The following is a 144,179-nucleotide window of genomic DNA, read 5'->3' as shown; positions in this document are numbered from 1 at the left end:
CTCCAGTCTGTCGAGCACCGCCTCTCTAGTAACAATAATGTCATCGAGACCCTCCAGTCCTACCACCTTTCCATCGCTAACACCCGGCAAATTATTCACGTCTTCCTCCGTGAAGACCGAAACAAAAAAGTTATTCAAGACCTCAGCCATTTCCCCATCCCCTACCACTAAGTCCCCCCTCTCATCCTCTAAGGGTCCAACGTTCACCCTAGCCAGCCTCTTCCTTTTTATATATTTTTAAAAACTCTTGCTATCCTTTTTTATATTAAGCGCTAGCCCAGCTTCATAGTTTCTCCTACCCTTCTTTATCAACTTCTTTGTCAATCTTTGTTGACATTTAAACCTCTCCCAATCCTCTTCTCGCCCACTACTCTTAGCTACTCTAAACGCCTCCGCTTTTAATTTAAAACTTTCCTTCACCTCCTTCGTGATCCACGGCTTATTACCTCTCCTCCTACGGTCCTTTTTAACCATCGGAATAAATTTCTGCTGAGCACCAAGAAAGATCTCCTTAAAGATCCTCCACTGCTCATCAGCAGACCTACCTTCCAACGTGCTCCCCCAGTCAACATTCCCCTGGTGTCCTGGCTAATATTTATCACTCATAAAAATCATCATAAAAACAGATTCATTTCTCATTATCATTGCTTGTGAGAGTTTATTGTATGCAAATTAGTTGCCACATTTCCTGCATCACGATATTGAATACGCTTCAAATACTATGCCATTAAATGAAAAGTTTGTGATGTCTGGTGATTGTGACAAGTGCTATATAAATGTAAGTTTTCTTTTGCACTGAAAACCTGTTTGAAGATAAAATCTAGGCCAGTAGCTTGAGGTAATAGCATTGCTTCATTTGCAATGCTGGCAGTAGTAATATAAATAGATTAGAAAACAAATACTTTTTCTTCACCCGCAAGGTAAAAAATATGTTTGAAATCTACGTCAGTCGCTGCTATAGACCATACATAAACAAATCTAAAATTGCAAATTCTTGTTTCAACTGAAGGAAACAGAGAATGAACAGCATTCCTTCAAACCACACAAGTTTGCATACACTTATAAATTTAAATGACCTGACTGGTGTAGATTTCTTGCTTTGCTTCCAGATTAGATTTAAAAATGTATATATCCTGGTGTCAGCCTTATACTGGCCTCTGCTACACCAGTGAAGTTAAATGGCTTGTATAAACTCAAAGCGATCATGATGGCACAAACCATATAGTGTAACTGAGGTCTGAATGTGGCATGCAATATGATAGTGACCACACTTGATAAAGTACATTGTCAGTTGTAAAGTGCTCTGAGATGTCCTGAGGTCATGAAAGATACTCTACGAATCCAAATTCTTTCCTTTGTTCTTTCATTCTTTCTTCTCTTTGCCTTCATTTTTTCGTGACAGTGGATAAAGATAAGACCAGCTGTGATATCTTCTGCTATCAAGAACAATTAGGGATGGGCAAAAAATGCTGGCCAAGCCAGTGACACCCAAATCCAGCTGGCGGCATTCATTACCGTGGCTCCCATGTGAAGCATAACCACTTGGGTAAGATGCTGGCAGAACCATTATCCAGCATTTGAGAGAGGGGAGAACAGAGCTGGTAAAAATGGAAGAAAAAGATACTGACATCCAGATGCTAGTTATCAGACTATGCAGCATGGAGATTAGAGTTGAGATGGAATAATCTGATTCTAATGTCTGCCATTTATCTCCCTAAAGGAAAATGCGAGCATATGCTGTCAGACTTGCAGTCTGATCCCTGTCCAATGTATGTATGAGTTCAAAGAAATTGTTAACTATAAACAGTGCCCGGCTGATTGGTGTAAATTCCATTGAACGTAATCTGAATTTCAAACTATTGGTTGTGTAAAAGGGAATAATACATAATAGTCTATGACACATAAAAGCCTGACATCAACTGACATCATAGGAGTTATCATAACTCCAGCAAATTCCTAGCTAATAAAAGAACTTGCATTTGTGTAGCACATTATCAGTTTCAACGTGATTCGTAAGCAATTAAACCCTTTTGAAGTACAGTCATTCACTATGTGTATGTAAACACAACAGCCAATTTGCAAACACATTTTGTGCTCCAGAAAGCATGCAGAGATGAAAGGTACATTTCTGATAATGATGGTTATGGGAATAAGTTGGCTAGAACAATATGTTCACTGTCAGAATCTGTGATGAGAACAAGTAAGTTAAGGTTTCGTGTGTAGCTCATTTATTAGAGCTCAGTATCCAGTTAAATATTGGAAAGATTGAAGCTATTGGGTCTTGCCACAAACTCTGTTTCTAGGCATTGATTCCATCCCAATCCCTGGCCACTATCTGATGCTGAACCAGACTGTTCACAAACCTGACATCTTATTTGATCCTGAGTTGAGCTTCCACCCTCATATCCGCCTCATCATGAAAACCTCCCACTTCTATATTCATTATATCATTCAACTCCATCCCTACCTCAGCTCATCTGTTGCTGAAACCCTCATCCATGCTTTTGCTACTTCCATTCCTTATTGTTTCAATTGTCTCATGGCTGGTCTCCCACTTTCCACTTCCTATCTGTAAATGTGAGTTCATTGAAAAACATATCTATGGCCTCATACCCTTTTATCTCTGAAATCTCCTCTAACTCTACAACACTCCATAATTTCTGCATTTCTTCAATTCTGGCCAATAACATATCCTTGATTTTACTATTCCATCATTATCATCTAAAAATCCAGAATGGATCTGAAACTAGAATTCCAACCTAAAACAATTCTACTTGTTTCCACTATTATTGCAATGCTCTCTAAAACAATTCTGAAAAGAAAAACTGTTTCAAAATCTTTCTGACCCCAAGAAATGAGTTAAAACTGTTAAAATATTGATACACAATGTAAATGATTCACAATGAGATACAGAGGTAAAGATCTCCGTTTCTCTGATGACAGCTTCTTGTGCTTATCTACCCCAATCATTTTGCTCCACTATTGAAATGCACGCTGTTAGTTTTTTGAAACTTTTTTGCTGAAATTCTCTCCACTATGCCTTTCCATTTTGTTACTTCTCTCTACTCTTTTATGTCCCTCTTAAAGCTAATGGTTGTCCCTCATCATCTTTCTGTCTTTGAACATAAGAACATAAGAAATAGGAGCAGGAGTAGGCCATCTAGCCCTTCGAGCCTGCCCCGCCATTCAATAAGATCATGGCTGATCTGTCGTGGCTCAGTTCCACCTTCCCGCCCTCTCCCCATAACCCTTAATCCCCTCTCTTATCAAAAACCCATCAACCCGCGTCTTAAAAATATTTAGCGAGGCAGCCTCCACCACTTCAACGGGCAGAGAATTCCAGAGATTCACCACCCTTTGAGTGAAGAAGTTCCTCCTCAACTCCGTTCTAAACCGCCCCCCCCCCCCTTTATCTTGAGGCTGTGCCCCCTAGTCCTACTGTCTTTTTTGAGCGGGAAGAGTCTCTCCACCTCTATCCTATCCATCCCATTCATCATCTTATATGTCTCAATGAGATCTCCCCTCATTCTTCTAAACTCTAACGAGTACAAGCCTAGTTTATTCAGCCTCTCCTCATAGCTCAACCCCCTCAACTCCGGTATCAGCCTAGTAAACCTCCTCTGCACTCCCTCCAAGGCCAAAATATCTTGCGCAGGTGCGGCGCCCAAAACTGCACACAGTACTCCAGCTGCGGCCTCACCAATGCCCTATACAGCTGCAGCAAGACCTCCCTACTTTTATATTCAATCCCCCTTGCTATGAAGGCCAGCATCCCATTCGCCTTCCTGACCACCTGCTGCACCTGCAAGCTGGGTTTTTGCGACGCATGCACAAGGACCCCGAGGTCCCTCTGCACCGTCACCTGCTGCAGTTTTTCGCCCCGTAAGTAATAGTCCTTCCTACCATTATTCCTACCAAAGTGGACCACCTCACACTTGCCAACATTAAATTCCATTTGCCATTTCCTGGCCCATTCGCCCAGCCTATCTAGATCCTTCTGCAGACTCTCCACACCCTCCGCACAATTTGCCGTTCCCCCAACCTTGGTGTCATCAGCAAATTTCGACACCATACACTCGGTTCCCTCCTCCAGATCATCTATATAAATGGTAAAAAGCTGAGGCCCCAGCACCGACCCCTGGGGCACTCCACTGGTGATAATTTATCATTTCATACCTTCAAATGTATTGATAAAAATAGTTTAATTTCTGGATTATCATCCTTATTGTGTGGTAACCAATGAAAACTTGAAAACAAGTTCCAAAGAATGTTTGTGTATGTGGAACACAAAATTGCACAGAATGACATAGAAATTGCAACTCTTTAACTATTTGATTCAACTAGTTGTGCCAGTGCTTCTGCTCCACACTGCTATTCATTTGTGGGACATGGGCATCATTGGCTGGCCAGCGTTTATTGCCCATCCTTAGTTGCTCTTGTTCAGAAGACAGTTAAGAGTCAACCACATTGCTCTGGATCTGGAGTCACATGTAGGCCAGACCAGATAAGGACGGTAGATTTCCTTCCTTAAAGGGTATTAGTGAACCAGATGAGTTGTTACGACAATCAACAATGATTTCAAAGTTATCAGTAGATTCTTAATTTCAGGTATTTTTTATTGAATTCAAATTCTACCAAGTGCCGTTGTGGGATTCGAACCTGGGTCCCCAGAACATTAGCTAAATCTCTGGGTTAATAGTCTAGCAATAATACCACTAGGCCATCGCCACCCCTAAATCACCTTCTGCCTGTTCTTTCTCATCTTGCATTGTCAATATAACCTTCTAATGCTTGGGATTCAATGGCAAAAATCATTAAATGGCTGTAGAGGTAGTGGATGCATTAGTGGTCATCTTCCAAAATTCTATAAATTCTGGAACAGTTCCTGCAGATTGGAAAATAGCAAATGTAATCTTGTTACTTATGAAAGGATGGAGAGAGTAACTGGAGATCTATAGACCTGTTAGACTGGCACCAGTAGCAGGGAAAGTATGAGAATCTATTATAAAAGATGTGATAACTGGACACATAGAAAATAATGGTGGCACTGGGCAGTGTCAACTTGGATTTATAAAAGGGCAATCATGTTTGACAAACCTGTTAGTAATTTTGAGGATGTAACTAGCAGAATAGATAATCAGGAACAAGTGAATGTGGTGTAAAGAGACGTATAAGATAATGAAACGGATGGATAGGGTAAGGTAGAGAGATTCTTTCCGCTTAGAAAGGATAGCAGGACTAGAGGGCACAGCCTCAAAATAAAGGGGGGAAGCAGTTTAGATCAGAGTTGAGGAGGAACTTCTTCAATCAAAGGGTGGTGAATCTCTGGAATTCTCTGCCCGTTGAAGTGGTGGAGGCTACCTCGCTAAATATATTTAAGTCACGGGTAGATAGGTTTTTGATAGACAAGGGAATTAAGGGTTATGGGGAGAAAGCGGGAAAGTGGAACTGATCCACTTCAGATCAGCCATGATCTTATTGAATGGCGGGGCAGGCTTGAAGGGCGAGATGGCCTACTGCTGCTCCTATTTCTTCTGTTCTTATGTTCTTATGTATTTGGATTTTCAGAAGCTTTAGAACAGGCTTAAGGAACACATGGGATTGGGGATAATATACTGGCATGATAGAAGAACTGGTTACTGGACAAAAAAAGACGATAGGAAAAAAGAGTCATTATCAGATTGGCAGTCTGTGACTGGTTGGCTAGCACAAGGATCAATGCTTGGGCCCCAGTTATTCGCAACGTTTATCGATGATTAGGGTGTCGGGACCAAATGTAATATTTCAATGTTTGCTAAAACTAGGTGAGAATGTGAGTTGTGAAAAGATGCAAGGATGCTTCAAGGAGGCTTAGACATACCATTTGAGTGGCCAAAAACATAGCAGATGGAATGTAATGTGGAAAAATGTGAAGTTATCCACTTTGGCAGGAAATAAGAAGTACAGAGTATTTCTTATATGGAGAGAGATTCGGAAATATTGATGTCCATAGAGACCTGGATGTCCTTGTTCTTAAGTCCCTGAAAATTAACATACAGGCGCAGCAGGTAATTAGGTAGACAAATGGTTTGTTGACTTTTTTGCAAATGGATTTGAGTATCGGGGTAAAGGAGCCTTGCTGCAATTATATAGAGTCTTGGAAACCAGAGTATTCTGTACAGTTTTCATCTCTTTACCTAAGGAAAGATATATTTTTCCGACAACGAATGCAACAATGATAACCTGATTGTGTTGTGGAGAGATTGAGGGCACTGGGTCTATATTCTCTAGCGTTCTAAAGAATGAGAGATAATCTCATTGAAACATTCAAAATTCTTCGGAAAAAGATCATAGAATCACAGAATCATAGAATACCTACAGTGCAGAAGGAGGCCATTTGGCCCACTGAGTCTACATTGACAACAATCCCACCCAGACCCTATCCCCATAACCCTATTAATTTACCTTACTAACACCCTGACACTAAGGGACAATTTAGCATAGCCAATCAGCCTAACCAGCATATCTTTTGGACTGTGGGAGGAAACCAGAGCACCTGGAGGAAACCCATGCAGACGTGGGGCAAACATGCAGTCTCCACACACAGAATGACCCAAGTTAGGAATCAAATTCAGCTTTCTGGCACTGCGCGGTAGCAGTGTTAATCACTGTGCCACGATGCTGCCCTTGGATGCAGGAAGGATGTTCCCCGGTTGTGAGGTGTAGAACCAAGGAGAACAGTCTCAGAATAAGAGCTGGGCCAAATGTGGACTGAGAGGAATGGTGGGACAGAGGGGTGGGGTGGTGGGGGAGTTGAATTTCTTCATTCAAAGGGAGGAGACCTCTGAAATTCTCAGTCATTGAGAATCTTCAAGAGAGAGACAAACAGATTCCTTGATATTAAATATGCAAAGGATGTGGGGACACTGAGGAAAAATGGTGTTGAGGTAGAAGATCAGCCACAATGTAGTTCAATGGCAGAGCAGGTTCAAGTGGCTGAATGGCCTACCTCCACTTCTAGTTTCTATGTTCCTAAATTAGAATCTAACAGAGGAGTTCAAGTGATTTATATATAAAGAATTATAGGAGTAACAGGAGTTACTGTTGTGGTTGACATTTGGTAATTTCTTTAATATTCTGCCTATGTAATGTTAGGAATTTCCTACCTGATACAGAAAGCCTTCGTACTGCAGCGCACTTATATTGCCAAAGTATTAGATCACTGCGTTAGTGATAAGAATCGTGTGACTGCATGTATATTCATAATGAGTGTCACATTTAGTTGGTTTAATTATGGCTTCTTTAAATCTCTGTAAGTGTTATGCTTAGAGCTGTCACTCAGAGTTATTACTGGTTTAATGATTTATATGATTCAGTGTTGTCTTTGTTGAGCAGGTAGCAGTTTGAAGTCTGTATTTGCTTTTGCAACATTGGCCAGTGGCACCCCTGCTTAATACAGACATCATTGCATTGCCCTGCAGTCACACAAAGCAGAACGCCCTGCACATAAGTTTAAACAGATGCAGAAAGCTGCAATCAGTGCAAATGGAATTTATAGTACCGGTCCTGTAAAAAGAAAGGGCAGGATATAAATTCCATTTACACAGCACATTTCACAACCTCAGGATGTCCCAAAACAATTTGTAGCTCGTGAAGTGTTAAATTGTAGCTGCTGTTGTAATGTGGGAAAAACACTAGCTAATATTGCACACAGCAAGATCCCGCAAATGACAAGTGTTGATGACCAGATCATCTATTTCATTGACATTGCTTGAGGCTTAACAGGACACCTGGCAGAATTTCTTTACTCTTCTTTGTGTTTCAGCAGGTAATGTTCTCACCTCTGAGTCAGAAGGTTGTGGGTTCAGATCCTACTCCAGAGTATGATCTGGGCTGATACTGAAGAGCTGTACTGTCAAAAGTGCTGGCATTTGGGTGAAATGTTAAATAAGGCTCCACCTGCCCTCTCAGTAGATGTAAAAGATCCACTGGCACTGTTTGAAGAACAGCTAGTTCTCTTTGCTTTCAAGTTAATGCCTATACTAACCACCCCCCCACCCCCCACCACCACACCCTGCCAGCCAATACCTAAACAGATAATCTAATCACTGAATTTACTGCTGGTTCATGGGAGCTTGCTGTGTACAAATTACCTGCTGCATTTCTTGCACTTTAAAATTGGCAATAAAATACTTTTGAGGTTGTGAAATGCTTTATATAAATGTATTTTTTAAGTATTGATTTGGATATCATTGGCAAGACATTATGCTGCATAATAAAATTTTAGGGTCAGATTTATGTATTAATTTCTCTGCCTGCTATTATGACAAAGGGCTATCTAAAATAAATGAGTTAAAGCCTCTGTTAGCAATTTAGAGAAGGAAGTTTCTGTCTCTTCTGATTGTAGAGTGAAATTTCACCCCATTTATATAAGTGCCTGATGGAGGAGCCAAAGGTAGAAATGAAAGATCTATGACATGGGTGTCCAGCCTATAACCCAAGCCACATGTGGTCTCAAAGACTTGACAATCTTGATCCTCCAAAGATCACAAAGGCCTGCATCCTATTTGCATTTATTCCTTATTGAATGGCTTGTCTTGTTTTAATTTTGTGAACCTGAAAATTTAGAAAGAACTTTGTATAAATCCAGTCTCATTGAGCAGCAATGGAGTTTGAGAGGGTAGACATAGAGAAGATGTTTCCACTTGTGGAGGAGTCCAAAATTAGGAGCCACTAGTATTAATTCATAATCACCATAAGTCATAGATGCATTGTAGAAGAAGTTAGTTGATCCCATGAGGAAGAAAGGGTATGCCATTAGGGTGAGATAAAAGAGGGTGAAAGGAGACATGTGTGGAGAATAAACACTAGCATAGACCAGCTGGGCGAAATGCCCTGGTTCTATGTTGTGAAGTATATAATTCTATGTATATCTCGAAACGTTTATCTGTATTAGCAACTTGAGATTTATCTAATTGACAGTACAATTCACAGCCCATCATGGTGGCTGTATTCAGAAGTTGAATTCAGTCTTTTAAAAACATCAGAAAATAACAACCTGATATCAGGAACAATGACTCTGAAGCTGCTGAATTGTCATATAAATCTGATTGGTCCACTGGTGTCCGTCAGGGAATGAGACATTCTGTTATTCCCTAGTCTGGGCGACATGTGACTCCAGTCATACACCAATGTCGCTGATTCTAACTGCCTTCTGAAATGGCCTAGTAAGCCTTGGATAATGTATCAAACCAGAAGTGCAGCCTCTCAAGAAGGTAATCTACAACCTCCCTAGGGCAGATGGGCAATAAATGATGGCAATGCCAACCATGTCCATTTTCTGAGATTAAATGTAATAAGCAGCCTTTGAAGGGTCAGGGATTGTATCAATATTGCCAACCAACATAAACGTTTGGACCCCTTGCTCAGTTAGATTACTGCCTCAAATACACAATCTCCCTAAATTTTGCGGATTTTTAGCCAAGGTAGTGATTTAACCAGAACATGTTATTGACTCAACCCAAAGTAATCAGGGATGTATTCAATCCCATTACATGGGCCTCGCATTCTTTATTCCGTAATTAACCTCTTTGCTGACATCATTAGTGCAGTATTACCAGGAAGTCATCTGCTGTATATTACTGGGAAATTCTAACCCCCCTATATGTTATAACGGATTACGTGATATTGTAATAAATATTAGTCCCATTACTTAAGGAAGGTCGCGACATTAATTTCTCAGAACCCTGATTGGTAATCAAGAAATAGATTAAATTCGTGCAAATATAATTTCTGGCTCGTTATCAAGAATCATCGATTGTCGAAGAAAAAGGTTTATTTGCTGAAGTTGATTCTAGATTTCTATTTTGCTGATAAAGCTCAATAAAGTGAATTGACTTAATCTCTTGTTGGCTTTCAGTCTCTCCTCTTGCAAGTGCCTGATGTGGTTTTAATAATGTGCGCACACGCCCAGAGTGCACAGCCTCCAAATACGCTGTGAATCACCATCTGTTTTCCTTCAGATAGATTTTACTGAACTCAGATATTTACACAGTGATAACCTTTCAACCCAACACGTCCATAAAAGGATTGTATTGTATTTTCACTTCGATAAAAGAAACAATACCCCAAGAATAGTTTTGGAGCCAGAGGCAGGTCCGTCATAAACACAGAACCCGGGCACATACTGAGATTTGAGTTCCTCTTTAAAGTCTTATTGTCATTTTACTGTGTTCTTACATATTTTTGATATGTGAATCGTTTGAAACCCGATGTAGACATTCTGCAACTTCGTTGGTCCTGTAACCGAGGGTTCTGCCATGCAAAAATATTCATTTTGTTAGCGGTTTAACATTTATATTTTTAATCATGCGTTGAACTTTTCGCTGTGTATTCTAAGGCGATCAAGGTCGAAGTCAGAATCGAGCGCTTCAAGACTGTCACAAGCTTTATTCTTGAATATACGCACACACTAAACATTTATATATCAGCTCATGACACCGGCTTTTCCCAGCATTAACAGTGATTAATTTTCTGCTTTTTTTGCTGTCTCTGTCGATGTTCATTGAATCTCGTGTTCTGCACCTGTAAGGTCACTGTCAACGGCTCATGAAAATCCGACCTCTACTCGTTACATGTAGATCAATGGGTTCAACCCTCTGCCAAGCGTTTGACAACTTGGAGATGGTCCCTAAGGTTTGGGGGGGTAGCTAAGTGAAATATTATGCTATGACACTCAATATGTAACATTAACAGGATCCAGTTTATTTCCGTAATTCTCGCACGACGTTCTGTTCCACACTATTAGATATTTTTCATGATAAATCTTTCATGGCTCGGTCATTTTACAATTGAGATCATCTAGCTGTGGTTAGTCAGTGACGCCCAATACCTAGATATTGTAAAGTTAAGCAAATCTCAGTGAAGATGGTAGAAATGTAGGACAAACTTTTCCAAGTGTAATAATTAAAAGTTGTAATGCAGAGAAAACTGCTGTTTCGGCAGCCATGTATACCAAGGCAGATAGTAAGTGTGGTTGAGATAGCTATTTATATTCATTTAAACGTTAGAATGCATAAAAGATACATAAATAACATGATTATTTGTATAGGAATGTATCAATGGATAAAATAAAACATATCCATTATCTTGTAGTCTGCAGCTGTATCTATCCGAGGGTTGTACATAAATATTACCTACATATTTATATCTGCTTTTGTATATCTGGAGATTTCTATTTGTCTCTAATTTGTAAATGTTCCAATACTCAATGGCGATGGTTTACCGAAAACTTACTTAAGAAAGGCGAATTGTGCAAAAAGATCAAAGTGTTACTGTTACTGGCTGCCTTGATACGGAGGACAATCGGAGTCAGGTCACTTTCAGATTAACAAACCAGAAATTACTATCTCACTGGCGCTCCAGTATTGCTGCTAAATATTCCAAGGTTGCGACGATTAACATGACTTTGGAAAATCTGGGAAAATTTAAACAATTAAACGTTGAACGCCGTCATCAGGACCAATAGTAGCAGGGATGAAATAACTTCACTGGACCTCTGATAGACGATAAAACAGCGCAGACTTAATTTTGCCTGGATTTCTAGAGCTTTGCTTGTATGAAATGCGACTGATTATACATGGGATGATTATTTACCAAACATACATGTTTTCTCGTTGTATTCGGGGTGAAAGATTGCTTTGTTAATGAAAACAGTGGAGAATATTGATAGTGTGAGTATATAAATGAGCATTCAAATGTAGGGTTAAAGCTAAACTCGCTTCCCATCATTGCCCAGAACCTCTGACACGAAACATAGTACATGGTGCCAATGTCTCCTGAGGAAACTATTCACCTTTTTAAGGCCTGTCAATATATTGGCTATTGTTTAAACCTTCCGTTACTAATTTTAGTAGGATGGAGACTAGGATATGTGCAGCAAGACTATATTAGGAAATAGACATTAATTCAACCTCAAAACTAAAGCGAGATTATTAATTCGTGTTAATTATGGAAGCAGATACCCTGTTTGTTATAAAGTGCAATAGGTTCTGAAGTTAGAATCGAAAACGAATACAAGTTTCAAGGCTGTCATTGGCAGTATCTGTACCTGGTGCCAAAAACTGAGGGAACGCTCTCTGCTTCGAATTGTCCTAATACATGTTTGCCAGACATGAGTCCCACTGGTGAGAATAGAAATAGCACTATCCACTCTCCCATAGTGTACATATCAGAATAGGTCCAATTCCAAGCAGATTCCATAAGTACAATATATACTGTTAAGGAAACGAAACTTAAATGTTCCCAAAATAATTAGGAAATATACATGCTAAAAAGGTACTACTGACATTTTTATTAATTTCTACCTCTAGTTTGATCAGGAAATTTGAGAATAAGCTAAAATGTTTGAAATGAAGCCTTCCATTTTCCACCTATTCCATTATTCCTGTGTTCACTTGATGATTTATTTCTAACAGCATTTATTCATCTTCCACTCACTGGAGAGCGAGTACCTTCTGATTTTCAAATACAAAAATGTGTAATAATTTGATGTTTAATTTCTTGCCTTGAAAAGACCTTTTGATGAGGGAAACCGCACGAGGTTTGTGTGTATATGTATATAAAGTATCAAAACTTAAACTCTCGACAAGACCACCTGCACGTTTAGTGTATTTGGGGCCAGTGGCTTTCGCTAATCACACATTTCTGTGTGAATGCCTTCATATAAATAACATACATTGATTTATAATTCCTTTTGTGCTGTAAGTCATGCGTTTGCGTCAGTCTGTAATACTTTGAGAAAAGATTTGGATCATTTTTTTCAAAAAAAGTTGAACATTTTAGGATGTTCTCTTTGTTGCAGCATTTCAGATTGAGTGTAAACATTTATCGACTGCCTTAGGAACTGGAAGAACGCAATGAGATAGAAGCAAATTCACTAAAAATCATTCTGAAGTTGTTTTATTAAATAGCCCTTTTTGGCGTAGGTACTGATGTGAGACATTAGGATTCTCTACATAATATCCAGTGCTGAATTAGACCAATTTAAGACTGTTGATTACAGACGATAAAGAGTTACGTATTTTTAAATGAGTATATCAGCTGCTTCAAAAATAAGATTAGAGCGCATCTCGAATTATGGATTTGATCATATTGCACATGTAATTTTAGTATTAAGTTTGAGTTCCTCGTTCTCGCCGTTAAGTTTTGGAATATGAAATACAATATTAACTTTGGAATTCAAGACTTACAATATATCTGCTAAATATCAGAGTGATAGGATTCGAGTTATCTTTGTGGGATATATGATTGCAGGCGAGCATTGCATTCGGGTTTTATATGGGATGTGTTCGGTGGGACATATTTATGGGATGTCGGATTCTGAGTACAATGGGGACTATGGATGTTTGGATATTCTTTCGATCCACGGCTCCGGTAGGGAAATGTTATGCCACAATCGGTGCAGGTGTTCCCAATTTTGACTACCAGCACCGGGGTTTATCAGTTTCTGTTCCCCAAGCTCACATCATAGCAGGAGGGCGATCTGAGAAGTAGAAACGGGGATCGCCACATTATACTGCTTACGAGTTAGGAATTTTCGTCGCTGCGATCAATTTCAAATGACCAACAGACCTTGATTTCCACAGTGCTCTGTCAGTTATTGGAAATGTATTTTAGACAAAGTGTACGCTTCCCTCGAAATTTATCTAATTATTTAAACTCTCCTTCACTTTCATTTTATGTACTAATAAAGAGAGAAGTTATGTAGGGATCGCCACCCATTAAGAGATAGGATGTAAATGTGTATCTATTTATCAATTTTTATGAGCTTGTGGAAATCTCAGATAATCGAGGATTTTCAATCAGTGTAATTTATGTATTTGTCCATTTATTTGCCCAGCAACATTTCGAGGAAGTTCCTTGGACGTATGTTTTGTAAGGAATAATAAAATATGGTTTGAGTGATGTATCTGCAGAATTTCTTGACCAGCTCTTGTTGACAGGGTACTTTGGTCGGGAATGCAATAAGACCTCCTTCCGGAGGCGCTTGTTTGTTTATGCGAGTTTCTATGCAAATAACAGTGGTGGGAGCAATCGGACTCCGAGGTGAGAGATATGAACTGGATGGTTCTCCTCGGGCACGCTGCATCCCTAACACATAGTTCCTGACAACGGATGCAAGGCTTGCAGACAGTTTGAAGTATTTAGATTCCTTATCTGCAGTGTACACGAAGATTGGAATTAAAACGAATTAATAATGATTCAGAGGGATTACGATGTAAAAAATAACTTCCGGTGCAAAAATAGCAAACCCTATGTTCCACGTTACATCGCAAAGGGTGTTAGCAAACCTGTGCCAATCCATATTATATATGTACATTCACCTATTCATATGCAATGTGTTTGCCTGTATATATAATATATAAAATTAAATGCACAATATTTGCAATATATATATGCATATTCATATTTGTGTATGGTAGTTATGTATATATACATGTAAGGTGTGAGGAAACTCTTATGGAGTAGAAACAGCGGCATTGACCATTTCGGCTTTATTGCATAGAGATCGGCTATTCGGTCCAACTGGTCAATGCCAGTATTTATGCTTCACAGAGCCCTCTTTTCACCTTCCATCACCTAACCCAATCAAAGTATCCTTATATTTTCCTCCCTCGTGTTCATATCTCAAATATGTTTTCCCTCAAAATGTTCTCCCTCAAATGCATTTATACGATTTGCCTCAACCGTTCCCCATTCACACCTCTCTCTGGGTAAAGGTGTTTGAAGATGTTTTTCTGAATTTCCTATTGGTCTTACTGGTGACTATCTTATATTTATGGCCCCGAGGTCTTTCACCCCTTAAGCGAAAACAAGTTTTATGTTGTGATAATCTGAGCAATTCAATGGTTTAGATATACAAAACTTTTCTCACCTAATATATTACACACAGATAGATAGGTAGGTAGGTATATAGATAGATAGATAGATTTAATTATTTTCAGGAGAATGTTTCTGAACATTTATCCGTTTGACAAGAACATTGATTAAGGGAAGTCATATTAATATTTTAAGAAAAAGTTCCCCAACAAAATATATACGTGTTTAAAATTATTGGTTCTAACCTTCTTGGTAGTTTTTGAAATACTCCCATGTGGTACCTTAACCCCAAACACTGAGCATTAAAGAAATGCTTCTTATATTTTTCAAACAAAATAATCGACATCCTATAAATGTATGACTGCGAGTTTTCTATATACACGGGATAATGCCACGCAACTGAGACATAAGGCTGAAGTTAGGTTATAAGCTGCCTCAATTAATGAACGGAAACTTTTAAAATTGTTTTAATTTGATTTTTTTCCCCTGGATCTGACTGTTGATAGAGGCGGAGAGATTTGATTTCGCTGTTGTTGTTAGATATTTCCGGGAAAAAATCCTCTCAGCCTAATTTTAACTATTATACTTTTAACAAAAACGGGATGAATTAGATTCTGGCCAGAATTTGCGACATGCTGGGCCTTTTCACGTATCCTTGAAAGAAGTTCTACTGGTGCTCGTGTTTCTTAAAAGAAAATAGTCATCATTTGTGATAAATAATGCTTAAGTTTCAGTTGCTGCATTTTCTGTAGCAATTTCCTTTCTCCTCCTGTTTTTCATAATGTAATGAATAAGAATTTATAGCTGTAATAATACGTTGCTGGAACAGTCCATCGCCGCAGTGTTATTACCGTTACGTCTTGTTTCATTGATAGATGAGAACTAAGCTTTTGTGACCCCGATACAAAAAAATAAGCCAAATGAGAACATTCATTAATGCAATAAAGATTCATCTGAGGCAGACTTTGCTACGAATATTTTAGCATCGTGGTGCTGAGTTAAATCAAATATTGATGGATTTTGATATAATAGTTGGTAATGTTTAAATAATTAAACTGATTGCGCCACACATAAAACAACGAAATACTTGGAAATATGGAAAGAAAGCATTTGGAAACTTCAATAATTAGCTTCCACCCCTCCCATTTTTTTTAAAGTGTCTGCCTTTGCAACTCCATGATCAATCTACTTCATACCAAATAAACCATCAGTTTGTGTAAGTGATCAGATTTTTATAAGGTCACGTTTTTATTAGGATGGTAATATCCCTATCTCCATAACCTCAGTTTGCGACAGGCGTGGCCAACGCCATCCATAAACTGCCATTAACTATTCATATATGCAGTGTAGATGCGACCTTTGACCTTCCCAAATCTAAATGAGTTGCTATACACCCTTTATCTTAACATTTCCACATTGTACGAAATAATTCTAACGCTGGTTTGAAAAAAGGCGAATTTTTGTCTTAAAACCTGGGACGTCAGGGAGAGAAGAGAGAAGCTTCCATCTAGTCCAAAGTTGACCCTAACCGAGGAGCTTACGAACGCTTAATCAACAGTGACCCAGACTACTGAATTAATTTCGGCGTGAACTCTCGGTGAACCAAAGACTAGTGAAGGAGAGCTGACTTCTTGTGGCTGGCCCTGGGCAAACCTTTCAGCCTGAGTAAATATTGAACGAGTCCAGCTGATGGCCGAAATGAAATGGTCCTGTCAGGCAAAAGTAAACTTAAAGGGGATATACCCAAATGAGCTGAAAATTATCCAGCCACTTCCTCATTGTTTTCCATTCAGGTCAAACTCTCCTTCACCTGCCTGCTGAGTAAAGATACACAGAGGTGATCAGTAATTAAATGGAGAAGGGACAAGTTGCTGTCAAATGCGCCTTCACATTCTCAGTACCCTTTAAAACCTTAACTGAAAAACACAGGAAACAACTGATGGCAAAACAACATTCTTCACAAGTTAATAACTTGCACATATGCATACTCAAAAGTTTAATTCCTGTCGTTTTTCAGGGAAGTGAAAATTAGATAAGACGCCGACCTGATCCGACTTTCTAAATAAGTGATCTGATTTGGAAGCGGCCAGGGTATTTTAATAAGATAGAAAGTGAATTGAATCGGATTAGCAACTATGCTCTGGACAATTCAGAAATCATGTCTCATACACCAGGGGGAGGATCAGTCTCCATTTGGGAACTTCAAAAATGAGCTTCTAATCCCCCACCCCTCCCCGTAATTCGTATATAATTCCCCTCTCTGCTACTGCGCAAGTTGTAGTACAGTAAGAAGTCTCACAACACCTTCTTACTGTGTTTACCCCAGTCCAACACCGGCATCTCCACATCAAGTTGTAGTAACCAGGGCTGTAATTGAACTTTACGAGCAATATTTGATGTAACATTTTCAGGCAAATATTTTGTGATGATAGGCTGAATAGACAGGGACGTATTGCTGAAAAAGATGTTTAATTTGTGAAATAGAAATGTCGTGGTTATAGGCTGAATATCAATGCAGAGGAGCTGAAATCCTGGAAGTTATTTAAACTTTTGCCGATTGTTATCTTTGTAAAGTTGATTATAAGTTCCCTGTTTGCTTTTCGTTAAATACAAGAAGTATTTAATTTTGAGACGCGTGAAGTTGCAGCCAATTCAACACCAGTCTTGTGGAGAGAAAAACACCAATGACAAAGGTCTGTTAATGGTTCAAAGGGAACCGTCATAAATTTTATGACTGCGGTTTCCTTTACATCAAAAGGTATCACATAGGGAGGTTAACCCAGCACCACCCCCCCCCCCCAAAAAAACACAAGTGCAATTAACACAAAGTCGTCAGGAGCAGATGGCTGTGTCTTTGCACTCAGGACAGAAGTCCCTTTGAAATTACTTCTTTTTTGAACCAAATCCTCTACGGCTATGAAGAACAAGAGAATTCCGAACCTTAGCTTTTATTTATTTTCAGCTTTCTCGAGATGTTTTTGGGGATGAACACTGGAGTCATTTATTTATTTACATATTTACCGAGATGGGAGGGGGGAACGCGAGGGCTGTTGCAGCTTTTTGCTGGAGTCATCACTCCGAATACTCCTTCTCATTCAAAATGAATTTCAAAGGCAGGCTTGAAAAAAGTGCGACACGAGAACTATGTGAATCGCCCCAGAGTTTGTAATTAAAGGGCTGGAACAGTGTGCGGTTGTCAGTGAAAATAAAATGTTGACCCAAGAGTCACTTTACATCAAAACTGTTAGACAGTATTTATCATTGTGGACGAATTCCTTAGATGTTTACAGTAAAAGTGCACAAAATGCCCCATAACCTGAGGGAACCGGGCAGTTTGCAGCGTTTTCCTCTTAACAACTTCCCGATTTCATTGGAAGGCTGTTCTTGTCTTTTGTCTCCGCAACACAAACCAACTCAGAAGGATTCCCTGGTTACATCATTGTTCTCCAGCACATATATTCAGTTGAAAATGGATGTTTTATCGATGAGGCTTTGCAATGTGCCGCTTCGGGCGGAGTTTATGGTATTCTTAGGCGCAAGTAGAAATCAACATGCTGTGAAATGAAAATAACTGCTGCCGGAAATCAAATTTGCACTAAACAACACTTTCCAAGAAACAACACCACATCTCTTTATTCCCAAGAACGGGCTCTCTCGGATCAGGCTGTACTAATTCCTTCCCTTTGCATTTTTAGATATAACTTGGCCTACTTCCTCAATGTAGTCGCTTTGTTCCACAATCAATACTCTAACTTTAAATCAGATTAAGCTGACTCTGGTCTAACTTTCCTTGTGCAGTTTTCCACATGAGTAGACTCTTCTAAAGGTGACGGTAGCACCGGTGAAAAAAAAATTCCAAGAGGTCTTTCAACCGTTTTGTTTTGCCGAATAAAACATTTCGGGTTTAAGTTTGTCAAGGCGTTTGTGATGGGAGGGCTCGGTGTGTGTAATGTGTGCGATTCTGATTTTTGTGTGTGAATATTGAATATGTAATTTATACTTCTGCATATCTGTGTGGATGTGTAAATAACTATGTTACAGTACGTTTGGGATTATATATGAATGTTTACATTTTGTGCAAAAGCTATAATGTATGCTTGAGAGTACGCGCCATACCTCAGAATGGGACTCGATACTTACAACTGAATCATGTGTGTTAGTTTGTATAGGTCACAATGTATATATCGAATGGATTTATTTAGAAATGAAAGCGTAACGCATTATTGCATTGTTTTAAATTCGATAAATGAATCTGGCCTATTCCAGTCACCACACAATATTTAGGCAGAGGCTATTATGGAATAATGGTTTTTTTTTAGATGTGACCACATTTTCCACCTAGATTTATGCCACAAGAACCAACCGGCATGTAAATCTACCAATAGGGAAAATAAATTTCAATCTTTCCCGGATGTTGACTTTTGAAGCCATCAGTCCAGTTTTATTGTATTATTTGTACCCCTCAGTTTACTCTGAATTTTGCCAGTCTCTTCATTCTCTCTCTCTGTTATGTATAATGTAGATATACATGTAAAAAGTTAGAGTTCTCCGCCTGAGATGAACAATGGTGTAATCTTCAGGCTACTTTTGTTGACTTGTTTGTTAATCCCAGAGGCGTTTGGAGGTAAAAAGGTCACTCGTACATCCGGAGTTTGCTCTTGCATTCCTCGCTTTGCCTATGCATTTCTTTTAAAGAGGCTGTCGCTCGTGTTTGTTTAATGTCGTTCACGAACGATATTCAACCTACAAGAAGTGACTGCTTCGTTTGAGATTCCAGCAGTGCCGAGTACATTGGATTAAATATTTCCTGAAATTACCCATATTTGCAGTCACTGGCTGTTGTTTTGAGCTGTTGATCTTATTTGCATTTCTTAAAGTTCTTGTATTTTTTCATCAGAAGGACAACTTCAATGTCCCAAATAGCAGCCATTCAGTGATCTTGTTTTGTGTGTTGTTTTACTTAAGGACCACTAGAAGACAGATTATTGACTATAAATTGGAATATTTTGTGGTCAAAGTGTAATAACCACAAGGAACAAAATACAGCTCAAGATCATTGTATTATCTTTGATATTAAAGCTCCATCATTGAGCCTCCCATCTTATATAACTTGTATTATTTGAAGAAAGACAGACAACAGGAATGAAAACAGTCAGGAAGCAAATTGTGTTATAATAAGTAAATTGATTTTTATTGGAATGAGGTAGCTGAACACTAGGGTTGTAATTTGAACGAGGTAAGCATGTTGGAAGGGCTGTTAAACAGGTTGAGAAACCTAAACTGATAAAACTCAGTAAAACAGCTGAATGACAGACAGCATGATCACCTGAGGTAGAATTACTGCGGTCGCCATGTCTCGTGACATGGGCGATGATACTTTCTGAAAATGTGCTGCTGTCGCCTTTCCGAGTGAAATCGTACTCTCGACCATCAAAGGCCAGAGGAAATCTTTGTGGGTGCATATTCTCACATTACAACACATTTGGCATCAGAGCGGATTCACTCCAAAATTCTTCACTATCGATACCATCAAATACCTGCTCCCACTCTTAAAAACTGAGAAGTCAAACATTTTCTGAATTATTATTTTTTTTCTGGAAACGTTTGGTTTGGTTGTAACAGTTTCTGGTTTAGGGACAAACAAACTTCGATAACTCAATAGAAACAATATAAAATGCCAGAAAAGTGAAGAAACGAGATTAGTATTTGTCTGTTAACATTTAATACGCGTCTGCTACACTTTCCACTCAATTTTTTCAAATCTTCATCTCTTTTCTAAGCCTAACATGTATCTTTTTAATCGATAACCCTGTTACAGTATTAGTAGTGCAATCAAAAGTACCACAGATTTCATAAAACACACTCCACACTGCAGAATGACGGTATGTTTTTTTCTCAATTTCCTATATATACAAACAATTCCGTCTGAAATCACGTTTCTTAAATATAAAATAGAGTGAGATCTACACCTATGCATAGACAGCAAGGCTGTGTGAAATCAGACTCCCTGAAAAGTTACCAATAACTTAAGGCGGGATGTCAAATCGCAATATGATGTACAGTATTACAATCATCGGTATCAAAATGTGGGATGGAATTCTGCCATTGTAAACATGGGAAAAGTGCAATGCTTTTTTTTGGTAATTTCCCTGAGTATAGCACAATAAAGAAGGGCAAATGACATTAGTAAATTGTAATGAAAGAAATTGAAGTCATATTATCCCCTTTTTATATAAAAAGGTACTGTTATTTTTGATAGCCTGAGTTAAGAGGTCTGGATGTTCTCTGATGTCGACGATCTGGGTGATGTGGATGGAGAGGTAGTTGATGACTTGTCCGATCCGTCCCCAGTTTCCTTTGCAGTGTTAACCGCCAAGTGGGGGGCAAATCCCTCTTTTTCCCGCTTCTTCTGCTTCATTCTACGGTTCTGGAACCAGATTTTTACTTGGGTTTCATTCAGCTCCAGCGTGGCCGCTATCTCCACTCTCCTGGCGCGGGTGAGATACTTGTTAAAATGGAATTCTTTCTCCAACTCTGTTAATTGCTTCGTGGTGAAATTGGTGCGCATTGTATTGGTCTGGCCACCTAACCCATAATCAGCAATTCTGGCTGCAAAAAAAACGAAAAGGAATACAATTAGATCGACCCGACATGAACAAGCACCCCTCCCCCACCCGCCAGCATTAACCAACAACTTCAGCACTTAGTGTTCCGGAACTTGATAGAAGCAAGAGATAAAATACAAGACGAGGCTTTTAGGCTGAATCCAAACCATCTCGTTGAACGACATGATTCTAAGACATAACAATAAACCTTAATTAAGTCATTGAAAATTCAACGCGAAACACTTGCTCCCTCCTCTTGAGTTTTTCAAATACATATTGGGTCAACTTATTTTCAGAAAGATGCATCTTAAATAACAAATGAGCAACTTGTATACAGATGTGAAGTTACAGCGAATGGGGTTACACGGACAGACCCTTGCACATCACATTTAAAGCTTCAGTCCCATTTTCCACAAGAAGCAGTCTGTCATTTTCAGGTCAGTTTCATAAATTCAGAATCAACCGAACATTCATCTCTTATTTACTCCAATTGATTGCGGGGAGGGGGAGGGGCGCCAGCAAATGGGTGATTGCAAAACCCATTCGAATATTGTAGGTCTTATTTTGCAAAGTTCACATAGAGGGCAAAGTATTTTTCATTCACTGCAGACGCTTTTGGAAGCAAAAACGTGCTAACGTCAGAGTTATTTTACAATTTGGAAGAATTAAATTGTAAAAGTTGGGAAGTGTTTGAATTGAATTTTCGCCAGTTTTTATTTGACTCAGGGTGGAAATGATTCAAACATGTCTCATACTAACCTGTTTTAGGAGGGTTTCTTTTCACTTTCATCCAGTCAAACGTCTGGCCCGTTGAGGATGAATCAGAGGTGCAGGAAGGTTCCTTTTCCCCTTCTTGAGATGGAGACAGATTAGCATAAATCCCATACGCCAAACCCTGTTGCTCTTGGCCGTAGGAATGCTGATACTGGCCCAGCCCTGTGACTCCACAATAACCTTCTGAAAGCGGATTGACAGTGGATGCAATATTGCCAGTGTACCCCGAGCTTTGGAAGTATGCCCCATCCGAATCTTGGTTGAAAAAGTAATGGTGATTGTAAACCGGATTGCAAGTTTGGGTCGTAGAGTTGTTGGGACCTGAACTGGCGCATGGGTTCCCCAGACTGGAATGATGCGAATAACTGGCTGGCTGGTGCTGATGCTGGAGTGTATTGTGCGCGTTTCCTCCTACTAAGAATCGTCCATCACCATTGTAATTGTCAACGTTACCTGCACAAGGAGCGAAAGCTGTTATCCCTTGTTCTGAATGGTGGTAACCCTTGGATGAGTAGGCGCTCGTCCCACGATTACAAATTGCGTACTCTAAGAAGGAGTTCATCCTGGTATTGTCCATCTGCCAGTGATGGACGGTCAACCTGTTCGGGATTCTCCCTGCCCCTGAAACCCCAAGCACTATGTCACCCAGTCAACTTCCTCCATGGCTCGCTGGCAATCAAACGATATCAGTCAAGAAGACATTCACGTGACCCCGAGTTACCAATGGCAAGGGACCTCCTGATGTTAGTGAACTGTATGAGGTGATCCATCACCGCGGTGACATTTACATCACAAAAGCTTTCAATCAAAGTTATCCGCATCAATCTGATAGCAACACTTAAACGTCAAATCGGTCTTCAATAAGGGGGGGGAGGTGGAGAGAAAGTTGGAATTATTCAAGATTGTCTTTAAAGTGTTAAAAAGATTTAGTCAAAGCAAGAACTACAGCTGCCTACAACTTGGGCATAATATCTTACAGGAGCACGGCAGAGCTCAAGTAGGTCATATAATATATATATTTCAATGTTTTACTTGAATAATACAAATAATAAGAGAAAAACCTTTGCGTTCTTGTCGATTAGAACAGTTTTTATTTGAAAGAGAATCGCGATAAAAGGTGCATAGCATCTCGCTTAACTTCGTTTGTAAAAGTCTAGACTACATGGAAATTAATCAAACGTCAGTGCCCAAATACAGAAAACATGTGGTGAGGAGGAGTTATAAAATAAAGCGTCCGGTTGAAATAAATTGCGATGATCTTTTGGCGATTGCTGTATTGGATTAAAAGCTATGAGATGTCCATATGATTTTTGGAAATGTAATGTTCCTCATGGGATGTCTGATAAAAGGTCTCATAACCAATGTAATATAGATGAGTATTACCCTGTTAGAATTGTATGTTGCTTAATTACCGTTTTTTATATCCCAGTTTTGTAATTCGTTGGGATCTGCTATAGAGTCATAAAACCATGGGTTAAATTTAGAAGTGTATTGTAATAAAACATATTCATGTTGTCATTTCTATTCCTTTAGTGAAACTGTATAGGGAATTCAATGAAATGCAAAACATTAAAAATACAATGTCAATCCGACAGAATATTCCCCATAATTTGAGAGTTGAGCCAAAAATAATGTATATTTAAAAGGCTTATTACGACGCCATGGAAGTGATCGCTTTGCGGAGTAATGCATCCAGTCAAATCATCAATAATGTATCTTCAAGAAAATAAGTTAAGTAGACTATATGCTTTTTTATTTAAAAACATTTTTGCAAAAAAAATTGAGGCATTTATCTTTTATATCCTTAGTCTTACTATAACGTTTATGGGTATCTGTAATAGATGCAGTGCTGACAGCATTACGGGAGAAATCAGTCATCTACTTTCTCAGTGGGTGCCATACATTACTTCCCAGCACCAGGACTGAAGTTTTGACGATTGTACACGAGAGGGGAGAGGGGGAGGGGACGTTATTCAGTGGATCATAAATATTTCCTCGTCTAAAGTTTTGAAATGCATCTTACCTAAGTCAGCAAACTCAAGTCAACTAAAAGTGGCAGAATAGCCTGACAAAGTGAATAGTGATCATTCATATTTTGGAGGAATTGAAAGCATCTCGAACAATGTCCTTCACAGTCGAGTTTCGTTAGCTGTCAGGAAATGTACTATTATCTCAACATTTAAGCACGTTTAATATGTTTGACATAATAAGATGGTTTTCCCTTTACATTCTGGGTTATCACATATATACACACAGTTTAGTGGTGATTAGCTAGAAGCCCGGGGCCTACAATTATACTAATTTACTCAGTTAACAGAAAAAGATTAATTGTACAGTATGTGATGTGTCACTGTTGCACCTAGACATTCGAGCTGTTCGTCGTCCGCCATCTGTTAGGTTCATGGAGAGCTTATATTTTCTACATAATGATACCTTATCACTGTCACCGAATTCAAGAAACATTATTTTTGCCTTCACTCATTCAGTCGGTGGATCCATATGTCAAAGGCAGCTCTGGCAGCGAGCAATTTAAATGTTTGATGTCAGCTCCATTTTGCTGCTGCTTATTATTGCATTCTTCTCTTTAGGGAGGTGGAGAAAGGGAGAGAGAAATAAAGAAATAGATGGATATTTTCAGTTACAAAGGGAGGAATGCGAAAGAAAATGAATAGAACGAGGAAAGGGATAGCTGAAAGGAATAGGGATAGAGAAGGCGAGAGGTACAGATGACGAAGTGTGGAGAGGAAGAAAGAGAATGTGGCACAGAAATGTGTGAAAGAAGGATGAAAAAAAGAGAATGAAAGCACGATGTGTGCATGAAATGAGCTAGCGAGAGAGCGGAGTTATTTAATGATATAACTATCAATGAGTTTTATTACAACTAGACAAAACTCGCAAATGTTACTTTAATTGTCAGAATTCCGAAAGAAACCCTCAATACTGGATGATGGTCTACAAAAACAAAATGAACCTTTGGATTGCAATATAACATATAAGTAACTCAGCAAAGTTTTCTGACAGTAATGTCCCAAGTATTGTCATTTGCTGGAGTTTCACTGAACCGATGATTTAACACGTGCTGACACAGGATTGTGAATGAGCGCCATATATGTTGTTCATCGACCGGCTGCTTTTGCAGGCTGCCAGATGTAGCCAGTATTGACCGAACAGACGACCTCTGGCGAGTAAAACTTATGGGTTGGCAAAACTGTACAGCCACTATGAAGCAGTATGCTTTGTTAGTGTTCGCTTTAGTTGTTGCATTTCGAGTAGACCTGTGTCCGACCATGCATCCACCGCGTAGCCTTACACCTATTATGAAAGACATTTAATTAATCAATTGAAAATAACTGTACTGACACAGATTACTTAATAAACCAGCAATTTCCATTTAAGCTGCCTGTAAATGGAAAGAAGGTGGTTGACAAATGAATAGTACTTTCAAGCCATTCTGAATTGTTTTATTGATTGCGATAGTTGGGAAGCAGGGATAATGCATTTGATACCATATTATGCAATATTAGTTACAAGCATTTAGCTGAAGTCAACTAAATACGTTCAATTTTCAGCGGTCCAAGTTCCAAAATCTTTGATAAAAGCAAAAAAATGTAAAAGCTAACGTGCATTGAAACTAGGCGAATTCTATCCTATCCGGTCATAATTGTAATTATGTGTTCAGAAGCCGTTTTCCCTCTTTAAAATGTGAAAATGCTCTCATTGGCAATAGTTACTTTCAATTTAGCAGAGAAACAAAACTGGCTCGATTTAGGATTAGAGGGCCGTTTTTTAACGAGATATTGCAGTTTGATTCACTCGCACTGATTTACAGACCTAGGTCATTGTCAGCAAGACTTTAAACCCCTCGGTCAAAATTTTGAATTGCAGTTGCAGATGATCCCTCAACAATTCTTGATGTCGATTTGTTTCTATGTCAGCATCCTTTAGCAATGCCTCTGTGATCCATTGACCCCAGTGACTATCAAAGCTGTAGTGTTGGATTCAATTTACCGAGAAAGGGGTTAATACGTTTTTTCAAAGAATTACAAAGTGCCTTATTTGAGAAATAAATGTACGTTTTACTTTTGTGTCAAAATCTTCACATATTTTGTAAAATAAGAAGTAATTCCATTTCTTCTTCAGTGCATCGAATTAATATTGATACCCGAATGCAGTCTTAAGGGGGCACTGATGTCTGAAGTATCACATGAAACCCATCTGCCCTACAACATAAGGGGTAAGAAGGCACAGAGTAGAGTTAAGCATTGTGTTGTCATCCCCCACCCCACCCCACCCCCGCCACAGAAAATCTTCTGCACTGTGTTTTTCCCAAGGCTCCAATCTAAACCAGATGTAAAGTCCCACTAGGTTATCCTGTTAAAATATTTCCAACATAGAAATGCAAGAAATCAGAATCTTTTAGAGGCAAAACACTAAACAAAGGATCAAAGCCCATATGTAGGACAAACTTGAAGATAATAATAAGATAAGTGATGAACGAAAGTGAGATAACTGAAGGAGAAGTTACAACTTGATTGCTAAAGGCCAGTAGATTATAAGAAGCAACGGTCTGTTCTGAGGCCCTGGTAAAGAAAGGGTTAAAGAGCCGACAAGATTGAAGTAACAGCGAAAATGGCAAAATGCTGCACTGCTAAATTGGTGTCTTGTCGAAAATCTGTTGTAAAGCATTATTTTCAGGCAAAAGCTTCGCGCATTTCAGTTGCCATAGCGACGTGCGCTGACAGTGGTTGTCCATTTTCTCAGGTCTGATGGGATAGCTTATGTGCAAAAAGTATACTTACGGTAGTTAGTACTTCCCAGTATATGCGATGAGGTGAAACGGTGTGCAAGAAAAGAAATGGAACATTTCAAAAACGAGAAACCATGTGGTTTGTTGCAGGTTATAATGTTTCAGCCGCCACCAATGGACGGTTCAATGTGGATTGACTATAGTAGTCCTTCACTGAGACACGATTTGTAGATTTTTGTGTAAACAGGCAGCCTCTTTAAAGCGGTAGTCATTATATCCCGAGGCTTTTAAAGGTCTAATTTAGCGACTGGTAATATACAAATCCAATGTCTGGCATTTGTCATTCTGACTTATATAATCGTTTTATTATTGACATTTAGTGTTTAATTGTTAAATTTATTACAGTGTTTGTTTCTTAAATAATATTTAAGTTTTAGTTCAGTTATCTGTTTATTGACTTCCCAGTTTTTAAGCCAATGAGAGTACATAAAGAAATATGTCTGAACGATTGATTTTAAATTTATGAAATTGATCAGAAATTGGCAAGTAGGAGGAGAAAAAAAGGGATACACTATGTCTTTAAGGAAGGTCGGATTGAGTGGTTAGTTCCCATTTATTAAGGTTGTTCTGTGGGCGTAGAATTGATTTGTAATTGTCACTGGCATGTTCCCTGGACGTGCAGCAAGTTTTACTGGTCATTATGCTATGTAAAGAGGCGCTCGTTAGAGATTTGTATTGATACCACGTCAAGGTTTGCACATGTAAGTTGAAGGAGTTTCTACTCAATTAAACTGTCATGCATTTATATTGGAATAAAGCAGCGCACATAACTCTATGACAAGGTTAAATCTTATAATTCCTTAGAATGGAGTCCACGCCCTCAGACTGCATTAAACACATGTGCAGGATTCCTCTGACCAAGGGAGTCAATTTTCAAATTCGTTTTTAGAATCATTTAATAGGCAATGTAACTCTCTTTCTTCGTCCCTGTTAACATGTCTCTGCTTGTCCTCACCCCTGTGTCTGACTCTGCTTATTTACATGTTTATTTCTGTATATTCCTCTGTATCTATAGTTACCCCGCACGTTCTGATCTCAAACTTTCTTTTACTTTTTGTACCTTTCTCAATGCGCCTTTTAAACCATTTATTGGTTCTCCCCCCGCCCCCTCCCGTTTTCTCCGCCTCTGCAGCTTTATGTTTGTTTTGCTGTCCCTCACGATTCTTCTATTCAGATAATGAAAAATATGAAGCTTGCTAAAGAAACAGCATTAACGTTGCCCGCCTCCAGTCATTAAACATGAATGTTTTATTGTGTGATATGCATTTTCTGTTGAATATTGTATTGAAACCCATCGATTAACAAGAGTTATATGCAGTCTGTGCTACAAGAAGCTTTGAAAAGGAGGTGCAGTTATTACAATTGGAACAGTGCCTAAAATATGAAGAGTAAGAAAAGATAAAATAAAGAAATGAGGGACAAGGGGGGGGAAGCTGAAAAATTAAAACATGATCTTATTTAGTAGGTGTTTCAAGGTATTTTGAAATCATTACGAAACAAAACTTGAGATTTTAAAATACCATTCAACAAAGAATGCAATATGCAGAGTTAAAATACTGCAGAATATTAGCAAGTGGTAAGAATGTTTTGTGTGTCAGACCACACGGCGCCATTTTGAAGCTAGTAAGGCGGGCCTGGTGATTCTGGACATTTGCAGCATTTTCTGTGGAGCGTTTCCAAAGGCCCTACCAAATTTCTGCCTTTCTTGGGAAACACCCGTGACTAGGCAAATGCGTAATATGATTTATTTTTATGTCACTGCGATTGATTTCTCAAGATGACCCCCTCATTCATAAAGCAGCTTGATGTATGAGTTTAAGCAAAAAAAATTACATCTTGTAAATAAACCTCCCTTGGCAGAGCGCGGGGTGGGGTGGGGGAGGGAGCACAATTGCGAATAAAAAAATGGACTGATGATCGATGTTGTTAGTTATTTTCTGGCCAGTTGCGCGAAGCTTTCCTGCTCGCACCCCCTCTTTGTCGGGCAGTTTCTCCTGCCTTACCCAATTATTTTAGCCGCTGCCTCTTTTGTTGTCTGAGCTGCACATCTGGCTCCAATGTGTAAAATTTTAATTTCTGCCTCTCCAGATGTTACGTTTTAATTTCCTCACTATCTTACTCTGTCGATCTATCTCACCATTCATTTTATCGCGATGCTATTAAATATGAGAAACGTGGTACTTGCACTGATTACAAACAATTCGAGAGACCCAGCCACTGATGCAGGAAAGCCAGCGGAATTGGGAAGGTTCGCGGCAGGAAGGGTATCCGGCTGTTAAACCACCCGCCAGATCTCTCTTCCTTCACCCCACCCCCACAAAACAAAAAAATGATGCTTGATATGAAGGATAACCAGCCAGCATTGCGACATTGTGACGACCCTATGTAACATGGAGGGGGAAAAAACTGTAAGAGAAAAGATATACAACGCCAGACATTTGAAACATCGCATTGCACTAACTCAACGGGATTAAATTTCACAAGAAAAGCACACTATCGGATAGTTGTTAAATCATTTCATTCAGTAATGGTTAGTGGAAAGAAGCGGGTTCGTTTGAATGGATGGGAACATTGAACTCCTCCGCCCCTCCCCCACAGGGCTTCCGTATTTATAATAAACTTCATGTTTTCCACATTTCGGTCAGCTGTTTTAGGTCCTATGATACCTAAAACCCATTAGAATAAATTGAAAATGGACATCATATAGAATAAAATAAATCTCAATGCATGTTGAGCAATCTGCCCATCAAGCCTTTAATACTCTTTGCTCCACGTTGGAGATATCTACTTTAACCACTTCCAGACACTTTTTATATTAATTCTTCAAGTAGTGTTCTATGGAATTACACATACAATAATATCAGAAGATTTATTGTTCGCCCCCACCCCCCAGAAATTGACGGAATCAGGGAACTGGACGCTTCAATTCAGCACTAGATGGAACGTCAGTTGAATAATAGTTGATCACTCTGATACAGGAACGAATGGGGGCGGGGAAAGGAGGTTCAACACAGGCAGAAATGGCATTAACTCTCCAAATCGTTTTCAATACACATTTGATCTACCCATTTCACTGAGCCACATTCAAGCATAAAGCGAGCCATATACAAAAACATATACATTATACCCTTGACAAAGAACATTACGGAGGCAATAGTTCCAAACGATGTTAGAACACTTGGTTATGTATCCTGTTTGTTGCTTAAAACGATGGAATGGCACAACAACTAGGATAAATAACTCCTGCCCTTTTATCATTGTAGATCCAACAAAACCAATACAAATATCCAGGGTAGGCACATTTCTCTTAGATTAAAAATATTATGATTTCCTTTTTTAATCAAGAGTGAGTTACTTTTTTTGTCAACATACAGCGAATATTTTCTGCGTAAGCTATTTATGCTTTAATTCTTGGTGCATATATCTCGAAAAAAAACACACTAGCAGTCACCTTCAAACACAGACTGTGAGGTTTCATTAAAGAATTAAGTCGTTTTATTTAAACTATGAAAATAATGTACAATAAATAATTTAAAGTTCACTATTTCAGAATTTATAATAAATAGGCTACCTCTAAAACATAAAATAACTCGTCACAGTTGTCCTTTTGGGAGCTATAGGATAAAACAGCTTTACTATAAATACAATTCCGATATATGTTTTCCTGAGATAGTAAACAAGAGGAATCTACATTTTTTTTACGTCTTGACGAATTTAGGAAAATGCAACTGAATAAAATCGTATTTAATGAAATACCTGTGCAATAAAGACTGCAATTCTTGTAGACTCCAGGTCAAGGCTGAAGGATAAATTATTTACTGTGAGATCAGTCCTATATCACACAGACCTTTCTTTAATATTCCACATTACTGTAATTTAAAATAGGAAATAATGAGCATAATTTTAAACATGGCTGTATTTCTACACGGGCCTTATGTCTTGCGAATCGCTACTGATAATTAAGGTGCTGCAAGTCTATTGTGCAGAGAGCGCTGGTGAAAAAATCAAAACTGTCCTCGGGGATATCCACAGGACTGTCGATGGAATCCTGCAAGCTGGGAGATAATCCATCGGAGAACGGCAGATAGGAATCCGAAGAAAACATGTTTAAATCTGGCAAGGAGACCAAATCCAGGTGCTCGGAGTTGAGAGTGTCCAGACCAGAGCTACACATCTGGCCTGTTGTAAACCCGTTTTCAACACTGGCAGTCAGATAAAAGGGGCTCTTGGCTTTTCCATCGCTGCCGCACACAGTCAGGTCCTGCAGGTTTTGGAGTTCTTTGCTCAGTGTGTTTTGGTTTTGCTTTTTTGCTTGTTCAGCGCAGTTTTTATATTCTAAATAAGTTCCTGACGCTTCGACAGGTTGGCTATAAGGCGATGACTCTTCGGCTTTGTCTTCTGGAAGCGAGCTGTTGGAGTAACTAACCTCTCCGTCTTGGTTTTCTTTATACTGTGCCTGCCGCTTATGCTTCATGCGCCGATTTTGGAACCAGACTTTAACTTGCCTCTCGGTCAGTTCGAGCAGGGCCGCGATCTCCACTCTGCGGGGCCTGCACAGATATTTGTTGAAGTGAAACTCTTTCTCTAGTTCCAAGAGCTGCGTATTTGTGTAGGCTGTCCTTAACCTCCGAGAGCTGCTGCTGTTATCTTGTTCACCCTGGCCTTCTAACAATAAAGGGTAGAAAGAGAGAAAGAGAAAGAGAGAAAGACCGTGAGGAGGAGTGAAAGTAAATGTTTAACATGCCCATTGAAAAAAAAGCTGCAGTAGTTTCTGTTGGACCAGAAACCGTCCTTTCACAAATTAAAATTGAAATTAGCTTTGTAAATGTTACTTTCTCGCAACCGGTCAATAAGTAACATTGCCTTTAATTAAAACATTAAAATTAAGAAATTCTTCCAGCAAAACGCATCTTGCCCTTCCTCGAGTTGTTGCAGTTTATAAGAGTTTGTTCAACATGGCCGCCGAGAATGCAAATACCAGAATCTACAATATATTGAAACACTCTGACAACATAAATCGCATATTAAAACAGCATTAAACAAAATATTACAATAAATCAACATTTTAAAGCACTGGATCCATCAGGCAATTATAAATGCATTTCATAAATCAAACAGCAATAAAATCCTAGATTAGCCCGCTGCTTTATAAGGCGTTGTCATCTATGCTGTAATGGGTATAGATGCTGCACACTAAAGTTTTGTAAATTACGTATTTTGCTCTAAAAATATATAGCTTAATATAAACGTGCAGAGGAAGTCTCGGCTTTGGGCAGACCTGTCGGAGACTCCACCGTACGAGAGGAGCTAGGGACCGGAGCTGACAATGACAAAGGTGTTTCGTTGATTTTTTTCGACGACTTTTTCTCTTTCATCCATGGAAACTCGGCCGCGGCAGCAGATGGGAATGAGCCATTTGGAGGCCGCTTTTCGCGACTTGGCCGCGGCTGGTTGCTGCTGGGATTCAGGCTCGGGATGGTCTGCTCAAAAGGAGGAGGAATTAGTGTCGAGTGTGAAAGCGTCGAGTTCTTGATTGATGAACTTTGAAATGTATCAGCGACAGCAGGGAAGGACGTCAGGCACTCGGCAAGCGAAGGCTGGCTGTTAATAAAACCAGTCTCTCGCTCCAATTCGAAATTCATGGCTTTCTTAATCCCGAATGGAGAAAGTTATGAATATTGCAGGTCGAGAAAAAATATTTTCAGGCTTTAATTCTGTATCTCTGATATTACAAGGCGTATGGGGACAGACTCTATTAAACTGAGGACCAGATTGAAATTGGACCAAATTCGTTGTCACATGATTGGCGTTGCCCAATAGCAATTTGTTGTCTATGAAAAGAAATCATTATCTCTGCAATTGATCCAAAAAAGTGAAGGAAAATTCGACTTTATTTTTATTGTTAGAATTCTAAATTTACCTTCAGATTTTACCAATTCTTCTCATGCTTTTTGTTATTTTGAAGAAAGCTGCATGTTGATTTTTTTTTAAATCTGTCTATTATATCAAAGTATTTTGCAATTCAAGTGAAGAAGATTTGCACCTAAAATCTGGCGGCTTGAGTAATTAACAAGGTACCTCATTAATCTTCAAAGTTTTGACAAGAGGGCCTGTAACAAAATAGAACTTTCACAAGATCAGCCAGGCAGTTGCAATTTGCCTGTAGGAAAGTTCCAAACCCTTTAAATGCCTGTATCATTGGACACAATTCACAAAATGTGTTTTCTCCAATTATCGAATGGATATAAGTGTTATTACTATAGTTTGTCAAAGCAGAGAAGAGGTTTCTGAAACCAGGTAAGTATTGGATTTTAATTTGAGGTAGGCTTGAAACAGTGAGAAACTATTGAGTAACCAGTTTAACCTATTTATGTATCCTGGAAAATTTTACTGCAACACTTTTCTGGCTATCTATTTATCCATTCATTTATCTATCCCGCTATCTAATTATAGACAGAATTTCCTTTTTGAGGTGTTTTTAAATTACTATCATTCCAAAAAAACTTGTTTAAAACTACCCAAGTTTATTGAAAACTCATTTTAAATCTACAGCTTCATGAAAAAACTCATGACAATGTAAAAAGGAGACATTTATTTTAAGAAAAGTTATTTGAAAGAGTCACTAGCTTGAAAGTTGCAATAAAAATCTTTTTAAAACGCTGAACTTAAGGAGGAACTGAAAGCGGCCACGATCAATCTTTCCCCACAAAATGGCTTGACAGCTAAGGCTTGGGAGCAAACACAGAAGAATTTGCTTCCCCATATCAAATGCCAGGAAGTGAGGCTGGCCTTCCTTTCTTACCATTTTTTTAAAAGCAGGGTGACGAAATGCATTTATTTTTAAATCAAAAGCCGCAAACACATAATAATAATGAATCCCTGACTTCATGAGAACGGAGTGAGGCTACAAGTGAATAGTCAGATTGGAGCCCCTTCATGTTTTCAAGGGAAATATATAAAACATTGCCTTGGTTTGGCATGCAATCCCTCCTGTTAAAACGCTGTGTAGGATGTGTAAACGAATTCGTGCGATGGGGCCTAGAAACCTTTGTTTGCCAAACATGTGTGGGTGCAAGTATTTAAGTGCGGGCCCCTTTACTTGCCGCTGAGATACTGAAACCATTCAGAACAGAAGAAATCTATCCTTAACACTGCAAGAAAATGATCCCAACATTAGGATCTTTAATTAATTTTAAAATACGTCTGATCCGGCCAGTAAAATTAGCAGCAATTTTTGCTGCACCACACTGTGATTCATTGAGTGTGAGGGTTGCAGCGGGAGCATTGACCGAGGAATAATTGGTTAAAATGTGACGTGAGAAAATGCTGTATGTAACATGGCGTGTGGTTTTGTTTTGAATTGGTAGCTGCGGAATTATTTTCATTGTGCGCGTATCTTAAAACGACGCTTATTTTTAGCTGTGAAACTCTTTGATCTTTGAAAATATAGAAAAGATTTACGAGTTAAGAAGAGATAAAGTTAAATATTTTCCATTTTTTGGTGTTGTTTTGTACTCAGTCTCTCCCTGTACACATATTTAAACGGATCCAATATAAACAGTGAAATAAGATTCTTGGCGCTGCAGACAAGTCTTCAATACATTAAGTAGCGGGGAATATAAAAGCAATGTAATTAATTAAGTAACACCAATAGTGCCAAAAATAAAATTGCTTTTTTGATGGTAAAATACTGTTTTTTAGCTGCGATCTGAAAAATGCTAAATGATTGAAGCATTTCTGCGGACCGCCATCGAAAGCAAAATGTGTTCGGGCCTTTTTTGCTGGAAGCTGTTTTTCTTCTCTCTGGGCAGCGAGAGGTCGAAAATCGAACAATATGGCGCCGAATCGTTTTAGCGATGGTTGACATCAGCTGCGAAATTGTATTTGGAAAACCCTGGAGAATTGTTATATGATCTCAGGAAAACTTTCACACAGATCTGTGGCTTTTAAATGATCCATATCACTATGCATATGATTAGGAACTGACAGGGAGAGCTTTGCTTTTCATGTTGGTACTACAAGAACATAAAATAACTTCTTTAAAAAATCAAAGTTTCGCAAAAAAAAGCAAACATGGTGGTAAAATCACCAGGATTGCGATTTAAAATGGAGAACATTAGTTAAAGAAGCACTAAATATGATTATCAATACATTGGATATTAAAAATTATAACTAATGCCCGCTTTAACTCGTGTTTGGTTTTGTTCTAATGTTACAGCAATAAGAACATATCGATGAACTCTTGCCTTGAGAAATAAGTAACATATAAAATAAAGCAATTTAATACTTTATATTCAGCAATTAATTTTACTTGCCTACGAATGGAAAGTACTAAATGTAATTTTTGCTGTTCAAACAATTAGTGTACAGAAAGCTTAAAGAATGAGTCAATATAATTGGTTTGTGGGGGGTAAGATTATCTTTTAGTCACTGTTAGAAATAAATGCTATGTTATATGATTAGATAACCAGAATCGCCGTGTTTAGCTTTCCCTAGGTCGCAGATAGGGTAAAACCATTATTAGAGTTAAACCAATGTGTGGTTATGGCTATGTTTAAAGTGGTTACTATAAACGGCCAGCTTCATACTGTTTTAGAGCACGAAAATCCAATAAATCTAATTTTAAAAAGCATAATAAAAGTTTTGTTAGAGCAGTAAGCTTCTCAGATATTTACATTCTGCAATTTTGTATCAACAACTGAATAATTGGGAAATCAAATTAGGTTTTCATGGCTGTTAATACTATTTTCCCATGCTTCAGATTTTATAGAAACCTTGAGAGTAAAATTCATTCTCATACACATCCTGATCTCATAACATCACTTTATAAAATGAATTGATTGCCAGACCGAGGAAAACATCTTTCATTTTGAATGGAATGGGCTGGAAATGTCTGTGTACTTTGGCAGACTGCTCATGCTTTGGTCTTTGTTTCTATTGCAGATCCAATGACTGCTTTGCCCAGACAGCACGTGGTGTCTCCTTACACTGGATGGAAACTTTTTACCCCTTAATTCCTGAATGTTTGTGTAAGTCTCTGGACCTTGTTTGGTAATAAAGATATTTACAAGCTGGAGAAGTGCTTCATTCTTTAGTTTTGTAAGAGGCATTATGTGAGCACTGTCCTCCGCACAAATCCCCTCCCCCATTCTGATATTAGAATAGACGAGACATATAAAAGCAGTGGAATGATTAGGCAACGACCTATAAACGAGTTAAATTTTCCTACTGGTACCAATGTGTGTAAGCGTGTTTGTCTGTGTAGGAGTAATGCAAAGAGAGCTTAAAATGCATGATTTGAATAGCTTGGCCATCACAGTTGCCTATTTCAGAGATAATGGCTAATGTACAGCCTCTTAAATATTTTTAATGGTTGCATATATATGTTATATTTCCATGTTATGATCATTGATACATAAACCATACAACAAAAATCTGTTAACAGGAGATTTATTCCAGAATTGTTTGACAGACAACTCTTAGCAAGGAAAATAACTACGAAGAAGGCAAGTAGTGTCAGAAAAGGAGAATTTGCTATATTTTTCTAAATCATGACTATACAATTACTGTCCAATTCTGTTCCCATGCCTTCAATATAACTACATTATTTGTAGGTACAATGGTAACAGAAAGCTACATTTTTGTTCTAGTTTACATTAACTAAAATAAACTTGTTTACAGTGACGTGAATACAACTGCTTCGACAGGTAAATACTAAAAAGTACAGATTTTTATTTTTTTTATATAAATACGTATTGTTGGGGATAAATAATACAAAAAAAGAAGAAATATTTTCCTGGCATTAATCAATAAATATATCTGAATGTTCACCAGAATAGACACATATTGAAAGACGCACCAGCTACTCATTTTTAAGATTCCTTCAAGGCCGAGTTGGAGTTGTTTGCCTCTTATGAGCTTTTTCACCCATTGAAATGTAAACAATAAGTGCAATACAGGTGTCCAAAGGAAATTCAGCATTAGCAAATACCCAAAATGTCTTCACTTTTGCTTTTTTCAAAGGACAGAAGATTTGTTAATTTACCCTGTTTCACGTTAAGTCCAAAAAGGAAATGTACCTGTACAACCTTTAGGATTGTGCATTACCAATTTCAAAGAACCCTAAAGATTGTAATGGGGGGGTGGGGGCAGGAGGAGGAGGAGGGGTGGAGGGATCTGGGAGTTAGGAGAGGGCTAGGGTGGTGGGGTGGAGCAGGGATACTCTGTAGAGGAAGGGTGGTTCTGTGAAGGGACAATATGAACAAAATATATTAATACAAGTCAACATACATGAAACAAGAAGACACAAGTAAGGGAATGGGCCAAAGAGGTATCATGAGAAAAGGAAAGGATAACTCATTATTCTCTTCAGTAAAGCTCCCTGCTTAGGCCTGCTACAGATGGGTCAGCTTGGGAGCTTCTTGAATTCTTCCCTGAGAAGGATGATGCGATGAAAGGTCTGTGTAGGTTGGATGTGGGTCACAAGGTCCATGGTGCTGACTGGGAGCCATCTGAGCAGCACCATTGTAGTCCATGTTTGTGGATGGAGGGTGAGAAAGATGATTGAGGCCAAAGAGGGAAGGCCCCGAAGCGGACATAGAATCCACATAGTTCCCGCCAACATACACAGGGCTACCCTGCAAGTTTGGTGTCCCGTAGTTGCCATTTCCCTGTAGTACATGGGGGTCGTATTCTGGAGCTGTCCCAGGGTATCTTTTCTGTTGCTGAGATGGGCAACCTTTCATTGGGTTTTGGTAACTTGTGGTCATAGCATAAGCGTTCTGATGAGGTTTATTGAAAGGCGGCGGTGATGGGGCGTCATAGGCAGAGTTGTTAGCAAGCGGATGCATGGCGTTTACAAATCCGGTGGGGGGCTGGACGGAAAGCGGAGGGCTTCCCGTGGGCGATTGTCCTCCGGAAGAGCTCACCATGCCTTTCGTTTTTTGATCCTTTTTGTACTTCATTCGGCGATTCTGAAACCAGATCTTGATCTGTCGTTCACTGAGGTTAAGCAGGTTCGCCATCTCCACTCGGCGAGGTCTGCAAAGGTAACGGTTAAAATGGAATTCTTTCTCCAGTTCCACCAGCTGCGCGCTGGTATAGGCAGTGCGCGCTCGCTTTGAGGCAGAACCCGGCGGGCTTTTGTCCCCGCTGACATTTTCAGCTGTGAGCAATAAAATAAAGATAATTACCTCTTAAAAGTGCACCGATCTGAACAAGAAAATTCTCCACATAAATTTAATAAGTCTTGAAAGAAAAACAGAGGCTCTCCCTTTAACACATCAAGGCCTATCATTTCACAATAAACGTTATTAAAAGTTCTATACCCCCAACACCAGAAATATGACGTGGGATCCCTGGAGCTCAGAAAATTGAATCATAATCATATTGACACAATGTTTAGAACAATATATTCCACAGTTGAAGTGATACACTTAAAGAGGACAGGCCAAATGATGTTTTGCAACGTAACCAGTCGTATTATATAATTATGACCCATCCAAGATCATGCTTAGAATCAAGAACTGCTACACCGATATGGTTAATATTGTTGTTATTAGTAATTATATTAGTGGAAGCAGCATTAGTATTTATAAGGTTGTAGCAATTTTTGTATTACCTGCGTTTTATTACTTCACTTTTTGATGTCATGTCAACTTTCTGGTTTCACAATCAACCAGTACGTGACCTTTGTGCATTCTGGGCTGTTTAGGAGCAGTGGCATAGTGTAACACATTTATTGAATTACATGGTAGAACATGTTTCAGTTTCAAAGCAAAATAATAACTTTGAGAATTTGGAAGACGTGGGGGTGGGTGGGAGGGTGGGGGAACAATATGTTTTAATGTTAACAATGGGCCAACAAAGTGTTAACGATGTATAGACAAAGGCTTTACATGCTGCAGAAATTTGAAAATAGTGTTTTTAATGTTTTGACTTAAATAATCTTGCAGCCTTTTCATTTGATGCTTGAATCCCTAAAACTGCAAAAAGAAAGTTAGTGTACCTGTGGTGGGACAGTTGTTATTTTTTTGCTTGGAGTTTTGCCGTGACTCTTTCATCCATGGGAATATCTGCTTGGTGAGGCTGGGTGTGGAGGTGTGGGAAGACTTGGGCAGAGACTTGCTGGTGCCTGGTTGTGTCGAGTTGTTGCTAGGATTTTGGGGAGGTGAGACAGGTGGAGGTTGGCGGTGCTCGGGGAGATTCGAACGCATGCAGCTCCCATTGATGTCTTTAGATTTGGGATGCGGAGCACTAGTGCCAGCTGGCTGAAGGGAACAGGCCGACCTCTGGTAATCACTTTCAACGTGAGAAGATGGTGGATAGGGTTCCTGCGCCACTTCATAGCTGAAACCATTTGCTCCCTGGTATGTGTATCCACCGAATAGAGTACAGTTGTCGTAGTACGTCGTTTTTTGCATCTCGCAGTTTCCCAATATTTATTTCACAAACTGTCAGGGTCCTTGCACCCTTATCGAATAACATTGGCACCCCGATTCACGTGACGTTTTCTTCCAATAGCCTCCTGGCAGTTGACCTAAGGTTAGAAGAACCACAGAATAATAGTGGAACGTGTGTGGATCCATCTTACATACTCAAAAGCAAATGACATGAATAGCGTTCACCACACAAGCACAGCAGATGCCACGGCTGGTCTTGATTCCAGGCTATTTTGGACTGCAGAGGAGGGGACTCTTGCACTGAGCCCTGGAAGAAAACTAAAAAATTCACATGGCCAACTGCAAAACTATTTTAATCGAGATCAGATTCAACATTAGCTCACAGCTAAATTCTTTTGGTTTAGGCAATGTTCCAAAAATGATAATTATTTATGAAAAAAACTTCAGACAAACTGGGATTGGCTATCTTAGCAGGGAGTTACATAAACTTTCACATCCAGTTCAGTTAAAATACACACAAAACATCGTTACATTTCATTTCATTGCCCCTTACTTGATTAATTGTCATGCTGTCAATATTCTAGATTAAAAATCTGACCTACCGCTTAAAATTAGGTTTACAGCTATTGTTATAAAACGGAGCTGCCAAAATATCAACATTTGTAAATGTACAGCGTTCATGGCGGGGTGAGATTTCGCCTGAAAACATCTGGTTTAAATAGAAGGAAACTTATGGATGTTTCAGTAGCGATGTATTCAAACTCTAATCCGAAACATACTTTTATAGCCATCATAATTTCTTGTTTAACGCGGCAATCTAAAATTTATATCTCTTCACTCCTTTGCTGTTAAGAGGCAGCACTGATAACATGGGATAAAAGCACAGAAGAAAAACCCATAAAATGAGATAGCGCTGAGAAACAATGCCCATTCTATATACACAGCGCTTAGAGTCTCTTAACCATTTGGGACAATTGTTTTCTGAAATTGGACACAAATGTATTTAACGTGTCTGCTTAAAGTGTGTTACTGTGCCATAGTGAAGGCGAGGGAGTAAGTGCTTTTGCTCCTTCTTTTTCTGTCCATGCCCATGCAAACTAGATATGTTTTTGGACGGCTCATGCTTGGCCTTGCGGCGATATTTTAGGGCCCTTTTCCTCTTCCCCGCCACAGCTTTAACTATTCATGATGGATCGGCAAAGATACAGGGGATTGTGTTCTCCATGACCAGAATTTGAACCTCTCTCTTAACCAAGAAACAAAAAGGATAATAGGTACTGTCTTGGAAGGTGCTCTATAATTTGATGTATGAGGGCCAGCCGACCAACAAAGATTTTTTTTGGGTGAAAAATGCCCAAGGACTCCCGGAGCAGCTCAAACCGCGAGACATCCCCGACACAAACCCCACGCTGCTCGAATATACAGAGTTCTCATTTCTGCTCCAGACTCGCACATCACTTTCGAGTTTGTGCTTCAAGTACAATTCCAGTTTGACACTTTTTAAATGACCCGAAGCGCTTGGCAGAATTAGAAAGAGCGCATCAGAAAATCGGCGAATTATGTGCAAGAACCAGCCAGTTCTTCCTAAGGCTTGCACGGTTTCTCTCTCTCTCTCTAAAAGCTAGTTATTTTGAAATATCAGTTTTGGTATCTGACATTGATTAAAGATACGTGAAGCAAAATTATTCGAATAAGTGCAAGCAACACAATTCAAATGCTTGCTTGTCTGTATCGCGTGCAATACCTCTCGCCATGCTAAATGTGATTTAACATTTATAACGACGCTAATGCTTTTTACAGTTTATAACAGCGGAATGTGAACTATCGACGATTTGGCCTTGAAAATATATTAAACATCTCCATTTGTGAAAGACGGAATTAAAATATGTTGGCAAGATCGATTTTTGCTTCATGGGATCTTTATTACGCTCTCGCGTTTGCGTAGGATTATATATAATTTATTTGGTATAAAATATAAAGTAAAAGGTTGGAAATGTATTTAAAAATCAAGCAATACATTCAAATTAATACAAAATTCTGGAAAAATCGAATAGGTCTGTTACAAAATGAGATTCAGTCGACACGGGCTACCTGCTTCGACATTCTTTAAAACATAAAATCGGAATTTATAATGCAGGAGTTTACGTTTCTGCTTATTTGCACTTCGCGGGGTTGGTACAGCCGGTTGTCGGATATTATCTTTGTTCTTTAAAGCAGGTTCAGAGTTTCTAATTGGCTACAATTAGAAGATAAAATGCATAGTGAAATTGCAAGCTTTGCTTTCAAAGCCGCATAGAGAAATCCCTTTCCACCCATTGCAACAGAGAGAAAGCGTTTCAAAGTTTTATTTACCTATGTAAACATAATAAATTCTAAAAAAAAGACCCGCCTTCAGCCGGGTGCTACGAATGGACTGAAGGAAGCTGTAGATTGCAACGGAGTTTAAGCGTGCTAATAAAGCTAGAATTTTACAGCAATATAAATGAATGGTTCTATTTCTAATGGTGCTTTGGTAAATATAGAACAGAGTCAGAAAAGTCAGGCGTGCTCCAGTCGCCGGTTGCCACCATGTTTCGGAGAAGCACAGAGGCTTGGAGAGTAATATCCTAAGATTTCACTCCCCATAGTCCCGACACGCAGTACCTGCAGATCGCAAGTCCTTACAGAGCTAAACAAGCGAAGGGGAATTTGATTGTCCGAAATGTGTTAAATATACAGAAAATAAGCATCCTAGTTAATGGGACAACAATAGGGGAAGTCGTCATACACCTTAAATTATAGAGCACCGTAAGACGTCCACGTAAATATGTCTTAAATCACAACTGAGAGCTTGGTTTTGAAAAATACTCCAAATTAGCCCCCCAAAAGGCCCAAGGACCGGGCTCCGTGCTGAATTCAGATACAATGTGAAACAGTCGCTGCGTGAAAGGAAGCTATAGCTTGTGAACTCTTCTTGAACCGAGATTGAAGTCATATGGTCATAAATCACTGGGACATATACTCCGCCATTCACGAGTGATAGCCTATTTGAGTCCAGCTTACCTTAGCCACTGACGATAGAAGCAGAGCAAGACATAATATTTCAGATTCACCACGCAATCGATAAGCAGGAGTTCCCAAATTCTTTTATATACATATAAAAAAGGAAGGATAAAACAGCTGGTTATGGCGCTGAAATTCACTCGTTGAAGGCAACGGCAAAGAAAGGCGAGATGGTACAGCTTCAAAGAACTGTAGAAAGCTCAAGGCTTGAATGGACAGCCCTGATATTATTGAGCCCTAGACTGGTACGCCCTACTCACAGATAACAATGGTTTCTCAGCATTACAGGGCACAGTGAACTAGAAAGGAAACCCATATATTCGGTATGTTTGTTATGAATACGTATGTATATATATATTAGAAGCACGGTTTTAAGGGGGAAAACGATTTCTTTCTTGAGTGCTGGGCAGGCAACGAGTGTTAATCCCCTCGAAACACAGCGTCACAAGTGAAAAATTATGCTAATTAGCGACGTGGTGGACAAGGCCTAGACTAACATGGCAAGCTCGCTGTTTGCTTCACGTGTTTGGCAATTAAGTGTCAGTTTATGCTAATATATTTTTCGGGCAAAGTGCATCCTTTCACCATTCAAAATATTAATAAAAGATATTATAACAATAAAGTGAACTTCTCATTGCACAGCTCAGCAAATATAGATATTTCCATCTATCGCCTTGTTTACTTAACTCGTGGAATGAATCATTAATTAATAATTTATTCACGACAAAAAAGAAACTTTAGTACCCGACTGGGTGCGGTAGAGAAAAAGAAAATGGACGTAGCGTAAGGAGAAGGAGGAGGAGGAGGTATTTCTCTTGTGTTGAACATGTAGCAACGCACAATATGCAACAGCCCCTCTACAAACTTTTAATGTGGGCTGTGTGCTGCACTCGCTTGGACACTTAAGATGTTTTTTTAAAATAAAAACAATTCACTCCTGACAATGGGGGGAGAGAGAGAGAGAATTGTCACTTGAGTGAAAGCCAATGAAAAAAGAATTTGGAACTTAAGCTCTTTTTTATGCATGCCGCTGCTTCTGTCGTTCATGGCTACGTAAGATTTATGACTTCATGGCACCGTAGCTGTAAACAGTGTAAAAGGGATAGATGTTGCACTAGTTAGGTACATGAAAGGGGAGCCTGAACGGCGTAGGCGGAAGACAGGCGAAAGAATCTACAACTCGGCAACTTTTACTACGCCTTCATACTATTCTCTTTTTTTTGCCAACTAAGTCTTTTTGGGGGGGGTTTTAAAAAGCAATTCAGAAGTCCGAAACCTCGTAGATGCATCACTTCTGCTGGAATAAGTGAGGAGTCGAACGGATTGATTTTTGTTAACGTGCAGTGATTTTCTACAAGAGTGCTCAGCAGCCAAGATATAACTTCACAAAATGAGACTCGAATTCTTGCCGCTAAAGAAACGAGTCCCACCTGCTTAGAAGTAGGACAGGTTACATAATGTTAGACAATATCGTATGCCATTTCCTAATCATGACATGGCTGAATAAATAACTTTGCAAGTTCGTAACTTGTAAGACTGAACGATTTTCGGCAATCCCATTTTCCTGCATTTATCATTGTGCTTGTATTCTGCTTCCGCGACTTGGAGAAGAACCAGTTTCACCTCAGTGATTTCGTCAATGAATCTTTTTAAAATATTTGCTTCCAGATGGAAAACACAACAAACACCAATTTTAAAATACAGCTTTTTTTTAATTCGAATTTTCGTATGGTGGTAAGGTATTTGAACTTGCTCATGCAGTTTCAAATGTTGTCTGTATAATTCTTGTGGAACTAATGATTGAAGATCGTCGTCAACAAAGTATCTGATTTAGATCTTAAACAGACTTTAACCAAAAAAAGGCAATTGAAAACTTTGAACGCGATTTTAAGGTGTTATGTACCTTGAACAAGGCTGACACTAAATACATCTTCAACGTATGCCAGTTTATCTAATAACAGGTTTATCAGCTTATCTATCTATCTGCATATTTTTCTATCTGATAGATAAGCAGAACACTGAATTGTGGGAAATGGTTCAGGTATTAAGTGAATATAATGTGACTTACCGCAGTAGTGCTGCTAGTCCTTGAGCTAAGGTGTAGCTGCTGAGGGGGTCTTTATAAAGAGCCAAGACTGCAAAAAAAGGGAAAGAAAAAGACAAACCTTCGATCAAGAAAATCGTTACAAAATCGAATTGGCTGCACACCACCTCTGAGGAAATCGACAGTGTATTCGAGCAAATGACAGCAAGAAACAGCGAAAAGTGGAGCGTCAGGAATTAGTAATAATGCATTAGAAACGGCACTGTAATATACTCACATGAAAACATCAATTGTCAATGCTTTTATTTATATATTTATACATTATTTATACTTAGATTTGATCATCTAACCAGAATTTTGACATTTCTAATTGAAATGATATGCTGCGTATATTTTTTGAAATTGCTCATGTAAGGCCATTTGTGCTTAATCATTTTATTTCATGTTTTTGTGGAATTCTTATCTAATGTGGTCAATAAATTAAATCTATGTTTACTACCCTAAACGTCATTTAATTGCCTGATTTTATTGTCTCCTAACAAACGTTAGCCTGGCTATAGTTAAAACACACAGCATTTAGTCAGTTTTATATATTTGGATTATGTAGGCTTGTCATTCAATGTTGGGCCTTCAACAAACATGAATATTAAATGAATGTGTTATTTTAAATCATTTGAATCTTCCAATTAATTTTTATTCGGTATTTTCTTTTGAACGGCTATTCAAAATTAGAATGACAACGTTAAATGATTTGAAAATTGGATTTATATTTTAAAATCAATTGTTCATTATATTCTAGTCCTTCGACAAAACAAAAAATATGTAGAGCAGCTGATGTTTTAAATCGTGAAAATATGGGCATTCCTCCTCTATGGTTCTGTTATTGTTTCCTGGTTAAATATTCGTTACATTTTGTCCCCAAAGGCATCAGTTTTGCAAAGATAAAGCACACAGGCTTTGTGAGCTCCCAGTATAAACGTGTTGTTACTTCCAAAAGCGGCAACAGTTACACATGTTTAATCTTTACCTTTGTTTAATATCGAATGACTTAAATTATTAATATTCAAAATGATTGAATGCGAATGCGTGAAAAGGAGAAGCAACGTTCTTGGACTAAACTTAATAATAAAGCTTAATCACTTATATGTGACCAAAACGCCAGCACCGTAGCAGAACAAAGAAGAAAGCCTGGGATACGGGTTAATGCAGGGATTCACCTGATAATTTTAATCAAGGAAAACCTTTTGTGTTTTCATATAAAACGTTTAAAATGTTGAATTATACATTTATGTGAACTTTAAAGGGTTTTCGCGGTATTTATTCGTGGGTAGGATCCGAGTGGTGGAAGAAATGCCATCGAAAAGGGCTAGTTTTTTCGCTGCGGATTCCTAAACTCATAAATTATTTACCTTGTCTGGGAAACAAATGTTCATGAATCATTGGGTGCCATAAACGGCTATGTTTAAAATTCGTTTTGTTTTTGTTTTGTTAAATTAATATAAGGACATCCAATGAGAAAACAAGAGAAGGAAAGGAGCATTAATATCGATGCATGAAGATGGGTCTGAATGACGACTCTTGAATCCAACGCATATAACCTCAAACGCGCGCATTCACAGTTGAGTAAAAGACTTGAGAATTATCATCCGGGTGAACTGATTTACTGTCTTTGAGTATCAGGAGCATAGTTAAACATTTGCAGTTGGGCTAAGTGGATAAAAAAATAAAGGAAAAGAAATAAAATATGTCTTGGCTCATTGTGACAGATATAAGTCTCTGGCTGAATGACCTTTCCTTGAATAGTAATAACTCACCACATTAATGATCAATCAACGGGAGGGTTTGAAATGTCTCCAAAATAACAATCCGTCCCATTATCCCAGGCTTTCTCTGCGATCGCATATAATCCTTTGATAAGAGATATTGGACGGCACACATATCTTCCCCCTGACCCGATTTATTTTTTAAATGGTCTGCTGTAAATAATCAGAGCACTGACTGGGTGATCACAGCCCGGAGACACAGGCGAAGGCCTTCCATCCAAATGCCAGAGTAAATGCGCTTGGATTATGCATTCACGTGGTCAGTACGTCAACGTTTCCCCATTTTATACAGACTTTAGCAATTGTTAATTGAACTCTTCTTTTTTGTGTTGGATCGCTGAAACTCACGCATTTCAAAAACTTCTCGCTTTCTAGTGGGTGACGAGAGGTACTCTGCACTCTTACTGTTTTCCATCCAAGATATTTGCAAAGGTAGGTTGCTTTTTTAAAAAAAGTCAAAATAAATTCATGTAATTAGCTTCTTCCAAGAAACCAGGGCCAGGAAAAGTAGAGATTGAATAACTTCTTTTGCTTATTTCCCACCCCCTCTCCAACTTTCGCTGCAAAAGAAAAAAACAGCAAGTTGATTTTTGAGAAGGCAAGTTTTACTGGGACGCCTGTTTTGGATCAGAACAGATAACCTGTGGTCTCTCCACTCTGCTATGTGGAACGCTGTGATAGTGGGCTTGGTTTACACCCACGCACAGTCTGTCAAAGGAAAGCGGGGCTCCCAAAATTAAACGCCTTATTTATTCTTAACAGGAAAATGATTAGTTCACAGCAGTGCACTTTCTTTAGCAAAGTGGTCATACATCCGATAGTAAAATTAGCAGCCTGTCTCTGATTTCAGGAAGTCTTATATTCTTCCATTCGGCAAATTTAAAATTCAGTTGAATGTAAGCTTAATTTTGAAGAACAAATTATAGAATAATTAATGGAACAGTCGTAAAACATGTAATATACGCGTATAGATTTATATGCGATTTATATTACACCAATAATGTGAATTTAACCAAAAAATATTTATTTGACACTCTATTTTAGTTAAGTGTCGCTTGAAATCGAAGTTGTGATTTCAGCTAAGAACTATTCGTCAAAGTGCAATGTACCAACATCTTACACGCCCATCGGAATGTGCTTAGATGTCTTAGGTTAGGCCACAGTATTAAAAGCTGAAAAGAATCGCCTTCATTAAGTAATGTGCTCTTCAACATTTAAGAAAGTTTATACGATAATAGTGAATGACCGCCGTGCAAAAAAAACGTGTTGCATAATGTACACTGGCACGTTTCCAAATGTACCTTCTCATCTGACCTATTAATGCATAACTTGTGTTTAATGTGACATTTGACCTGCAGCACAGTGACGTGCTGTAGAGCGGTTTGGCTCTGCAACTTGCCTCATATCACTGCCTTCTCATTTTACTTTTCACATTAACGTAACCCTAAAAATTACAAACTAAGCTAAATAAAGATGTTGACTTAAATTAACGAGAAATCTGTTTTGGGGGGTTTGAGAATTCCTGGCATGAGTCAAAGAGAGATCAATAGGGTTACTGTACAACCAGAACAGAGAGTCTTTGATCTACGAAGCTAAACAGCATTGCAGCGACAAACTATTCGCTTAACTTGCGAGATAATGCAGGCGAACAGACTGTATGACAGGAAAGAGTTAATTTTTAATAAGAATGTCTTTAATGTCAGTGCTCTTTTACTTTGCTGCCAAAACGTAGAAAGAATATTTCGGAGCGTCCTTTAGAATCTATGCTGGGTTAGGTTGTTTCGGCATTTACCAAGAAAAAAATGTACCAGATAAGCCTCTAGTTTTCCATTTGGATATTATTCCCATAAAAAGGGCCTTCTGCTGTAAAACGGTTAGCTCTGCTTATATGCCAAAACCGATTAAATTCAATTTGATTATTTCTAGATCCATTCAGACGCCTGCAGTTGAATCTATCTTCCACAGCATACCAAACACTTGGTACATTTTTATTTTGCCGGAGGCTGGCCACAGAGTATAAAAATGATTTGTTAAAAAAAGAGGAATTTAATGCAAACCCATTTTCTGCTAACATCAAACGTCGCCTTATCGCTCGTCGTCTATCTGGCTAGGAATGCCTGAGGAAATGGAAACCTATTAAAACGTTTTCCGTTAACAGAATGTTGTACTCCCATGAATTAGAAAATGGTCCAGCACTTTTCGGCACTATTTTACAGTGGCGCACGTTATACCAGCAAAACGTCCTGTTGTATTCTAAACTACATCAGCAGTGTTTAGTAAAACAAAAAATATTTTCGCCTGGAATAAAACTAGACGTGGAACCATTCTGTAAAGGTTAAGGAAGTAAGTTGTTTCTCTCTCTCTCTCGAGGTTCCAATGAAAAGACCAAGAGATTGAGTTGAGGCACTTTAAACGGCCAACGCTGGATGGATCTTTAGTTTGGGAGCTTTAAAAGTCGCAAGTACAATAGGTAAACACTGTTTACCCAGGTCATAAATCATGTGCACATTCATCTTGAGGATAACACCCTATCTAAAAATGCTTTTGAAGCTTCTTCCACGAACTCGGAGGTGTTAACAGCCATCAAAGGTAGACCCAAACCAAACGTTTGACTGTTTGAAAGATCTCTCGGAAGTTTGAGGAGAAAAGGATTTTTCTGTAGAAATCTTCACCGCCTTCTCAGAAAAGAGCACTTTTGAGTGTGTGGGGTGGGGGGGGGGGGTGGATATCACGGGGTGGGGGTGAGGGGCGGCGGCTGTTGGTGTGGGAGAGGCCACGTCTGTCTTAATCCGTTACACACAAAAAGTCAGCAATAGTTCACGGAAACCAACCGGGGACCTCTCTCTCAGGTCAAGCTATAGGCCATTAATTATATCCACTCTGGAATTCAGAGCTGCAGAGGGGGGAAAATGTTTAAGCTGCAGCTCACTTGGTTCGCTTACCTGTTGGATTATTGCAATGGAACTTGGAAAAAGATCACTGAATTTGGTCTTTCATCACAGGTGGCGGAGCTCAGCTATAACCCCCGCGGGAGGAAAAATATTTATTGGACTCTGGTGGATTTGGAAAAAATTGCATTCTGGAAAATCGCGGGATTGCCATCGAAAGAGGCATTGCTTCGCCTGGGAGGAATGAATTCAATAGCGGCCATACTGCGAAATCACATCCAGCCGTTAACACGACCAGATCTTTGCCTGAACGGACTATCAAGAAAAAAAGACCGAGTAGTTTAATTATTCCAAATGCTTAATTCTGTACAAATTGTTAAAAATCAAACTATTATTCTAAACTCAGCATGTTTAAGGATAGGCTGTTGACAACGGGAGGCAGTACAAAAAACCGACAGAATGCTAAATGGAACACGAAATAAAGATGTGAGTTAACGTGTCCAATAGGAACGGGCCTGGTCGCTGGATGTCAGAAATGATTTCCGTATGAGCTGAGGTATCGCAGTTCAACATTAGCCCGACTCCTTTAAATACGGAGCATGCCAGTTAAATATTCTGTGATATTCAGCAGCGGGCTAGACTGAGTAAGAAATGCAGAAAGAGAGGGAGAGGCATACAGACGAGAAAACAGAGAGAGAAGAAAGCAATAGCATGAGAGAGGAGGGAGGGAGAGACCGATGGGGAGAGTGAAAGAGTCACAGAATGCAGCAATATTAGTTTTTAAGTACAATGATCCAATCCGAATATGTCAATTTCCTAACAATGTCCAAGTGATTTATAAAATGATTACAATCATTACTTTCAAGCAAATAAACCTCAAGTCTCCACGGAGTGCGAACAGGGCATCACCTTATCCTATTTTTGTTCCTCCAATTGCAACAATTTCGGACAATTGCTCCTTGGAGACCGACTACATTTCAACACAAAGGAATGGAGAAACATGGCAAATTTGGCACCAAAAATACTAGGTCTTCTGTTATTTGAAGGCAGCACTGAACAAAAAAACCCAAATCGTCATATCTCGTAAAAGAGAACTATATACCACTGGACCCATCAAGTGAATTGTTCCTCAAAATTAGTTTCGTTTTGTATTATCAGTGAAAGGTCAGAGGTTATAGTTATTGCATTTTCACTTTTCTAATAGCCAGTCTGGGAGCATGGAGCAGCATCACTATAATTTATTACCTTGTCTGTGCTGGAGCTAATTTTATCGGTTATTGAGAGGCGTTAAAACGCCTTGAATTGCAAAGTCAAGAACAGTACATGCCTACCTACAATGCTGACCGTTTAATTATGCATTCTTTAAGAAAATATATGAATTTATATTGAACAAGTTTACCCACACTGACCGCTTAGCTTGGCTACCTCTGTCCATGTTGACAAATATTATTTTACAAAACATTAGCAGCAAAATTAAGTATGTTTGTAACATTTTAGTTGTGATCCATGATCTTATCGTATGTCCTGGATCCATTCTTATTATTTAGTTTTCATTAAATACTTCTTACAACATTGTGATTCAATGTATGAACAAAGCATAAATTACCTAACCATTCGACTCTTATTTAATAAGCGATTTGTTGATAAATTGTAACGGCTATATGTTTAGTTTTGCGTCCTATAACTATTCAAATATGAGGAAATGTAAATATATTGACATCCTCACCCATTCTTCTGCACGGTGTCTGAGAAAGGCTATGGTACAGTTCCCATGGAAAATAGTCGTAATTTTTCATCAATTTTAAATAGCCATATATAGCCCAGCAAAATGTATTAACAGGGAGAAGGGACATGATTTATTATGAGGAATATAATTACCTGTATATTAAATAGCCATCTTATAAGGGCAACGTCTATTCTGAGAGTACGTACGGTTGTTTCCTTGCAACCATTAATACATTATCATCCCTTTACGAGGATTTTATTTAAAATATATCTGTTCAGTTTGAAGGATTTCAACGCAAATGAACGATGCAGATAAGGGAGAGAGCAAAGCAATTATGAAATCAGACACCATAAATAAATCTTACACTCGTTCACAAAGTTAATTCTGGCAGCTGATGGATAAAGGAAAAGAAACAAAGTTAAGGAGGAAAGAGTCCAGAAATCACAAAACTTGAGCAACGATCCTCCTGTTTGCATAGTTTTGTTGTTTTTTTTCATGCAGTGGAATGTGATCTGCAGGAGAAAAAAAATTAGTAGACAACGTGATAAAAATTCCAAGAACTGAAAAGAATCAGGCACAAAATATTGTTCAACATTATCGGCTCGGTTTCAAATGTTACGTTTTTTTTCTGTTTTTGAAGTAGATTAGCTTTAGTCTTTATGTGCTGCTGTCTATAGAAGTCGCCACCGCTCCTTAAAGAGAGGCGAACGAACAAAGCCTTTAGGAGGGGCTTTTCGTTGAGTGGATTGGCGCCGCATTGTCAGGCTTATTTTAAAGCACAGTTATCGTCTGTGCGGATGTAGCTGCAAATTTTCTACGGACAGAAGAAACTGCCTTTAAGCCTTAACATTTTCAGAATATAAGAGCGTATTTTGCCTTTCCGTGGTATAAATTGTTTCTAAAATAAAACACACATTGCTATCAGCGCCGCTGAACGAATGTAGTGCCATTGAGCATGATTCATGTGTGTTGAGGGCACTGAGTCACATTATTTTTCCATTTTGTGCTGGGAGTTATCAATTAATAAAGCCTCAATTGAATCTAGGGTCAGACTTGCAAAGAAATTTACACATCTTTCGTATGGAAGCTAAGCAATATCCAATTGTGTTCTCATATCGATTTGCTAATGCCTTACCCCTTTCTGTTTTCTCAGGAGCATTTTTTTGGCAAATGAAGAAAATCGACATCCCAAAGGCCTGCCAATCATAGAGGAACTCTGTATTTTCATTGTTTCTGCCATCACCCCCCCCCCCCCCCCCCATTTACAAGCACACACTGTTACTCAAATATTGAGGAAAACAGATTATGTGCTACAATTTGTTGAAAGACATAAGACTTTGCCAATCCATTCAATGGCTACCTACATTAACTTTATGTAACATACACACACACACACACACACATATATATGACTACCTGAAACATATATGTGTATGGCAACTACAAAAGGACAATGACAAATATTCTATATTTATGACATAAAATACATCGCATTCATTAACAACTTAAACATTGTTCCACGTATTTATAGTTTGTTCTCAAGTAATAGTGTTTGTTATTGACGCCTATGTCTTGTACATTAAATAATTAAATGGTTAATAAGTATTTTGAGGGTTTCATCTTTGTTGAGCTACCAGATAGAATATACAATAGATAGAATTTACAATAGATAATTCCAACGAAGCCCTGCGTAATCATGAAAACAAACACTTAAAAACACTTCAAATAATCATAATTAAAAACGATCATTAAATATCCCTCAATAAGAAAAAGATTGCTATTTAGCTGACAGATAATGGTATTTTGAAAGGCACGCATGTTTCAATACTGATGTTCCTTGCCTGCTGCAACCATTAATATTTAATGCCAATCACTGAGTTATTCTAATTTTACTACATAAAGGTTTGCACTAACGATCGGTGTTAAATGTTACGCTGCTATTAATGGCTTCAATTTGACTGGCTGGCGTCCAACCGCAGAAGAAAAGGACCGAGGCGTTGTGGAAGTCTGTTAGTCTTCGCTCATTTTCAAAATTGGGTTTCGCAATTCATTTCTGGTCACCCAAAGCGCCTCCTTCACTAGGTTTTTATTCCAATGAGGGGTTGTGTTTTAAAGAATTCATACAAAACTATCCATAATTGGTAATCACGGATGCTGTAATTTAAGACCCCCAGCTATAGCTTTCATATTATCCTCTGATCTATTGCTACAAATGGCCCGCAATAATCAACTCTGGGGAGAGGATTACAACCTTCCTCATTCCTGAATATCATCACTTGCACATCATTCTCAAAGAGCATGATTTATCACGCAGACGAACATAAACTTACACACAATGGCATCCATAGTGTTGCTGACATATTTTGCAATAAATCAAGAAAGCAAGAAGAAAAACATTCACAGAAAAATCAAAGAAAATGGAGAAATAAACAAACATACCACTGTGGTAAATTGAAAAATATGAGGAAAGACACTATTTATCAAATGTTATGACAGTCTTGTAAAACATAAATAACACACATAATATTTACATACAGAGACACGAGGCGCTGCAGCTGTACTTACAATAATCCAACCCACGGTGTGCCTCTCTTCCCAAATTGTTTTATTCCAGCCTCTCTCTCAAGTTATAGGCTTGTTTTTAAAAGGACAGTAGAATTTCACGTCAGACATTGGGAGACCATGTCGGCGATTTACCGACGAATACATATCTATTCTGCAACAGCTGCATTAATTATTTAATGAGTCACGTGATCGAGGGGGAAGGGGGGATTTCAAATTCATACTCCAAGGAGAAGTGTCACCTTCCACTGGGAGGGCGGAAAGTATTTCATATTTCTCTTTATTCCCAATGAATTTTGTTCTCAAAATTGTATCAATGCATTACTAATGATTCTTCTTACAAAGCGGGATTCAGAGGTTTTTACAGAGATTCTGTAAGGCAAGAACTAAATAGAAGTGTGACTGTATCAATGGACTCAGGGCTTTCCTGCCTCGCTTTTTGTATGCTGAGACGCTTCTTCCCAGACCCACAACCATGACCACCTTTTATGGCGCCGATGGTATTCTAGTTATATATATTAGACCGAGGAACTGCCTCTTTTACTCCACCATAAATTTGCTTCTCGCATGCATTGTTTTTCCAAGTTTTCTACTCCCCGTTTTCTCCTTCATATCATTATTTTCTATCGTACTGTGGAACCAATGTTTCTTGTACAAGAACAATCTCTTTTCACTTTCACAAGGACACTGTTATTCCCCCTGTTACAAACCTGGCAACCAGTCGCCACCCAAATACCTCCCAAAAATTAGAGTAGTTACAAGAATAATGCATTTTTATAAAATCCATTCCAATGCGTTTTGCAGTTGTGACATGATAACTATTCGGAGCAAATCTGTGCTCGGGGACAGTGAATCTGTTTTTGGTAGGGAAGTGTAAATAGATGTGGGCGATCCTCTTTTTTTACTGGCAGCAGCAGTGCTTTGGAAAAAGCAATAACCTTAGTCAGAATCATTCTCCGAGAAACCAATTTGACACAGTGCTGTCTAACTTGATCTTGTTTTAATATTCTCTCTGCGGGTGATTCCTAACGTGCAGACTAGCAATTGCAATCGGTGTATTTACAATAGCACTAGAGGTTATTTCGTTATAAGTTTTAAAATTCCGCTCTATCTAGCCCATACTAGTACCTGGAACTCTGCCTTTGTTCTCGTCAGAAACCCCACCGTTTTCAGAAAATTATGATGACATAATTTTATGATATCCTGAATAAATCTCATCCATCATATTTATTGCAATCTAAAAGGGTGTTAGAAAATTCCAATGGTTTAAAAAAGGAAATAAAGACTATTTAGTTATTAAAGCCTCATAAATACTTCGAAAAAGGAAAGGATTGAGGGGCGGGGACTTCTCAACTAACAAAGGCAACCATTTCGTTTATTTCCTTTTAACACACATTTGAAACTTTCCTCTAAACTACATGCTGAATTATTGCATTCACGTGTTTATTGCCTACAACAAGCACTAACGTTGCATTAATAAATTGGAGTTAGCAAATTCAGTAAAGGTGCAGAAACTGGGCTTCAGTTCACGCCCTCTTAATAGAATTTGTGTTCTACGGCAGTTGCTTTCTTAAATCGTGAAAAGGTGATATCTATTTCTTCTCTTAGTGAAGGAGGCCACTGGGTAACAATAAGGTTTGAATTAGGGCGTTCACTTCTGAAGCGGGGCTTTGATAGGAATAAGCTGCTTTGAAAAGCCCAACACGTTGTATCCATGGAATGTCTCTTTCTATTCCTCTCTGCCTCTCCCTCCTGCCCGATGCTCATTGTCCGCAAACAAACGGCATTTAAAGATTTTTTTAAAAGTCAGGCTAAAATTTTATTGTTTTCATTAATACACAAAAACTTTGAAATAAAATTTCAAGGTATGTCAATATGTTAAATTTTCTATAAAGAAAAGGCAAGCTGAGAACAAAACAATGGTCTACTTTCCTTCTCAACGGTTGGATTTTTAGAGACCATCTTTAAGTGTGTTTGCAACACGCACACACATACACACAGCTGTGTGTGTATCTAAAAATCATTCCACAACCTACTTTTAGTTGTCACTGAATATTTAAAAAAATCAAAACTAACATTCAAGATCGTCCATCTTTTCTAATGCAAGTTGGGAAATAATTGCACAGAAGCAAGCCTAACAGAACGGATACTATTCGGCCACGCAGCGCAGAATTTAAGTCGAATGAACGAGGGGTAACCCTGGATTTTTTTTATCCTTTAGTATTGAGAATGTTCAGATAGAACAGAGTCATGTCTTAAAGGTCAAGGGTTTCAGAGGTCAGACTGCTAGAATAAAAACAGCTAATCGGATAGAAAAGTTGTCCTTTCCGTGAACCCTTTCGGCCGTCCTGCTGACCAACCATCATGCTGATTTTATTCCGTAAGAATCATATATACTTAAAAACACATTTCAAATAATAAGCAACGAAACGCAAATTATTAGCAGATTCTACATTAATGCATTGGCTGTGCATTCAAAGTTGCACAGAACGAGTGTGTGTTCACATTTAATTGTCAAAAGAACAACAAAGCGATTCAAAGCGAGGAAATTAATTGGCTTTGTTTGCTATTACCTTTCCTTTCAGCATTTTCCTTTTTCGAACCCTGAGCATTTTTACGATTTTTAATCATAGTTGAGAGGGAATCTTCCGGTGTGACTGAGATATTCCACGCTCTGCCCATATTTTTAAAGAACCCTCCAGGTCGCTCACCACTTTTGCCCGGGACCAGCCATCCAGATTTGCTGTTGAGCAACAATGGGAGAAGTATTTAAAGAAAGCAGTGATTAATGATTTCAAGTTAATTCTCACATTTTCAGAACCTCTTTGCGTACAAATAATGCCTCTGAACTTTAGTTGTATAGCATGCATTCAAAACCTTTGGCAACAGTCTGGCAGAGGGTGTAGGACTGGCTGGCCTGTTATCTGTGTCTATGAATAGGGAAAATTGAGCAGTGATTGCCGAGATTTAATGAATAATTCTTATATTATTAACTAAAATAATTGCTTCTCAAAACACTTCAGAATTATATACCTTAACGAAAATGTTACATTTGGAAAGGCTGCATTTCGCACCGTCTCAGTTTCGTGGGACCTCCGGGGGGAGGGGAGGCGGGGGGGACATAAAACACGTATACATTGGTTAGACAGAGTTTTCTCATATAAGCGACAGATTGTAAATCGTTGTATTGTCTCCAAAGACAAAACGTGATCTAAGAAAATCAAACTTTATTCCTGTTTCTTCTGTGACAGTTGCATATGTGAAATCTTATGAGGTTGCAAAACACAGTATAAACGATCAAAAAGGGCATATTGTATCATGTGCAGATCAGTGATGTTTTTCTGGTTGTATTTGGCATGAATATTTTTGAAGAATGGGGATGGGGTAGGGTAGGATTACCATATCCTTTCAGTTACAAAGTCAAAATGTAGTTTGGTAATATTATTTGTTAAATTGCAGGACTAAGTCAAAACACGTGCATCAGTGAGTTAAACTCTTGAACCAGAGGATATTTCTCCCAAATATAGAATATTGTGTTGTGCAGTGATATAAATTCCATGTAGGTTCTCTTCCGATATTTGCTGCATTTTCAGATTCCAGATTGCATATGCAATGTGCTATATGAAAGAAAATTAAAATTAATATGGAGCTTCATCTGACAAAAGAGGTCATTTGTCTTCTTGATTATCTATTTGCTTGTCAAAGCTTGAACCATTACACCCTCCAATCCCTTTCCAATACCCAAACGCACATGCACAAAGAAAAAATGCTAAAAGGTATGGTATAAATAATAGAAATGGATTTAACTTTAAAAGATTAAGGATTGTATAAGAGAAAAAATAGATCTGGCAGTGATCCTAAACAATCAAGAAATAACAGATATCCAGAGTGAAGTAGCCAATCTTTAAAAAGAGTGTTTTCCAAACTTATTATCCTATTGCATTATTGTACAATACATCTATATCCACAAACAGGTGTAAAGGCCTTTAACAATGTCGGATATGCATTGCATTTGTTTTGAGGTGTACCCCTTCTGGCAATATTTCCACCAAGCCAATGTCCTTTGTTATCACCCTGGCCAACTCACACAGATGGATGAGCTTAGAAAAATCTCCAATCATGTCACCAGATCATATTGCTTCGAGAATTGGACCAGGAGACTATGTATAAATAAACAAAGGAAAAGATACACCTTGAAAAAAATTTATTTCGGTTATTACTATTTACACGTATTTTGGTCTGGATGAGAGTCAATACATACAGAACAATGCAAGGACATAGACTGCTAACGAAAATACAAACTCCTGTGGGCCCGAACGATGTAGCTGCTAAACTTCATAGTTTGGAATGTCATAAAGAATGATAAGGAAATTAAAACAGTTTATCTACCTAACCGTCCACTTCTTTCAGCTAATGTACAATCTACTAATACTAAGGCCAGAAGCAAGTATTGTATCGTGGCTGTACAAGTCACATGCAACATTTTCATAACACTTTAAATAACTTTGTTGACATAATTTATTCCTACATTTGATTTTTACACGTTTGCTTTTAAAGTCGAACTACATACATTTTTATTGGCACCGAATGTAATATATTTGGGATCTTAACGTCTGAGGAAATGGAGTACATGTCAGTGTAATATTCCAAAGAAAATACCCAAAATGTTTCTTTTTGTAAACCCCATTGGAAAATGACTTGGAGCTTAAAACCACAAGGGCCATCTTGCCGAACTGCTTCAACATTCTTGTTGTGAGTTTGTTTTTGTGTGAATAAAAGACAGTTTGTCATCCCAGGTTGACGAAACGGAGCCTCATTTATTAAAGTGTTCGTTTGCTGTCGAGGTAATCGTAGGCATAGAGTTCATCCTTTGTACCACCAAGTAAACATGACAAATGGGGAGACTTTGGCGTGATTAAAGATGAAACGAGGATTCATCTTTGCCAATCTCTTCTGAAAACTGCAATCTACAATATTACTTATGGGGGAGGGGTGAGAGGAGTGGGCAAAATCGGAGTATTTACAGCTTAGACTTTGCCATTATAAATAAACAGTCTTTCAGTTAAAATTCTATGCTTATGCGCGCGTCTACCACTTTCTCTCCCACAAGAGCAGCTATAATGTGGCTGATGGTCCACTTGGCTCCTGGTTCTGAGAGCTTCCTTGCGATTGATGACTTGCAGAGGATGAGGAGCCTGTAGTAGACCTGATTTTGGTATTTGGCAACTTGTGGTCCTTTTTCCATTTCATTCGCCTGTTCTGGAACCATATTTTAATCTGTCGTTCTGACAGGCAAAGAGAATGGGCTATTTCCACCCTGCGTCTCCGGGTTAGGTACCGATTAAAATGGAACTCCTTCTCCAGCTCTAGAACTTGCTGCCTCGTGTAAGCAGTGCGGGAGCGTTTGGGTTCCCCTCCTTTGTAATTAGGGTTCACTGAACAAAAAGCAACAACACAGAAATAACTGACTGAACACCACGAATCTCACAAGGAATAGAACTAGTGCACTTAAAGTAAGCATTAGCGTAAGAAAAATGTAAAAGTTCACTTCTATCATTAACTGCTGCTCAAAGAGATCTGAGCGGCTAGGACACAACACATCAAAGGCACATGGCCAGAAGTGTAATTGTACTGCAATAAAAATTTATGGAGGATGTGATTACTGACCTCCAGATAGGCGATCGTAAATCTAAAGAATGGCTATTTACAGTGGGTGCAATAGATCCCGGGCTTTCAGGTGGTAAAAAGCCCAGGCAAACGACTCACCGACGTTTATATGTAATTTCTTCATCCACGGATAAACCACAGGCTCTTTGGAACAAGGAGTGTTTTGGTTGCTGAAGTTCTGACTGCAAGAGGGCGGTGGGCTTGGAGTCACCGAGACACACTGGTGGCCATGCTTGTCTAAGTGGTTCTGCAGGCCGGTCTGCGATTGTACGTGACCCCTAGGCGCCACGACTTGCTCGCCCGAGCCCTGGAGGTTGCTGCAAGAGGAGTAGGGCTGCTCGCTGTACGCTGACCGCGGGTACATCGCCTCATGCTGGAACCCGGGCTCCCGTGCCCGGGTAAAGTATTCCGGAGAATGGCTTGGTAGGTAATTGTTCTGAGAATACTCTTCACACGGTGGAAATTTAGGGTCCACATAGTTAGAATTAATCAAAAACGAACTCATGACCTTTAATATCTGAAATGCAAAATAACTCAAAATTTTTTCTAACCCAGCCGTTTTTCCTGTTACCTAAACCCTCCTACTTTACTGTCAAGTGAACAAAGTTAGGCGTTCATGTGACACCAGCAGCCAATGGTAGGTCCCGTTCGATTCCCGGATAAGGAAATAGAATTGGACGTTGAATGCTCTCAAGCTTCTCCCCTAAACAGTTTTTGATTACAGCATTTAATATGCCTTTTTTATTCCTAAAACTTGGCAACTTTGCAGATAGGACCTTTTTTCCTTTAAGTCCGCTTGGCAGAATTGACGTCGTCCAAACGGGTTTGTTATATGATCAGTGGTTTCTTACCAGTCGATATCACTTCCAAAAAAAAGACTTAGCTTTGCAAAAAAACAAATAAAATAGGACCTTATACGTTAGAATCTATCCGTAGCTTGTAAATCTTTTTGTAATGGCAATGCTAACGCCTTTGCAGAGCTTGGGGAGGAGGAAGGCGTTTTGGCTGGCAAAGATAAATCGGGTTGCTTTGGATCAATAGAAAATTCATCAACTAATTCAGGACACCTAAGTCAACAAATTGCATTTAGCAATGCATTAGACTGGCGACTTTCACCCAGAATATCTCTAGTTGAAACGATTCCCTGCGAAACATCCCCAGAATACGTACAATTAAAAAAGAGAAAAACAATTCAGAGGTAACAACCACACGCAAGTCTAAACGAAGTTGCCCATGTTCGATTAAGATCATGATCCCAAAGAGTGGAAGGAATATTAATACACGTTTGCCTCTTGCTACATTGAATGCATTTCGTTGACTTTAATTAAAAGTGTGCACTCTACAATGGGGCTACTACATCCTTTTATTTGTGAAATCGCAATGTTTCTGAATTCTCGAGAAGACATGACACAAATAACTGTAAAGATTTATTAAAAATGATACATATAAACTGAGAAGAAATCCACAATTAACTGGAATTAAATAATTGAAGATGCTCATATACTTTTAATGTATGGTAGACTGCAATTTCATGGACAGCAAACGACATGCGTGGGAGTTTCGAATTGATTAATTTCTAAGTCATAACAAACCCTGTAAAGCTGACCATTTTAACGGAGGTATGCGCGGGATTATCGAAAAAGGTAACAGTAACATTCCATATTTAAATGACGTAACAAATACAGCACCAGAGTGCTGAGAGTTGTTGCAACAAGACTGAAAAGGGAATAAAAAGGGCAGGACGTCATTCCAAGCAGCAGTCTGATCCGCAGAATCAGGTAGATGAATACTATGTCTCGCTTTTATTTATTTAGCTATAGTATCGATTTATACGAAGAAGATTCTAGGCGTGAACATTTTCTTCTGTCTTCCGGGTGAATGTTGTTGCGTTTGTGTCGACTACATACTCCCCTAGATACGAATTTGTGACCACAACTTTGTCAACACAAATTCGGATCTACAGGGTATATATAGAGGACAGACATATTTTTCAGCATTTTTGTAGCCCAGAGACGTTCAAGAACATCCATGTAAATGTGCACGCATCATTGAACCAAGTGCACATACATGTGTGTTTTATATGTATCTGCACAACTTGAGTGAGGACCCCTTTCTCCGATTTCTTTCAGCAATTTGTATTGTCATTCATGCATCTTTTATGAAAAATGAGGCGCTCCGTTTTGCAAATGTAACGAAAGTAATGTCAGTAAATTATGAACAAAATATTCTGGAAGAATCCAAAGAATCCACTTTCAGGGTCAACTTCGATTTATCGTACAAGCAAACACCCAGCAGCCAGATCTAAAGCGGCCAGATAGGAGGATAAGTCACATGTGATACTTTCCCAAAAGTTTGTTTCCAGCTGCAACTGAGACAAAGAATTTTTCTTTATATTTAATTTATTCAGAAGCAGTGGAGGAGTCTACACGCAGTGGTTACATAAATCTTACAGCAGACATTGTGAAAATCATGCACCCTCCGCTCTGATAAATTCCTATAAAAGAATGAGTGTTACTCTGATGTACCTGGGTGATTTATCTTTATGTAACACGCGGCCCAAATAGTGAGTACTAAAAGACCAACTAAAATGACCCGAGTAATTTCCTTTAGGGTAACACCTTTTTTTTCTTAAATACAATGGCTGCCATAAGTTGCCCATAAAATTACATATTACAAATTTTGCCATTCTGAATTCATTTACGACGGAGAAAAAGAAATACCAAGTAGTTTTAACACAAGACTCTTTTATGAATAGGGAGCAATGTTATTTGCACCATCTGAACTTGTTTCAAAGAACCTCACTTCCGATAGTAATAAAGCATTAAAATGATACAGAGACTCAGTCCTCCCCCGCATGTAAAAAGACTTTATGTTTTTTTTAAAAAAGCCCCTTTTTATTGGTCTAGCTTTACGATCATGTTGATCACTGCCATTCAAACCTTCCAAAAATCAGAAGAGGAATTTTATATAATGTTACTGTGATCCAATAGCTTTGGCCTTTACAGCTGTGTCTTTTAAACATGTTTTCACTATCGCAGTTAAAAAGGAAACGTGGAGCCCTTTCAAAGGTGTCTTTTCATAAAAGATCATCCTAGTGCTTTGTTTAACTCGCCGTAATAAAAATGTCGACATTTCGGAAGTTTGGAAGATGAATATATTTACTGTCCCTATCTGCTCTGCATTTCAAAAGAATCTCGCTACAGATTGCTATCCTAACAGAGGATGCAAACATCAGCGGGATGGGGGAGGCCTTTTCCCCTCCTGTTTGTAGCTTGCCATAGGAGAAGTGAAACGCAGGCCTCAACCTTACTGTAGCAAAGGACTCACGACAGCCAATGATAGTGATTTAAACAATTGAACATGCAAATACTATGAAAATACTAAGTATACTTGCTGTATTAATATAAATATCAACATTTTTTATGTATTTAGAAACACGGCGGCAATTAAGTGATTGCATTTAGTTTTGCATTACTGGTATTTAAATCACATATTCTGATCATTTTTGCAAAGTTATTTTGTGATATTCTGTTTTAAGCACACTCATAAGCACACCTCTCTCAACATCGCCCCCAACCCTTCCATCTAATGAGGTTAGTTCAAGGCTAAACGTGTCACCAAGTTACTCCTGCATCTTAGAATACTTTTCTGATTGCGTTAAATCACATACATACCCTCTCACACACACAAAAACCCTTTTGTCTTTCTTCCTCTACATTCTCAAATTATACATTACAGAACGCGCTGGTGGGCTTTGCAAAAAAATCGAACAGAGAGGTCGAAATTACCAACTTCAACACAAACATATTCGTTCTCCTTTGTCTGTTCTTGCACTGATAACATCTAGTTAGAGTAAGGCTTTCCAGCAGCCCTCTTTTTTTTCCCCATTCGAAATGCCTAGCAGCTTTTTAAGAAGTGGCCGAGAACCGGCCTGGTGAACATTTTGTTTTCTCCCTCAGTTTTCGTATTAATCTCATACACTGACAGTCTTTGTTAAACACCAAGGCGTGCCGTGCGTCCGAGTACATTTTAATATTTGTTAGACGCTTTGACCTGAGTTTCACCCCGCTCTTGGACTCTCCCCCTCTACAAGTTCTATAGTATGGATAGGTCTCTCAGTCATATTGAATTTTGCTCAGGTCATTACGTTTGAGAAAAATAGCAAGGCAGGAGTTTACCCAAAACAGCAGTAAAGATCTGGAAATTCTCTCAAGCATTGCATGTTCTGTGATTCCATTAGCATCAAATATTTATTATACAAGTCACAGCTCTAGTCCTCTATTGGCAGATACGTACCCAGATTCCAATTTGAATAACAAAAGTAATTAATAGATCTGTTTTCTTGTGCATGCTTAGTTGCATGAATATGAAATGTTATCTTTTTCACAGTTGCATATTTCATGTATTATTACATTGGATTAGTCAAAGAATAACATAAAGAGATAAGGCAACAGGCGAATAAAAAGCCCCAGCACATTTCACATTTTGTGCATGTGTGTGTAACAGCGAATTGATTTAATTTGTTGAAGACGATTGTTTTAACACGTCAGAGGATTTTCTAATTAAAACTAAGGAGAATACCCCCACTCGACACAACCCCCTCCAGGCAAATGTCAGCAAATTTGTTGATGAACTTATATTCAAACTTGCTCAAACTATATTTCATTTCCTTTTCCATTTTCTCCTGATGCATTTTTTATCTATTACCAGATTAGTAAAACTGTCAGTACAGTGTTAAACACGGAGACATGCATTTATAAATATGTTCAGGTATTTTCCAATTCCAGCATGTTATTTAGTATACAAACTGGGAATTTCAATTTCATGCGAGGAGTTTGGTGAATGTTACTTTTGAGTGAATGTTTCAGTTACGATTGAGCAAATTGCAGGTTTATGACACCGATTCAATCAATTGTTGTTAGCTCGACGTTCTCGGTGAAATGCATTGTTTAAGTCATATGTTTGTTGCCCATCATAATACAGTCATAGTTGGCATTAAATGATATAAACATCCCCATGGTGCTGTTACTGTTCGTGTTGCTGATTACTTCCCCTCCCCCTCAAAAAGAACCTTGTATATTATAGAAACTACAATGGCCTAAAATAACGTATTTAAGGTATTGAATAAACAAGTATCAGAACATACATTTATAGAGAATACATACAAATACATGCGAACTTATGAACAGAAAGAAAACAAAAGACCATCCATATGATTTCAGGTGAATATGATCTTTTCGCCATTTCCGAGTATAGATACCTTGTTTAGTGCCGAATTTAAGCCGATGCAAAACAGTTCATATGCAAAAATAGTGTTTTGTATTCCATTTATACCAGCGAGTGGAAAGTAAATATATAATCCCCACTTTGCAATAATAACCATATTCAAAGAGTACTCAATTTGCTGTAAAAGCGCATTGGGAAGCCCCGAGAACGTGCAAGGTGCTATGGTATAGCTCATATATATAAAATACAAGTAAGTTATGTAAGACATAAACATAATCTAGTCATGATTTAAAAAACCCTTAAATTTCATTCGTTCTAATTTCAGTTACGGTAATTGAAAAGAATAAATATATCTTTGCTGTCTTTGTAAAAAGTAAGAAAAGGAATGCCATTACAAATTGACACTTGTTTCGATGTGAATGGCAGAGAATGCAAGGTAACTAGAAGAGTATGCAGCCCCTAATTCTCCCCTCACTCTCTATAAATGTGTGTTTGGAAATACTTCTGGTAGCTTGCTACACAAAATGTTCATTCAAATGTAAGAGCTTGTATATTTACTTTGAACAGATTTATTGCAGAGCAACTACAGTGTAAACAGATTTAAAACGTGTTCGGTGCGCAGAACGACCCCAAAGCCATTGCCTTGCAGACAGATTTAAATGCCTTACTTTGTTTAAATGATCGGACAAGGGCCTATGGTTTGCAACTCTTAAAAGAAACTTGTATTGGGTATAGGAAGCAACAAATACGCATTAATAATAATTTTAAAATGACTAATGCCTACTTAATTTAAATATGTTTGACTCCTACGGCAAGAAGTTAGATCGATCTTATTATTTTCTTCACTTTTGTACAATGGAATCAAGATTCCCGCAATCTCCCTGAATGGGAACACTTCATTCTAAGGGTCTGTGTGCAGGTAACTGGGCGAAAACTTTAAAAGCAAATGCGTGGAGAAAGGAAAGAAGTTAATCTTTTCTGTTTAATAATATGCAAAATAATTTTCGAGTCTCGTGTTACTGTTTTTCGTGCCTGACCTTGCTTTATATGATACTTCAAACCCCAGCAATTCGTCAATTAATTCCAAAAACTCTGTCTTTACTTTTTGAACTTCCTTGAACTTTCTTTCTCCATTTACACCTATACATATCAAATTGTATGTTTGACAATCTGATGATTGTACATGAGCTCCAATTTTACGCGCTATTTTCAAATTAACTTGTATAATGTATTCTTGACTTATCTGATATCCTCTTGTCCTGAAAAATCAACAGACATTTACTATTAATCCTTTTTCGTCATGTCACCCATTATAAATAAACCGTTTTAATATCCATACAACTTGACTCTCAAATGATTTTAAAAGCTGATTACATCTGGCGGGAATTATTTGTCTTGTCCATTTGTGTTTTCAAGGTCTCTTATAACCTATACCGCAGCTACTTCCGTCATGGATCTTGTGATTTCTATTTATTGTGCAGTGTCCTATAAAAAGGATCAATTAATCCTCCCCGTTTTTGCAAAGATCGTGATCAGGATAGTTAGCTGTAACCCCCACCCCCACTCCCACTTCTCTGTCTTTGTCCGTCCCCCTCGTCTTATTTTACCTACTTTGTAGATTGTTGTTCATTGCTAAACTCTACTTCCACTTCCACATCACTCCTCGGTATCATTTTCTCATCTGTGCCGATAGCCAAGATCATCCCTTTTACCATTGACATCGAACTGGGTCTATCTATGCAGACAACACCAAGTCACGCACGACGTAAACTTTTGACCCTCCACTTTTTGACCCCTTAGCTATAATGCTGTACTAACAAGCCCCCATGAACAGTTTCAACATCGCAATCCTCAGACAGTATTGCTGTACAGTTTTGTTTTCCCCCCACGAGGCTCGACTTTATTTTAACTTCAGTGCTGCTTCATTTAAGACATATAAGCTAGAAATCGAAAGGTTTTATTGAGATACTGGAATTTTTTGAAAGTTAGGTTTGAACTCTCCAAAAATATATTCTTTTTCTTACCGGCATTGTTTGAATGAATTTATATCACTATTCGTCAAGAAAAATGTACAAACTGAAAGGGTGAGTTTTGAAGAGACAAATGGCTATAGCACTTAGAAACTGTAGATAGTGCATAAGTAGAACATTTTGGGGAGATATCAAACAGACTGCTCCGACTCTGTTCCACCAGATTAACTGCAATGGAAAGGCTGGTAAGCGTTGTGGCAGAAAGGAGACTATAATGACTATGAACTTGGTCTGAAGCGGGCTCTGGTGGCGGATCCGACACGTTACATGTGTAAAATAACTCCCCTGGTTCTGTTAGTACTTACCTCAAATTCTACTTATAAAACCGATTTTGAATGCGTAAAGATATCTTAAGTTGTTAGTAGCAAGATTTTTTTTGAAACCTTTGTCAGTTTTTTCTATTCTCTGCGTTCCGTGTAACGTTACACTAGCAGTAATCATGACTCGTTTAATAAAAGCGGAGTATATTTAATATAGGGAAGCAGCTCATCAGAACAATCCCTCAAGAGATGAAGCATTAACAAAGGTTTTATATTATCTTTGTCATCAGATTGTGTAATAATTTTAGAATCTTAAATGCAATGCAAAATTAAATTAAACCAAATTCAATTCAATTCAATTAAATCATAGTCTTGTTCTTTAAACGCTGTATAACGAATACTGGATAAAATAGTTCAGTATATTGGTAGCATTTTCTTGAAACTAAACGAATAAGGTTTTCAATTGCAAAATGTCTCGTTCAGTTGCACAGCAAATGTCAGGCATCAACCTTGTTTAATGTAATCATGAATTAAAAATCTGCAAGGCCTGTGGACCATAATAAAACAAAATCTTTTCTACAGTATGAGGAATGTTATGTTGCTTGATACCAATTATATTTTGGTTTATAGTTTTTTCTTTCATTTAACAATTTATTAAAATGAAGTAGATGTATCGAAAATAATAGTTATATCTAATTTAAGATCTCACCTTATGCCCGTGCTGCATATAATTAGACTATGATATGTATGCGGGCCTCGCTTAGGTCGCACGTTCTGGAACAGGGTGCCGGTTTATGGCCTAAAGTGTTCCCAGTGACTGCCGGTTGAAACCACGGGGAAGAGTTAATGATAACGTATGAGATATGAATGCTTTTATCTATGTGTCTGCAACTAGATGTTTAATATGGCGATATAATCATCTGGCACCTTTATGACTCCTTCGCGCGTTTGTGTGACTGCCTTTTGTTCCCATTTCCCCCTAAATTACAACCTTAACCCAGTCCTCCTATCCATCTAGTGACTATAAGCGCACCAGATGCACATCACTTAAAAACCTTAAGGAAAATACATCACCTTTAGACTGTGCATTTAACCTGATAGGGATGATTATCGATCCTGTACGTTTCTGTGGAACAGATAATTCGCTTCTGATAGTATCAAGAGCAGATACATCTGTGTTAGAAGGGGAAAGAAGCAACACCACTTTCCCTGAAACCAAATTAAGTAATGTTACAATTCACTATCGATTCACACCATAAACGTCGATTTACAAAGAGGAAGGGAAGCCCGGTAACTTTAAATAGATTGGGAATGGTTATTTGTGTTTTAGAATTAATTGTGAAGTATTTATAATGACTTTCTCCCTAGTTGAGTTAGCTGCAATTGGAACTCATTCAATACTTTTCTCTAACAGGGTAAATCCAGTCTTCAAACATATTTGATGCTATTTAGCATTCTTACACTCAACATTCTTGGCCGGGTTTAATATTTTTAATAACGTATCAGTGTCTACCAAAAGCCTATATATATGTCTTTTTCTAAAATTATTTATGCTCTTTCAATTTCTTATTTACACTAATTATAAACATTTATATCAAAGTATTTCCTCAGCATCCTGTCTTTAAATCAGGTTGAGGAATCTAATTGAAGGGCCAAATGTAGGACACCGCCAAGGCTGAAAAGAATGGTGGTGTAGGAAGTGGATCTGAAAGTGACAGATTATTTTGTTTCTGAGCAAAACAATGCGATATTGCAAAGAACGGGCTTATCTCAAACTCAAAACCATGACCCATTTTCGCTGTAATACTCACACGAATAAAATATGTATTCAGGAATTTGAAAAAAAAGCATTAATTGTTTCTCTCTCCCCTTTTACAACAGAACATTGAAGAAAATCATTCAGTTCCACTGAACACTGTGAATAAAATCAGAAATGAAATGCAAGACCACATGTACTTCCTCCATCAGGGATGTGTTTTCCTGTTTACCCTTTGGATTTCCTCAGCTATCAGCGCGGAAAGGCAATAAAAAAAAGATGACAGAAACACTTCGACTTTCTGAGAGAAAAAAAAACTTTGACTCCTAACATTGATTTAAAAAGCTCCCTCCCCCGCCCCTCAAACTTCAGACCGGAAGCGGCGAGAATTAAAAACTTGACGGATTCGAGGACTATGTCACAACAATGATTATCAACGGGTGAGAAACTTGACATTTACTGATGAGAAATGTCAAAGTATAATTTTCCTCTTGTGTATCTACATTTCTCCTTAGACTAGTTTGTGATCGCACAAGTAATCTTTACAATGAACCTCAGAATATGCAGACAATTGTCAGATTAGCATGACAGGAAGTCCATTACAGTAAGGGTGCTACTCTTGTTAAAGAACTGTAACATACAGTAAGTGCAGTATCTAAATAAAACGTAACTAAATTATAAAACGTTAGTCCATACTTGCTTCGGATAATTATTTGCTGTAGGATCAAAAGATATCTGATTGTGTTAAGAATCTCTTTAGCCTAACAAATTGATATAGCACCTATTCCCCTGTCTCTCACTTCAACTTGAAACCCCAAAGGAAACATTTTCGTATAAAAGTCTGCACAACGTTCAATTAGTCGTACTTAAGAGTCACATTTCAAAATGATGACATTTATAGAGGCTAAAAGTCTGTAATTCAAAACTGACAGCACTGCAAAAGTTAAAGGCTATATTTTAGAAGTAGTGATTGGGTCTCGAGTATGAGAGCAGAACTGTTGCGGACAGAATGGCGCATTTAATAGTTTGGAAATATTTTACTAGTCCATCAAATTTTACAATTGGCAGATGGGTGTTTCTGGACGTTTTGGACATTTAGACCTTCTGGCGCATATTAACATTTCTGTTGTTCCCTTGCTTACCTTGAAGACATAGTGAGTACTAAAATAACTCAGAGGTTCGGCACCCCAGCCTAGCTCAAACTTACTGATGGAAAGTTGAAAACAAGTTTGCGAGACACCGAAGATGAGTTAGTGGAGAAGGAGGGGCGGGGTAGTAGTTTAATCATAAAAAATCATTATGGGTCAATCTGAGATTAGACTCCACCATAACATGGCTGCTTTTAAGTAGAGCCCTCTTTGAATTTAATCTTTGCAAAGTTTTACAATATTATACAAGCATTGTTCTTGGATGTACCTTCCTTTACACATTAAAGCAATGACGATCCATTTGACGTTTATTTAAAAAGATATATAATGATTAATTTTTCGGCATTCAGTTAGTGGGGGGAAGGGGTTGCATTTGGAACATTAATAAGCCAGTTAGTGCTTTAAAAATAATACAAAGGTGTCCTTGAGTGCACAGGGCCTTCCTCAAAAGGCCGATTTCCTTTTTAAACAATATATGTGAATATACTACAAAAGATTACACTAATCCACACGTGACAATGCTAAACTGCCCGTTTTCCAGAAGAATGATGTTCCAGGAAATTACAAAAACGCTGTTGATATTTTGAAAATAAAACACAGTTAAGGCCGAAACGAGGAAACTGCATCCAGGTTGAGTTAGGTTTTGTATCTGGACTATTAACAAGAGTAAACTTTACACTGGATCGACAACTAACACCACAAACATGTCTGAGCATTCCTAACCCCATCCTTGCTCACAGCCAAAACTTTCAAATTCATATTTATTTTCATCCCTGCTTCAAAGTAAAGATTAACAAATCAAGTTCTAAAATCAAAGCATATTTTTATAATTGCATCAAGTGCACGGAAAAAAACGAATTCTTAACTCCGCAATATAGAAAAAGAAACTCAATATAAATATAACTGAACATCACAAACATTTAAGTCTATTTAAGTAAAATAATCGGCCACGAGGAATGAGGCCTATTAATCCGTCCTCCATATCTTACGTCTTTTCACAACTTGGGCCCATTGCATTGATTAAGGGATGGAAAAATATATTTGTGAAAGCTATAATCTTCCCACTACTGTCAATTAAACATTTTTAAAGTTTTTGTTTTATTTTGGAAGCTTTTTTGCGCTCTATTGCCAGGAGCCAACGCGTCGTGGTTTATAGTTGGACGTAACTTACCTTCGGCTGTACAGTTCCATGTGATTTTAACTGTAGTCAGTAAAGGTTTTGGACCCTATAGGTCTGACGAGAGAGTCCTGCTCTATTCCTCTGGAAGACTAGTATTATACGCTTACAGTCTCTGCAAACCCAGTCAGATAAAGTTCAGCGTCACTAACATTACACAGAATGTGAAATATATTGTACCTTGTCAACTCCCCAGAACCATAAAACTAACTTTAACGACCCCACGTGACTTTTGAGAGCCAGTAGGGGTATCAGCCTGCGGTATGGGCGATTTTTACGATCTAACTTTGAGATAAATACCCAATTCATTTGACATCCCAATGTCATACCGACTTCTTGTATATGTAGTTTGTTATATTCACAAGGGAAGCAGGCACTTTGCAGGATAGACCTAATATTTGCTGTGAGACTTATCAGCTATCGATAAGTACTGGGACGTTCATTTGGTAAGTTGAGTTTAAGCTAAACTAAAGGTTACCTGTTGCACAAAAATGAAGCCAGATTTACAAAAAGAACGCGTATAATTTGTCATGTAGACAAACTGCGAAACAGTACACCTTGTTACTGTACAAGTCTCTTGGGACATGGCGCAGAAATCAAGTCCGAGACACCCTATTTCTTTCGAAAATACACGACAGCAGCGAACAGAAAACAACCCTGTTGAAATGTTTATCTAGAAGATGACGGGTTCAGTTAGATCCAGATGCAAGAAGTCAACTCACATAAATACTGACTTTAAATATAAACGAGCTACTCAGCCGCGCACGCAAAACAGTGAGACTTAGATAAGATTTAGGATTCAACATGAACGCTAAACTAATAGAGCGAGGTACGGTTACCTGATAATAATATCTTATAGAAGTGATTACAAGTGATAAAACGAGGTAATCAAAAGATGTTAATGAAAATTCATTATGTGCGTCGTTAATGTGCCTTTATAAAACACACAGGACATGAGGTTAAGATATCAAAAACACGTAACAATATTCAAATGTCTGGTAATATTTATTATATGAGATACCAACAATAGGTATTCCCCAGATGCAATAGACCGCATTACACGGGGTAATAAGATACCAACCTATTTACTGTCAACATATTACACTTCAGAGATAAGGGATGATTATCAGAAACTTTTTACTTTATTTCGAATTAAGCTACAAACAAATACAAAAAGCTTGTTGGCAGCAAACTGTAGGAGCTAAGCACAGTTGTCATTCACTTCCACAGAAAATATGCCATTTATCACTCTGCCCATTACAGACTAGCTATAGGCAACATTATAAACTTTTTTGTATTATTTACAACCATTATAACTCACTAAATAATCGTGTACAATCATCGCTGATTTCAGAATCTATCCACATGTATTACCAAAGATTAGAATTCTACATGGAATTTCGACATACAGACGTTGCTTAAAATCACGGACAGCATTAAGGACAGGAACTTACAAGAATGTGGTTATATTTTTCAGAGGTGATAGTGCAAGGGCAAAGATTTCAGTTTTTCATCAGCGTGTGGGAGGGAAAGAAGATCAAATTGTACAACTTGTGTCAATTATAAATAAGTTATACCATTTACAGTTCACAAAAACCATGCTACTTTTTCAAGACAGCACCAACAGTTCACTGACACAGACATACTTAAGACAGCAACGAGCATTTAACAGCGGAAAGACAACACAGGTTAAAAGAAAAAAAATGTTAGCAGTACCACAGGAAAGTTTAATTCATCTTAAATATTTAACAACACGCGGAGAAAAAGGTGCCTCGCTGTACAGTACTGGTGCACGGTGTCTGTTATTTTTATATTTGATTTGTTAGGGTTGAAAGGCGCTTGCTCCGGCCGTCATACTCATGCTTTTCAGCTTGTTGTCCTTTTTCCATTTCATTCGCCGGTTCTGGAACCAAATCTTGATCTGCCGTTCTGAGAGACACAGAGCATGGGCAATCTCTATCCTCCGCCGTCGGGTTAGATATCTGTTGAAGTGGAACTCTTTTTCCAACTCCAACGTCTGAAAACGTGTATAAGCAGTCCTGGCTCTTTTCCCGTCGGGTCCACCCATACCATCTGCTAATAAATACAGGAAGGGTTGTTTTTTATAAAAAAATCCAAGCTGACTTTTCTATCTCCTTGAAAAAATCATTTGAAAATAAATTTTACACTAGGAAAGTTGGAAGATGATTTCCCCCACGGCCTCTCCGGACATGTATATCAAAATGAAAGTATATTGTCCCAATCTGAATTGCTATTAATTATCATTTTCCTTTTCATTGTCTGACTATGTAACCTGTGCCTTGACGGCTGCTCTTCTAATTATCTACACACAGACACACGCACACACACACGCTCTCTCACACACACATACTAGATATGAACAGTCACACACACGCACATATACATGTTCATACATTTTTTAAAAAAATCTGAAATTGCAAGCAGATCCATGGAAAATGGGTCACGGCAATACTGTCTGTCAAGGGTTGCTGCACAGTTCTCTTTGTTATTATGTTGATCCGTGCAGCACAATTCTTAGCTTTCGATACACTAGGATCCCATATAATATACAATATTTGCAATTTATCCGCATTAAATATAATTATTTTAATATTTACTGAATTCTGTTAGTCGAATCGCGCATTATTTTTACACACACGTTATAACATTGTTGTTTAATGATTTAAATTAAATTTACGGAAAAAATGTTTAGTTTAGTTTCTGTAGAGCAAAGAATCACATTGTTCATATTTCGTGTCACCTAGATTGCACAATAGGACACGATGAATTATTACCTGACCACAGAGCAATATTTAAAGTGATAAACAAAATTAAAGTGTACCATGGCCAATGTGCAGTTTTCTCATCCAAGGAAATATTTGTGGCTGCTGTTCTGGTGTTGTTGCTTGTGCTGGTTCTTGCTGTGCCCTGGGATGGTTGTTGTTGTTGGTTGGAGTGCCCTCTTCGGCATCCGAGGATGCTCCGGCCTCGTCCATTTCTGTAAAATTACTTGCTGAACTAGAGGAGGTAGTCGGGTCGGATGGGGAACCCTTGACTCCGTGACTGTCCTTGCCGGAACAAGGAAGGGGTTCTGGAGATGAGAGGGTGCAGCTCGCTGCTTGCCTGAACCTGGTTTCTGTAGCTGGAGGATAGCTTCTGGACTTTTCTGTATTAACCACTCCAAAGTGGTTAGAGGAAGCTGAACGGGTGATGCTAAGGTCCATACCATTGTAGTTGTAGCCGTAAGTGCCTGAATGCATGGTGCCTGAATCCCTGTATGGTCCGTTCTCGGAGCTGCTCGTCCCATAATTAAGTAACTGATAATCCGGGCCATTTTGATAGCGACCGGAGAATGAGTTTACAAAGTAAGAGCTCATTTGGGTTTTTTTGGGTTGATTTGTGGTTGTTAGTCGTTATAACCCAGTCCTGCACGATTTATGATATATTAATGAATTATAGAAATGACTGTACTTCGTTCGCTTCTATGTATGCGGCCAAATATGGGGGGTGCGAGTCGGAATCACGTGCTTTTGTTGACCAGTCGTAAATTCTCACTGATGACCTCAAGGGGTAATTCATGCTCTATGGTTACAAATAATGACGATCCGAGAATCGTTACGCCATGTGAATGCGAGGTTCCAAATGGTGGCCAGGTTTGCAGAGTGCGCCACCTACTGGGCTCCGTCTCAATTACACGAATTAATGTCATTGCTTGTCTATTAACATTTGTATTGTTGTATGAATAATAAAACAACAAAAAAGTTATCTTTTAAATTTACCTACCTCAAATCAATATTTTCCAACATTGCATTACATTTTGTTACACATCTTATTTAACTTTTGACAGTGCATTTGTTTAAAAGCGCTAAAAATCAAATATGCTGAACATAAAACGGCAATTCAATTATCTTGCAATTGAATCGGAAATCACGTTTTATAGCTATACTTGGAGTGGAGCAATTTATTTCGTTTTTTGACCAGATACATTTAAAAACAATTAACTTGCCATCCTTGACTAGTCAGTTAAATGAGCGCGCATTCATCGACTTACCTTTGGTCCTGTCGTTGTAAGCATTGATATTTGCTAATTTTATCCTTCCTGTATGTTTGCGGGACTGACATTCGTTGTGAAATGTTGCGTATAAAGTGTGCTTTAAAAAAAAACTTTATCTTCAAATTGCACAGATAAGGGAGAGACTAAATTTTAGAAAGTTCTAATTTGTACCCTGGGGCACTCCATAGGTTGCTCGGGTAGCATATTTCTTTTCATTAATGTGCTTTGAAGGAACCTACTTAGAAAATACATGGTTGAACTACCTTGCATCACCTCCCCAATTCGGGATTGATATGCTCTTTGAAAAAATTACCATGCAATTTTTCTGATTTAAGTGCCAAAGTTAACAATACTAATTAACATTCTAGAGACACGAATCTTTCATTCGCGTTCTTTTATACAGTAAGCACAATCCCATTAACGTTCTACGATCTTTTAGCGAGTCCGCGTAAATCCTTCGTACAACTCACCTCCTAGAGGTTCGATGAATAATTAGCAGAGGCACTCCAGCATTTCTGGGGGCCCAATGTTGTCTTATATTGTGTGAGGAAGGATTAAAGTTCTAATATGCATTATACAAAACGTGATGGAGTTTGCGGATATGCATCGTTATGTTTACAAGCTCTAACTTCTTTTTTAGGAAATGTGAGTTAATAAGATGGTGGCATGACTGGGGCACACATCTAGATAGACGTACGCCGAGAGGCATTCACTTGCTTGTGTAGCGGAGAATAAAATATCTTGAAACCAGAAAAGCAGTTGTGAAAAGCTGCGATATCCTGTGCTTCCTTTCTGCATATGCTGGTTGCGAATTTCAAAGATTTGCCTGGTATCATTAGCCAATTATGTTTCTATAATCCAGTATGCTTTTTAGAAGCGGGCAGTAAGCTGATTACAGAAATGAAATTTAAATTCGAAGGGAAATCAGAGATAAATCAATTACGAGAAATTCAATGAGGACTGTCAACTTTTTGTTTTGTGATAGATCGCAATCTAGGCTTGGATAAGCTATGAGTAGAGATATTGAAAATGTAGTTTTTGTATTATGTCTGATTGTCAAATCATCAATTGATTTTCATGCATATTATGATTCTTAAATTGAGAAATACGCATTCTTTTTATAAAAAAAACTTTTTTATTATCATTCCAAATAAGGATGCCTCATTTTTAAAAAATTATCACGCATGCTACAATCACATTAATTTAACAGAAAACAAATAAAAAAATAACCTCTTACTCAATTTTAAGACAGTTGCTTTTATTTTTCTCTCTCCGTTACGAAAACAATCCAAAATACAATATTTAGACCTTATTGTGTGATTTACACACGCACGCACACACATTTCCACACACGCACGCATACATTGATAAAATAAATCAAAAATAGTCGCTCACATTTCACAAAAAAACATCCACTATCATTAACAAGAGAGCTGAGACGAACGTCAAAGAAATCACAATATTGCAACAGCTCAGTTGAGATGCAGAATCCATGGAATACTCCTAGTGTTTTTAAACTATTGACACCAATGTAAAATATTGCCTGTTTGGCTAGACCAAAGGAATGCATAACTTTATAATAAATCTCACAACAAATACGGAAATGTACAACTCCACTGGTGCGCAACAGCAAACAAAATGTAAACTTTTAATATCCATTATTCATTTTTAATTGAAGAACTGCATAGCGTTCCCCTTTTTTTGTTGTTTTCACTCTGCTGATTTTTCCTCTGTTTCCTCTCCGCTTAATTGCGAGGAGCTGAGTAATTTGTTCTCTTTTTTCCATTTCATGCGTCTGTTCTGAAACCAGATTTTGATCTGGCGTTCTGTGAGGCAAAGTGCGTGTGCAATCTCTATCCGGCGCCTTCTGGTCAAGTAGCGGTTAAAGTGGAACTCTTTCTCCAGCTCCAGAGTTTGATATCTAGTGTAGGTTTGCCGCCCGCGTCGTCCATTTGGATTAAATGCTGAGGCTTTCCAGTAAAAGTAAAGGAAGAGGGGAGGAGAGAGAAGGGGACAGAGAGGCAGATGGACAGAGGGGGATAAAAAAAGTCGATTATTATACATAATATGGAAATAGTACCGAAGAATATAAATAACAAGTGAATCGCATTGATTATATTGGACGCTAAACGTTAAACTACTGAGTTTCATAACAAACTGTTTGATGAGACCTGAGATTCTAAAATGCTAAATAATGATTTCCATTCATAGTATGGTTACATTCTGTTCAATTAAGACTTTAAAACTGGTGGGTTGTTGGCTGTATAGTAAAATATTAAGGGGAAGTAAAGTAACAGATGATGCCTCGTATTTAAAGATCAGCTTTGCGTTTTATGTACACATGCATATTAATCTCCTGTACCAAACGTCGGGTTTTAATGAATTATTCAGTATTTCAAAATATGAAATGTATTAAAGAAACAATCGAACGTTTAATTTTCTTTTCTGAGAGGGGTTTAAGAAATTAACTGCTCATCTATTTCTTGCTAAGTTCAATGTAAACTTGTATTGAAAAGTTTTTTTTCAACAAATATGTAAAACGCAAAGTATAAAGGTGTAAACTTACCACCACTGGAATTCATTCTTTGCATCCAGGGGTACACGGGAAGCGAACTCTTCTGATCATCCAACTCGCCATATAAAATTCTGTTTTGTGCACTCTCGTATTTACGTTGTTCAGGGTTAAAATGCGTTGGATCTTCCAGTGAGTGGTATTTAGAATTGGTAGAAGAGGCGCCGCATGAAGGGTCTTTTTCCCGATAAAAACTAGGGGCACCGTAATCGCAGGGTGTCCGATTGCACCCATATGCTCCGTTGGCTTGTTGGTAGTAAGAGGGTGACGGGTAGCTTTTATCCTGCATGCTTGTAGCCCCATATGTGGCCGGGTAGTGTCTTAAAGGGTCGTAACCGGAGGAATATAGCGGAATCTGCCCAAGGAAGGACTCTTGTCCACTGGCAAGAGTCGCCGGGAAAGTGGAGTTCACAAAATACGAACTCATTTGTTGGCTGTGCTCTGTTATGATTTGTTGTGTATTAGTCCAAGTGCCTGTGCTATTAGCAGTTAGCGAGATGGGTTTGATTCGGGATGGCCAAATGCCAGAAAGGACAGCAGGAAATATAACCATCTGATCATCGACTGACCAATGGCAATACTGTTTGATAGGAAAATAGCACCCATGAGGGACTTATCCATGAATCAGAGACGCTAGCAGAAACCGGCACATGTGATGGGAAAAAGTCCCAAACATAGAGAGAGAGAGAAAGGAAAATCAACAGGAATACATAACCTTAAGATTCACTCTGCTAAAATGAATCAGATGTTTAAGAATGCTGAAAGTTGTGCATCTGTTTCGACGCCTGTGCAGACAGCGAAATAATTTACTCACTCAAACTAAAGAGACAAGCAAAATATAAAGCCATCCAGTATCCGTGTATTCCGATAATAATTCACTAAACACTTATTAACCCAATTTTATTGCTTTCTCCCTTTTTAATCGGAGGTCGGTTTTGTGTGCCTCACTGATCTCGCTTGCATTATGATTGTGAAATTCAAGATTCTTTCAGTATGTTTTACACCTAAGATGTTTCCATTAATATTTCCAGCTTTGAATGTTATTTACCATAATAGTTTCGTTCTCATATTGTGTTGGATGTATAGAATATCTTGGTGGTTTGTATGTTATACACTCCAGAGATCCTGATAGTGGTTTGTTGTGCTTGTGTTGCAGTTTTCTCTGTGTAAGAATGTGGTTCAGCGGTGCGGTTTAACTTTGAGGCACAAGAAAAGGGGATCAAAACAGCAACTTTTAATCTTTAATTGAAACCACAAAGCGAACGGAAGAAACTTTACAAAAAGAAAAGACAACTAAACCAAACACCCGAAAGGGAATCCCCAGCGGAATAGGACGCAAAACACTCCCTGCGAAGAATCTCCAATTTTATATTTTAAAATTTCCAAAATAAAATTATGAAAAGCATGTTTTTTTAAACCATGCGATAAAAGACAAACACCGAACAATGCAGATAATAGCTAAAAATTCAATAAATTTCCATCTTGTTAGATAATTGCCGCCTTTGTAAAATGAAACGATGGTTGCGTCCAAACGCAGCAAGAAGGACATTTGCTGATTGAAGTGTGAAGTTATGTAACTGTTTATATCAGTGAATACACAGTTGATAGTCTCGTTCCATGTATTTAAACATATAAGTGCGAATATTGCTTAAAGTCTATTGTGTTAAGTACTTAAGTACTTATTGTGTTAAGAGATAGCTGGGCGATATCTAGGACTACGCACAGGGTGGAAGTCTCGACATATTCAGATGGGTACACAGTACTTCAGAAACCATTGAAAATTGTTCTTCTAATGTTGTACTCTTAAACTATGCCTTCTAGAAATAAAATATTTTGCATTGCAATATTTGAATTTCGTAATGTGTATTTGTTCAAATGTCAGCTCCATTAGGTTTCCTGCTTTAGATTTACTTGTCAAATTCACCATAAGGTTCTTATCTTTAAAAAATACGTAGGCATGTTGCGTCCGTTTGTAAGATTAGTGATTTCTCTAAAAAAAACAGCTTTGGCCACTTTCATTTTATATAAAAATGCATAAATATGTTTTCAATAGATATAATTATTTTATCATTTATGACTATTAAATGCCACAAGTGTCAGAGAGTTTGTGTTGGACTTTAAGGATTTATTTTTAGCAGTTCCCCTGGAAAGCATCACTTCCTGGTTTCAAACATCTGTTTCAAAGAATCATAAACTGATTAGTGAGCACATGGCAGAAATGAAAGAAAGACCTCTCTCTTGGTACTGGTTCATTTTCAGAAATGGGTTGTTTTCTTGTTCTAGAAACAGTGCTTTGAGCATGCTGAGAATCTATTATACAAGGCAAAGTGATACATTTTTCCACCCGAGAGAGCCCTAGTTTGGAATTGCTTGTGGAAGCGGCAGTTTCTGGATTGAAACCAAGAGTCTCCAACTTTAATCTGGAGTTAAGTTTTTAATTTTTTAAAATAATTGTTCTAATTTCCAGAAAAACTATGAACAATGAGTTTGGATATGCCTTTCAAGCTTTCAAATATCATTAACATTCACTTCCAATCAGTTGCAATCTGATGTTTAACTTCTTTTGCTAAACTTTCTTTCTTTTAACATATAGATCCCCAAGCATGTTTTTATATTGTAACTTTCAGCTGATATTGTTTCAAATGTTTTATTTTGAAAATGATTGATACTGCATGTTTTTCATATCGTTCTAAGCCTTGCACATAACAAGATGAGTTCCAATCAATGTACGTGTATTTTATGGTGTATAATTATGTTTAGCAAAGTAAAATCAGGATAGAGAGTAAGAATTCTGAAACTAGATGGGACAAATATTTTAACATTTTGACTTACTCGGAGCTCAATCATTCCAATGCTGAATTTCCAAGAAATTATGTAGTTGTAATTAAAATATACAAATGTTTTCACCTGATCTTTAATTACGAAACAAGCTATATTGTATAAAAGAACAAACATTATATTTGGTAATTTCACCAAACATTTTCGGTTTAAATCTCAGTTATATGTTTCTGCTACCCCGACTATGTTTCCTTTTACTGGCCATCGAAGTCGCCGTTTACTTTGCGTGTCAATTTCAACATACCTTTGTCAGGCAAAGAATAGAAAAACCGCTTTGAAATTGTGGTAAGGTAAAACTAAACGGGGCGGTGGAAGTTCTATGGATCTAGTTTATTGCTTATAGGTCGGGGCATTAAAGGCAGAAATTCGTTTACAACCAGTCTGTTACGCTACAAATGAGGGGCCTTGCGCATAACAGAATTGAGTTGCAGCATTGCTATCTGCCCAGGGATGCATAGCAAATTCGGGCCTTGCTCTGCAATTTGCTGTTAATCGGATGTAGGCAGAAATTTACTCCTATGAGATCTGAACGAGAAGGAATTTTACAAATCTCAGCTGCAGATTAACTTTGACACAAAATTCGATTTCATCAATACCTTTCGTCTGAAGCATTTCTGCCTGATGCGAATTGGCTGCTATTAAAGTAGGGTGTTTGGGAGACAGATACTGACCATCACAATACATTTACGTTCGGACACATCAAGATTATGATTAACTGTACTTTTTCTTTTACATAAACATTTCTTTCATTGAACAGAATCGCCAATAAAATCAAATCACAAACGTTCATGGTTCGATTCTATTTAGTGCAAGTGTTGCTTTGAGAGAGAAAGACAGCAATGAAGGGAAAACAAATATGTAACTTGCTACAGACCAAAAATGAAAATCACTGCAAACTTAGTTTAGTTAGATCCGCATGCACTCATACACACACATCTTATATAAATATACTCTGTGCAGCAAATTCTGCAGATAAAATGCAGCAAGTCTCTTTTGCTCCATATTTCCCGACCTCCTCGACCGAATGGAACGCAAGGTGGCAGCAGGGAGCAACAAATCCCGCCTCCTCCCCAGCACCCACCAGCTAAAACGCTGATAGATTTATATTACATCAATGCAGAACTACTGGGCCTCTTGGTTGCTAAACATTCTAAACCACGGTCAACTAAACGCCATCTTATATTATATCACCGGACTGTTATCCACTAACAGTGTAAGCTGAAACCCTAATGCTGTCCAACAGAAAAAAAATCTGTCGCATATCGTAAACGTTTGAATTTGTATTCCAGCACTAAGAGCTCGGCTCAGAACAAATTATTAACAAACGGGAAACACAATAGGAGGAAATATTTCTATTACAGCACAATTACAATACGTCAGTGCGTCAGCCTCGGTGACACTGCCCGTTCTAATTGCTGTTCTGGATAAAATTGTTCGCATAATGAGCGACCCTCGAGAAAAGATTAACAATCGCGAAGCTCATTTAAGCCTACTATGTCGCAAAATCCGTCCCCGAACACGATTATATGTTTATCAATACGCCATAGCTATTCTGGATAACTGGTTCCTTAATTAAATAACAGACCTGTGAAATAGAATCGCAAATGGAAAAATAGCAATTCCAAAATTTGCGGTCTCTTAGCTAATTTGGAAAAATAACTTTTCACAGCCCATCCAAATTGCTGTCTCTAAACACAGATTCATTAGAATAAAATGCAACAAATATATTTTTCTAAGTGACGTCAACAAGTCCCCTTTTCTACGAGATTTTTCGCTGAAATTCTGCGTAAAACCATTGAATATAATTGTTAAAAATCAATTGGAAAATATGTCCTAATATCCGTCTTACCTTTGCAACAGCATCAGTGATTTTGTTTCGATCATCCTTCTCTCACTTCGGAACCAGCGCGATTTTTTTTTCCACGAACAATATTGTCCCAAACTGATAGCCGTCGGTTAACCTGCGGCCGCAGACTAAGCCGGGTTCATGCATCAGTCATTTGCACGGAAATCGGAATTCGAGCCTCTTTGAAAAATGATATCATCCACATCACTGAGATTTGCGCCACTCCATCCATTGCTGAAATTCCCAATCGACAGACAAGTGGTAGATTACAAAAAAAGTCTTGTTTACTTTGTGTGCGTCTGTGTGTGTGTGTGTGTGTGTGTGTCTGTCTCTGCCTGTGTGTGTGTTTGTACCTCCAATAGTAACTATCAAAGTTTGAAAAAAAAACCCGATAGAAGCCCTGAGGAGGACACAGGACCGACCCAAGGTACGGTGGCCAAAAGAATACTGCAATATACTCACATGGGAAATCATAAAAAGTTCATGTTCACGGTTGCTATCCACATGACCGGCAGCGGCCAATCGAAGGACCGATCCACTCATAAAGTTCTATCACAAAGTTGTAAATTTTCATAAAACAACAAGGAATTTATTGCATTTCTTCATGACTACCAACAACAGGCCCCCTCGCCGCCATGTTTTGTGCTAAAGCAAAATGTTAAAAAAGAATATTTTGTTAAATATTTTCTTACAAAATGGCACTGTTTGCCTGGGTTATGTATGTTTTATTCCGTACCACGTTAAATAAACCCCCCCATCGTCTCCTCTTCCCATAATCCGTTTTCCTTTTTAAGAGAAAGAAAGGTCGCCAAATAAACTTTAAAAATCTCTTTTGCGAAAATCAGGCAGTTCTTTGACTTTTCCTTTCTCGTGCCTTTGTCATTCGTGCGATTCACGTGAAGGCGACAGAAACCTATGATGTTACATTACTAATTTAATTTGGCGTAGGTGAATCAAATGCTCCGTTTAACGAAATTTAGCTGGATTTGTTTTAAAAGCCGATTTTCACATTTTATCCAATTCTTCTCCCCACATTAATTTTAATGCTTATTATTCTGATTTTTGATTTTGGAGGGACAACACTGTATCGTTAATCCCATAACATACCGATTTTCCTGGTCATATAAGAAGAATTCCCTCTTCCTATACACCCTGAATTGAAAAGGACAAGAGCGAGGAAAAGCCGACCTGGAATTTCGGGGAACCTGTTTAATTGACTAGCCTTATTTCCACTATCTACATGGCGCAATGCGTCTACAATAAATTCGGGTTACTTTTAAGTACTTTAATACCAGAACTCGTTAATATATACAAATTACAACCGTGCATGTGTCAAAATGGTAGCAACAATTTCACATATTTCCAACGTATGATAGAAGAACATTTCCTCCGCTTTCTCACAAAAATATTTCATTGACGAGGGATACATGTGTAATATATAAAGCGCAGCGTACAATGCACGCATTTAACCCACCATTTAATAGTAATTCCGCAATTGTTGAATTGCTAAAATGTTCGTCCTTCTTATCGGACACCTAACTTGGCTACATTCTCTTCATAGAGTGTTGGAGCTTTATTTAGATGGGTTTACAACTCTTACGGAAGTGTTCGAGCTGGTTCCAATGCCTTTTGTTGCGTGGAATTGTTTAATCAGGAGAGCTGGTTTTGAAGACTCGAGTGCTATGCACCGGAGCACAAAACCCGCAATAAGTCCGAGAGAAATATTATTTGAATTGGATTATTCTGGTGGAGGAATTGGTGTGTACGCATAAGTCTCGGCATTATATATTTTCGTTGATGGCTAGATTGTGATTCTTACTATCGGTGTGTCTGGGTGTGTGTCGTAGGAAATATCAATCTTAATAGAGGAACACAATAACGAAAAAAATCCTAATTTTATTTCACAAAACAGTTTACATCCTTCATATCTAAAGAGCGAAACCTCAACTCAGCAAACATAAATGGTCCATATTTAAATATCAAAAAATGTACAGAGAAGTTGCACTCAATACTTCCACCAGAACACCATTTTACATATTTAACTATAACATGAGTTTATACGGGACACATATCAATAATCTGTACACGGGTTGGAACTACACACGGCTCCTTTTGGAAACTATTCTTAATGACAAGAAATGACATCAATACAGTAACAAATATAAAGTCACTGACATTGTTTTCCTTTAAATACACCAATATAGCAAGCTAATTACAGTAGCACAATTCACCACATCAAAAAGGCTAACGCACAGACTATATATAACTGTACTTGTACAATATAGATTTGGGTTATTCCCTCTAATCTGTACAAAACAAACTACAAGTAAAACTGTTACAGATTTAGGTAGTATTCTGTTTCAGTGTTAAGAAATGGGGAACAACTCGTTCCATTTGCTTAAAAAAGTCTTTTAAGTTTATCCTTTTGAGTTTTTAGAAGTTGTTTTTTTCCTTCATTCTTCTTGCTTTTCCTCGCCTGCATCAGGTGGACTGGTGGCTTTGCTTTCCTTCTTCCACTTCATCCTCCTGTTCTGGAACCAAATTTTTATTTGCCTTTCAGTCAGGCAGAGAGCGTGTGCGATCTCGATGCGTCTCCGTCTAGTGAGGTAGCGGTTGAAGTGAAACTCTTTCTCCAGTTCCAGGGTCTGGTACCGGGTGTAGGTCTGACGTCCCCTTTTCCTGTCTGAAGCTGGACCACGAACAAGGAAAGGCGTGGAAAAAATAGGCGAAACAGAAAAGAGAGATGACAAACAATGCAGCAACAGCTCTCTAAAAAAAAACACCATTTCTACTCTCCACTTTTGCCACTATTTTAACATAATATCTAGAATATCCATTTGACAGATCCAATAAATTACTGTCGGATGGCAATCAATATAAAGTTGTATTAATGCTTTATAAAGAAAAACGAAGGAGCACTGTATGGGGAGTATTTAAATTGTTTACACAGCACTTACATGCCTGAAACAACTGTCATGTAATGAAACTCAAAAAACATATTGACTTTAATTTTCTGTTTAACTATTATTTTGAAACAAGGATGTTTGTAGTAGTTTCACGACCAGAACCTATTGATAGATGACCGTTGTCCTACATCCTAGCCGCAGTCTGCATTTGGTGAATTAATGTTATGTAACATGAAACTGACAGGTAGTTAGAAAATGGATACTGCGATTTATTTGAAAGCACAGCTCGGTGGTATACAGTGTGTCTGCAGTCTCCAAATTCAGGAAATCGCCTCCAACTTTGCACTTCGCCAACATTCGGGAGAAAATAACGCAAATGTGGGATAAAAGCTGAAAGAAGCCCCTCACTTGCCCGGTTGAAAAGAGCTGTTAAAATGGGAGAATTGTCTAAGTGCTAACCCCCCACCCCGCCCCCCACGCTACCCACTCCTACCTCCTCCCCCCATCCCCGCCTCCCACCTCCCTCCCTACCTTACATGTTACACAAGTACAAACTGCCGCATTGCTTTGCCTGGGCCAAAACAACGGTAGGCTGCGCATTTAAGTAATTCCCATTGAACTGAAATATCGTTATAAATATTTAATGCTAGTTTTTGCGCACTTTTTGTAGCCTCCATTTGTCATCTTCTTGCCATCCCTGATGTATTCTGTTTCAATCACCAGTATCAAGCCCTCCCCACCTCCTACCATCACCCCTCCCTTGCCTGCCTCATCCACAACACCCAAAGCACGTTGCAACTTAGAAAGACGGAGAGAAACTTTGAACCGAAAAGCAATTAATGGAAATAGGCAGGAAAGGGGGAAAGAGGCGAGTTAAGTCTCATGGGATATCCCGGGTACAATACGGTTTTTGTTGGAATTAAGAGCACATATTGACAAAATGTGTAAGAGCAAGAATGAAGGTTTCTCTGAAATTGATTGCAAATTGAGTTGTCCTACAATGTAGAACTTTGCAGATCTCTATTTGTTACTTTATGTTAAGATAGATTTGATACTATGTCACATGGAGCTAATAATATACTTCCAAGTCAGCGACTTTATTGCTTACGGGGGAGGGGGGGGGAGTGCATTGCATTTTATACCCCTGTTTCGTGAACGTCATAAATGAACATGACACCATAATGCAATAAAGTAATTGACGGTCCCTCCAAGAGAATTCATTTTATGTGACTTTTCACATACCTGAGCTCTTCATCCAAGGGTAGATCCGGAAGTTCTCGGACTGGGGGTCTGTCTCTCTTTGCTCCGACTTGCTGCAACTCTGCTTGCACGAGTCCCCAGCGCCGCACATCAGTGATGAGATGTTGTGATCGAATGAAGAACAGTGCATGTTAAAGGAGTTCGCGTTGAGGCCGTAAGGAGACGTGTACATGGTCGGGGTCTGGTGGTGAAGGCTGTTGGCTGTGCTGTACAAACCCGGCACAGTGGCTGCGTAAGACGCCGACCCTGAACCATAGCCCGACCGCTGGGAGTTTGAGGCAAAGGCGCAAGAAGTTGGTTCCGAAAATACCCCCGTTGGAAAAACAGAAGTTCCGGCTGTATATTTCGAAAATAAAGCATTCGCATAATACAATGAACTCATAATTTGGCTGGTGATTTGTAGGCCGGGACGTTTCAGTGTCGGTTTTACGAGGTACGGTGATATATTACGGAATTAGAGTCCAGATTTACACCAAAAGAACCCCCTTTTTCCTCCCGATCCACGTGACATCGGCACGTGACACTGGGGGCCAATGAGAATCAGGCTACCCGCGGCTTCTTTGGATGATAAAAAAATTATCTGATCAAAGGAAAAAATTCCTGCATCCAAGTCATAACGTGACTAACTTTAAATACAGGCTGAATTGGACGCAAATTGGGTTTATAGGCTGGATTGATCGATCATTTGGATGGGAATTTAAATAAATCGATTCGCTTTCTCTAGCTTGTGTTCAGCTTACAGTGGAAAACACATTTGTCAAAACAGCTTTCTTTTAGCTGGCTTGTGTTCTAACATTGCGCTCTATGAGTTCCAATAATCGATATCTACCTTGATATGGATCACTGACCGGAGGGGAGATCTTGGGACCCATTTTTCGAAAACTGCGAATGTCATTTCTACACGAAGCAAACAGATATCAGTCTACTGTGGTAGTCACAGCTTACTCCAGGATGAACTTCAACTTGTTCTTTATTTTTAGGGGGGCGGTGGGGCGGGAGGAGGGAAGGAATTAAGAGTGCAGAAGAGTCAAGTGAACTGCAAACATAAACAGGTCACTAATAAAAAAGTCACAAAGACAAATAGAGTCAGGTGCGATAGCAACGTGTTATTGATATTTAATGCTCAGTTTTCAACAATATTACCTATCCGTTTATCTATCTCGACAAAATATGCACAGTTCCTTTTTGCCAAATCTTTCCATACAAATAAATTCTATTTCGGAAAAAGAAGCCGCGCAATTTCACAGTTCTGTTTTCGCTTGTAAAGGTTATTGTACCCTTTTCCGCCGCTTGCATGTCCAAACAATAGCCCAATCTCGTGTATAACATTAATGGATCACCGGTTCTTCTCTCTCACCAACCCCCCAACATCACCCCCCCCCCACCCCGCCTCCCCCAAATAAAGCAATTCACGTATACAGTAGACTTGTCTCACAATTAAAACTTAAGGACCAGTTTCTTCTTGTATTGTTTTTAAAACAGCCTTTTCTTCTGCACATGCTAATTTGGAGAAAGCAATCTTATAAATACAACAGAGACGTAAACAATAACACAATCTAAAACAGCTAAAGCTTAAATAGGCAGCTTCATGTTGTCGGGAGTTTTCTTTAAGCTAATGGTCATTAGCTGAAATAGTGCATACAGCTTAAATATTCTACAGCAGTATTTCAACACACACACACACGCACACACACACACACATACACATTAGGACATTGATCTATGAACTTCACATTTAAATACTTTTACAAGAATCCACTTGAAACAACTACAGGGCTACACAGCCACATGAATACATCTGGTAAAAAGTTGGGATACTCGTTTTAATCTACACCTCCATACATTTGCATACAATATTGTGTATCAAACAGTAATCGGTAAAATTTGTTCTGCTTCTCACACCCGCACTGTTAAAAACTGTCTACATGATTCTATTCATACCCCCTCGGGTTGACGTTTTATGTTTTAAATTAGTTTTTTATTATTAATCTTTTTCTTCGTCTTCTTTTACTTCCTTTTCCTTTGGAGTTTCTTCTATTTCGGACTTGCTGCTGGGAAACTTGTCTTTGTTATTTTCCTTCTTCCATTTCATTCTTCTGTTCTGGAACCAAATTTTGACCTGCCTCTCGGTCAGTCCCAGAGCGTGTGACACTTCGATCCGCCGTTTGCGAGTCAGGTATGGATTGAACAAAAATTCTTTTTCAAGTTCTAGTGTCTGATAGCGACTGTATGTTTGTCTTCCCCTGCGCCGTCCTGCAGCTACTAGGGAAGAGAGGGAGGAGAAAGAGAGAGGTGGGGGGGGGGGGGGGGGGGTTCCAAGAAAGAAAGCTCAATGAGGCTCTGTAGTTTTTAGGCGAAGGGTTCTAAAACAAGATTTAAACACTATTAAACAGTATTCAACACCGTAGGAAAAATACGCCATAAAACTGCAATAAAACTACAAACAGCATGCAATATACTACACTTCAAAAACCGCTCCAGGATCATTAAAGTATAAAGTAATTTACAAGTACTGAACTTTACAATCATAAAACACTAAAGTTTCAAAGTTTCCTTTATTGGCTCAGGAAATGAACCTTTCTGCGTTTTAAATGTATGTGTGTGTTTTTTAATCCCTCTCCTTTCTGACGGCCTCTTTATTTCTTGCTGGCCCGTGTCAAAACCTCACCTTGCGGTCTCATCCACGGGAACAGCTGTGTTGGAGATGAACTCTGTTCTGAATTCTCTGCTTCTTCTCCTAGGCTATTCGCCGTCGACTTGCAGTCGGGATATTGGATCAGTTCGGCCTCTTGCTGGGCGGCGAAAATTGGCTGTCTTTGCAGGGCATCGTAGCTGTAGAAACTGCCGGCATCCCCGTGACACGTCACCGCACACGGATTTTGTTGGTACGCGGAGGTGGAGAGGGTAGCAGCGCCGTGGTGGTAAAAATCCGGGATCTGGCTGGGATGTTGGAAGCTGCCCCCGGTGCCGGGTCCATAAACCACGGTGGGTCTGCCGCTCAGGTCCTGGGTGAACCCACAGTCATAATAATTGGGGCGCAGAGTCTCCCCACTTTTATACTTGGAAAACAGCGAATTCACAAAGTAGGAGCTCATTGGGAAGGACTAAGATCTTTCTGCTCAACGGAAGGAACTTAGTGTTTGCTAATCAGAGAAACAAACAAGCCAATATCTTTTTTTAAAATTAAACCTTCATCTTATTGATCTCAACAAATAGGGTCCTGGTATCACATCTTCGTGAAGAGGTTCACTCATAAACAGTTTTCTGTGATTTACTTCAGCCCAAATGAGTTGTTTCATATTTTGCCGTCTCTTTTCATGATAATTTGCATTTATTACCTCAACCACGTCCTATTGGCTTCGCCTACTCCGTACGGACACTGCACCGCGTGAAAAGGGAATGGTGAGAGAGAGAGAGGGAATGAGAGAAAGATAGAGAGGGGGGAATATGCGGATTAATATATTCAACCATGTTCATTACCGGGATATCAGCCGCTTTACAACAGATGAAATACATACGCCACCAAAAGATTGATAAGGGGAAGTATCCGCGCTGTTGTGAAGTAAAGGATAGACATTCAGATGTTAATTTCCAAACCATTTAATGAGAATATGCGTCTCTTTTAAAGGTCAGAGTTACATCAACAAGACATGGCAATACAGTAGCAAACCAAAAATCTAATTACTATCAACTTTGGATCTAATTGCTATTTTTCCTCCCAAGTTATTGCAGCGTAGCGACAAGTACAGTAATTGACAAACGCAAATTATTTGGGTTTTTTTTATAAAAAATGTTTTATCTTAAGGAAGGGGGGGATCTAGTGGTATTTAACAATTTAATGACCCGTCTTCCTATTATTAATAAAGCCTTTTATCTGGTACTTGGACGGACCCTGGAACAGTAACAGTCATCTGAGAACTATAGGAAAGAGATTAAGGAACTATAAAGCGTAATAAAAGCACAGCCTGTTATTGTTTATAACACGCAGTGAACGGCAGTTAGTGCTTTTACGAGAGGCTCTGCGCGGAGCTGTAAAATATAGGTTTTCTGAAGAGGGCACTCCATTGTCGCTTAATATTTTAAATATAGGGCATTTTTATACAAAACAACTGTTATGGACTATTTGCTATTGGATGGCATGTTACACCTCACATTTGATCTAATTAGCGGAGTTTTACTTTCCAATCCAGAGGTTTCTTAGTGAAAGCAAATGCACTGGTTCCTAATAAAGGTTCTTGTAAGCTAGCACAAAGCTCGCTAAGACGCGCATTAATCTGCTTCGAATATATTTTTTTTTATCATAGATCTAATACTTATTTATGCTTCTGTATACATATACAGTATATATAGTTGTAGTGATTTATAAAGTGTTAACATTACATTTTAAAATTGAGTATAAACTTGAGTATTGTAACCTTTGCTCACATTTTCAAACTGACCATTTAGTTTTAAACCACTAACGAAACATCATAGTGATGATTTATGGTAAACCTGCATTATTTTAAGTTGATTTTTTGGGGTGATAATTGAAAACAAGATATTTCCTACCGCCAAGTAATCAGAAATCGGGTATTGTCAGGCCGAACCATTTTTCTAGCAAACCTCTTTGATTCTTTGATTTTGTGAAGTAGTCAAAATAATTCATAATTGATCTGACACACCTTGGCAGGTCTCCCGATGCATACTAAATCTAATCACGTATTTCAATTACGTACAAAAGGCTTACTTTGGGTTAGCATTCGGATTGTCCATAAAAAAAGGTCTCGTCCAAATCAGCAGACTTTACGCCATCGTAACAGTTAAAAAGTTAGTCAAAATAGAACTTGTTAGAATGCAAAGTGTAAAGGAAACTGCCGGATATCGGTGACAATGCGAATCTATCCAAATATTATCACAACCAGCGCACAATATATACCGATATTGGAACGTCACATATTCTTATTCTGATTATGAATCTCGCAATAGTCTAGTCTTTCTATCTAGCCATTGTTAATTTGTCTCTGCATCATTTTGTCCCTCGATTTATCTCCAGTCTATATATACACACATAACATAATGTTCCTTTATAGTCTCCCAATAATTCGGTGTTGTAGAAACACTGGTGATGCTTGTGCTGCAGGCTTTCTTCAATGTAATGGCATACCTCAGCTGGCGAGGAATGCACCGATGTTGTAAAAGTATCATTGACTAAAGTTACTGAGTACAGCTGAGGTAGGAAATAATGAAAACCACTGATAAGAAAATGTTATTAACTTCGAGCACGTGTAGCCTGTGAAATCTGCTCAACTGATCAAGTAACCCAATAAGATAACAGTGATAAAAAGGCGATCGAATGCCTTTTAAAGGGGCGGTGTGTGAAGTACCTCATCAATTCTAAAAAAAAACCGATTCCGTTCTACAAACGCTGATGCTTGTAAATGATTTGCTTTTTCTATAAGTGGCCTTCTGAAAAAAAAACTGCTCGTAATAGGACTGAATGAACTCAGTAGTTCAATAATTCATTGATGGGTTCCTCTTAAAAACTTTTTTCCTTTCTGACCATTGGTACCTTTGGCTCAGCTTAAACTATTTTAATATTATCTTCTTCTTTTCTCAAGGATCAAGGCCAGCGTTTCGTTTGTAATATAAACTTTTACTTTCGATTTTAGTAACAGTATTCACTTTCTGTATCCGCTTCATTCTGTTGAAATGTACCTCGACCTTGACGCTACTAACGCTAAATATAACGGAACCGATTTAAAACAGGTTTACTCTATTCAAAAAGCTAAGTTGATTGAAATGTACTAGTGGTGGGGCATAGACCAAGCAAATACTTAAGAACGTGGCGAAGTTTGCATAAAAATTCTTTGTTAAGACGCGATCAGCTAGTTCCTTGTTATTGTAACTGACTGATTATCTGAAGATCTTTTTGAGATTTGTAGAAATAAAATGATTTTTTGGCGACAAAAGTAAACAATATCTACACCGTCCGGTCCGTGAGGGCCCACGTGATTGCTGTTTATTAGGTTTCAGGGCCATGACGTGCTTTAGAGGGTTCTGGACTGTTTACTCAATATTGTTTTTCTTTGTGTTTTGATGTGTTTAATCTCTTTATCAGCAACATGATTCATTTAATGGCTGTGATTCCATTTTGTTCGAAAGTGTTCAAATGCATTTCCTGAGTTTAATTATGAATGCATTCACATATTGTGAATTTCATTTGAAATCTCTATCAATCTTTCTCTCTCCTGCACATAGGCGCGCGCACACACACACACGTGCGTAACGATATTCCAAGTATCTATCGTGAATGTAGATACATTTAAACACACACATCTTAATGAGAGTTACTTGCAAATGAGTTTTAAAAAGTAAACCTTCTTCCAACGACAGTGTTTACAAATGGGACTCTTTATATCTATTTCTATATATTCTATATATTTCCTCTATATTTGCAATCGAAGCAGATTTCTCACATCTAAGCACTCTGTTCTGATAAATATAAAACAGCACAGCGAGATAGGATATTATAGGTGTTAGTACTAACACATTAATTTCACTTTACATTCAGCTGTGACTGTTGTCTGTTATAGTAAATGGGATGACAGAAATATTACTGATACATGTATGGATCTGTATTATTCTGTATTTATGTAACTTAATCAGCAGAGATATTATTGATACGTTAAGCAAACGCAAATAATCTAATTGGAATGTAATCTAAAATTAATAGAAAGCAGGATCTTGTGCATAACTGAAAACATTACTAACTTTGTCAGATTTGAACTGTAAAACCACGGGCGTGTTATGTTCCTATTAGTGTGTCATATGTACAGACACAAAGGTGGAAATAAAGGGATGTACTCGCATACAAGTACCTTCATTTTTATGAGCACGTACCCCGCGGGATTGCAATTGTAAAATATAATGTTGTTTATTTTCTATATAGCTAATCATATGTCTTCATTTCCTGGGAGAATCATGTGAAATAATTAAAAAGGCAAAAATAAAGTATTACCAGAAATGTTTTATATTCGGCGTCCTTGTGTTAAATTAAATTTTATTTTTAATTAACTTATAGGTAACTGCTATCTATAAAGGTTATTGGAGGAGCATGCGGCATAAAGACTGAAATAGAGGGGGAAAAACAAGGACAGAAACAGAGAAAGAGTAATCCTATTAAAGTATAGTTCTGCCTTTATTTTGGGCGAAATTCCAGTTTTGCTTTTACGTAAGGCGATAATCAGTTCAGTTCTATGCAAATTCGAATTCAAGAAACTGTCACACTCGTCGTTTCGGTTATATATGAAAAAACCTGCAAAGCTTGATTTAAGTACCGAGACAAACAGATAAAGGAGTGGTTACCTAAATTGTTCATGTTTTAAAATCATGCAACAAATAAAAACGAAATCAATAACCTCTGAGAAAGAATAAATCAGCAAGATCTTGGAACTAGTCCGGAGAAATTGTCCATGCGGATGGCTATTCACTGAAAATGTGTGTGTGTGGCTTGTTGAAAGGAAGACAGTCTCACAAACAATAATCGATACATATACAACAGTCGAGGATGCATTCAATCGAAAGGCATGTGCACTGAGATATGAGATGTGTAACGGGCCTGCAAGTTAATTTGGAACCGAAGCTTCCCGAGGTGTATTTTTTCGACGTAACTTACTTCTATAAGTAAATACGTTAGTCTCCCAATGTATTCACAATTTGAAATAGGCAACTGCGAGTCAAACAGACAGTTGTTAGGTTTTTAGTTGTGTGGAGGTATATTTAAAAGTGCGAATTCCTAGCATTTTATGTATTTCTCAAGTGTAGCAAACCTCGTGATTTCTCTATAAAGGGGGCCCGTCTGTAGTTATTGACATTAGTCGTAGATTGTGGAATATTTTGCCGTAAATGGGCGAACTTACTTTATTGTGCTGTCTTCTCGTGCTTATACTGCAGTTTGAAAATAACAGGACTGCATAAAACGTGGTCCAGATGAAGTCATTGTAATGAAGATAAGTTTCAAATTATCATTAGTGATAAGTTGCATTCGAAGTACTGAACAAAATAGTTGATTAGGATAAAGCCTTTTAGGATTAAAAATATACATATCATTTTAAAAGAGGATCAAGCAAGAAAGGCGGGGGAAAGTGAAGTGGAAGCTGTATGTTTTTTTTATCTGGGTGTTGTATCTATTGAATTTCAGGTTCTTGTACTATGTCTGCAGAATTGCTACGACTGAGTTTTGGTGGAACAATGCTGCCACCTACTGGAATCAGGGCGAAGTATTCTCGACTTCAAAAAAAGGGTGAAAAAAACATAAGCAAATATGCGCAATAGCGCGATAAAATCTGACTGTAAAGAATTCATTAGGCCCAAACCGTGGCAAAGGAAGAGTGTTTAAGCTCTTCAATTCCTTCGGCAAATACAATCGGAGATCGTACAATAAACCACATCCTAAGTGTCGTGCTGCAGTGAATTGCTAACAATCTGAATTCCTGAAGGGCTGTAAAGAGGGGTAAGAAGAAAAAGAAAAAAAGGGAAGGAAAGAAAGCTTTCAGGACTCTATTGTCTCTGAGTCCGAGTCTAAACAATTGAGCATTCTGCTTCAGAATAAAGTCCCAGGCATGGGCGCAGGGCTGTAAACACATCCAAAGACCTTACTCCAGACGTCTCGCCAGACTCTGTATAGCTTTTTATTGCAGCAATTTCTGGCAGCCTGAAATGGTTAGGAAGTAGAACAAAAGAGGGCGTCGCTTGCTTTAGAGTCGAAAATGCATATTGGTTACACCACAATATTCACCGCGATTTTCCCTAAACAAATCCAGTTCCTATATATTTCCCTTCAGAAATAAAACACGAAGTTATATTTTTATTGCTTGGCGCCTCCAGTTGTAAGTTTAATTTAATAGCTTCTGAAAGTTTTCCCTTTGCTGTGTTTGTTTTACAGACGTTCAATTCTTAACCTTCAGAAATTTATACCCTATAAACTTTTACAACGGTCATATTATTTTATTGCAGCACACCACACTGAATTTCCTATAATGATAGACAACTTCCTAACTCCTCCTCTACTGTGCTAGGCTCATTTCTGCCTTCCCCTTTTAAGTGTTTGTGTCTCTTGTGTTTGGGAAATAATGTTGAACTGAAAATAACTGATATTATATTAGTTCTAATATACGACACGCTGATACTGTAATTATTTAGTTCCAGCGCAGTAAAAGCTGTTTAAACGGCCACTATGCTATGGAGGTATAAAGTGCTAAGCATAGATTTATTTGTTAATATAGCCACGAGAGATCCATGGCAGCACTTCCACTGAACCAACCTAAACAGCAGGCTTTTAAAGTGGCGAGAACCCCTCCCTCCCGTCTAATTATCCCTTGTTGCGTTGTCAACAATATGATAGCAACAAGAAATGTAATCAACAGAAATGCCATCTATATGAACATTCGATAGAATTGAGCAGCTTTTCTTTCCAAGATTGTGAAATAGCCATCTTACTATTAGAGATTTGTGGATAGGAATGTTATTTCTTGTTTAGAATGTAATTCCTTTAAGTTAAAGACGCTTCATTAAAATGTCCCATTAGCTATTTGTGGACACATTTTTAATGACATGGTCTAATTGAGTGTGTAATATTTAATTTCGTTTTTACATTTTGTTCTTTTATCACATTTGTCAATGGAATGTATAGCACATAGGTTGATAGGTTCCTGCATTTATTTATTTTTGTTATGTTATAATTCTAATCTATAATAACTGTGTGCATAAATCCATATCTGTCTATGCGTAAAGGTATATATATATATGCACTCATACGTTGATTGGTAGGTAGGTAGATAGATAGATGGATGGATTATACATACAGACAAATATAAATTATTTCATCTGCTAAATGGTGAGGTCGACTTAAAACCTCCAAAGAGAATAAAATTACTGAAATAAGGTCTCATTTGTTACAAAATCAGCTTAAATAGGTCGATTGGAGGAATATTAATTAGCACACATTATAATAGCGAGCAATGCGAATAAACTATCAGAATATCGATAACGTTTCCTTGTCAATAGTGTATGGAAGTTATTTCAGAATATGCAATCTCCTTCATGTGGAAGCACACGAAGAGTCTACTTTTGAATTTCCAGAGCAATTCATATTATTGCAGAGCTGTTATGCTTAGCGTGCAAAACAAAAAGTAATGAGCTCACCACTTGCCGATATGCATTGGATGATGAAATATGCAAAGTAACCAGCGTTTAAATACCTTTAGGACTTTTGTTTCGAATTTATTTTTTTTTGCAAAGGACAAAAAACCCCAGAATGTTTCAGACCCTCCAATGACAAGTACACGGAAAATAAGTGAGCAACTTACGAGATAAGGACCAATTCTCCCAGGTTGAAACCCTAATTTCTGCATTTTACATCCATCCCAACAACTTGAGAATATGTCACACTCAGCAAGACTCTGTGTTTGAGATTCCTTCATAAGAGGGAGGCATTTCATTGTTTGCGGGGTCACTTTGCTAGTTTTATGCTTCCCCGCACTTGCAGGCGTTATTCTACTGATGGCCCGCCATTGTGTCCCGTCCTGAGAAAGGATTTATCGGGAAAACGGGATAAAAATACTGAGCTGCTTTCTATCCGTTGTCTGGTATAAGCACTGGCTTTGTCCTCAGAAATTGCTTCGCGGTTTATCAGATAAATAATTTGGTTTTGTTGAAAATTTAGGAGTTGGCTTTCTGCTCAGGCTTCTAAATGCCTCTGTTCAATGTTTGTAATTATTCAGAGAGCTTATTTAATAAATGCCGCGATTTCCCTTTGATTTCTGGGTCTGGTTCTCGTGCATGAGTCACACAGAGAGCTTCACATTCACAATCAAGAATGAGACAAGACTTTAACAGGAGACACAAGGTCACGGGGAAATACCGTTTCCAATTTTTCAGCAGCATTTTATTTTGCAGCCGTTTTTGATACATTCACATATTTCCATCTAATGATTGTGGTGTTAGGTGTACAAAGAACGGTGGGTTCAAAATATTTTATACCATTCTGTGGGTTTAATTTATTATTATTATTAGTAATAAATCACATTAAAATAGTGCAACCGCGCGCTGCTGTTGTCGGAGAGCTCCGGAAAAAAATAACTAAAAGTGAAGGTCACCTAGAAATGGCAATCATTTCATACAAAATAGTTAGTTCGTTTACCTTAAATGCAAAATCTGCACAAACACAGGAATATAAACAACACTTCCACATCAGACAGAGACAGAAATACTGAGAAATATTTAACAAGCTGTCAGCAGAAATGTTACTGCTTCTAAAATGTATCCCTTTGAACTGAACCGTGTTGTCACCCTCTTTTTATATAACCCGTTCGTCAATCATAATTCGCCAGATTATTCCTAAACAATATTTTATTTCTAAAATGTCATGACATTCTATACGACAAATGGTTAAATTTCGCTTCGACAGTTGAACTACAATATTAGAACAACGTTAAGAATGAGCCACGTGGTAAAGCTACCCATAGTTGTACAAACTCTTAGCAAAGGTGAAAGCTACTAATTTAAACCTTAACAGCATCGTACTGCTCATTAAAACAAAACCGCTAGGCCCACACTCGAACACACAGACAGGGATTACAGAAGAAAGAGATCGTAAAGTAGACTATCAATCGGTTTAAACAGTAGTTACAATTCCATTGAAAAACACAAATTCTCAAATCAAAGTGATACAGGGATTGGAAAAACAGTACTTAAATCAACCGCAATATAATACGTCTTCGAAATGGATTATAAACATTCGTTTTTGCATGTAAACAATTAAAATAAAGTCGTGCTAAATCATTAGGAACAATAAGATTAAATATATATATTTAATCGTAGGTTAAAAGAATCCAAGCGCTGTTTTGGAACGCGGTCCATCCGGCTCTCGCGTCAAAGGCCAACACCAAAGCATTCACAGAAATTGTAGCAATTTATAAATAACGCGAAGTTTCTTTTTAAGCCATAAAGAGAGAAAAGGTGGCGGGATAAAAGGCTCGCTGCTCTCTCTGTCTGTTATACTGGATGAGAATGAGAGGAAGTTGTATCTCTTAATATCCTGCAATAAAATCCTTTACACGTGACTCTATTCCCTGAATGAATGCACTAAAATGTTCGAAATAAATAGCCGAATTGCTGGATGTTAAAACCTTACATTCTGGCCATTCTTTGCTGTGGATGCATGTTGGTTTTCTCAGAACTACCGTGCTTTAAGGATATATTGCAGTGACAGCAAAAACCTGCTACGCACTAAAGTTTAAACTTAAAGCTAGTCACTCGAACTCTTTCACGTGCTCCTTACTGAGTCTTTTCATCTTCATCCTCCTGTTCTGAAACCAGATTTTGACTTGTCTTTCAGTCAGGTTGAGAAGCCGAGCTACTTCGTGCCTCCGGTCCCTGGTGAGGTACATGTTGAACAGAAATTCCTTTTCCAACTCCAGGGTCTGATACTTGCTGTAAGGACATCTTTTTTTCCTTGTCGAGCGAGCGTGTAGCCAGTTTGCAGAAGGATTGTCTGAACATGAGTGAAGGAAAAATAATCAGATCAGAATAAGAATAATTTTGCGATCATATTTTCTCAATGCACTTCTAACATTACAATGTTTATGGTAGGATTTTCCCAAAATGATATCGATAGAGCTAAGGATTCAGCTAGCATATATGCATGTATGTATGTGTGTACTCAGTATTTTCCCTCAGTAAAGTGTATAAGTAAATTGGAAACATTTGGGCGGTTTAGTTTTTTTTGTTCATCATCAGGCTTGCATTTGGGAAGTAAATTGGAAGACCCGATTGCACTGCATAAGTTGTTTGATTTCTGCCTTGACTGCAGCTTGACACAAAGATGGTGTGCCGCACATTTTTTTTGTTCACAAGTTCTTCAGTAGATTAATTCAAACGTAAAATAACAAGGGGGAATAAGTTTTATTCATTCATTAATTTATTTATTGCCTCCAGGAAGACAGAATGGCAAACCCGTCATTAAAGGTTTGCAGGTGGTTACTTTTGTAACCCATAAAACAGAACGGAGGCGTATAAAATAACAAGCAATATAAAACCAGTTAAATACTTGTGGCTAAACTGGAAGCAAACTGCCTTTTAATTGGAACCTTATTTCAGTCGCGTTTTTGCGTGAGGTTCCTAAACTATTTTTATCCTAAGATAAATCAAGTACATTTCCCGAACAACTTACTTTGTTCTGATGCCTCTTTGTCTCCCTTCTCTTCACATATACTGTCTTCATAGCACGGCGCTTTCCCGGAGCTAATGGTTTCACTCTCCAAATACTCGCCATGTATTTTTTGGAGCGCTGCTGGTAAGGTTTCGCCGCCGGGACCCGCGAGTACCTCTGTTTTCAATGAATCGTGACCGCTGGAAGGCATCCCGGGTAGGGAGACGGCCCTGGGGGTCGGGTCCAACCAGGACCGCATGTACCTGCTATCAGGCTGAATGGGGTGAGACTGGACGTATGGATGGTACAAAGTGGAGACATTGGTAGAGGACTGAGCGTACACGGGGGCCCAAGAAGGACCGAACACGGGGGATTTCGGTTGAAAATTGCAAGCAGGAAATTCAGGGTGCTCTGGGACCCCCGGCTGTCTGGAGACTATATACTGGCCCGAAGCAAACTTTGTTGCAGGCGATCCCTCGCTTTCATGACTTATAAGTGAATCGACAAAATAGTTACTAATAGCACCAGAGATCGACATTATCAAACATCATACACTTCGATTCATTGGGAAATTATATGTAAGAGTAGAAATTGTTCTCTCAACTTCTCAACTAACAAAGTAGAGTTAGCTAATATGTTGTGGGCTATCTGCGAAACGATTGGTTAAAGTTTTCATGAGGCCGACAAAGCGACAATAAAACGTAAATCAATCCGCAATGGGGGTTAAACAATTAACAGCGCCCCCGTATTAACTTCTTTTAGAGGAGAAATGGGGATTACACAACGAACAGTATTACACATATATATAGATTGTGCAACTATCCTTAACAATATAAAATGCGATTAACTTTAAAAGACAATCTTTTAAGGGACTATTTTGCTTCCTAATTAATCTTATCTCGTGTGACAAATTCTCACACCGGTCTCATAATCGCCAGTCTTATTGTTGCTGTTATTTGCTTAAACCTATAACATAAGAAGTGTTAAATGCAATCATTGTAGCAGATAATTCTTGTGGTATTTGTGTTTGATGGGTAGAAGAAACTGGTGAGGTTGGCGGTTTGGAACGCCCCAGATTTCCGTAACAATATTAGCTGGAGGTTTTCGTCCTATTGAAAGAAATATGTGTGTGTTCTCTGAGTAACAACTATAGACATTGGATTGGTGTGAAAATGTGCATCACAAACCATGAGAAATCTTTCCGCCACATTTTCTTCAAATTTTAATTTGGACAAAAGTCCGCAATTAAGCAAGATTAGAACCAATTGGATTTAAGATAGTCTCTCGTTCCAGGTCCTGTATTTTCAACCAAGTATTTTAGTCCCCATTGTGATCTTTCAATGCTCGCAGTTATACTAAAGACACGCTATCTATTATTCTGTATTATCTCGCTGCGTGACTTTAAATTACCCACGAAGGTGAACGGCAAGCCGATAGTTAAGCAATATTGAACTCCGGTGAATGAGTGAATAATTCCAATGTATTAAAATTCTCCATGAATAGTTACAGGTTAAAGTTACGGTAAAGCCACGTCTTCCCTTGTTATCGTTTCCATTTGTTTTAGGAGACGCCATTTCCATTAGAATAAGTAGGAAAGGTACTTGTATTTGTGTCGTGGAGCTAGGGTGAAACTGTTAATGGAAGTTCTAAGATCACTTTCGACTAGTGAAATGAGCAAATACCGAAAAAGTCACTGAGTAGTGGGGGATTTATTTGGGGAGAAAATCGTTCCGATACCCAACTTACAAAACCACTTTATTGATGAAACTCATTAATGAAAACTAATAATATTTAACTTTGCATTTAACAAATTCATTTAGAAGGTTGAATGAAAAGAGTTTGATTGACATAATTGAGCTGACGCAAAGAAGTTGGGTTTGAAGAGACTTGGATATTCGTCAAACCGCAGAATGAGCAATGGCGGAAGCAAAAAGAACAAACACAAGTGGTGAATGGCTCATATGCAGTTTTAAAGTACATTTTTCATAGAATCAATTTTGTCAACGTTTTAGTTTATAAAATTGCTGATGAAAAACAATTCATTCAAGGAAGAAATTAGTTTAGGACAAAAATAGATGTTCGTTTCTTGGGATTCATGATGATACGACTAATCTTTCAGTTTTAATTTTTGGATTGTTATGGTGCTTGGCAGTGGACTCGTTACAACAGTGGTCTCTATTAGGCTAGCATTAGGGAGGGTAAAGACATTGAGTAAATCATAGGTTGAGGTCAACATCTGATTATTCGTTAATGTGAAGATATCCTGAATCTCCAGAAGGATCCTTTCGTTGTTAAAATATTTTTCAATATTTGCAAGAAGTTGGCTAAGCTATAAGCCTCTATCATGTGAGTACCATTGAGAATATCCAAATATTAGAACAAACCAATGTAAAACTTAATCAATGCGCTTAAACTGGCTGTTTGCATCATGTGAGATGTATTTTACAGAATGTACATACTTGTTTTGTATTTTGATTTGACTTGTTGGGGCTGATATTGTATTAAATTGAAAACAACTACCGTAATCTCTTAAGTGCATTTTTATTCAAAAAGTTCATTCCGCCTCTTTAATGATATCAAAAGTTTAGGATAAACGAGACTAAAATTAATTTGGGTCTATTTTACACTTCAAAACTGCATTTTCTATTCTTAAAATTAGTTAGATGCTGAGAGTTATGTTTCTACTTAGCGTGAATAGTATCCAGTCTAAATAGTTTAGGGAGAGTATTTCAACGGGAGAATGTTGCAGTTTCGGACCAGCAAGACTTGCAGGTCGAGTCCGAAAATTGGCATTAAATGGATGTTTTAGTCAGCAATTTATCTGCATATGTTGGTGATTGCTGTATATATTGTCAAACATTGCGGGTTCGAGCTGCGATTATTCAACAGCTTCATTTGAAATGCATTATAGATACTTATTCTACTTATTCTGAACTCAATTTCAAAATATCACAAATATGTATTTTCTAAAGTGTGAACTACCAGAAAATTAACTCATCATTTCATACATCAAATAAATCTAAATAAATTATTTTATCTGTTTGCTCAAAGTATGCCAAGGTTATCCCCTTATTTTCTGCCGAGAACGACCACTCTGCTGTGCAAATTACTGCACAGAGACACTCGCCTGTCTTTTAACTCAGTATTATAAGGGACAACCTGACACTAGTACCATCCTTGTTCTTTCCCGTTGAGAATGAAATTCTGGATATCAAATAGACTTTTGCAATCTACTTCCTTTATAATTAAAACTTGTCTTAAACGTACAAGCCGCAGTTTATATGAAGTGTTGAATAACATAGTATCACGTTAAATCAAGTAAAAATATGCACTCTCAATCAGTTAGTAACAAGGAATAATTCTGTATTAGTAAGTGGATTAAGAGAGATGTTTTTAAATTTAGAAGCAATATATCTATTTAGGATAGAAACAAACCTTAACCTGGGCAACAATGATTGGGAACAGCATTCTAACAATAATATATAAAAGGATAAATGAGCATATTGGTCCATTTCCAGTATAATTTCTGTCACAATAACATATCTGTATGTTCTTTGGGACAAATTGTTTGGCTTTTCGTGTAAATTGTGACTTCATGTATTATATTTTGAACTCCCTTTTAAAACCACAGATTCGGGTCTCTGGCACCTAAAAATGGAATGTCTTCAAACAACAGCAATTGACATTTTGAGTAGGGAAAGACCCGTCGTTCGAGGTCGCTGCAGGCCATTTCGGTGCAAATACTAGATTTAGGTTTAAAGAATGCAATTCAACTTCGGCCAAACTATACAAGAATTAGGAACCCTTGCGCTTGCGTCCACAGCACTTGTGCAATCCTATCAACTTGAGTCGTATCAAAGCAGTTATAAACGCTCCAAAATATTTAACAGCTAAGGATTATTTGTGGCATTCTGCCCTTTAGCTCAATTCATAATATATTGGATGTATGCAAGTAAGTAAAAAAAAACCAAATACCATCACATTAAATTGTATACTGCAGATGGTGAAAAATGACAATCAGCTACAGTCTATAATTGGAACGTTCTCTATAATCAAATTGCTGTTAAAATGTGAATTCATGGTTTTCCTTTTTCCTTTGATGAGGTTCTATTCTACAAATCACTCGGCAGGCTCAGTGACCACTGTGCATGTATCTCTGCATGTGTTTTAAACAGTAGCTGATACTTAATTTTCAGTTTCCAAACTGACAGTGAAAATGAACGAATTGAAGAACATCTGCCCAAACCCCCTGAAGTTATACCTTCATACATAAACCAAAAAAAAAATAGACGAAGGCAACATTAAAGCCTAATTGGAACCTAGTCTTATGCCTTTCTGCAATTGGATGCCTCCTGTGAGATATTGGCAGATGTGGCTCACTGCAGCAATATGGATCCGGCCTCTTTCATTTAATGTAAAGTAACGTTGTGATAAACTGAGGATCCATCGTGAATGATTGAGTAATATTTAAATTATCATTTATGACTGAACACACTGCATTATAGCTAAACAAAGTCATGTCATTACAACAAAGCTGCAAACCCCAATAACTTGACACAGTGGAACTGTAAAGCCCTCTGACCCGCCAGTGTACAACATTTGTTTCCATGTCACCATATTCTGTGTGTTCAAATATACACGAAAACTAAATTAAGACGGTAGAGAAATGAATCGTGCTGCTTTTCTGCTCATTTTCAACCTTCCTTGGTGTATTTTCAATTTGCCTGTTTTTAAAACATAAAGTGACTCCTTTAATGCACATAGGCAGTGCAGATATCAGCGGTGACTTAACCTGATAAAACATTTCACACAACTGCGCAATCTACCTCAATCCACCTATGGTGTTGTTAACCTATATATCTACCCATTTATTATACCTACGCAGTAATTTCTAAAGAATAGAAAATTGGATCCAGCTAGTTATGTTTGCAACTACAATACAATTCCAAAAGTATACGTTTACAACTAGAAACATATTCACAATTTGCGTAATTTAAAACTTTACTACACTATCCATGCACATGAATAGTTACTTTAGATCTATCCGCATATCGGGCAGATGGCTAATTAAATAGGTGAATACTTCAGATAATCTGCAATAACAGTCCGCTCCAGGCATTATTAGTGGGACCATCTTCCATATATTTATAATACATAAAATGTTTTGTCACAGAAACCATTCCTTCGGGTAGCAAAACACCAGAAATTCTTGTTAACTAATATCCATAAGTTTGCGATGACAATAACTGGAGTAATTCAGGCAGTTTCTTGTCACTGCGATCAAACAGAATCCCAACAACATGAAACTACCTAAGTCACACAACAGTTCCATTTCACTTGCACCATAGATTGGTTCTAACGAGTTGAGTTCAATTCGTCATTAAAATGAAGACCATCATTGTGAATTATGTATTTTGCTACACATTATTATTTAAGAATTCATTAATTAATAAAAAAGGTCTCACATTTACAAGAAAGGAAAGGAAGGGAAACTATTTAGAAATTGCACAGTTGTAGGCGGCTTCTTCATTGTAAACATCTCTATTTAATTATTCTAGCAGGAGCAGATCACCCCATTTTGGCCATACTTCGGTAGTATTTAGCGTGCAAATAGACATGTAAGAAGCTGAAACAATTGGCGTTACTATACTGAATCAATACCATGTTAAAGAATCAAAGACTTCACTTCCTAACACAGTCGGCTGACTGCTGCAACAACAAAATTCACCAGATCCAAACATTCAATTTTCTACAAAGCCCATATGGCTGAAACCGGCCTTAAAGGGTCGCTGGGAAAACGACGTTAACGTGACAACAATGCCCTACCATTCTCATCATGTTTTCCAAAGTCTTGAAAACAAATTTGGACAAGTTAGCGAGTTTCCACTTGGAGTTTGTCAAGGAAAGTAAAGTGCGACCATTTCCTGATCTCAAAGCTATGCTGTGCAGAATGCCGCTCGGAGCCAAACTGCCCAAGTCCAACAAGTCCTACATGACAGCAAATTGCCAAACATATTTATAAGCCATAAAACTTTACAAAAGCGGACGTGGTCGTCCTTGGAGCATCGTCAGTGCCCACAGTCAGTTACAACCGTCTGGATGGTATTTAAATCACCGACACCGGATACCAAATAAATTTCAAACTGCAGGGTTTTCTTTAGGGGTGGAAGCATCGGAATTCCCTGTCCTTTTTTTCTCAACCATCAACTTGTCCATTTCAGGTCAATTTCACGGGTTCACAATCAGCCAACCAACGTCCATGATATATTCGAGCCAGACTTGATGAAAGAGCCACTAAAGAGCAAATGGCCACAACAAAACTTAACAGGCTTTTAGACATTAAAAAATAAAGAATTATAGAAATGCCAAACACAATTTTATTGTTATTTTTATGTCTGCATTTTAATATTAGTCTGTGATCAGGTCCAGAAATAATGCAATCAATTTAAGTCGTGAAATATACAGGACATGCTATTCAAAAAAAATTCTTTCAACACTTACTTTACACCATGAAGGTAAAATATTTATTTTAACAGTTATTTCTGAATGGTCCGCAAATATTAACAGTTTCTTTCCTGGCCCTCTCCTACAAACGAATTGTGCGGAGTTCAATGTGCACAGCAGTAGACATCAGGTAATGGAAAGAACCTTAAAGTCTTTGGTATAGCAAGTTTCCTTATATGTTTTAAAAATAAATATTACATCTTATCTGCCATTACACATTTGTCAATCTGAAAATCTCTACCTAAAAAAGACATATGCCAAACTAATTGAGAGGACAGAGTATCATAGTTTGTCGGTTTGATGAACATTTGAGAGATACATTATTCTTAAGCACAAACACATTTTAATTGTAGTGTATAATCTCCAGTAAGATTGTAGTTCACTGCAAGAATGATAATCGACACTCATAATAAGTTTGAAGTTGAATTTTAACAGTTTGCTGTATATTCACATCATTTACGCAACAGAAGTTCAAATCAACAACTATTAATCTTCCCCAGATCAGTGACTGACGAAGCAATTGCCAGGGATTTTATCTATTTCAGTTTTCTGATGTATTTAAGCTGCAATTTGTACTGTGAGTTCATGTTAATTTATTGGTTTTTCACATTCCATTCACATTTCGATGGGAAGCTTTACGTCACATCTCCAGTGTGGAACAGAATCAGAAATTAAACCATGAAATTAGGACTAAATCTTGTTAAACAGGTTGGTGTCCAATTACACCCCACTAAAAATTAGATCAATGGAAGTTTTCAGTAATAAAATTGAACTAGTAGCTAACAGGAATCTATGCCTTTTCAAGGGATATGCGCCAGGTGTGGAGGCCAACTCATGAATATTTCAGTCATTTGACGTTAGTCAAAGGGGCACAAAAGCTGTATAAGCATCTGCCTTCTCATAACAATTGTAATAAGATCATTAAAAAGTGTTCTATCTTGATTTTTGTTTCTTAGTTTTAAAAGCCTCTGTTAATTAATTTGTATCCAATTGATGTTTTATGTCTTCTGCAAATCCTTATGTAAATCAAGCCTTCAGTTATGAGATGCTGTTTTAAGCCGAGTGAACGGTAAAATATGTTGTTAATCTGCAATACACTGAATGCACTCCTAAATAATTTATCGTTAACATTTTAAGACGTTTTGGTATGAAATACGCTTGACAATGCAAAGATTAGTATCATAATCGCTATGAAGCCCACGTGCAATATTCATAGTTTGGATATTTTCATGTACTGCTGTGTCTGTGTATTGATAAAGAACAATAAAGTTAATTTTGGAATCCTTCGAAACATTTTAATAATAAAACTAATACTCGATATTAAATTGGTGAATTTATCTACTGAATGTACGTAACAGCAACGAAAACAATTGTACATTATTTGTTATTATTGTTGCAATGCCCATTCAATAACCTATATAAATAACAGCTCTTGCATACTAAAAAGCACGAAGGATTCATGATAGGCCGACCATCTCTGGAAATGGATTTTCACATTTATACCTTCTCATTACTTTAAGAAACAGCTTTGTTTTAAGATGAATCATAATGCATATATCCGTGAGTATGTAGTAATTCAAAATGTACCCTTTGGTAGACGAGGATTTCCCATAATTATAGACCTCTAATTGCTTCAATATGCCTGCCTATTTTGAGGTTAGTTTCAAACAATAACAAGCGCTTCACTCTTGTGCGTGAAGTATGCATACGCAGATGGCGTAGTATATACATAATAGGTGTCGATTTTTCTGGTGACCCCTCAGTAAGAGGAAGTGGCTGGCAGACGTTAAAATGATTACTTTTGTAAGCATAAAACATAAATGTGGTATTAACTATACATCGATTAAATCCAAGAAAAGGACCAAATGGATAAAGCAAGTCAGGTTTTATTGCATTTGTGGAACATTCTTTCAGCTCCTTTCCTCATAGTAAAGCGATAGGATATTAAATTATCTGATGGCAATTAATGAGCTTGCCCAGTAAATGAGTCTTCAGATTGTTCCGTTTCAACAGCGAACCAGTAACTTTTTGTTATGTTCAGTTATTTTGAACTTGCAAGTCCTTCATCCGGCTATGTCCCTTCTCCTTTGCTGGCTTAATGTTGTTCTAGCGACTAGACTTCTGAACTTGCAACCTCTCCCCCTCCCCCAACCCCATTAATATTGTTGTAACACAGCAACCACTTCGACGAGACGCTTTATTTCGTCCACCGTCTCGTATATGTTTGATTTTGCAAAACACCAATTCTTTCATCAGATGGGGAACGTTGCCGATATTTCTCGAACTCTGTGCTCTCTGCTCATCTTTTTTAGTTTCATTCTTCGGTTTTGAAACCAGATTTTGACTTGTCTGTCGGTTAGATTGACGCTCCGGCTGATCTCCAGGCGGCGCTCTCGAGTTAAATACATGTTAAAGAGGAATTCCTTTTCTAATTCCAGTGTCTGTTGCTTGGTGTACGGGCAGCGCTTCTTCCTTCCGCCCTTCGCCGTCAGCCAGTTTATCGTATTCTCAGCCTTTGCACTCTCTGTCAATCGGGAAAAACAAATTGTCAAACGACCTGCAGAATAAAATGGATTCTGTTCTTCCTCCCTTTCTTTTATCACCAACGAGACCAGGGGTTGCAATAAAGGTATCCCAATTGAGAGCGGGGAGGGGTAAGGTTGTCGGCACATAGTCAACGAGTTCATATTTTATCCTGATTCTCATTAGCACATGTTGTTTCAGACCGCAGCATTACCTGTTCTAATGTAACTTCAAATCGTATCAAAATAAGAATTTCACCAACTTTTCTTAAACAGGAATCGGGAACTTGGGTAAATAGCTACAATGAAGGCCTAAGGTTTGATATAATACAGGTTGCACTAGTATTCGATTGCTAACGAGATTGAAATGGAAAATGATGGAATAAGACATGACAAACAATACATAGCACTCCTTTCCCTTACAAAAAAAGTCCCAAAAATTAATTGCGAACATATTGTTGAGTTGAAAATACAGCTAAATATTAGCTTGACCATGGCAGACCATACGTCTCAAGTTCCAATTAATAATACCAATTTTTGAAAATAGACAAATTTAATTTCTGGGTTATCTCAGAGCATTTAAACGCCTATTAACTTTCCTGAACTAATGTTTAAACCAGGCGACCTTATTAACGCTTGTCTTAGAACAGAACGGTTGCATTGCAAAATAGCCTTTAGACCTTACAATTTCGCCTTTAAGCTGGATTTTCACTTGATTATGGCTTGTGTAAGTGAGGGGAAGAGATCATTCTCGGAAAGGCGACGGGAAAGCACAAACATAGGGACAGATGTTTTCAACAGAAAGTCAGATGAAGTTTCTCCAAGCTTTTAATTTTGCATTATTTGCCGAAAATCTTACATCCCTTTGATTAATTTTAATGCAAAAGTTGACATTTTTAATGATGTAATACGCCATTCACAAGTTTTGTGATGAAATGTTTTATGTTGAACTGTTTCTACATAATCTTTTAGATTAATTCGCAGTTTTAGTTTTTAAATGTAACATGATCTCTGGGATAACCTTACTGTATAAAAGACAGATATTGTCGATGCCACGAATATTGTTGTATTTGAATTGAAATTGTATGAGCTAATCCAATATTAAGAAAAAGCTCAATGTTTCCAAATTGTAAATACAAATCTACGTTTATCAACATCTTTAGAGTTTGCATTGATAAAGCACAAGCTATTTGAGCTTCTAGAAAACGACAGTGTGTTTTAATGAAATGCTATACTTAAAATATGAGTGGACATAAAGGCGATAAACCATTAAATAGATAGTTTTCAGGATCAGAAAACATGTTACGCCCACACAGCAGACACGCTTTTGACTTTGTTGAAAGGGTTTAAAACAATGGGACACAGGAAATGGTTTATCCGTTCAGTTACTAGATGCATAAACTTGCCAAACTAATAATCTCCTAAAGAAGGGATCGATATGGGTTAAATTTTCGGCTCATGCAAAAAGCAGCGGATGTGATGCAGGGGATAGTTCCTTACCAGCCAAATTTCATTCAGCTTCAAAGGAGAAATACAAGAAAAAAATCTGAATTTCAGTTCAAAGATGTTATAAATGAAATATATGTAGAAAAAGCTGCAAACAACTCAATAGGTCTGGCAGCATCAGTGGAGGGAGAACATTTCAGGTCGTGACCATGCATCAGAATGACCTGAAATCATAACTCGTTCTCGCTCCCTCCATAGATGCTACAAAGCCTGCTGTGTATTTTCAGCATTTTCAGTTTTTCTTTGAGATTTTCATCATTCACTGTATATTGCTTTTGACCCACACATGAATATTGATTGGCCAGACTCTTGCTTAGGCCTCAGGGTAGTATTTTATATCTTATTGAATGGCGGGGCAGGCTCGAAGGGCTAGATGGCCTACTCCTGCTCCTATTTCTTATGTTCGTATGTTCTTATACTCCGCATCCAATCGTAATTCCCCAGTATTAAACTCATTTGCACATGACCTTCCTTTTCTTAAACATTATTTACTACCAGAAGCTTGTATTTAACAATTCGCAAATTTTAACAACCGGGCTCACATTAGGAAAGTTGCTGGTGCCTGCTTTGACCATCCAGAAGGAATCCATTTATATGCATTAACAGACGATTTTTTTCCCCTTTTGAACTGCGCCTACCAAATGTTCTGAAAGGTCCAAAATGCAAAGAACTATATGATAATCAGTGTGAAATCACGTTAGACTTCTCCAAATAGTTTTCTTTTCTAGATGTTGCATGTCAATTTGTTGTTTCTTGTGCTATGGGTGAAAGTTACATCACGTGCTACATTTTCTGTTTAAATGCTGTATCCTGTTGGGGTGGCTCCCGAGATGAAGATAGAAGCTGTATTCTGTGAATAGACCTGAACGCATTTAAAATGTGGATAATGATTCAACAAGATTAAAGTGACCGGAACAGCAAGGGCTTGGAAAGAAATACGGCTCTACAGAGCCCGGAGTTCAGTTAAATATTACAATGCAAATTTATATTATGCTATAAGCAAACAGCTAATTATTCACTCATGAAAGTATGTTAGTAGCTTGCTATAAAGCTTTATTATACAGCAAATTGTGTGGCTGAATCCTGCTATCGGGTTTATGAAATAACCGTCCTTATTATTTTATAACAGCAGGTTAATTATTATTAGAAACTGTGTGGAAATTAACCAAGCACTGTGAATGACAATAAGCTTCTCCGTTTAACTTTCACTTTGTTACGTACAAGTTCAATTTTAAAAAGAGTTAAAATTTCAAGTCAATATAAGGCCTCCATCTTTATTAGCTACTTTGTCACGTCATTAGTTCTTTGTGTGAAGCTGACGTTACTTCAATGCAGCAAAGATGGCGGCAGCGTTGTTGTAATAGCGTGTAGTTTTCTCTTAAGAGGTTTTTGACATCTATTAAGAATGGAAATTCCATGAAAGTCAAATAACCTGAAACTAGGTACACCAGCTAAGCTGGTGCAATAGACAAAATACAGGGATTATATGTTGCAAAAAATTAAATAAATCGGAATTGCCCAATTATATTGCACCACACAAGAAATAAAAGTCAACGAGGACTGAATGTTTTCTTTGAGATCAACTAACTGATGAAAAGAAATCAGGAGATCCCCACAGCTGCAGAAAAAATATATCAGTAAATTGTAACAGTCCCCAATCAAGTCTAGTTGTTAGGTTGAACAAAACTTTCCCAATTCAGAATCACCCAGTCTATGGTTTGAGTGCTCACTGCTGATTTCGTCTAGTTCAATGAATGCACCATTGCGCCCATGCACAGTTCAAGACGTGACAAGAATGAAATACAGGATTCTCTCCCCTTAATTGGGAGATAATTTAACTTCGGAGGTGCTCTATGGGTATTCACTGGGCCAAGGGGGCACCTATGACTATTTACAATACTTTGACTCAAATTCTAAGTTTAACGTGTGCTTAACATGTCTCACATTTGCATAACAATAAACGCATTTGTATACCCCATTGTTACTTGATGCTTAGCACAGTTTCCTCGTTTGTGTCATTTGATTGTGTGGGTAAACACTCAATAAAACCAATGTTTGCTAAAAAGAGCCCCTTTCAGTTCACCATTTATGTTTAGATCTCAACAATATACAAAACAGACACAAAGCGGGAACCAGCCACTTGAACTGTTAGGGATTGCAAAGTTTTTACAAAGAGTTTGCCGACTTTTTCGTAACTGAAGAGTCGTTGCTTTGCAATGTTTCATTATTTAATGTGTCTGAGAGGAGGTGAAGGAAATCCGTTATGGTAGACCCACGTTAATTATAACTTCCTCCCAGTTATTACATCCTGGTGTTTATCCACATTTTTTTCTGCGGAGTGTTTCAGCGTTGGGAGGTGGAAGGGTTAGAGATTATAGTTACTTCTTCTGAAAAGTTTCCTCTGAAGATGCAGAAATGTGTCTTATTGATTACCTCAGAAAGAATCAGCCAATTACTATTTTGATACTCATTTCATTTCTCATGTGTTAGAATCAGATCAGAGCCATTGGAATCATAGATACCTGCCAGAGAATAGTATTTAGAGTGCCTTGGATTACAAATTAGCATGTCCGTTCAATTTGTTTGCCCCTGTGGTTCTTTTATTTCTAACTTACTGAGCAGCAAGTTCCCATATATTACCGCAATACCTCTGCAGCCCTGTGTGATGTAATTTCTCTTAGGCGCCATAATCTAGCTCCATGGTAACAAATAGGGCTGAAGTAGACATCACGCAGGGCCACCTAGCTCATTTTATTTACATTCGGAATTTAGAATTTAGAATTCCATTTGTAGATTGTTTTTATACACGAATCTGTCGCTCGGATACTTGCTTGGCAACTGTCAGACTCAAATTCAATATATCAACACTCACAATTATTTATTTTAAACATCGCTGGTTGCCAATGCAGTGTTTGCATCAAAACTCTAAACTCGAATATTTGTTTGTGTATTCGTTTAAAATAATATTCATCAGTACATGTGTACGTTTTTATAAATGCCTACACCAACTAACAATCCCAGCAATGTTACACACATATATACACACATTGCTGCATATGCTGAGGTAACTATACGAACGGGTAGATTATTAATTATCCGATCAGTTCAATCAGTTCACCTCTGTGTATACGTGCATTATATACATCTGCAGCCATATAGATAGACGCATTTAACGGAATTATATTATGATACATATGCATGTTGTGAACATTTACCTGTGCATATAATTATTTATGTTCATAAAATCATTTAGCTATATAAGTATATACCTGCATTTACATAATGTTTTACCTTTGTAATGCAACCTTTGTACTTGATCTAACTGCAGTATTCTTCTTAAGCATGTCGTGCTTTTGATAATGCTCATTGTTTTAGCCTAGGTGAGTTGTTTGTACTGGGGACTTTTGCAGCGATTTCCACTGCAACTAAGGAGTGGCCTTCAGGAGAGGAACAGTCCGCTGTTTTGATCTTTAAAAGGGCACTTAAACGTAATTTACTCTGCCGTAAGGGGCCAGTCCTATAAACTACTCAAGGTATTAATTTGTACTGAGGGATCATTGTGCTGGGGACAAAAAGGCTCCTTTATGACCTAAATAAAGTCACCTTGCTGCGGATGAAATTGCGGTATATGCTCCTTTTCCGACTGCCCTGTAAATGTTTCTCTTCCTTTCGTTCATGGTTTTACCCACCTTTCATTTCCTTCTCGGGGAGGATTTTGTCGGAACCACGAAACTGGAAAGAGGCTGTGTCTTGTACGAATGTACTTTCTCTTCCCCCTGCGTTCTTTCCCGGGTCTCCGCGGCCCAGATCTTTGGCGGTGCTCATTTTTGATTCTTTTTCACCTGGTTTTGAGGAGGACGACGTGGCGAAAGAAGAAGTGAAGGAAATGCTGGATTGTATCGAGCACGGAGTTGTGACTGGCGGTGGCGGGTTGTAATCCGTCGGTTTGTTTGATGAATAGCTCGGTTCTGAACGGAAATAGCTGGGTATGGGAACGCTGCCACTGTCACTTGTGCAGCTTTCAGAAATCACCCTTGGAAAGACTGAGACCTCAGGGTGCGTCTTCGAGTGCTTACCCCCGTCTAATAAACAATAGTTGGCTTCTTCCTTCACACTGGACGTGAAGGAATAAGAGTTTATCTGCTGAAGTCGGCCTGTGTGGATGGATGGTGACTGGTTTACCCACCCTGCCATGCCTGGCACGTACTGATGTGGAACCAAAGCTATACCTTGCTGGCTGTTCATCTCCCCTTGTTTATGAGGTGATTGGCCAACTTGCCAATTCTGTACCCCGTAGCCCTGGTTCGCCCTGGAGGACAAATAACCCCCAGGACAATAAGGTTCAGCCCTTCTGGAGCAAATTAAAGACTTCACTGAAAAGGAGCTGGGAGCTGAATTCTCCGAACATGACATAGCTGCAGCTTAATTTGCTGAGGGGGGTTGGGGGTGGGGGGGGGGGGAAGGAAAAAAAAGGTCTTTATCAAACTGACATTTCACTTGGACTCCTCAGATGCCGGCTGCGTTCAACTTCCTCCCAGCCAGCCAATTAAATTCATGGCAGCCCCCCGTAGGCTCCGCCTACATCACGAGGGTTTAGAAATGAGAAGAAAATTGACGTATTTGTGAGACTCTGAAACACCCGGTCATTGTGACAAATACAAGATTGTTAATTCAGCTATGATAACCAAATTAGACAGAATCATGTCCTGGTCCACAAATGCAGGCTCACCAGTCCAAATTAAAGAACGTGGTTGCCATGTTCCATGACAAAGTAAAACAGAACAAGGTTATTATTTGCAGTTTTTTTCAGACAGTATGGCGACAGTAGGGACGCTAGAGGAGCTCTGTGCTTTTTCCAAGTCGGTAACATGGGAACCCATGACTGAAGTAAGGGTTCAGTGGAAATAAGGGGAAGGTTGAAGTTAGAAATGTACCTGTAGAAACAATATATTAGTGTTCAGGAAGAATAAATATTGACTACACTTCCAGAAATATCCACATTTACAGTAATGCGACAGATAAACAAATACATATAAACATATTAGAACAGTTACATGCTAACTTATGGTTTTAATTATGACATTAAATTAAGTAGCATTTACAACATCCCTTCTGGAATATAGAAGTAGAAGTTAACTTAAGGTGAAGTCAAGTATATATATTTGACACACAGGCACCAACAGGACATTAAAAGTTTATGCTTGCTTTATTTGCAAATGGGACTATTTTTCACATTATGATAGTCCAAGGGTGTAGAATCTGCAGTTTCCAATCCCTGAGCATTCATACAATACTGTATGACAATATACAGCTTAAGTAGCTTGTACCCTGCAACAAATGACTAACTTTTGTTCTAACTTCACCTCTTGGTCCTCTGTTGGATTAAAAGGGAAGGGGTTCAGAAATAGCCACGTTTCCCTTCATCCGCAGAGTTATTTTGATCCTTTTTAGCTTTAAAATTAGCTCTAAAAACAGCAGTTACATTTGATCTATTTTTCCACTTCGAGCTCCTCAAACTTGTTGTCATCTTGTGTTTCTCAATAATTGGAAATGACAACATATCTTCCTACAGCTTCGATTTTATGTTCCGGAGTCTTTCCTCTTTTTGTCTATTTTTTAATGGAAGATCTTGAGTCCTATATTTGTTCTTAATGTCTCACATACTTCAATACACTTACTTAGTCTTGTACTCAAATTTGCTCCAGCGAGTTAGAGAATTGGACGCATAAATAAATAATCAAACAAATAAACGAGTAGATCATTTTACAAATGAGTATGTGGATGTTGTGTCTCAAGGAAAGGAATCTCACGCTTACAGTACAGTTGTGCCGAGCTGCGCACCAAGAGGCCAATCGTTTCGTCATTTATACATAAGCATTAAATCTGACTTTATACACCCCTAAGGTTTTCAACTAAGATCAAATCTCCTGTGCAAACATGTTTTGCAACAGCAATTGAGTTAAACTAGTGTTTTTTTTAGAAAAGCAATGGTAATGTAAGTTGTCTGTTTCCCGAGAGTGGAATATTTTATATCTGTCAAATTCAGGCACAGACGCCAATGCAGTATAAAAAAATCTGTATTAACAGAAAATGAAGTTTTAACTTTGAAATACAATACCCCATGGGGGGTTCACGCTCCCAACTGTAAATATTTGAAGAACAGAAAAAAATTAAATCTGACGATGACAGATAGGGGCATTTTTATTGACAACTGGCTAACTAACTATAGATTTGGAGCAATTGTCCTTTTCAACCTCAAGTAAATCTGTTTTCGTGACTCAAGTTAAATGTGTACAGTCCGCACATTTTTTCATCGTCTGGAAGCAATGCCAACGAAATCCGACAGGAACTCAATTGGTTCGCCCATTACTAATTCGGGTGGAGGTAAGATTCGACACTTCTCACACCGCTTGCCGCCCCCACCCCCGGAAAAACATATCCTCTAAAATGCAAAGAAAGCACCTTTGTATGGATAACTGGACTTAGTCACAATTTGTAACCCAGTAATATTTCAGAGCAGCAACAGGGGATTGTAGCATGTTATTGCCACGTGGACGGGGCACGCGTGGGGGCAATTTTCCATCCCGAACCTGCAGCAATAATTTCACAGAAATGACTGAGAGCTGCTTGTGAGAGAATAAACAGAGGATTATCCTGGCTCAAGCTCATTACAAGGCCCCGGAGTACGGTATTCTGGGCAGCCGTGTAAAACAATCTAAAGCGTGGTGTATTGTAAGTGAGAGGTCGACAAATGTGGATTCATAAGCGTTATACAGTGACAGGAGTGCAATATCTGAATGAAGAACATCACACTGAAACCTGCATCACTAACTCCCAGCAAGACATGTCAATAGCTAACATTGCCTCCTCCAAATTAGCGAATTAACCGGGAACACAAATGCAGGACTCAGAACTGTATACAACGCTCCCACACTACATGCAAATCTCTGAGTATGTGTGCAACCCATACTGCATGTAACTGCGATCTGAAATCTCATTTACTTTCTATGATTCACCTGAACACAACATTGCATACTTCTACTGATCGACACAATGCAGTGGATACTGTAACCAAGGTTGCATGCGATATATTTGCGAGTATATGATCAGTGAGCCTGTTAGAAGTTAAAATTTCTGCTGTCATACTTTATTAGGAAAGTACAGTGGCGAAATTAGGGATTCGTAACCTGTTGCGAAAAATTGTAGAAACTGGGTTTAGAAATCATAAGGGGACAGGGAGGCGTCAAATAAATCTCAAAAACAATAGGATTTGGGGTGTTTTTAATGAACAGTCCTGCCTCACATGTGACTAAGTAAATAGAGAAGTGAAATGACTATAACCACTATTCGTGATTACTTTGGCTTCCACAGCTCACATCAAGCCGTTCGCTTATTTAACTCTAAAACACAATCTCTTACACAAGAACTTAGGTGGCATTCATGCACGTAGGCATTAGTAAACAGTGCATGCTTCCAATTTTAACACATACGCCGCTGAGAAGGCAGGATTTAGCTTGGTAAATATGTGTTGAGTTTAAATAACATTTATTTTGCATCCCTTCCCATAAAACCCTTGGGGATTTTGAACAATTAAAATAACGCGTATCATCCACAGCATCACAAAGAACACCTTTGCACAGAGTTTTTTTTAAAAAAAATGTTACATAATTATCTTTATCCCGATAATGTTGAAATTTACCACGGAGGTCACAAACGTTCTGAAATGTAAAGCTCAGAATCCAAGAGGCTCAAGATAAGAATTATTGCGCCGATTAAAAAACACGGAGGCAGTATTGAGTGCAGAACATCGTCTGATGCTGGTGTCTGCTTGGTGAAAATGAGCCATATATAATTCTAAGATATTTTAAATCAGATTTATACAATTACGGTGACAGCAATTGCAGCAGGAACCCCGCGCTGTGATTGTTTAAGGAAGAATTGCAATCACAACGTTGAATGTAACTGAAGAAACCTTTTTGAAAGGGTGACATTATTTTCCTAGATTGAAAACACGGTTCAGTAGCGACTCATTAATAGAGCCTCACTGAGCGGGGTTGGGGAGGAGTGGGGGTGGGGATCTGGGGGGGCGTGAATGGCGGGGGTAGGTGGGTGGAGGGAGGGCGATGGACACTTACAGCAAAATGGCGTCAGAAGACTAATTGCCTGGGAGAAATTCATGCATATGCTGATCTCTCGAAACTTACGCAAGTATATATTGCTGTCTGTTACACGATGCCAAATAATAGTATGGGATTCAACAATAGACAGTCAATGCTAACGGAAAGTTAGTTCTAAACTAATATTGTAGACTTATGGCTTTGTCTGGCTTATTCCAAGCATTTATAATTCAAAATCTAAATAACGTGACTTTTGCATCTAAGGTCCTCACCACTGATTCCAGACTAATGGTTGTGATCTTATCCTCCACGAGTCCCCCACACCCCCCTACCCCCGCTCGCCCAGCACCTTCACCTTCTCTGTTTCTGCTTTTCTCTTACTCAGTCGTTGGGGGGTCGTTTTCGTTGAAATGTAGGGAATTTTAAATACTGAACTGTCCCATATAGAACATGTCTACTGGGTATATCAGTGAAATTGTAATGTTATCGAATATTCAAATATTTGCATTTGTGCTGCTCCTTTAATAGAGAAAACAAACTTCTTAAATCGCTCCAGTGATAATGTCTACATAGTTCTCAAGAAAAATCTAGATGTAAAAATTAACAACCACGTTGGAACATCAACATTTTAGGCCTATTCGAATCTGTTCATTTTCAGTTTCTTCACGCGGAGTCCCTGTAAGTGACTAACAAGGAAACTTGCCAATTTTCTCTTAGAAAACCGATTGTCAGTAAATAAAGTTAAAGCAATGGAAGATGAACTCGAGTCTCTGCACAATAGTTGCTGACAATACGGATTCGTATTTGTTACTAAGCGGTCACTGTAGTCTTTTATTTTCCAAGATGGGTATATATTAATACATTTAAAACATGATGGAATCTCCACGTTAATTTGAAACGACCCGACTATATTGACTTACAAATATTAGCCAATTTTGCCAATTGTAAGCTCGGAGTGCCTCATAACTAATAGATTTCTAACTTAAAATTATGTTGAAACAGAAGTGCATTTCACTCCGGCATATTTCAACTTCTTGCGATATTTCTGCATCTTTGATGTAATTTCGTTGCAACGTAACCACTATGCAGTGTTCCAGCCAGACTCCTTTGAAAACCAATCAAAGCTCGATCAGTAGCGTTCAAAGTATAGTTTAAAACTGCAGAACTTACAGGAAGACGGTGTCATGGTTAAGTTCGGAACTTGGATCTCGGCACTTCTTTTTTACATTTAATTTCGGGATCTCACGTGGATGAAATGAATGAAACGCGACACAACGAAACAAACCATGGAACAGGCCACACAATGCACCAGGAATCTACTTTCCGACAGAAATTTTCCCTCAAAACATCGGTTTACGGCTAACCGCAAGAAATGGAGTCAGTTCACATTTCGGCTCGTGATTAATATGTCCTTTACTGGCAGCATAAATCAAACTAGCTTAGTCAAGAATGCTCCTCTGTATCTAACTATTTGCCTGTCTTTCTATCAACCTGTTTGCTACAATTCTGCCAATTGTAGATGACGTGATAATTTGCCCCCTTTCAGCCCTTTAAGCCATGATTGCAAAACTGTGCAACCTTTTCCCCAGTTAAATTCAAACTTCGTTCAATAAATTATAGCTTGCTGGTCACCTCTGTTGTGCGAATCTTTCGATGTCCTTGTCTTATTTGTCCCTTGGACTTTTAAATTCAAATCCAATCAACCCTACGCATGTGTCCACTTCAATTCCCTCAAAGTGGAGGCGATATCTCCGCATCTTTCTTTCCATAGTCTACTTGAGGCTCCTCCATGCTCCTTCTGAAGTAAAACAAAGCTGTTCTGCATAATTCTCCAGGATAATAAACAGAAACTCGACACCCGCAAAAGTGAGGCCTGGACATTTCGTCTTAGTTTAAAAATGGCTCAGTAAGATACATGAACGCTTCTGTAATATAGCCCAAAAATAACCTGTCCTCTCACATAAATTAAACAACGTTCCAGATTGAACTGTAACAGGCATTTTTTAAAAGCCATTGATACTTTTAAAGGTACAACTCAGATATGAGAGTGATGTGTGCTTGAATTGGAAAATGGCGTCTCCAAATGAAATGCAGATTCCGAGTTCATTAAATTAAATGAGATCTGGCAACTGATTGGGCGATCATCAGTAAATTACAGTTTGTTAGCTTCCCATCAGCATCAAGCCAGAGTTCTTGCCGTTTTATAGAACGAAGATAGCAGAATGATCACTGGTCAACACTTCTGACTTATTAATGGTCCAAATAAATCCATCCACTGGCCTATTTGTCGGTACCCAACGGCTCTGCAGTGCATCATTTGCACCTATTCCTCTCTGAACTTGTTTCTCACAAAGAAATATGCCGAAGCTATTCGAAGACGTGTTTTTCCTTATAAATTTGCACATTTAGAGCCGTGAGGACCCAATCCACATTAATGATATGATGATCTCAAGTTTGCGTCTCTTAACGCTGGATAAGGGCAAATCAGTTAAAAAAAAACCTCTCGCAGTGGAGACACTTGCAGTTTCAGCATTTACTAAGATTGCAAATGTATCTAAATGTATCTGTCTACAATCTACATCCGTGAAACTGGTCGTTTCCGTCTCAGGTGTAGACGGACAGCAAGAAAGCATCATTCCTTTGCAAAACATTCAACTGAAATCACAGAGGATCACGGTTGCATTATTTTCAACTCTTGGTTTATTTGGTAGCATGTATAACTATAAGCAATTTCTCTTTCTTCGTCGAGGAACTAACACTGAGTTTGACATTGACGGCTCCTGTTGCAGTCAGTCAGCCGTTCAAACTTGTAAATCTGTTTTTTCAATGTAACATCTAAGCTTTAAAGATACTCTAGCATAATGGAAAACTGCATTTCTATTTCTCCGTAAAAAAAGCCTTACATCACTTCGTTTAGATATTTCTCAGCCACCGTAACAGCAAGGTGTTCTGTCTGTAAATGGAGGAAGAATTATAGATTCGGAACACCTGCAGACCTGTTGTTTAATTGTCTTGACTTCACTAATTTAAGCTATATTTTTTCAGCCCGTTTGAGATTTCATCAAAGCGACATTTACATGACGCAGAATTAAAAGTTGGATTTTAGTCATTGTTCTTATTATTACCGCACGAAAATTAGAATATTCATTCAATTAAAGCTTAAATAAAAGTTAAAATGATTTTCTCAGTCGCCTGTTTTTCAGTTTTATCAGGTCGAAAAGGCTTATACATAACCCGATCATCTTAGCCAAGCTAGCAGTCAGAAAAATGCGTCCATGTCAATTCCATCTCAAAGCCAGTTTTAAATCATTACAAACAACGGTATTTTATCTCGGTAAAGATGGAGAAGGAGAATTTCCATGTAGAATAAAAGGAATAACATAGCTTATTTGTTTTAATTGGTTCCATGTTCGCGTTATGCTATATAATTTATCTATATTACTTAATTGTAAGCAAACCTTGCACATCCTTGCCATAAATTCGCCGACGTTGACTTTCTGGTATCATCAAAGTTACATTTTTAACATGAACTTGGAACAATAAGGATCTTATCTGTCCGCACATGCAACCTTAGGCAGTTATGAGCATTTAATACACATACTACCTTATAAATGACTTCCAAAGAATATTTGGGGCTGTAAACTGATTCTGCACAAAATAATTGTGTAACCACCATTCAATCAGTCCAGCACTTAAATAAAGTTGCGACTATTTCACTGCACAAAATCAAATGTAAGCTCTTCCTCAATAAATATTTTTGGCCGTGTTGCAAAATTAATAAACACTGTCACATTGTTCGAAAATAATGGACTCTTTCACTGTCGCTCGCGAGACGATATTTACTCCATAAGCTAGAAGGATTTTGTAAGACATTTACTGAGGATTTTCATGTGGCATTTCACAAGAAATGATGCAAACCTATTAAAAGATATTCTCCATTATCCGTTTCAATTTAGTCATTGGAATAATGTAATTTATAAATGGGGCTGGTAATTTCGTAAAGCATGATTTTTATTTTTACCATATAAATTATTCGAGAAGCTGTGTATCCCTGTTAGTTGTGCGTTAGTTGTTAACATGCATATCGGGTTAAACATTGCAAAGGCAGAAGAGACTCACCATAAAGGTGTACTAAAAGTCAAAAAGGTCAATAATTTTGCACCGATTATACATCCAATTAGGTAGTCAAAGATTCTGGCTGCTTAAGGTTTGGGAATGATAAGTCTTCGGGATTTGTAAATTCTGTTTGCAAATTGTCTCCGTATCGAAACTATTTTGTCATCGGTTCACACAGCACTGGACAAACCGGAAAAAGAAGTAGTAACAGCAACACTTCAAACTTCCACTCGAGGTCGCTGTTGCTTCACAAATGAGCCGAAGGAGACCTTGGCCTTTATGCGTCTGTCTGGAATTCAATTCAATTAAATTCAAGGGTACAAAAGCATTTTTTGTACTTCTATTGGTAGCATTAAAAAACACTAACAAAGTTAGATTCCATAGCACACCACAACTTCAGCGGCTTAGTTCACATCTATTTATTATAATTATAAAAGAAAATACAAAAACAAAACAGCTAAAGTACTCGCCTCCTAATTGCTTCTAATAACATTCACATGTGAATCGCTTTTTTGTCTATGTGTTTTATGATGTTTAACTTCTACCGATTTAGAATATGGGGGGAAGCGATCACTGTCTTGAATGGATTGTCTCTTTATATATTACAGAATAACAGACCAGTTATTTTTAAAGCTGTGGTTGAAAGGTTGTCTGTGAATTGTTCAGGATGTGCCGGGGCTTCCTACCAGGGTCAACGGTTGATGTTGGTATTCATGCAGTTTTAAGTTACAAAATAGGAAGGTCGGGAAATATATGCCACTTTGAAAGATCACTGTACATTAAACTGTCTTTCATTCTTTACTATTTTTCCAATTAGCCACTTCAAACTCTCAGACTAACCTTCCTGCTGCTTTCAGTTAGTGACCGACAAAACAAAAACAGACTACTCCACTGATGCAAAACATTTTTATCAGTCTGCACATTTTTCCCCGATACAACATCCACCAAAGTTCGATTAACATAAAGATAACGAGCAGAATTATCATAATTAGCAGATTAACCTGAAATGAATCAGTCCTTTAATTGTGAATAATACTGGCAGCAATATTGAGATTAACATTTACTTTCGTCCTCCTTTTCAACGAAGATGGTGAATTCTACACTTGAAATTATAACTGAAACAAGATATTTCTTGCAGAGCGGATCATCTGCAATACAATATCAGGCAGAATGTTGAGCGTGTTTATTTTTTCGATGCTTAAACACATTCTGTAATCAGTGTCGAAAATTAAACATAATATAGAAAGTCTGTGTAAAATCAAACTTTGTTGAAAAACTTGAAACTACTCCCCATGCCAGGGATCGGAAACAAACATTAGAACCCCAATAGAGCAGCTGAAAATCAAACAGTTGATTATAAATTGGAGCATTGTTTGTAAACAGCGCAAATCAGCAGCAAATTAGGCGAAACTTATCTAACCAAACATATAACAAGATACCTGGACGCTGGTTTTAAAGTTAGGAATCTAAAATAACGAGCTTGGGAGTTCTATCATCGGGTGTTAGCAAAACACCTTACTGAAATGGAAGATAGAAGCCAAATCAACGCAGTTCGTAGAACATTTGCTCAGTTGCGATATTTGCTGTTCTTTCTGTAACAAGGTGGAATTGCGGAACTAAAAATCAAAGTGGGGGTGAATGCTAAGCAGGAGGCCCCGGGGAATTATACTACTGCGCGAGAATTCTGAAAATGCAGTGAAGGAGTTAGAGTCCGATATAAAGGCAGCAGGGTTCTGATTTCCCGAGGTATCTGGATTTTCTGGTTTGCTGGCTGCCAGTAATTTGTCTGATGTGTTATTCCCGCCCTGGTGTGCATCAATCTCCCGTTTCAATTTAATAAAAGCTTCAATAATCCACACAGGGCCCAAAACATTACGTCCAAGAATCCCTCTCTCGCCAGAGGTAACCTCTGACTACCAGAAACGTGCAGTCACTCACCTGTCAGATTGTTACGGTCTGTTTAGAGGTTTCCCCCAGACACTCATTTGTTGCTTTAGTGCAGCATTTCTCCAACCCCTCAATGACCATGGGCCGTAGGCGCTGTGCTCGTTTCCTCTCGCCGTTCGAATGCCCGCTGCAGAGTTGATAGCACAGTGCATAATATTACTGCTATTAGGGCTTGACGCTGATTGCGCCACCCTGCGCATTATGCAGATTTCCTGCCGTTACTGTTAAGCTTTTCAAAAGAACGCTTCGGCTTATACAGGCGGCTGTTGTATTTATACGAAGTCGGTGCGGTGTGTACTTTCCGCCTCGTTTAATCAGTGGGATTTATGCCAAGGAAGGTACATTTCAAAATGAGTCGTTAACATGTTATTAAAGATCAGTGAAATCTAACTGTAGCCATGGCAACGGTTGTTGTCTCTTATTGGCGTAACATGGCAAGGTTACAGAAGACTACCTACTGCGTCAGTCGCTGGAAGAGTCATCTTCCACACAGATTGTTACTAAATAGATTCACTTTCCGTCAATGGGAAAATCCAGCGCCAATGTTGAACTTTTTTTTGTTCTTCTTTCTTCTGCTTTGAGGCCACTTGGAACCATTAACAGATCGTGAAATTGATCCGTTTGCGGAGTGTTTTAGAAGTTTGTTCTGTTAATGGAATGTGCTTGTCTTGACCTCGGGGTCAAAGGTGACCTTGACCTGAAGGAAGTTCAAAGACAGTGCTTATTAGACCAGAAGAAGAAAAGGCGGTTAGGCATTTAAAGCTGCTGGATTTTCTGAGAAAGAGACAGAGAGAAAGAGAGGTAAGATAAAAAGCGAGATGGGAAAGAATGAAGGCGAGACAAGGGGATGAAGAAAAGGAAGATGCGGAGACGAGGACACAGAGTGAGAAGGTTAAAAAAAACATGGAAGCAGAATTTTACAGTGAATCGAGCAGCATCCTTGAAGGAAAGAATATTATCATTTTGGGCAGGATGATACAATTCCTCTTTTAATTATGAATGCTCAGTCATGGTAGTTTTTTTTATTAAGGAGACCAGGCAGCGGGGACAGAAAAAGGCGGAGAGTCAGACAGTCGGAGGTAGAGGCATGAAGATAGAAGTCAGAGAAAGACGTGGAAAAAATGAAAACTGAATCGATAACTGTACATCATGGGGCTGGGGGAGGGGGGGGCACAGGCAGGGAAGAATGAGATCGTAACGTATCAGAGAGCCAAAAAATAGAAAATATGGATCATTAATTGAATTGTCAGAAAATGCTTATGTCTCTTTCCCTATCGCAAGGATCTCGAGGAGAAATCTAAACCTGATTTCATTGATATAAACGCACCAAAACAAATGGACGTGGCAGAGAAATAAATTTAGCCGAGAGATTAAACCACAGTGATGAACAAAGCCCAAATGATCAAAACTCCATCTCAAGAAGAATGGGCTGTGGAAAATTTGTACAGATTTTTGTATACACTGTTGAACTTACTGTCCCCACAAACCCGTTCATTTCACCGCATAGCGTTCTGGTCTCTCCCAGTTCAACTCTATATTTGGGAAGCTGAGCATCACAAACTGGATCTCGCGTGGAAGCAAAGCCAGTCAGCCCTTAAAAAGTTTGCAGGATTTTGTCCGAGGGTCAACATGGCCGCTCCAGTTCTCACTCCCCACCCCCCAGCCACCACTACCACCACCACACACACCCCCCCCCCCCACCCCCTCCCCTCCCGCACCCCTCGCCACCCCCGACAATTCAGTAAGAACTTGAATTTTTGGATTGACCTTCGTCCAATCAATTAGTTTTAGTTTAAAAAACAAATAAGTTTAAACTCAACAGGAGAGGGAGAGAGATCTTGTTGTAGCCGACAGTCGCAAAGAAACAATTGGCATCGTGCGTCACGATGGTTCTTAGCTTCCCCCCACACCCATTTAATGACTTCAGTTCAACTTTCCACAGGCACACAGACAGGGAGATATAAGGACGGAGAATAGTGGAGAAAGAGAAAGACACGGACAAGGAGAGAGGGACAAGACACAGACAAGGAGAGAGAGACAGATGCAGACAAGGGGAGGGAGAGAGACAGACACAGCCAAAGAGAGAGACAGACACAGACAAGGAGAGAGAGACAGACACAGATAAGGAGAGGGAGGGAGAGGCAGACACAGACAAGGAGAGGGAAAGAGAGACAGACACAGATAAGGAGAGACACACAGATAAGGAGAGAGAAGCACAGACAAGGAGAGAAAGAGAGACACAGGTAAGAAGAGACAGGCAGACACAGACGAAAGTATCAGAAACGGACAGGGAGAGGGACACAGAAAATCTTTCAGAATGTTGACAAAGAAATACATCTTTATATCTTTATAAACGTACTGGACGCACACCATGTGTACACTACGTATACGTTGGACACGATTTACGTACATGGCATGGAAATGTCGAGTGCGGTCAGAATGCATAATGGAACCTGGTGAGAATAGACTAGATACATACCACGTACACAATGGATACAAGTTGGATACATGTTGAGTCGGTGCCAGTGCATGCTGGTCCAATGTTAGGCCCATGATGGGTTTGTTAGGTGCATAGAGGTTACATGCTGGCTGTGGTCAACATATGATGGGCACATGTTTACTGCACGCTGGTTCCATGATAAGCACGTAGTGTACATCAAGACTACATGTTCAGTACATGTTTGGTACACGCCAGGCGTATGCTAAATACGCGTGAGCAATATGGTGATTTGAATCATCTTTGCGCATATTGAGTCTCTGTAGCGGTATGTCCTTTCCATGCGTAAGCTGAAAACATCCAGTGCCAATTCACCACCATTTCTTATAAAAGAAAAATGTTTGTAGAGTGGTACTAGATGAGCAGAAATTTCCTCCAACGAAGTATTGGGTAGGCAGAGGCATTACATTCTGTCCCCGCAGAGCCACTGACCTCACTCCTCTCCGAGGAAACTATTTAAGGTTCTCTTAGACAATACGAAAACTTAATGTCATATTAGACACCGGAAAGAGCTTGCAAACACATATCCACAACCTCACTAAGACTGTTTGATTCAGCCTCCATAGCATTGCTAACGTCATCTCCGCCTCAGCTCATTTACTAGTGAAACCCTAAACTTTCCCTCTGTTACTTCTGGACTTGACTATCCCAAAAGACTCCAGACTGGCTTCCTGTCTCCTACCGCGCCTCCCCACCCCCCACCATTACCTTGAGGCCATTCAAAAAGGCTCAACTTGGACCAAGTTCAATCCACCTTGTGCTTGTTGAACTAACTGATCTCGAGTTAGCCAACATCTCAATCGTAAAATTCTCATCCGAATTTAAATATCTCCATAACCTCGCCCCTCCTTACCTCTGCAACCGCCACCACCTCCTGCTCCAGCAGCCTCTCTCCCGAACCTTACGTCCTTCCGATGTGAAAATTCACGTAATTCTGGCCTCTTCTACATCCCAATTCAGATGCATTGAAAGCCTAAGCTCGCCTTCCTAAATCTTCCTAATCATAGAGTTCCTACAGAGCAGAAGCAGCCTACACCACCCCAACAATCCCAGTGAGGCTGTCTCCCCGTAACACCACGCATTTACCGTGCTCAGCCCCCTGATCCTGGAGGGCAATTTAGCATGACCAATCTACATAACTTGCACATCTTTGGAGTCTGGGACGAAACCGGAGCACCCAGAGGAAACCCTCGCAGACACGGGATGAATGTGCAAACTCAACATAGTCACCCAAGGCCAGAATTGAACCCGGGCCCTTGGCGCTGTTTGGTAGCAGTGCTAACTACTGTGCCACCGTGCCGCCCAGGCGCCGATTCAAATTTACATCCGTAACCAAATTTGTGATCATCTGCTCTTTTATCACCTCATGTGGCTCACGAGGGGCAATTCTATCTGTTAATTGCTCCTGAGAAGCTTATTTAGACGATTATAACATTAACAGTGCTTTATTTGTTGTTACATTCTGGGTATAAGCGGATCAGTATAAGTACAAAAGTATTTTGTGGCATCCCGAACTCTTTCAGTGGTGACTCTTTTTTTCGATTGGATGGAAGGCAGCACATGGCCATTTCCACCTCAACAAATAAATAACTTCTGTTTAGTAATTCCAAGAATTGCTTGTTCCTTTAAATAACATTAGAATGCGAACTATATGAAATCAGCTGGATCCTTAAGTGGAATTAAATTCTGGCGCATCTGCTATTCTGGGCCTTTAGGGTCAGCCTGTAAAATTGGTAAGAAGAGAATTTGATCAGCTTGTCATGTGATGATCCGCCACACAGTTTCCTCCTGATTCATAGATCAGAAATAGAAACAAGTGTAGAAGTGTTTAATTTTCAGTGGAAATAATTAGACACATACTTTAGGGAATTTTGCATTATCAGACGCTTTTTTACATGGCAATACGTTATTGATGAAGCAATTTGCAACGGAATGTCTATTAAACCAGCTTTACTAATTTTTACATATTATACTGCGTTCCCAAATAAGGTGCCACAACGGTGAATCCACGAGACAGTTCTCATAATTGAAATATGTTTAACTTTATTACAACTAACAATTCTAAGATTAATAATTAATAAACTGTTCGCTTTAAATATCTGTTGAGAGCCATCTGTGGGACAGTGGATCATTTGAGGTCCTTGGCTCGCCATCAGTTGGCCCGGGAGGCAATGGCACATTCCTCTTCTTGATATAATAATCTGTTTATGTCACCAAGTGTACCCAGTGTGCCCTGATTTTATGACTGAAAGCACGTATAATAAAGAAGTTAATGTGAAAAATGTGACAGAATGCCAGCAAGTACGTGAATGTTTAACCTCAAAGCGCAGAAGGAACTTCATATGACCTGATGTGGCTTTTGCACCCTTCCGTCTTTTAACTAAATGGTCATAGGCCCAATTTCAGTTCACTTCTCGGCAGGCACTGATACACGCATTCTCAGGAAATTAAAATATCATTAAAATAAAGATGCAATAAATTCATACATTGTCTTATAATTTTTAAACAAGGCGGAATTTATAAAAAGAGGACTGGGCAGCGGATATGCCACTTGGGTAATTACCTGCATTCTACCCTGAATCTGAGCCTTCAACGTTCATTCTCGGCATTACATTTAAGTCTCGATATAATTAATTAGGACCACCGACACATTTTTCAATATACGATGCATAATTCGTTAACGATTCTGAGATATTACCTGGACAGCGTATTCGTTTTCCTGCAATGCAGTGCAATTCAGAGAAAGTCCTCATGACTAGACTGCTTCAGCATATCCAAGGATATCATTATTAAGTGCAACTTCATGAATTGTGACCGTAATGCACTAGCGCTACACTGTGATTCGAGCCTCGGTTGCCGATGTGAATAGACTGACAGCAAGATTGCCTACTACATATCTACTGTTCGTTTAAAAAATGCTTTTGTAACTTGCAGCATTTTTAAAGTGTTGTCCTTGAACTAGAATTACACAGAATCTGCAGCACAGATGCTTCTCATGATGCTCCACTCCACTTCCAAGTCAGACCCTACATCTCTTTCCCACCCCTTCTGTCTCAATGCTACTTCGTAAAGATATCGCTCCGAGATTCTTTCTCCCACCAGTAAATGACGGTCCTCTATTTGTACCCCTTAACTCAAGGGTAGGAGACTCCCCTCTCCCCACCCTATTGAACCCTACCCTAATTTTCGACCTTTCATCTTGTCTTCCCCCCGCCTCAACTTGTTCAGAGAAAAGAGATCGAGAATGTTCAATCTTGCCTCAAAATTGCATCTTCGCAATTCCAATAATATTCTTGTAAAAACTGTTGAACTTTCTCTGTGCAGCAATCTCATTTTTTAGTGTGGGAATATTCCATATTTGGTCTAACAAAGGTTCTATTTTCATTTATCATTATCTTCTGCATTTGTGCTTAATTATCTACTGGTGCACCCCAATATTTTTGTTTGCAAGCTTCATAGTGCTAGAGACTTGTCTTGCTACTTTTAGTCATGCATGCACCCATAATGCCCAAACGTATTTGTCATGCAACAAATTCCTGCAGAACTACACTGTCCACTTGCTGCCGGGCCGAGAATCTTCATATTACTTCTATTCTGTCTTCTAATTTTTGGCCATCTTTCAATTCATGTTATGTGGCCCCTGGATCCACACAACTTGATGTTTGTCAAGAGCCCAATTTGTGGCACCTTCTCAAAAACATTAAAAAAGCCCAAATGTCCAATTGTTTGCTTTTGTCTATTCTTCAATAATTCAAGAGGGTGGTTTAAACGCGATTCTCCTTTTTCGAAATAAATGCTGCTGTTTATCTTGTTAACTGATTTTTTTAAACAAATCTTCTGGTATTATTTTGGGCGGCACGGTAGCACAGTGGTTAGCACTGCTGCTTCACAGCTCCAGGGACCTGGGTTCGAGTCCCGACTTGGGTCACTGTCTGTGTGGAGTTTGCACATTCTCCCCGTGTCTATGCGGGTTTCCTCCAGGTGCTCTGGTTTCCTCTCACAATCCAAAGATGTGCGGGTTAGGTTAATTGGTCATACTGAATTGCCCCTTAGTGTCCTGGGTTGTGTAGGTTAGAGGGATTAGTTGGTAGTATATGGGGATTGGACCTGGGTGGGATTGTGGTCGGTGCAGACTCGGTGGGCTGAATGGCCTCTTTCTGCACTGTAGGGTTTCTATGATTTCTATGATTATTCCTGCCACCGATGTTAAGGTATAATCCTTTTTTCTATGGTTAATAATTCCCCCAACTCATTCCAACACACATTTTGGAGACAGGAATTGTATTTGGCGTCGGTAATGCTACTGGATCTGTTCCATTTCTTTATGTTTTATCCCAATTTGGCTTTTAATAGTTCTGATATCTGCTTTCTATGTAACAGGATACCTACAGCCATAATCCATCTGGACCTGGAGAATTGTCACACTTCTGTTTGCCTAGTATCTCCTTTCTCTCCAATCAACTGTTGGAATAACATGGAGTTTTGCTGAATTAACATTGTGCAACTTGCTTGCGCACTGGTTTATGATGTGAAATGTATAAGTTCCCTATTCTTGGAAACCTATGTATAGTTAATACATAGCACTTGCAATGGTTGTACAAAACAGAACATGGAACCGCATAAGCAAGCACTTGCCCATAAAAGTGTTGCAAAACTCCAGTGCCTACAAAGTTAAATTCAAAGAGATTCTGAGATGGTAGGAAAGGGTTGTGAGAGAGGGAGGGAGTGTTGTGCACACTTGGGGGGGGGGGGGGGAGATTGTTGTGGGTGTGACTGTTTATACATTTACATTCCCAATATGGGCAAAAGTTTCTTTTCCCCAAATTAACTTAGAATTTTCCACTGATGAATACGTTTCCAGTATGTTACATAGATTGAGAAATTGAACATTTAAAAACAGTCCCGAACAATCGTTTATTAGTAATATCTTTGGAATTTTACTTCTATTTAAAGGGTCAGAACATATCCTACTTTTCTTATTCAATGAATATCTTGCGTTGACATTGCTCCCGATTCAAATATTTATCGCATCCTGAAATTGCATTGTGGAATTGTGTTTATCTAACATTTAAGATCTTGAAGTTCACGCGCAACTTTGAATGCAATACAACGTAATCTTTCGTGCAACAAATTTTCCTTTGGGATTGTAGGAAAGAATAAATATTATTAATTTTTTTTCTTAATTTTCAGTACTTTCCTATTTTGAGAAACATTATATTCAATTCTGCAATCTAGTTTTCTTATCAAGCTTTTCTTTCTGATACGGGCGACTTTAAAGCCCAATTGTCCTGCACCGCGCTTAAATGGAAATGGGGGGAGGGTTTCATTAACTGGGATCATTTAAATTGTGTTTTGTATCATTTAAACATCGATACACACGGTTTGACTTTTTTAGTAGAATTAATGCTGAAAGGAAACAATGTAATATACGGCGTCCGTTGTGAATGTGCAATATTCGGAAGGTGTAGCAAGTTAAGCATTTCCGTGAATCGTTGCTTTATAACTTTAAAACGTTTCTTGAAGTGCGCCATGGGTTTTAAATCTATTGTGTTGAATATTAAAGCGTGAAGTTGCTTTTCAGCGATCAAAAAATATGAACTTTATTTCCTGTTGACCATTCATGCTGCAGTCCATGTGGTTTCAAAACTAATTCTGGTCTAATACAAATGTATCTACATTATTAATATCTGTGGGTAAGTTTATACAACCGAGGAATTTCGGTGTAATCCACAAGCTGAATGTAGATATCTAAGAGAACGCGAGTGCCCTCACACTCAAGACTGAATGTTGAATTCAACTTAATGCGAGGTTTGTCACGTCAGCGTTTAAAGTTATTTAGAACCACAGGGCTTTCGACATTCGGTCCCATCTACAGACGAGCTGTTTTGTCAAGTTAAAAACTCAGCTTGCAAGTGAATAATTCTGAACCAGCATAATTGCTGATTAAAGTCCAATAAAAATGTGTTCCAGAATAGAGACCGTAGCTACCTTATTGGGGTGGGGGTGAGCAACAGGCCGCTAAAATCGGCGTCTCCACTGCAATGTGTTCAATCTATCGATTTTAAATAAAAAAAGTGTTTCTTCCAGTCCGAAATTGAACTTGTCTGTTACTTTCTTTTACTCACCCAACAATGATAAGAATTTCGACTTATCGCGTCAAATAAACTTCAGATTCCTGGAGTAAAAGCTGTTGCCCCTTTGTTTATGTTCAGTTGGGAAATCTTTCTCCCTCGCTCCAATTTTGCTGTTTGTTATAAGAGGCACCCCAGCCTCTGTCTCTTTTTTTCGTCAGCCAGTTGTCTGTTCGCACATAAAATGTATACAGACAGGCAATAAAGTGTCTGGCTGCCGTGTACCCTCTTTATACAATGCCTTGAAAAACCATTGGTTTTAAAATTCTGCAACGGTGCAAGGTATTTCTGCTTTCTACCCGCATTTACATGTCATAATCTCTGCATATTTTTGGAAATGTTAAAACTTTGCTGCTTTGGTGAATGGATATTTTAAAACAACTCTAAAAAATACAAACAGCGTCACTGTAAAAACAAGGTTGTAAATTGTACTTGATCGTGGGTGTTTCGTGAGAGGTTATCAAAGTTAAAGCACCAAAGGATAATTTAAATTTCAATTATTCCATATGGGTAAAATCTTCAGATTTTAAAATACAGGATTGATAAACAAGGAGATGCGTCTTATTTGAATTTTGTTGCCTCGGCCAGCACTCTGGGCAGTTTATGACCGTATCTGGGGCGACTGGCTGCAAAGGAGTGAACTTCTCTTGTTATTTCTGTCGCGCAATTGTTTTCCCTCCTGCAGCTTCTAACCTTGAAACGATTCCAGACTTAAACTTTATTTCCTGGACGCATTCCCCTGTGGAACTTAGGTGTCCCTCATTCTGAGCGGATGTTTATTTGAGTGAAAGTTTAACGCGTTTGGAAACTCAAGCGAAGTGATTCTATGACAGTCTTGTCTCCTGCAATCTTTTTCCTGGTGGTGATCATAGAAGCCCGTTTCTTTTTTCGAAGGGGCAAGGTCTAGTTAATACAAGTAAATCTGCATGGTCAACATACATTGCCAATGAACACGTTAAAAACACCACCTAAAATCAAAAGGATCTGTCTCTGCAGTTTGGAGTGCCAGGTAATTCACAAAATCTGAATCTGGACTATCTTTAGGCCCAACTACAATATTCACTATTCATTTGTATTTTTTTCACTTTTAAGGACAATCTTTATGGCCTCGCGTTACAATGTCGTTCAAGGTAGCGAGCCACGTGACGTGCTGTATGACCATGTGATCTGGTCAAGCATGCAACATTACTGGTTCCAAACACCTTCGGAGCCAACATTGGTTCGGTGGCAATGCAAAGTCTGCAGCTTTTAAAACAGACGCTGTTGCTATCTTTTATTATTGCCTTTGTAGTGGTGTTGATTTGAAGTGGTAACCATCTAACAACAGAACATAAATATTCGTTTGAAAATGCTCCTGCTAAGTTCGTTGCTCAGCTCTTGAAACTATCGAGTAAAAAATGCCCATTTTGTTGTACAGGCCTGTTGTAGGCGATTGTCCCTTTAATAAAAATAATCTTGGCAGAATCTTGGACATTCACTGAATAGCTATTTCAAAACATCCCCTAATTATTTATTTTACTAAATTGTTTGCCAAAGTACCATACAATTTTTATGGATCGTGATATTTGATTTCCAATGTTCTTTCCAGGTGACTTGAGCAATCTGTCTTCCCAAGGAACAGTAGTTAATTTGTACCAGTCTGGCTGTTGTACAATAATTTTAATTACAATTCTATTGAGACGAAGTAATCCAACCAAAAATAAATGTTCCAGTAAGAGCGTGCAAGTATTACCTTGTGATTGCCACTGTTCTGCCAATCAAGCATGTAGAATGTGGCATAAATCTCTTTGTTTATTTTCTCTTGAAATTGAAGGTAAAACTGCAACAGAAGCTTTGAAATATGGATTACCTCCTGTGACTTATTTAAACTTTTCGTTGTGGAATGCGTTCCTCTTTTTATATTAAGGACCCGTTTTATTCCCCACATTGCAAGAAAGGGAATTGCTCCATATTTCATTATATTGGCTTGGCTCGCACACATTTGCTTAGAAGCTTTTACTGAACTCAGCCTTTTCTCTTGTGAGCGGGGTGGGGGAGTGGGGGGGGGGGGTCGCTAATGCGCCTTTATAGTTAGTTGTATCCGCGAAAAATAATTAATTGAAGTAAAATAAAGGAACACAGAAGAATATCATTCATTCATCTGTATGCCGTTGAGTGTAGCATAAATTTGAAACTGAGTTTATTTTTAATTGTAGTTTATTGAAGAGGTTTGATGCAGGCCTGCGGCTTAAACCCGACAATAATGAAAAGTTGCAATCATCTTAAAAATAACTCGATACTTAGAGCTAATTAGAGTACTGCGCCACAGCAGAAGAGCAATCTTGGGAACTCAACTGAAGTGAGCTGAAATAGGCTTGAAAAATTGTCGGTATCGAAAACAATCAATAGAAATATTAGTTATTTTTCGGGAAGAGTAGCCAAGACATATAACGTTCAGTAAAGATCGGGGTATACAGCCGTCAGAATCGCGGTTCATATTGTTATATGTTTTGTGAGCATTTTTTTTGCCGATGCTCTGGAAAATGATATTCGATGTCCATACCAACATCGAAACGAATCAATTAATTAACCTACAAATAAATTGCCGAGTTCGGAGGTGCTTCTCCATGCACTTGGAGCACCCGTTACACACCAAGGTCATTATTATTTGAGCTCCATAGAAATGATTACCAAAGAAATTTAACTCTCAATTAGATCCAGGCACAAAAATACCTGAAGCGGTCGTTTCAGCTATTTCACTGATACCTAAACATGTATCTTATTTTAACTCTGTACTAATAATGCCCTCCTAGAAAAGAAGTGAAGGCCTCCTCAAAAATAAACATCTCAAACATTTTTTCACCGGCTTACTGTTTATATTATTACATCAAATTCCCTTTTGCGAAAAAAACTCTATACATAAGATCGCTCCTTCTAAAACACCTCAGAAAACTGGAAGTTGGGAAATTTTCTGCTTTCAGAAGAAGTTTTAAAATGTAATATTTGTGACAATTAAATACGGGTCGACACAGAAAAGGTGGCAGACAATATCCGCAAACATAAACACCAGATTAATCTAAAATTGTAGCGTTGGTGAGAACATCTCAATAAATTATATATCGGTATGATAACCGTAACATTGTGTTAGTTGACATTAGTTCTGGTAACAGAAAAGGATGGAATTCAAGAAGGAGATTAAGTATCTGATTTATCCTGGAATAAGATCAGCAGATCAGTTGACATTGATGGTGACAAGAGGCCTGCTAACTCTTCATTTATGCTTGAAACCTTCGCCTAAGTTTTACTATTTACAGTTTGTGTGGTTTTCTGTGTAATTTGAGCATGTTGCATTTAATTTCAGTGTTTAACATTACTCGGTCATTACCCCGTGGATGAAACTGTTTTGCACGAAATCAGTGTTTAGAAACGACAGATTTTCATAAACAGAAATAAATAACTTTAAATGCATCATAAACACGACAAAATCGTCTAGTTAATATCGCATGATTTAATAGGCCAGGTTAATGTGACAGGGTGGCTTTTGCGTTCTAATGGCTACCCAAGTGATCTGAAAGAAGGCTTTAGCAATGCAGGGTGCTCACACTCACAAACTTCGATCGCCATTATTGTATCGCAATATTCTAGCACTCATAGGGAAGACATAATAAGCATTTTAACGAATAGGATTCTCTCTCTCATTAAAGCAACTACAATTTGAGTTAGCTATTTTCCCCACCATACGATCAGAGTTTATCTATTCTCACCCTGCGTATCTTCGACAGGTTAATAGTATTTTTAGATGTAATTTTGCAATTAAATTCTACACGCGTTTTAGGGAACAGAAACATATCATCTACGAATCAAATTGCAGCATGTTTTAACAGCAGCTCTTGTTGTACAAGTACACTTGTTCCCGATTTGAATTGTAGTGATTTAGCTCGTTCAGAACAATCCTGTTATTTCAACCCAAACAGATCAATGAACGCAGATTGGTGCAACAGGGGAGATTGGATCAGAAGATAAAATGCTTACAGACTGTTTCCACAATTCGTACAAGACACACTGTTTCTTACCCATTCCAAAAAATAAGTTGGAGTGAATAACGAACAAATTCATGCCGATTTATATTCAGCTTCGCAGGAATGAGGTCCATAACAACCGCTTTTCGGTCAAGGTGAAAAAGGTCCCACAAAAATTTCAACGTCGGCGAAAAAAGAAAAAGATTTTTTTTATTGTAAGGCGGTGATCGCTGATTTTCCTTCCTCTTTTTAAAACAAAAGGTCAACGCGAGGAACGAAGCCGCACCATCAAGTCCCCAAAGAGTTAAACTTAAATCGAGGAAGTCGATTAAAAGATGATTCGCTGACACCAATTATAGGGTTTCAAAATCGTGATAACAATTCTGAAGTAAACGAGGGAGGTGAGAAGTTACGCGGTTCAGGAACTGCAAAGGAAACCTGTGAAAGAGTGTCGAAGATGCGGGGAGAAGGAATAAAGGCAGGAAGCACACACTTATTGATTAGAAAAATAAGCAAGAGAACTTCATAGATGCAATGATCATAGCAGAAAGGCAGACAAAGACTATAAAGACCAGGATGAATGAATCACTTACTGTTATACACTGGAAGCAATTAAAGACAAAAGAGTTGATGTGATTCATTTTACATCGCGCAGCGTTGAACTTGAATCTGCAAGAATAGAAATACAAGGCGTCAGCATTCACGCAATGTATGCGCATCGTGTTAACTCTTTCGGTGCTCGGAATTCGAATTTCCAATTTACATTAGTTGCAAACGTTTTATTTTTCATCTTAAAATGTACTACAAAGTTTCCGGACTTTGTTGCTGTTTGGACGATGCTGCATAGTCACAAACAGCCAAATTCTTTCGTGATAAATTTCAATCATTAGAATATCTCTTGTGACACACACCAGCTGCGGAGATGTGCACAACGTATGTTTCAGTATAAACTCACACACGCAAGTACATGAAGATTTTGCCTCACGAACAAGCAAGTACAATCTCTCTCACATGAAAATACATATTCTAGTAGCCAGGTGCACAGGTAGACAAATACAATATTAGCCCATATCTCCCAGAAAGACCTGAAGATAGAATACATATACTCTGTCAAATATAAAGACATGGGTATAGAAATGTTTGCCCATCACCGATCTGTTTACTTCCAGTATCATTATATAAAAGTTAACGTGGAGGATATCTACCTAAAATATAAAAGCTGGAGAGGGAAACTAATTACAAAGTTAAATGAATATTTTCCAGAAACATTCACTAAGAAACACATATTGAGCATACAATTCTTATCTTACTTCAAGTAACAGAAGTTTGTAGTTAATAAGATCGAGCTACTTGCCAATTAAAAGGAATTTTTAAAACAAGTTATTTGGAACAAATGGCATGAACCTTGCGGATTTTGAAGCCTAGTACAGACGAAATTTACTTGGCAACGTCTGCCAGCATGAACGAATCACTGAGCACTGCGGAGGTTTCAAAGCATTGCTAGTGGCTGGTTTTGCAAAAAAGGCCTTTGATTATATCTAACGAAGAACACGCTCAATAGCCGAATGCTAATAATCACTAAAATCATTGAATGGTGAAACTGGAGGATTATCTGCAGAGAAAGAACACCAAAATCAAAACCCACTCGCGATCATGTTGGATCATATCATCTGGCAATGTCTCAGTTGAATTGTCAGACATTGTTAAACAAGTGACACACAATGAAGTACATAGCAGCACATTTACTGTTGTGATTTACACATGTTTTAATACGAATGAACACTGCATAAAGGGTTAATTTATGAGGGCACGTTTCATATGCTTGGCTAGTATTGCCTTGAATTTGGAAGATTGAGGGGTATACTAATCAAGGCATTTAAACGATTAAAGAGTTCGGTACAGCTGATGTATATTGTATCATCTGGTGGAGGAAATGAACAAGCCGACGCAATCCTAAAATTCGACACATTTAGGACCGAAATCAGAAAACAATTATTCGCATAAAAATATTGCAAATTGGAAATCTCTGCCCGAACTAATGGTGGATTCTGGGTCAATTTACATTTTCGAGACTGAGTGGTAGATTTTTCTTGGATTAAACATCAACACAAATACAAAAAATGGAGGTAGACATAACTTGATTTAAATATTCGGCCTGGGATGGAAAGGTTGAACGGTCTTTCTACTATTTCGCCAACATTTCGGAATCCTCTGAGGATGTTGAAAGCGCAATAGTGAAAGGTTAGCTATTATTTATGTGGAACCTTCTGAATGCTTTTGACAACGTTCCAGACGGAAAGCTTTTATTAACCTAAAACAAACAGAAGAACGAGGTTATGGATAAGGTGTTGGTTATAAAATAGGAAACCGGATGCTCATTTCAACTGGGGGAAATTATAGACATTCCAAAAGATTAATGCGGAGATTAGCCAATTTACACGAATTGCTTGGATATCAAAACATATCTGGTTTGGTGAAATAGTTAAAGCAGGAGAAAGGGATTTGCAGAAATATTAACATTGTTACGAAACTGAATAGGAAATGCAAACGTTACTTAAACACAGATAACTATATTACATATTGATTAAATGTCTATCACGGATATGCAATATTTGCAACAGGGCCATCGGAATGAGAAATAGACAATTGCTTTAGTTGGAAATTTCCTGCTTTGCAGAAGTACAAATCCAGCGATATTTGGCGGCCCAAGATCTGAGCCTTCTCTAATATGAGGTTTCAAACTCATCCCATTGTGTATAGGGACAAAACTTCGCCTTGCCCAGGTTCATATATAAACATGCGCATTACACAGTCCTACAGATTGTACTGAACATCCAAGACAAAGCTATGACAGAATAGAGGAAAATACAAAATAAATAAAACTGTTGGCTTCCGAATGTTCATTACATTTTGCTTTACAATGTAACTATGCAACTACCCATGCGAAATATGCGCATGGTCTATATAGTTGACTTTTCTGTGCCAGGGCGAGGTGACTAAATTAGTTTCATTCTAACTTGAGCCCCATACAGCTAATTCCAACTGAGGTTAACCTTAGACCACGCTTGTAGTCTAATCGCAGCCTTCGAAAGTGACTTAGGAAGGATAGTCGAAGCAATTCCCAAAGCAATTTAATAAAAAAATGCTCCGATATTTATCCAGAAGGATGTATTTAGAAGTTATACGGAGTCCTTACAGCCTACGGGTCAGATGTCACTTGCAAAATTGTGTTCTGGCCACAAGCTTCACAAAAACATATACAACTGAGATGCTGTGGAACAAAGCAACAAGAATATGCTAAATCCAGAGCGGGATGAGCTGTGAGGGAAGATTGGAGATGCTCGAATTTTGTAATCTAGGAATAAGTTAAAGCCAGACGTTATGGAAGAGTTTAATGGTAATGATTATAAAAATTAGGGACATTACTCCTGTAGAGTGCAGGAAATGAGAGTCAGAGGATATGCAATTCAATTAGATTTCTTGAAAAAATAGGATTGAACATTAGCGAAAGAATAATAAATACTTCCAAGAGTCTGCGAGGTGATATAATGAGATAATATTATTCGATGCTTCAATGGGAAAGATTCTTTCATTTTTTTCTCTTGCCTTCAACTTGCAATGTATTCCACATGTTCGCACTCTACTTCACAGAGACCATCATAGATCTAGACCCTGCATATATAAGCAGTTCTAAACTAATAGTTTTCAAATATAGCCAAATACTATTTGCAAACCCACTATGGCGGAATACAATTTCCTCAATTAATGCAAACAGGCGATTCTACTTTTTTAAAAACTTTTCATTATGTTATTCACGAGATAAGTTCCGACACTAATGTCCAGTGAAATAACTGTGGATTAGATTGAATTATACGAGTTTTGAAAAGTGCTGAAGCTTGTCTTGAAATGAGTGAAAATTAATAAAATTCGAAATCTGTTGTGTGGTTCAATTGCTGATTTTGAGGAACAATATCGAATAGGTTCTTATTTCCTTTGCAGCCTAAGTTCTAAGGTCGGGTTTCTTGTCTCATGAGCATTTTGCTGAAAAGCAGTAATAAATTCAAACGACAGGAGATCTACTTCCTTCATACACATGAATTGCATCTTTTGGCAGGCTTCCAAACAAGGTTTGAAAAGTATTAAGCCGACATTATTTTGTTTCAGAGAGACGCTGAAGCTGTATTAAAGTTGGTTGATGGTTTACAAGTAGGAACCATTATTTGCATTTTGGAAGGTGATATATTATTTGAAGATATTGTAGACCATGCTCGAGTACTTCAGTTCCAGATTACTTATGAAACAACAACCACAAAATACAGACACTTTCTCCCAGATTTCTCTTAATCCGTAGGGATGGAATTCCAGCATCAACCTTTTCAGGCAGAGAAATGCATAGGGATTCAGCCTTGGCAAACCAGAAATATTTTCACTTAGGAAAAAAAATCTCAAATACAAGCATGTTAATATCACAGTACGAGATGTTATCGATTCTCAAATTTGAATCCGAATATTCTCTATGAATCTTCCCATTCGGAAAAGGTTGTAGTGTAAGTTAATTATCCAAATGTAAAGCTTAAATTGAATATTATATATACTATATAAGAACATAAATATTATAATAATTGCAAGTCTTCTATAGAATTAAGTCTCAGATTGTTTTAATCTGTGCATTACTAAATTATATTACCGAAGTATTGTTCTTTTGAGCATGTTTTCATAAAGGCATTAAAACTAAAACAGTGAAGAGTGAGATATATTTTACCTATATTGGCCCGATTATAATACATTAATACGCATTTTTGCTTGCCCAACTATAGTTCAATCGATGTATACTAACAAACTAAATCTAATTTGATTTACAATTATAAGTTATCAATTATTATATCATATTCTTGGGGATTGGGCGGAAGTAGAAGAAGCGTATACCCCATCACATTATCAACAATTATAACAGCGCTGTGGCAATATTCTGAATCTTCCCCTCCGATGTATATTCATGGGTAATCACGATTCACATGTTATGATGTTCATTGAACGGCAGAGGGCGCGCGGGTGTAACCACCTGCCGAGCTGCGATGGGACGGCGACATGAAACCTACATTTTTCTTCAGCTGAAGAAGAGGTAATTGCAATAGTCAAGACTACATAATATACTTGAGCACCAAGTACTTTGAAGTTGTGGAAAGAGCTATATAAATGCAAATTATTTCTCCCCTTTTTTGTTTAATATATCTGCACACTTTGTCAGCTTCTCATAATTGTGGCTGTAAATCAAGGCCCCGAGCATTAAAATAATCACCAAGATGTTTAAATATTTACTGAAGAAGGCTGACAGAAGTTGAGCAGTGTATAAAGTTAATCATGTTATTAATGAAACCTATGATTGTTTTCTATGTGTAATTGTGAGATCCTGAGCTGATATTCGAGATCAATCTTATTATAATAGCCCCTTTGTATTGTTTGTCTGTGTATGGTAGCTTAGTGCCAGACAGTGACCTTGGGGCTTATTGTTCAGGAAGGCTGTGCATGCAGGTGTATCAAATAAAGGCTTTATCGGTTTGGGCTTCTCGGTAGTGGGATCATTACTTTCTGGTAGGAAAGGTGAAGTGGGTGAATCATAATTAATGGATGAACGTTTTCCTTTCAAAAGCAAACTATGATCATTAATATTCTTACCAGTCTATTTCTCAACGGCGGAATTATTTCAATTCTCCTGAAGACCTCAATCATCATTAGATCCTGCTTGTGTCCTTCAGTATCTCATTCAGGCATTTTTTGATTCCTTGTCTTTCTCCTGCAAGATAGCGATGGTTTTAGCACAGCACTGAAAATTCATGCCTTAGGTTCTCCACGTTTCTCTTCTCCTCGTCTTCAAAACTCTCCGTAAGACATTTATCAACCATATTTTGGTCATCTCTTTATGACCACTGGAGGTGAGCTTCTTATTTGTGCGTTGCTTTCAGATGTTTACGGAATGTGCACGCTAAACTCAAATTGCTATTTTTGAGGACGCTCAACTCATAGAAACCCTACAGTGCAGAAGGAGGCATACGGCCCACTGAGTCTGCACAAACCTCAATCCCACGCAGGCCCTATCCTCATGCCCTAGTTAGTCCCCGTCCCCCTGGCGCTAAGGGGCAATGTATTATTTCCAATCCACCTCTCCCGCACATCTTTGCACTGTTCAAATTTAACCATGCAACATTTTTAATTATTCAAAATGGCATCCCATGATTTCATAAGAGTAACGAGAAATTCCTGAAATATTTAGATGGGTCTTCAACGCAACCCAGTGCGCATTTGGATCGCAGAAGAACATAAGAACATAAGAAATAGGAGCAGGAGTTGGCCATCCAGCCCTTCGAGCCTGCCCCGCCATTCTATAAGATCATGGCTGATCTGTCGCGGCTCAGTTCCACGTGTTGGTAAAAACAGACAAATAACTTGCGACAAGCATTTCCATAAAGAGCGTCGCATGCCGAGAATAGACATTATCCCAATTTACAAAACCATGCGTGAAAAACTAAACACGATAAGGCATGTTACAGTTAACGGCAAAGTATTGTGGATGCTGGAATCTGTAACAAAAACAGAAAATGCTGGAAAATCTCAACAGGCCTGACAGCGTCTGTGGAGAGAGAATAGAGTAAGAAGTCTCACAACACCAGGAACTCTCCACTCACCTGACGAAGGGCCAAACCCCGAAAGGTTGTGAGTTTACTATCAAATAAACTGGTTGGACTCTAACCTGGTGCTGTGAGACTTCTCACTGTGTTTACCCCAGCCCAACGCCGGCATCTCCACATTGAGAGAGAATAGCGCCAACGTTTCAAGGCTGGATGACCCTTCATCAGAGACCTGCAGAGATTTTCCAGCATTTTCTGTTTATGTTGCAGTAAACCAGTGTTCTGGTGAAATTTAGTGAAATAAATTCCTGTTATCTTGATTGTAATTAGTAACAATCTTTTTTAACAAATGAATCATTTTTGAAGTTAATATCTGAAATATTTAAACATTGTATAATCGATCCTATCCTAGTGAGCCCGGATATGATCAAATGTTTGATAATGAGATCTCATTACAATTACCAATACTATTCTGAAGCATTGTAATATTGGACCAATGGATTTCTTTGCCTGATGGAATCGGGTGACAATGAACCTTGATATTATTAAATACAGCTATCATCGCGGTTATATTGAAAACCAGTTTTAGTGAAACTTTGATATGGCGCTGTTCTGTGTAATGAAATACTTACTATCTTACTATAAGAACCTCGTTTTATAAAACAATTTCATATTCGCCATTTTTATAGCGAAGACATATAATCAACACCGTTACAGTGAAATGCTGTTATAATGACCATTCTTATAATGAATGC

The 144,179-nt window shown here is 38.3% G+C and overlaps 10 protein-coding genes and 2 long non-coding RNA genes across 21 annotated transcripts; 2 read left to right on the top strand and 10 right to left on the bottom strand.

The window, feature by feature from the left end:
* Nucleotides 1-20,896: 20,896 nt before the first annotated feature.
* On the bottom strand, nt 20,897-22,815 carry hoxb1a (homeobox B1a). Its single transcript, XM_080213467.1, has 2 exons — nt 22,224-22,815; nt 20,897-21,468 (listed from the first exon to the last, which is right to left on the bottom strand). The coding sequence occupies exons 1-2, from the start codon at nt 22,813-22,815 to the stop codon at nt 21,125-21,127; spliced, it is 936 nt and encodes a 311-aa protein (XP_080069593.1). The 3' UTR covers nt 20,897-21,124.
* A 6,998-nt stretch (nt 22,816-29,813) lies between these two features.
* Nucleotides 29,814-32,963, bottom strand: LOC145359316 (homeobox protein Hox-A2-like). Of its 2 annotated transcripts, none has more exons than XM_080213912.1 (2): nt 32,324-32,963; nt 29,814-31,707 (listed from the first exon to the last, which is right to left on the bottom strand). In XM_080213912.1, exons 1-2 carry the CDS (start codon nt 32,685-32,687, stop codon nt 30,995-30,997), a joined length of 1,077 nt encoding a protein of 358 aa, XP_080070038.1. In that variant the 5' UTR covers nt 32,688-32,963; the 3' UTR covers nt 29,814-30,994. The 2 variants fall into 2 exon arrangements, with proteins under 2 accessions (XP_080070038.1, XP_080070037.1); XM_080213911.1 differs by having other exon boundaries at nt 29,815-31,710; nt 32,324-32,962.
* Nucleotides 32,964-36,478: 3,515 nt separating this feature from the next.
* LOC145359314 (homeobox protein Hox-B3a-like) lies at nt 36,479-56,153 on the bottom strand. 5 transcript variants are annotated; one of them, XM_080213907.1, is made up of 5 exons: nt 56,105-56,153; nt 44,557-44,623; nt 42,489-42,569; nt 39,053-39,583; nt 36,479-38,209 (listed from the first exon to the last, which is right to left on the bottom strand). In XM_080213907.1, the coding sequence occupies exons 4-5, from the start codon at nt 39,465-39,467 to the stop codon at nt 37,440-37,442; spliced, it is 1,185 nt and encodes a 394-aa protein (XP_080070033.1). In that variant the 5' UTR covers nt 39,468-39,583; nt 42,489-42,569; nt 44,557-44,623; nt 56,105-56,153; the 3' UTR covers nt 36,479-37,439. The 5 variants fall into 5 exon arrangements, with proteins under 5 accessions (XP_080070033.1, XP_080070034.1, XP_080070035.1 ...); XM_080213908.1 differs by lacking the exon at nt 56,105-56,153 and adding an exon at nt 46,347-46,799; XM_080213909.1 differs by lacking the exon at nt 42,489-42,569 and having other exon boundaries at nt 56,105-56,152.
* Nucleotides 46,677-53,741, top strand: LOC145359324 (uncharacterized). 2 transcript variants are annotated; one of them, XR_013889560.1, is made up of 3 exons: nt 46,677-46,787; nt 48,726-48,825; nt 49,358-53,741. It is a non-coding gene; the product is annotated as an uncharacterized LOC145359324 (long non-coding RNA). The 2 variants fall into 2 exon arrangements; XR_013889561.1 differs by having other exon boundaries at nt 46,692-46,787; nt 48,282-48,825.
* A 1,573-nt stretch (nt 56,154-57,726) lies between the features above and the next one.
* On the bottom strand, nt 57,727-59,938 carry hoxb4a (homeobox B4a). Its single transcript, XM_080213919.1, has 2 exons — nt 59,298-59,938; nt 57,727-58,966 (listed from the first exon to the last, which is right to left on the bottom strand). Exons 1-2 carry the CDS (start codon nt 59,701-59,703, stop codon nt 58,647-58,649), a joined length of 726 nt encoding a protein of 241 aa, XP_080070045.1. The 5' UTR covers nt 59,704-59,938; the 3' UTR covers nt 57,727-58,646.
* LOC145359325 (uncharacterized) lies at nt 59,506-80,054 on the top strand. Its single transcript, XR_013889562.1, has 3 exons — nt 59,506-59,621; nt 68,596-68,910; nt 78,578-80,054. It is a non-coding gene; the product is annotated as an uncharacterized LOC145359325 (long non-coding RNA).
* On the bottom strand, nt 71,916-74,484 carry hoxb5a (homeobox B5a). Of its 2 annotated transcripts, none has more exons than XM_080213917.1 (2): nt 73,638-74,484; nt 71,916-72,868 (listed from the first exon to the last, which is right to left on the bottom strand). In XM_080213917.1, the coding sequence occupies exons 1-2, from the start codon at nt 74,170-74,172 to the stop codon at nt 72,618-72,620; spliced, it is 786 nt and encodes a 261-aa protein (XP_080070043.1). In that variant the 5' UTR covers nt 74,173-74,484; the 3' UTR covers nt 71,916-72,617. The 2 variants fall into 2 exon arrangements, with proteins under 2 accessions (XP_080070043.1, XP_080070042.1); XM_080213916.1 differs by having other exon boundaries at nt 71,916-72,871; nt 73,638-74,477.
* hoxb6a (homeobox B6a) lies at nt 76,014-78,583 on the bottom strand. Its single transcript, XM_080213915.1, has 2 exons — nt 77,416-78,583; nt 76,014-76,819 (listed from the first exon to the last, which is right to left on the bottom strand). The coding sequence occupies exons 1-2, from the start codon at nt 77,972-77,974 to the stop codon at nt 76,560-76,562; spliced, it is 819 nt and encodes a 272-aa protein (XP_080070041.1). The 5' UTR covers nt 77,975-78,583; the 3' UTR covers nt 76,014-76,559.
* Nucleotides 80,055-83,981: 3,927 nt separating the features above from the next.
* Nucleotides 83,982-86,660, bottom strand: hoxb7a (homeobox B7a). Its single transcript, XM_080213923.1, has 2 exons — nt 86,254-86,660; nt 83,982-84,794 (listed from the first exon to the last, which is right to left on the bottom strand). The coding sequence occupies exons 1-2, from the start codon at nt 86,651-86,653 to the stop codon at nt 84,559-84,561; spliced, it is 636 nt and encodes a 211-aa protein (XP_080070049.1). The 5' UTR covers nt 86,654-86,660; the 3' UTR covers nt 83,982-84,558.
* Nucleotides 86,661-88,255: 1,595 nt separating this feature from the next.
* hoxb8a (homeobox B8a) lies at nt 88,256-93,303 on the bottom strand. 2 transcript variants are annotated; one of them, XM_080213920.1, is made up of 2 exons: nt 88,940-93,303; nt 88,256-88,533 (listed from the first exon to the last, which is right to left on the bottom strand). In XM_080213920.1, exons 1-2 carry the CDS (start codon nt 89,364-89,366, stop codon nt 88,256-88,258), a joined length of 705 nt encoding a protein of 234 aa, XP_080070046.1. In that variant the 5' UTR covers nt 89,367-93,303. The 2 variants fall into 2 exon arrangements, with proteins under 2 accessions (XP_080070046.1, XP_080070047.1); XM_080213921.1 differs by having other exon boundaries at nt 88,256-88,530.
* Nucleotides 93,304-97,173: 3,870 nt separating this feature from the next.
* Nucleotides 97,174-102,218, bottom strand: hoxb9a (homeobox B9a). Its single transcript, XM_080213918.1, has 2 exons — nt 99,482-102,218; nt 97,174-98,803 (listed from the first exon to the last, which is right to left on the bottom strand). The coding sequence occupies exons 1-2, from the start codon at nt 99,996-99,998 to the stop codon at nt 98,562-98,564; spliced, it is 759 nt and encodes a 252-aa protein (XP_080070044.1). The 5' UTR covers nt 99,999-102,218; the 3' UTR covers nt 97,174-98,561.
* A 3,596-nt stretch (nt 102,219-105,814) lies between these two features.
* Nucleotides 105,815-124,866, bottom strand: LOC145359317 (homeobox protein Hox-A10-like). Of its 2 annotated transcripts, none has more exons than XM_080213913.1 (2): nt 113,682-114,417; nt 105,815-108,488 (listed from the first exon to the last, which is right to left on the bottom strand). In XM_080213913.1, exons 1-2 carry the CDS (start codon nt 114,403-114,405, stop codon nt 108,217-108,219), a joined length of 996 nt encoding a protein of 331 aa, XP_080070039.1. In that variant the 5' UTR covers nt 114,406-114,417; the 3' UTR covers nt 105,815-108,216. The 2 variants fall into 2 exon arrangements, 1 of the variants encoding a protein (XP_080070039.1); XR_013889559.1 differs by lacking the exon at nt 113,682-114,417 and adding an exon at nt 124,164-124,866 and having other exon boundaries at nt 108,377-108,488.
* Nucleotides 124,867-144,179: the final 19,313 nt, after the last annotated feature.

This window comes from Carcharhinus amblyrhynchos, chromosome 27 (assembly GCF_965287045.1).
Source record: "Carcharhinus amblyrhynchos chromosome 27, sCarAmb.v2.hapA, whole genome shotgun sequence".
Lineage (NCBI taxonomy): Eukaryota > Metazoa > Chordata > Chondrichthyes > Carcharhiniformes > Carcharhinidae > Carcharhinus > Carcharhinus amblyrhynchos.
The sequence above is the reverse complement of the archived record's forward strand: the minus strand, read 5'-3'. Positions and strand labels throughout refer to the sequence as shown.

What these genes read in the sequence shown, in the direction of transcription:
- hoxb1a (XM_080213467.1), bottom strand. Translation starts at nt 22,815, where the DNA reads ATGGACAATACCAGGATGAACTCCTTCTTAGAGTACGCAATTTGTAAT. An exon ending in AAGAAACCCTCCTAAAACAG is followed by an intron (nt 21,469 to 22,223) that starts GTTAGTATGAGA and finishes TTTTTTTTGCAG; the next exon opens with CCAGAATTGCTGATTATGGG.
- LOC145359314 (XM_080213907.1), bottom strand. Translation starts at nt 39,467, where the DNA reads ATGCAAAAAACGACGTACTACGACAACTGTACTCTATTCGGTGGATAC. An exon ending in TAACAACTGTCCCACCACAG is followed by an intron (nt 38,210 to 39,052) that starts GTACACTAACTT and finishes TATTGCTCACAG; the next exon opens with CTGAAAATGTCAGCGGGGAC.
- hoxb7a (XM_080213923.1), bottom strand. Translation starts at nt 86,653, where the DNA reads ATGAGTTCATTGTATTATGCGAATGCTTTATTTTCGAAATATACAGCC. An exon ending in CCCTTGGATGAAGAGCTCAG is followed by an intron (nt 84,795 to 86,253) that starts GTATGTGAAAAG and finishes TTCGTGGTCCAG; the next exon opens with CTTCAGACAGGAAAAGGGGA.
- hoxb5a (XM_080213916.1), bottom strand. Translation starts at nt 74,172, where the DNA reads ATGAGCTCTTACTTTGTAAACTCATTCTCCGGTCGCTATCAAAATGGC. An exon ending in AAAACTGCACATTGGCCATG is followed by an intron (nt 72,872 to 73,637) that starts GTACACTTTAAT and finishes TGTATTTATTAG; the next exon opens with CAGATGGTATGGGTGGACCC.
- hoxb4a (XM_080213919.1), bottom strand. Translation starts at nt 59,703, where the DNA reads ATGAGTTCGTTTTTGATTAATTCTAACTATGTGGACCCTAAATTTCCA. An exon ending in GAAATTACATATAAACGTCG is followed by an intron (nt 58,967 to 59,297) that starts GTGAGTCGTTTG and finishes CTTTTTGTTCAG; the next exon opens with TGAACCCTAATTACAAAGGA.
- LOC145359317 (XM_080213913.1), bottom strand. Translation starts at nt 114,405, where the DNA reads ATGTCATGTTCGGAGAATTCAGCTCCCAGCTCCTTTTCAGTGAAGTCT. An exon ending in CCCCGAGAAGGAAATGAAAG is followed by an intron (nt 108,489 to 113,681) that starts GTGGGTAAAACC and finishes CCCGATTGACAG; the next exon opens with AGAGTGCAAAGGCTGAGAAT.
- hoxb8a (XM_080213920.1), bottom strand. Translation starts at nt 89,366, where the DNA reads ATGAGCTCCTACTTTGTGAATTCGCTGTTTTCCAAGTATAAAAGTGGG. An exon ending in CCCGTGGATGAGACCGCAAG is followed by an intron (nt 88,534 to 88,939) that starts GTGAGGTTTTGA and finishes TCTCTTCCCTAG; the next exon opens with TAGCTGCAGGACGGCGCAGG.
- LOC145359316 (XM_080213911.1), bottom strand. Translation starts at nt 32,687, where the DNA reads ATGAATTTCGAATTGGAGCGAGAGACTGGTTTTATTAACAGCCAGCCT. An exon ending in TACGGTGGAGTCTCCGACAG is followed by an intron (nt 31,711 to 32,323) that starts GTCTGCCCAAAG and finishes CTTTATTGTTAG; the next exon opens with AAGGCCAGGGTGAACAAGAT.
- hoxb6a (XM_080213915.1), bottom strand. Translation starts at nt 77,974, where the DNA reads ATGGTTATATTTCCTGCTGTCCTTTCTGGCATTTGGCCATCCCGAATC. An exon ending in AAGAATGAATTCCAGTGGTG is followed by an intron (nt 76,820 to 77,415) that starts GTAAGTTTACAC and finishes TTTACTGGAAAG; the next exon opens with CCTCAGCATTTAATCCAAAT.
- hoxb9a (XM_080213918.1), bottom strand. Translation starts at nt 99,998, where the DNA reads ATGTCGATCTCTGGTGCTATTAGTAACTATTTTGTCGATTCACTTATA. An exon ending in CAAAGAGGCATCAGAACAAA is followed by an intron (nt 98,804 to 99,481) that starts GTAAGTTGTTCG and finishes ACTCATGTTCAG; the next exon opens with ACAATCCTTCTGCAAACTGG.